Below are 144179 nucleotides of genomic sequence, written 5' to 3'. Positions count from 1 at the left end.
CACAATCTTCCAGTAATGTTGAAAGAATAACGGGGGCATACCATCTGGTCCGGGGGATTTTGTAGGGTACATCTGGAACAAAGCACTTTTAACTTTATCTTCAGAATATGGAGCACAAAGATAGGCATTCATTGCCGGTGTCACACACGGCATAATTGCATTAAGAGTCTGATTCATTGCATCCATGTCAACCGGAGTTGCAGGAAGCAAAGAAGTGAAGTGCTCTGTGACCACTTGTTCCACTCCAACATCATCCTCCCGCCAAACATTCTGATTATCAAATAACCCATGGATAACATTCTTACGCTTTCTGTTTGCAGCCTTTCGATGGAAGAAGCCCGTATTTCTATCACCTTCTTTCAACCACATCACCTTTGCTCTTTGTCTCCAAAATGACTCTTCTTGGGACAAAAGTAATTGAAGTTTATCCATCAGCATTTTCTTTTCCTCCTGAATAGCTAGCGTAGAAGTGGAATCCATTAATTCCGCCAGTCTTGTTCGAACTCCAAGCATCTGCTGTTGCTGATATCTAAAAGCCTCTCTTTGCCATTTGTCTAAGACAATTCGAGATAACTTAGAAGAAGATATATAAAGATAAACAGAAATAAAACTGGGAACGCTGGGAAATCTAATTTATTTTAGAAGAAAATTATACAAATAAGCTAAGTTAAAAACTTCCAAACTGATCGAGTTGCAAACTTGCAGCACAATTGAACATAATGAAGATTGAAGAATGATCCATGAAATTGGGAAGAGGTATATTAAGTGCGAGTCAATTGTCGTCACTCTTGAATATGTAATTTTCATTAGTTCAATTAAGGAGAGAAATAGAATAATGAAAGAGGGAACAGGGAGGAGGTCAATTGGAGATGATACAACGTTGCTAGTTAGGTTTCCATAAATTCTTCTATTCATTTATTATTTGGCATTTTTATTTTTTGTTTTCTAATTGTGAAAAGAGGGTAAAATTGGTTTATTATGATAAAAATATTGAATGTAGGGTGTGAAAATGAAATGGTAGGGTGGCAATAGTCGCACCCTAAATGAATTATAAGTATTTGAGAAGGAAGTTTTGGGTAACAACGAGACCAAAAGAGTTATCAGCTGCTATAATGCATTCATATTTTGTTATAGAATTACTACTCATTGGTTATGAAGTTGCAGTTAGTTATAGAATCACTTTGTTTAGGTGATTTAGGCCACATCCGAGGATGATTCCTCAAAGGATTGAGCTTAGTCATTGGGACTTGGACTTTGATTTTGAAAAAATGCCTGCTCGTTCCTTTTAGTTATTTATTTTGGGAAAACATCACAAACCATGCAGTACTAACTTTAGACATTTCTACACTTTAGTACACCAACTTTCATAACTATCACATTAGTATATCAAGTTTGCTCCAATCTTTCATTTTGGTGTACGCTATTAACTTTTCTGTTATCTTTTCAATTACAAAAAAAAAAAAAAAACTGACAAAGCGTAGTGGGCCCATATTTTTGAGTTTATTTGTTTGACATATTGTAGCTATAGATCTATCTTCTGCACTCGAAGGTAAACAGTTAATTTTCACTATTCATAATTTCGATCCTTTCCAGAATAGATTTAATTGCTATTTGCAAAAGAACTAGCGAAGAATTAGCAGAAGAAAGAGAAAAGTTGAGAAAACTAAAAGATTTTAGATCAAGGCTTAAAAGGGAAACTGCCAACTACTGGGATATTATCTTTGTAGTTCAGAAAAAAATTTACAAAGTTGAGAAAAATATTCAAGATATCAAACATACTCTACTTCAAACATGATTTTTCTAGAACCCTCTACTAGTCTGACTAGTATCAAATATGAAAAATCAAAACACTTGGTAGCAAGAGATGTCAAGATGATGAGCATCTTTGGAAAAAAGAAAGGAGTACAACTCCTAAATGCAGAAGAATTTGAATACAATGAAATAGAACAAGAGGTAAAAAATTCCAAAATTAGATTTCAAACAAATCTATAAAAGAGGAAAGTTTGACCTGATGGATAGCCATCATTTCAAATTATTAGAATTTACAACCCCTTCCACAACAGGAGAAACAAATCTCTTAATGATCAATCCTCAAGAAGTTGCCAGAGCAAAGGCAAAAAATTATCAATTTATGCACATTGGAGCAGTCCAAGTTGGCATAAAACTTCTTGCCCGAGAAGGCATAAACTGTTCAGTTCTATATGTCTTACAAGACAATAGACTAACAGATTTCCAAGCTCGTCTGTTGGGAACACTTGAAGCATCTTTATGCAATCAAGTAGCTTATTTCAACTGTTTCCAAGACTTCTCAACAAGCTTGAAAGATGCTGCTCATTGTCTAAGACTGAGAGTCAAGACAGATGACATAACTATGAAAGAAAATATGCAAGAACTTGCAATAGTATACAGAATATACTATAAACTGATGAGTACCACAGTAGAACCTAAGACAAGGATATCGAATATCTCAAGTCTTACTACTGGATTTCTCACCAGTCAGAAGAACAATTCACAACAAATTCACAAAGTTACATGAAATGAAGTAACTTTCCCTATTGAATGGAAATTATCTGGTCTAAAGAAACCATCAGAAAGTGCTAAAGCAGCAATTTATGAAAGTAGAAAGACTGGAGATATTAGTCTAAAATTTAATGATCATAGAAAAAGTGATGTATGTCCTGAAAATATCACGATAAATAGAAATCTCAAAAAATCCAATAGTACTAGAGAAGCAAGTACTAGTGGCACTAGATTTGTTGTAGAAGAACCAAGATCCAATTATTGAAGAAGAATTAGAAGTTGATCTAAATAGACCAGTAAATATACTTAGAGCAGAAAAGCTATATGAACTCTATGATGAAGCAGAATCTTGCAAAGATACAACCCGATTAGAACAACTAATCGAAGAAATGAAAGATTTCAAAACAAGAAAGGTAAGAAAAGTCCTTCCTTATCAAGATATAGAAATGGAAGACGGAGAAAGCTCCAATTCCAAAACTTTCATCATAAGAGAAAAGGGAAAACTGAAACTCCCTATACAAAAAGCTTCTACAGGCAAAAAAGAAGAAAGAAATTCTCAAAGGTTTGTCCCAGAAGACAATATGCTTAGGGTGCCAATCACAAATTATGGTATATGGCTAAATCTAGACAAAGCTCTAGATAAAAGAAAAGCTATTGACCAATGGGTAGATAGCCTCATGATGATTGTTGCCCTCACCCTTGGAAAATTGGAAGCACCAGATCTTCAAGTATATTTTAAAACTACCCTCACTGGAGTAACCAAGAAATATTACTTGTCTTTGAAAGAAACTGCCTGAGGAAGAGACTGGTTAGAAGAAATAAAAAACTTGAAGTCACCATACGATTTTGCAGTACCCCTATACGATCAATTATGTGGAGATCTCTCAAACCTAAGTGAAAAGGCCAAAGAAGCGACCAAATCAAATATCTGTGCTCTCAAAATTTGTGACATGAGATATTTTGAAGAATATCTAAATGAATTCCAAGAATACTACTGTACAATAGGTGAACTAGAAAACATTAATCTAGTAAACCTGTTACACAAGAAACTTCCTGAACCTTGGAGAACAGCTGTGAGAGAAAGCATAGCTGAAAAGCCAATTGAAAGATTTTCAGTTGGAGGAATTGCCGACAGAATCAGATAATTATTAAAAGAACAATGCAGAGCAAATCTTAGAGCCAAAATGGCCAAGAAACAACTCAAAGGAGTTGAAAACTTCTGCTATGGAATATTGGATATGCCTACCAACTGGGGATGTCATGAATCCATGTTCCGTAAGAAAAGAAAAGAAAAATATTACTAAAAAGGGTTCAGAAAGGATGAAAACAAAAAGGATTAGAAGTTTAAGAAAAGCTCCAACTTCAAAAAACAAGATGGAGATCCAAAAAAGAAATTCTTCAAGAAAAAAAAAGAATCATCAAAATAACCATCATAATAAATCACAAAAGAAAGCATGCAGATGCTGGTTATGTAAAGCTGAAGGGCATTATGCTAATGAATGTCCAGGAAAAAAAAAAAAGATCTACAAAAGCTTTATTTGAAGAATATGAGCCTATAGTAGAAACAACAAATATGAAAGGCTATGAAATAGCTTATTCTGATGAAGAGGAAGATGACAGGTTAGTATACTCTGCCCAGTTTGAAGAAGAAGAATCCTCATCTGATTCTGAATTAGATTCTGAGATAGAATATTTAGAATCTACACAGATGAATGTTCTAAAAGTAAAAAACTGGGAAGAAAGTAAGACAGAAGAAATAATATCTTCATATCATGTTAACCTTGGTACATTCATTTGTGACTATTGTCTATGTCATGAAAAGAATGGACTTCCTATGTTTTGTGAAGAGTCAAAAAAGACTTATCACAAAGAATGCTTCATAGCTGAAGCAAGAAGAAAGACAAAAGATGGCGCTATCAGCCAATTAGTAGAACAAGAATATGAAGAATATTTCTGTGAAAAGAAAGATTCTGAAGTTCTAGCTCTAGTATCAACTATTCTTTCATCTCCAAAAGAAGAAAAGATAGAAGAACAGGTAGATGAAAATATAGAACTTATTGAACTAGAAAACAATCCAGAAGAATGTAAACCATTCATACCACAAGAACATGCTCAAGAAGATGAGCTTCAACAATAAAAAAATCATCTCTACTAATAAATACAGCAACTATATAGAGATTGAATTGAAATTCCCTGATCACAGAAAGTATCATCTACATGCATTTGTAGATAATGGATCAGGATTTACAGTTGCAAAAAGATTTACAATACCAGACGAACTCTGGAAAGAAGATAATAAAAGAATAGCTACTGGTGTCCAGTTTGATGGAAGCCATTTAACCATGAAAAAGGTAGCTAGAGATGTTCACATCACCATTGGTGGAGGAACATTTATCATCAACACTCCTTGGCAATCAGAAGGCCAAGGGTCAGATTTCTTATTGGGAAATGATTTCCTTCTCCAACAGAGATTTGTTTAAGATGATGGGCTTCAGAAAAGGAGACAGAATGTTTTGGGCCGATAGACTTACCCAAGCAAAAAATGTAGTAGGTCCACTGATTACACGCATTTCTATGCATGTAATTATATCTAAAATACTAAAAATGAGTTAATCCTCAAGTCAATTATTATGTAATTAATCCATTTTTATTTATTTTGTAGTAAATAAACTGAGTTGTGGATTACGGAAGAAATCGTGAGAAAATGGCGCAAAATGGAGTCTTCGGCTATTTTATCCTTTTGTCGACACTGGTCAATCATTGTCACTACTAGCAAGAAAGCAGAACTCTACAATCTATGTATATGTGATTTCGTGTGTGGAGGTGCTCAAGATCGGAGAAAAAGAAAATGAAGAGGAAAAGAAATGTATAATGAAAAGGAGGAAAGAATTGTTAATTAAACATTTTTTTGTTTAATTAACCCTTGGCACGTGGGTTCTGTAGGAAACATAAAAGATGGAAGAAAGTCACATGCTTAAGGCTTAATTAACCATTTGATTGTTTAAGCATGGTTGCAAGTGTTTCTTTGGCCTACCCCTTAAGCCACTGCCACGTAGCAGCTCATTTGTTTTTCTCTCTCTCCGAGCCATACACCTAGAAGACAAATTGCAGCAGCATATATAAAGAGAGCAGATCCAACCCTATTCTCCATTCTTCCTACTAGCGCAGCACACATTTGGGGGCAGCCTTTGGGCTGCTCTCACTCTCCTCTCCTATCCTCCATTTTTCCTCTTTTCTTTCTATTTTGTTTTGAGATTTGAAGGACCACTCACACAAATCTTCAAGGATCCATCAAGGGGCTCAATCTCTACAAGATTCAATATTTGAGTATTTTGTGGGAGTTGTAATTCAAGGTTAGTCATGCTAGCTTTCTAGCTATTTGTGACTATCCTTGTTTTCTCCTACACTTCTCTACTCTTTGCTATTTGAATTTTGTAATTTTGACATATCTATATATAGGTAGTGAGTAGTTTCTTTGGGAAACTAGGGTTTGAGCCCTAGCATGGATTTTATGTAATAAATATGTTTTGATTTAATAGTTTTCAATTTCATGTATGGCATATGTTCTAATCTATAATATTTGGCTTAGATGCATGATTAGGAGCTTGATTTTTTTTTTGAAACATGATTAGGAGCTTGATTAACTCTTGAATGTGTAGATGACTATATCTAGAACAAATTAGGGAGCCTAATCACCTTTCTAATTTATGGCTAGGACACTAGTTTAGAACATAGTTAGTTATAATACCAATTTCGATTGCCGTATTGGCTAGCTTGGGAACCTTGATTCTTGGACTCTTCGCCTTTTGGTGCAACTAGAGGCCCTAACAAGGCTCTAAATTGTCCCAATTGAGTTTCTACGGCCCTTGATTCAGAGTAGGAATACCCTTTAAGGAATCTATTAACCCATGAGCCTTGAAAAGCCTTGGGTACGGTTCTTGATGCCATTATAAATTGTTTGACCATTGTCGGAATATATTTGTGCATTGAATTTTGGCTAGGAGGATACCCTAGTGACCTAATTTCCATTTCTTACTGTTCTTTCCTTTATCTAATTTAGTTGTTAGTTAAAACTTTCATTTAAATTCTTGCAATTTAGCTATTAGAAATTCAATTTCCAATTTTCGGTGACAATTTCTATCTCATTGTAATTATCTATCACTACGCTTGTAGCTTTGATTAGGCTTTGGTGAAAATCAAAGCCGAGCATTGCTATGGCTTGGTGCCTTAGAGTAGCATTTTTATTTTATTTACTTTATTTTTATTTTGTTTGCTTAGTGACTTTAGCCCCGACTACCCAAGGATTGTGGGTTAGCTACTAATCCCCGTGGTACAATAATCTTGGGCATAATACTTTCCTATCTTGACAATGATACGTACGCTTGTGTAAATTTGTATCAAGTCATCCACACTTTACTACTCAATATTAGAGATCGCAACGAAATAGTGGTGATCATAAGCCCTATAAGCCCAAATTTGAACATGTGCTTCAAATTAAGCAACAAAAAGAATTGCTTATCGAAGAAGAAGAATTGCTTATCGAAGAAGAAGAAGAAGAAGAAGAAGAAGAAGAAGAAGAAGAAGAAGAAGAAGAAGAAGAAGAAGAAGAAGAAGAAGAAACTAGCGAAGATGAAGAAGCTAGTTTCATCCATGAGCATAATCTCAAGCACTTTCAAAATAAGCTTGAATCTAAGAAAATCCCTACTCTTGATAAAATCAAGAAAATGCTCGAACAGAATATAGATGTCAACCCTAAGAAATTTTGAGAAAAAGACCCAGTGGTCTGTGAATTAAGACTGCATGATATGAATGCTATATGCCATGTCAAAGCTATTCCTCGATATAAAGAGGAAGATAAACAAGAATTCAGAAAAGACATAGAAGATCTCCTGAACAAGAGATTAATTAGATCATCTACTAGCCCTCATCATGCTCCAGCTTTCTACGTGAGAAACCATGCAGAAAATGTTAGAGGAAAATCTAGAATGGTGATTGACTACAGAGATGTCAATAAAAAGACCGTTAAAGATGGTAATCAAATAGCTCAAGCAAGAGTCTTGATCAACCAGCTCAAAGGAGCTAAAGTCTTTTCAAAATTCGATGCAAAGTCGGGGTTTTGGCAAGTCAAGATGCATCCAGATAGTGTTCCTCTCACTACGTTTGGAACACCACAAGGTCATTACGAATGGTTAGTAATGCCCTTTGGCCTAAAACAAGCACCTTCAATCTTCCAGAGAAAGATGGATGACATCTTTAAACACGTTGCTGAATTCTGTGTCGTTTATATCGATGACATTCTGGTCTTCTCCAAGAACATAGAAGAACACATGAAACACCTTTATGAGATTGTTAAGTTGATAATTCAGCATGGAATCATCTTAGGAGAAAAGAAAGTCTTTTTTATTCTAGATGAAGTTGATTTTCTTGGTATAAATATCAAGAATGGAGTAATAAAGCTTCAACCCCACATCCTTGAGAAGATCTGGAAATTCCCAGATAAAATTCCTGATGCTAAGAGTCTAGAAAGATTCTTAGGAGTCATCAACTATGGAAGGGATTTCATTCCCAAAATCTCAGGACTAATAGCAATGTTATCTCCTAAAACAAGTTTCAAAAGAAAATGGAACTTTACAGAAGATGATGAAAAAATTGTGAAGCAGATAAAATCCCTCTGCAAGAATCTTCCTCCTCTACAACAACCAGAAGAGAATGTGAAATCATACTCCAAACTAATGCTAGTGATAATTACTGGTATGATGTTGTTTTGGCAAAAACGCCTAGAACTAACATTAAAAAGATCCGTAAATTTTGTAGTAGCAAGTTCAGCCCTGCAGAACAAAATTATCCTACAGGAGAAAAAGAAATTTTGATTGTCAAGAAAATAATTTTAAATTCTCCAGCTTTTCTAGGAAAACCCTTTACTGTACGCACCAATTGTGCTAGAGTAAAAAAATTTTAACTTGAAAAAGCCGCTGATAGAGGAAGATTAGCAAATTGGCAATTATTTCTTAACCAATATAATTATAATGTTGAACTAATTGCAGGAAACAAGAACTATCTTCCAAACGCCTTAACAAGAGAAATGGCAATGTTCAGCCGAAGAGAAGGTGATGAAGGACGCAATCGCAGAAATAGAAGAACAGGAAAAGAACTAGAAAATGTTGAGGAATCCAAAGAAAAAATTCTCAAAAGATTTTTGCTAGGTCCAAATAGACTAACCACAACTATCAATCTCAGGGTAAAGGATTGCCTAACTCGTCTCAAACGACAGACGGTAAAGGCTCATCAAGACCGTTTAAGGCTGTTGCTTTGCCAAAAAGCAAAATAACTCCGTCTGGGGTTATAAATGTTTTTAATTATGAATTGAAAACCTTTGAAGAACCTGTGTTTAGAACTGGCAGGAGATTAGCATACTACCAGAAGGCTATTTTGGATAACCTTTTATATGCTTTTCAGGAAAGAAACAGTGGACTCATGTTCCCAGCTTTGTTTGCCCTAGCTGAAGAACTCCATGAAAATGCCAGACCACATTTTGAAGAATTTTTGAAAATACACAGCAAAGAGCTGTTCAGAATGAGAAAATCCAGTATCTTGAAGACCCTAAAAGTGCTAGAGTTCTTGTTTTAGCACTAAAAGAATCAGATTGGTTCGACTTTCATAATCATATTGGAGGTCATAATTCTGACTCATGTCTTCCTCCCACCCTCTTCATTGTCCCTGGACTTTATGTTGGAAAATATGTGGTAATGTTCAGAGTGAACATCCTCAAGAACACAAGCTCTAGCTTGTTGAAAATGGTTTTGTCCATAATCTCTGGAAAAAAACAAATGATGATCTCAAGGGTTTACCTCCCATCATAGTTAACATTGTCAAGAGTGTTAGAAAAATGACTGCATTCTTAGGTTGAAATTCAGATCTACTCCACCATAATGGATTCAGAAGAAAAATGGTGAAGTTGATTATATTTCTCCATATCATTATGTGAGAATTATTCAAGGAAGATATCTTCAGCCTGTATGTGTAGGATATAATGGCCAACCAAATTTAAGCATCCCCTGGATGAAGGCTATGTCCCTGGAATACACCAAAAAGATCTTCAAAGAAGATACTGAAAATACATTTCTGGCAACAGGAGAGAATATCATAATAACTGCATATGACCATCCTGAGGTTATTAGCAGTGACCTTTTTCTATCTCTCAAGAGAAAGGAAATCGATTCCACTCTGGCATGTTTTCAGTGGGTCGAAAAAATTGAAAAAGACAACCACTACAAGATGTATGAAGATACAGATGCAGATGAAAATGGAACCAAAGCCAGGATGGAAAACAACTCTTTTGTCCTTGGCCATAATTCTGAAACAGATGAGAACATGTGAAGCAACAGGTGTGGAAAGGACCAAAAGCAACTTTTGCTTTTATAAAAGCAACCTTTTGCTTTTATAAAGTAACTTTTGCTTTTCAAAAAGTTGAAGGTGAAAAACATTTCACCAAAAGGAATCTACTTTTCGGTCGACCTCAATCATCTGGAGCACTCACAAAAGCAGAAAATAATTAAGCTGCTCTGTACATTTTTATGTTTTGAATTCTAGTTTGAGTTCCGCTTTCTATATAAGGGCCTTAGAGTCAGTTTGTAAGGCATCAGAAAATTGAGCAGAATAATTTTCTCTCAAAGAGTAAGAAAGTCAAAGTCGTAGTAATAGCAGTGTGCTCTTCTCTTCCTGTAAGCTCCAGTGTGTAGTGTGCTTTTATTCCAAGTAAGTTCTTGTGAACTCAATTATGAGTAACTAAACAGCTTTTAACTGTTTACCAGAGAGTGAGGCTCTGGGTTTTTAGTCTGTACATATGTTTGAATAAATAAATTTTAGTGTGTGCCCATTATTGTTACGTCCCGAATCTCAAGTTACCGGTTTACTAGTCTTTCGGACGGTAAGCGATATTTATTTTTACTTTCGACTCTGTTTCGAACTTTTAGGGGGCCCTAAAAAATGACTTTTTGTTCGGATCAAAATTTGAGAAAATTTTCTTCATGAAAGTCGTAGAGAATGTTAAACCGAAAGCGTACATATATGGTACGTAAAAATCGAAGTTCGTATGAGGAAGTTATGGATAAAATTGTAAAGTTACTGTTCATGTTAAGTTTCTATATAAATAGAAAGTTACTGTTGGTAGGTTTCCACCCACTCGATAACTCTCTCTCTCTCTCTCTCCCCCCGTGCTTTCTCTCTCTTCTGCAACTCTCTCTCTCTCCGACATATCTCCGCCTCCAGGCCACTTGACGGGGTGCCAACGGCGTCGTTGGCTTCGCCTCCTCCTCCCCTTGAAGCCTACGGTAGTGATTTGTGGCTGTTTGGCCGGAAAACCGCCCTATAATCTCAAAAAACCGACTGTAGCTATTTCGGAGTCAATGCTGGTTTCTCTCATTTTCGGCCACCACAGACGACCAAACCAGGTCCATTAGAAGCGCCTTGAGCCACTCTTCATGCTCTCCAAACCTCTTGCAGCGTGGAGGAAGAAATCGTAATTGGAAAATTTCACTGTACTTCGGATTGCTTAATTGTTCGACCACTTAGAGGTATTTTCTGACTTTTCCACAGTTGATAAAGTTTTTGGAAATGTTGAGACGATGTTGTACATGGAATTTGGTAGCCATTGGTGGTGGTGGCCTGCGGCGCATGGAAGCGCGTAGGGCAAGGTTTTGGTCTCTTTTTTTAGCCTATTAAATCCTATAATTATTGTAGACTTTGAATATATGAATTTGGTGAAGATTGGAAAAGTTTTGAATCGATTATGAATTTTTGAAAATTTAAAATTTCGGTTATCGATTTACGAGAATCCGACAGTAGGATTTCTCTCGAATTTGCCTTAGAATTTGTAAATCGATGTATAGATGTTATTGGTGAAGTTTGGATGAAATCCAATGTGGATTAAAGGAGTTGAGTTCAAAGGAGAGGTTTAGAATTTCGATTTCTAATTATCATAAATTAAATCTCGGTTCTTGAGAAACAATTATTATTATTTTTTTTTGAAAATAAAGGGCTTGTACGGCTACCCTCAAGCCTTGATTGATGAATCTGCCGAATACAAGGGGGGGACATTTAGCCTAAACCTCTGATTACAATAATAACCGAGAGCACGTCCCAAAATAATATCAGGAGTCTCTATAGAATTCATGTATTCTAACAAGCACCAGTTAGCAAAGAGTGCTCTATTGACTACTCCAGTTGCTTTGACATAGCGGTGACATAACAAAAAGATAACTCGATTACAATCACGAAGCATAATTACCATAATCTCAGCTTTCCTATTATGTTACCATTCTGCCACTAGGAGGTTGCTCCCATCGAACAATGGCACGCCGCCTCACTAGGCTAGACAATTATTTATAATATCAAATTGTTTAGGACGACGTGTAGATTTAGCTTGATGAGGAAATTATTGGATGGACGTCGTAACGTAAATCTGTGAGTGGACATTTATTTTAAATTAATTGTGCATGCAATATATTATTATTTTCCGATTGAGATTTAATTTATGATTTGAATTATTGATCTTTATGATTTTATGAGTTTTGATTTCTTGAGATTTACTTATGCTCTATGAATTATGAGATTATTAGTGAATTTCCATTCCGAGAGCCTTCAGTAGATTTTCGAGCTATTTATTAATGGATTATTGAGTTGAGAAGTGATTTTCGGGAAGTGATTGATTAAGAAAATATTATGAGAATTATTGTTTTTGAATATCGGTTTATATGAGGATATACGAGTACGAATGATTTATCAAGTATTTGAGCATGTTTGTTTTATCGAGATTTCTTGAGTTATGAGCTCCGAATTTATCAGCTTTGAAGTTATATTGAGAGTTTTCTTTCCGAAAGCATTTATTGATTCATCGAGTATTTGACTTATGCTTTCGAGGATTTATTGAGATATTGAGTCTTATGACCTTTGAGTTATCGAGATATTCCTGAGTTAAGCTTTCGATGATTTATTGAATTAATATCGGGTTTCTTTCCGAAAGCAATTATTTTAAAGAGATTGGTTCCACTTTATTGAGGAGGTAAATAAGTTAGCGTATGCATGCTTTAGCTAGTCGGCAGTCCCCTCCAGGTAATAGTCTATCGGCAGTCCCCTACGATGAGTCATCTGGTCGGCAGTCCCCTCCAGGTGGCATGAGGTGGTTAGTCGGCAGTCCCCTCTAACTATCTATGGTTAGTCAGCAGTCCCCTCTAACCGTCACCTCCTCGTCCGGTCGGTAGTCCCCTCCGATGCGTCACTAGTCGGCAGTTCCCTCCAGGTGGCATGAGATGACTAGTCGGCAGTTCCCTCTAGTCATCGCCTATTTTAAGAGATGAGCATTTTAAAGAGTTTTCAAGACGCTTTACCATACATGTTTGAGATTTCAAGAGTTTTGAGATAAGACCTATAATATGATTTGAGTTATCAAGTTATTCCGGAGATTTTGAATGATTTTAAGGTATTTTTCATATGTGCATTTTAGTGAGTTTCTGAGAAGGTATTCTGACAGGACCCTCCCCGAAATTTCACCATGAAACCCGAGGTGACCCTGCGGGGCCCATTTTTCAAGAAAATTAGGCAGAACTTTCCCTAAAAATGGACAACCCCTACCTGAAAGAAGAAAAACCTACACTTCTAAGCAACCATCCTTATACTTCTGGAGCCACCCTGCTCCCCAAATACCATCAACTCCACTTTCACATTAAACAAAACTCATCTTAACAATAATGATCTCACAAGTTATCAGCGCAATTTTAATATAAAAAGGTATACGAAAATAAAGGTAGAGAGGGTAAAGGATGATAGATCCTACAGTGCGAAAACAATGACAACTATGCCTCGAATGCCATGTACGCCTGACCTCGACTAATCTCACCTGCACACTGGGCATTTAAAACCGACGGGCCCAGGGGAAAAGCATTTAGAAAACCGTTAGAGTGAGTGGGCAAAAATAAAGTAATTTTTGAAAATAACTAACTGAATGCTTTCCCATTTTCTCATTATTTAAATCCGGCATGCAGTGCAATTTATGAAATATATCAAAACCGCTTCCTTGGAAAAAAATCAACCTTTCCGTGTAAAACGTTTGATGACTAGTCATCTCATGCCATATGGAGGGGATTGCGGGCCTAGATGACGCATCGGAGGGGACTGCCAACCGGAATCCAGGAGGCGATGGTTAGAGGGGACTGCCGACTAACCACAGGTAGTCAGAGGGGACTGCTAACCAGAATATTTTGGAGGGGTCTGCTGACCAGAATATTATCTGGAGGGGACTGCCGACCAGACTATCACCTGGAGGGGGTTGCCGACCAGGTAGTGTGCACATGTGCCGATAAAAAGCCTCCTTGTCAATTCATCCCTTTTTAAAACCCTTTTCCTTATTAATAAGTCATATCTCAAAGTACTCGATAGAACTCCTGATAAATCTCAATAATTTGAATATCGGCAAAAACTCTTAATATCCTCCGTAACTCAAAATAAATTCCTTGCCGATAAATCAAATAGTCAAAATGCTACAATAACATACTATTTTCTTAATTAACCACTTTCTAAAACCATTCCTCAATAAATCATAATAAATAGCTCGAAATCTACTAAAAACCCTCGGGTAGGAATTTCCATACTAATTCGTAAATTCATAAATAAAGCTCATAAAATCATAAAACTCAATCATTCAAATCATAAATTAAATCCCAATTGGAAAATAATAATATACTGTATGCACAATTAATTTTAAAAAAATGTCCACTCACAGTACTATTTAGGCGACCACGCAAACTGTTTCCTTTGTTGAGTAGTAGCTCGGTACATTGCCCTGTACATAATTATATTTCGTAAACAACTTTTCATGATTTAAATACAATTCTAAAATAAAATCCGAAAACCCCTCGCACGAAGATAATTCCTCAACTAATCGAAATCACATCGGAATTAGTCCTAACTTCCAAGGTTACTTCAAAATAATTATTCTAACATCCCAGTAAAAGTTGAAAACAATTCAACGGTCCGATCTTCTCGAATCACGACTCGGAAATCCCAAAATTTCAGGAAATTCCGATTAATACCCAAACCTCCTCCGATTTCCACCAAACACATATCTATACATTCTTAGCAACAAGTGCTACCCCACAGACCAACACCAGCCTCCAGGAACGACAGGACGTGCCCTCACGCTCCGCCACAAGCGGCTGAGCGTGGGTACCACCCACCGCCGGTCAACCACCATATTTGGCTATCAAATTTTACCAGCATCGCCATCTCAACATTCTAAGCATCTTTCATAATTGTGGCCAAACTCAATTTCAAGTCTAGATACACGAATTTACCTCAAACCCGTGTGGAGGTTCTCGTTGTCGATTCGCCGTAATCCAGAAAAATTGCCGCTACCCACTAGCATGGGTCGAACCAGAATGAAAAGGGCTCCAGGAATTGGGTGGTGGTGCAGCTGGAAATGGCCGGAGACCCGAAACGCCCACCGTGTTCACCGCCTACGGCCCAAATCGCGCCACCAAAGTACCACCAGAGTGAAAAGGAAGAAGAGAGGGTTCCATAGCCACCGGCGGTGTCCAAATCAGTCGCCGGCCAAAGCCGACGGGGTCGGGGAGAGAGAAACGGAGAGGAGAGGGAGAGTTACGGGCTACCACAGTAACTTTCCATATATATAGAAAGTTACCATGAACAGTAACTTTACCTTTTCGCTTATAACTTTCGTATACGAACTCCGATTTTTACGTACCACATATGCACGCGCTCGGTCTAACGTCCTCTACGACTTTCATGAAGAAAAATTCCTCAAATGACGAACGATACAAAACTGAACTTTTAGGGCCCCTAAAAGATTGAAACTAAGTCAAAAGTAAAAGTAAATGTCATTTACCGTCCCAAAGACTAGTAAACCAGTAACTTGCGATCCGGGACGTTACATTTTTGACATGACTTGATTTAAAAGTATTTTATCGAATTATACTGCGTGCCGGATTTTATGAGTTCAAATTGCGAAAGCATTAAATCTTATATTTGTTTTCCTTCGAGATTAGTTATTTTCATCCACTCACTCTAACGTTTTTAAATGCTTTTCCCTTGGGCCCTTCGGTTTCCAATGCCCAGCTTGCAGGCAAGATTAGTTGAGGTCGGGCGTACATGGAGTTGTGGCATAGCCGTCGTTGCTTCCGCATTGTAGGACTTATCGATCCTTACCTTTCTATTTTATTTTTTTGTAGATCTTGCCTATTAGATTGCTCTCATCACCTAGTAGCTAAATGTCCTTAAGTTGAGACTTGTGTTGTGGTGGAGTTGTTGAGAATTGGGGTGCAAGGTGGCTCCAAGAGTTGAGAATGGTGTTTGACATTAGAAGTGTAAATGTCTTTCTACAGGTTTTTGGTAGTCCATTTTTAGGGAAAGTTCCGCCAAATTTTGGGTAGAATTTCTTCTAAGGTGGACGCTGCAGGGCCACTTCGGATTTCAGAGTGAAATCCGGGGCAGGTCCTGTCAATTATATTGTCACAAAAATATTTGTTCCTTCTTATTTAATCTTTATGTATGCTAGAAGGCCTACAAACATTTTTTAAATATCTTGTATTTACTAGAATTTCTCCTCACTAAGGCAGCAGTGATTCCTGCCTGTTAGTAACCGCTTAGACAAGATGTCGTTAGGTGAAGTTGTGGCATGTTGAAGGCTAGATCTTAGTTGGGAAGGTTTTGTTCATCTGCATGATATCTTTTAAATTTTTGCAAAATAATTTAGTAGAACTTAACAGTGGAACTCAACGGTGTTAGTTTAATATACCAAAGTGATGTTGACATGCAAAGTTGACACACTATTCTGATAGTTTCCAAAGTTCATACACCAAAGTGTAGAATCATCCATATTTCATATACCATTTGTGAAGATATCCCATTTATTTTTTATGAAATTTCTTTTGTGATTTCTCTTAAATTAAATATTGTTACCGGTAGCGATTTTGTTTTATTTTACCGTTTGAAAATAAAAAATACTAATTCATTGAAAAACAATGAAGAAAGGAAGAAGAGCTTTCTGAAACAAAGGAAGGAAGAAGAAAACCAACATGGTCAATGCCATCGTTGAAGGGTTAAGATGCGAAGAATTTTGGCTGAGAACAAGAGAAAAAAAAAACTAAAAAACTAAAAAAAAAAAAAAAACCAAAGAGACACATGCAAGAATAATAAACAGGAAGGAATCAAATCAACCAACCCCGATACATAACAAAATCACCAAAAACAAAACATAAAAAATCAAAAGAAGCGCATGTAGATGAGACAACAAACTAAACACCCAAATCCGAACCCATAACAAAATCACAAAAATCAAAACAAAAGGAGGGCGATCCAAACACAAAAAAAAAAGAGGGTAAAATCCTCAAATGGTACCCGAACTATCACGAAATGCACTTTTTGGTACCTATAAATTTTTAGAAAGTCTAGTGGTACCTGCACTATTCCTCCGTTAGCCCTTATAGTACTTCCGTCCATTATACCGTTAAAAAAGCCTACGTGGCGGCCATGTGAGACTCATGTGAGTAAAATAACAAGGGTAAAATAGTCTTTTCATTCATATCTAGAATTATGGTATATAGTATCACTATGCCAATAACCTCATCAGACGACAGACCATGACCGTCGTCTGATATGCAAAAAATCTGTCGTCTAGTAAGCTGATATCTGATTGACGTTCAGACGACGGGTAAAGCCCGACGTTAGAAATTCACTCAGACGACAGACACCTAAAAAAAATCTGTCATCTGAATGTGCTTAAATATGTACAAATTGTAAGTATATGCGGTTAGATATGAAATAGAACGACAGTCAAATGTTGTTGTTGTCAAACTCTAGCAACAGACTTTACAAATAATCTGTTGTCTGTTTTAATGCGAGACGACAATAAAATGTCATCTGAATGTGTAGAATTTCCATGTTTCTTTGCCAAATCTGTTGTGTGAACTTTATTGAAACAACATCCACTATTAGTTATCTATTGTCTTTGTTGTTGTAAAAGGACATTTAAATGTCCTTTGAATGTGTAGATGCTTGAAGTATCTTTGATCTTTCTGTTGTGTGTACTTGTTTCAAACCATAGTTGTTGGTAACTTTCTATTGTTTGATATTATTTAAAAAGACATATAACTTCCAATGTATTATCATATATCCCAATGATGAAAGTCATACTCAAACCATGAAATACGGTTTGTTAACAGCAACATAAACCAATCTACCCCATTGATAAAAGTTTCAGCACGTTGCTCCAACCTCCTCAAAAGGTCCTTCATGAAGAGTGTACTTGTCTCATGAGAAATCAGCAGTGTATCTATTGCGCAATGGTCAAAGACTTCACTATTTGTTTTTTGCTTGCCTTCTGCAGACTACGTATCGTCTCTGCTTCCTAACCATTTCTGCCCTGCTAGATCTCTGCTTCCTAAGTGAGGACTACTTTTTTGTGACAACATCAACCAACATTAGTTCAGTTACCATTGGGCTAAACACATGAAATACAAGTCAAACTTTTATAGTCAAATTGCTTGATTAACATTATCAAGCAGAAAACTCATTTGCAAACTTAATCGAGATGCAAATGTATAATTGACTATACTTCATGAATAGAGGTAACAAAAAAATGAACAGGGGAAGTAGTAGTGAGTATATACCTCAGTCCCTACTTTTCTCTTCTCTTCCTAGTCAGCCTTGTTTCCAGCCAAGAACATTATTAAAGTTGGATTTACTAATATCAAACGAGAAGTAAAATAAACTTGACTGAGTTAGTAGTCTTGAAGAATATTAGTTATTCAAGTTATATCAATCCAAAAAGTGGTCACTCCAAAACTTTTCAAATGTACCTTGCCTTTGCAATTCGAAAACCCACTTCTTTGCTCGCTAAAAACAAATGACACCTGCAGCCCAAAACAATATGCATCGAACTGATTACACTTAAAAGGTGCATAACTCATATTACAGATCACCAAAGAGTCTCGTATCATTTGACAGATGAAGCCTAAGCAACTCATATTGCAGATCATTAATGACATAGTCTTCTATAATTTGATAGATAAAATTTTAAGGCTTACAATGAGCATGTCACAAGTGGCTCATTCTGCTTTCGAAAGTTATATATCAAAGATGCTAAAGTCTTTGCTTCAAGAGTATCGAAAACAGAAAAACTTCAAGTCGATTACATATAATCTGCATATACTTATAATGGAACCATTGCAGGGACTGTATAATGTTGAAACTTGAAAGTCTAATGTTCCGTGAAATTACAAACATGAACTTGCAAAAACCAGCAACACATAAGGACATCTGAACCTAAATTGGAGAGTTGAATGAATACCATGCTTGTGATATCATAGACCAACAGCTGCAGCTGCACTGTGGTAATACATGGGAGCCCGGCTATGGTAATGTTCCTGACCTGCAGTGTCCCATATAATAGAGTGAATCAACCAACATATATTCCTCTTGCTATAAAACAAGTAGACTACTATGGACCACAGGAATTTATTACTACTACATCAATTTATCATTACAACATGTAACTGCTCCTACATGCTTCAAATGAAAATGTTCAAGACCTTTTTTTGTTAGTCATATTTGAATTAATGATCATGTCACTACAACAAATAAACCACGTAGCGAGCATGAATCTAGTAAGCACCAGTGCAGCAAAATCTGTACTAAACCAAAATAAACTAATAACATAAATAATTAACCACAACAGAGCATCCGAGGAAGAGTCATCATGGGGGCAATTGTCTGATGTGCTTATATTTTCCAATATTTTTGTGCCTCTTAATCTTGATATTTATGTCTAGTTCTCCTTGTTTATGGTTCATTTACTTATGTTGGTATTTTTATAGGTATGAAGAGCAAGGATGAGAAAAAGAAGCAAAATGAGAGGAAAAGGATTGAAGGGTGGTTTGCAATCCTAACAAACACTGAAGCAGCCTCTGCAGAACAGCTAACTTTGAAGATTAAGCTGTACTGATCCAGAGACAACCAGAAAACTAGCCTTACATGTACGGAAAGCCCCGAATGTCTAGTTTCTGGAGAATTTTACGGTTCATGATTTCGATATTCCCAGAGGGAGATATGGCAGTTTAAGTACAGACAGTCCAGTCGATATGCGAATCTGTGATGTGTTTCTAAGAACTCGAGTTTTCAAGGCCTGAATGACTTAGCAAAATTCTGGGAAAATTGATATAGCATTATGGACCGTTTGAGAGCCTAACATATGTTTCCTTAGAATTCTAGGAGTGCCACATCACCTTTCTTTTGTGCTAAGTGATTAAGGAGCTCTAGATGCCTAAAGCAAGAAGGAAAAGTTGCACCTTATAAAAGGAGAATGTGTCAAGATAGAGAAGGACGAGTTACCATTCAATATCAGATTTTTATCAAAGAAAGTTGCTGCCATCACCGTGTTCACCTTCCACCTCCATTTAATAAGTTCTTTTATGTTTTTAAGATTTTCTATTATGTTTTCTTCAAACATGAATAGCTAAACCTCTTTTCTAGGGCTAGGATGAGGCCCTAGCATGATTGTTTACATGTTTGATATTCAATTGATGGATTAATAGTTTCTTTTTGATAAATTCTTAATCTATGCTTGAATTGTTGCTTATGTTAAAGTTCTATTGATTCGCAACCTTTAGGACTTTGCATCTAGTTATCAGAAGATGAATTTGAGGCGTACCTGCAATATAATTCAAATTAGCTTCATGAGATAAAGAATTGTGAATTACATTATTGTCGTACCTGAAGTAATGGTTTGCATGATTCCCTCGTTTTCTAGAACGTAATGAGTCCTATGTGTTAAATTTATGCCGTACCTGAATAGACTGCATGCTAGGATATACGACATTTGCCGTACCTGGAGAGAATCATACACTTAAGGAAAACTATGGTCTAAGTGTCGTACCTGAACTTAGATACGGGAATTGTTATCTAAAGAAACAAAAGAATCCATTGGTTGGTTCAAAACGTAGATAAGATTGCTTGTGGTTGATTCCGACACCCTAGGCTCATCATCATCATCATATTCTTACTTTTAATCATTATAGACTCTTTTCAATTTCAATTTATTTAGATTCACTTTTTAAGTTTCTGTTTTCAAGTTATTTTCCCATTATCATAAACTCTTTCAAAAACCGTGAAAATCATAAGTCTGAGTTTGAGTCATTGTGTGTGTCTTAGTCGATTTGTGCTTATTGTTTTGTGTGTTTTTTTGTTTAATTAACTTAGGTTTTCATATTGTGAGTTAAACTAATATTCTCGTGGGAACAACAACCCCTCTTCTTCCATACACTATATTATATCCACCTTGTATACTTGCAGGAATTCCATCAAGTTTTTGAAAACCTACAATACCATATAATAGAGTGAATCAACCAACATATATTCCTCTTGCTATAAAACAAGTAGACTACTATGGACCACAGGAATTTATTACTACTACATCAATTTATCATTACAACATGTAACTGCTCCTACATGCTTCAAATGAAAATGTTCAAGACCTTTTTTTGTTAGTCATATTTGAATTAATGATCATGTCACTACAACAAATAAACCACGTAGCGAGCATGAATCTAGTAAGCACCAGTGCAGCAAAATCTGTTCTAAACCAAAATAAACTAATAACATAAATAATTAACCACAACAGAGCATCCGAGGAAGAGTCATCATGGGGGCAATTGTCCACTAAGTACACAGAATCATTTGATTGTACTGTTGAGAAGATAAAAATAAATTGTTTCATATCCAGATAAGCATACATATACACTATGCTCGAAAGTAATCTTGAGAACCAAGACTTACAATTACCAACCCCAGCCTTTGTTGATAATGCCTCTTTGTCCAGTAATTTTCAGAGCTTGAAGAATAATATTGGTCATCTTCTCTGGTTCTTGAAGAGGCTGATACAAGGCATAATAAAAGAAAAAAAAAAGGGTTAAATACTTGTTACTCCTCAAACTTTTGCCCGAAAAACAGTTTAGTCCCTCGCCTTTCAAATTAAACTGGATAGTCCTTATTCTTTCTAATTCTCACACAACAGGTCCAAAACAGGTCTAAAATGACTATTCTACCCCCAAGATCTTTTTTTTTATTTTTTTTCTCTCTTTTCTCCCTTTTTTTTATTTTTATTTTCTCTCTCTCTCTCTCTCTGACTATTCTACCCCAAGATCTTTTTTATATTTTTTTCTCTCTTTTCCCCCCTTTTTTTTATTTTTATTTTCTCTCTCTCTCTCTCTCTCTCTCTCTCTCTCTCTCTCTCTCTCTCTCTCTCTCTCTCTCTCTCTCTCCCTCGACCTCTCTTCTTCTTCTCTTCCTCTGCAACCACCGGAGAACACCAGTGCCGCCCTCTCCTCGGGCTCCCCCGCCTCCACCGCCGAGAAGCTCCAGAACCCCATCCGCCTCCTCAAGTCCCAGCTCCGCTCCGACCTCCTCTCCCGCCACTCCGACCTCCTCTCCCATCTCTCCTCCCTCCAGCACGCCGACCACGCCCTTTCCACCGTCCGATCCTCCGTCCACACCCGATTTGAGCTCTCCGACCCCCTCCGCTCCAGCACCGCCCTCACTCTCTAGCTCTCCAACCTCCACGCCACCTCCGAGCTCCTCCACCACACCCTCCGCCTCTCCAAGAAGCTCTGCGACCTAGCCGCCGACCCCGAGAAGATCGATCTCGCCAAGGCCGCCCAGCTGCATTGCGAGATCTTGGCATTCTACGACGAGTACGATCTCTCCGGCATCGAAGTCGTTGAGGAGGAGCTCGGCTGGGTCAGAGAGACCGGCGACAAGTTGCGCGGCGAGGCCATGAAGGCGTTGGAGCTAGGGATGGAGGGGTTGAATCAGGGGGAGGTGGCCATCAGGTTGCAGGTGTTCTCCGGTGGTTGCAGAGGGAAGAAGAGAGAGGGAGCGAGAGGTCAGGGAGAGAGAGAAGGAGGGAGAGAGAAAATATAAAAAAAAAAGGGGAGAAAAATTAAAAAAATAGAGAAAAAAATTAAAATAATAATAAAAATAGGAAATGAGGGGCATAATAGTCATTTCGGATCATTTTGGACTTGTTATATGAGAATTTGATAGAGTAAGGACTATTCAGTTTAATTTAAAAGGCGAGGGACCAAACTGTTTTTAAGGGAAAAGTACGAGGAGTAACAAGTATTTAACCCAAAAAAAAATTAGCATATAGTGAGCCAATTTACCACATCAATGAAATGTTCAGCTTAGTAACCTTTAGAATGCAAGTAGTGTATAATTAGTGCATAATTAAAAACTGAAACCATATTTGCAAAAACGTAAGTGATCGATGACATGAAGACAATCACTAACCTTTAGTAGAATGCACTAGTCCGATCAATCCCTCTATCATTATTTGTAGTCCATTATAACATATTGGCAATTTCCACTGTGACTACAACATGCATGTCCAAGCTTATGAGGGTACCACTATAGAAAAACAAGTGCACCATTTGTTTCTTTCTACTTAAGCTAACCAGCTTTGTAGAGCATATAATTTGAGCTCTTAGCATGATGGCTAGTGGATGAACATGAGAAAATGATGTTGTTACATAACAAAGTGAAAACCCACACTTTAATATAAATACCTTTGAAGGGAGATATGGTTACAGGTGTTACTGTACTGACCCTTGCATCAGGGGGGTCCTCTTTCTTGATTGACAGTCCATTAGATAATACAGGATTGCTATCAATGATGGCCACCTTCAAGTGCTTCGTCAACGGCATTCTTGCTAAAAGGACACAAGAATAGACCATAAATATACAAAAATATATATATATATATATATATATATATATATATATTAGTATGTCACTGTAGAAATCTGCATATAACAAACTGTGCAACAAAAGTAATTGTTACCAGTTCATCTGTCTATCCACTCTAAATGTCAGAATACACATTAGAATCTCAAAGACAAGCACATAGAGGCCAAAAATTCACGAGCATGAATTTGTCAGATGATATTAACCATAAGTACAACTAGATTATTAGAACAACTTGCCTACCAAATCTAACACAATAGACTACACAACACACAAAATAACTGAAGTGATGAAAACATACACAAAAGACCAACTACGCAAGGAACTAGCTAGGGCCATGCCAACCATGCCTCCTCCAACAATAGCAATGTCATACGGTTCACTTTTATTTGAAGATTTCTGTTGTGCCACATGATCTTGTGGTTTAAAAAGAATCATCAATCATCAAATCCCCAACCACGGAACAATATTACAATTCTTGCAAGTTACTAATATGTAGTACAGAATACTAGCTTCCAGTTCAACATAATCGATAGCTAAAAATCCATGAAACAAAATACCAAGTGCAATTTCCACAAGAAAAATAAAACAAGGGTGAAAAATTCAAGAGCTTTACATTGCTTGGTTGAGCACCATCGAAGCTGGAGACTTTAGCAGCTGCATTAGTACAGAAACCCTTATGTGAAAGTTTCAATCTGTATGCATTTTTGACAAGCTTTCTTCACATGACAACAGATACCCAACATTATAGAAATCAAAGCATAAACCAATAGAGCAATATAGAAATCAAGTAAAATTGTAAAGTAAAGAAGTCACTCACCTCAAATCCTAAACATGACCAGAACTAGAATGAAAACAAGGCTCTAGAAGTTCTGCCCAAGTTCTTTCAATTCTTCAACATCCAGAATTTCGATGGTGAAATTCCATGATCATGAGATCAAATTCTCACATCTTCCTAGTTGGAGTACCCAAAACTCCTAGACCAAAATCCTATTTTAGAACAGAAACTCTCCATAAGACTGACTCATCATCGAGCCCAAAATCTCTATCTCTTTCTCCCTTCCCATCTTCTTCTTTTCTTTTCTTCTCTCCCTTTCTCCTCCTTTGTTCGTTGTCCTTGTTCCTTTTTCTTCTTCTTTTTTCCTTTCTCGTCTAATCCCCTTCATCCCCAGTTGACAGCAACTCATCCTTATCCCTTGATTAGAAAACCAAAACCACTAACAACCAAAATCATATTGAAAAAAATCAAGGAATCAGATTAGATTAGGGTTTATGGAATTAGGGTTTACTTACCCGCATTGGACGATGAAGGACTCGTAGTCCCAAAAATCCTTGCGGCCAAGGACGTTGATGTCAACGGAGACGCGAGCTTTAGACATAGCTGCGAGATTAGGAGGCGAGATTTGAGTGGGCTTGGGTTAAAGGAGAGGAAACCAATTTGTTTTTTTGTTCTGTTGTAATAAGCAAGCTAAGAGGGAGTTCGATATGGGTGAGGAGGGAATCTGAAAATTGGATGAGGAGGGGATCTGAAAAATGGGTGAGGAGGGAATCTGAAAAATGTGCAGCGCGAAACCATTCTTTTTGGTTTGATAAATTTGTCGGGGAGAGAGAAATCATTAAAAGTTTTTAATTCCTTCATGTTGTGCCAAAAAAAAATAGTTCCAACAAAATCCAAAGCCAATTTACTCTTTGACGAGACGACAGATATATGTTGTCTGAATACAAACAAAAAAAAGAAGTTACGACCCAAAATGAAATCAATTTATCTCCTTTGACGAGACGACAGATAACTGTTGTTTGAAAATAAACTTAAGGGGAAATATCACCAATGGTCACTGAGTTATGACTTATTCGACACTTAACTCACTGTATTTTCAACAATATCACTTAACTCACTCAGTTTTACATCCGTCTTTCACTTAACTCACTGCCGTTAATTCTACCGTTAGAAACCGTTAAAATTGAGGGTATATTTGTCAAAACACTTAAAAATCATTTTTAACTTAAAAAAACTATATTTATTAGACTTTTTTTCACTTTCTGAAATTTCTAATAAAAAATGATTTTTTTAACTTAAATATAATTTGAAAAAAAAATTGTCTTTTTTTTAAAAAAAAAAGTTAGAAATGCCTTTTTTTAGTGTTTAGATAAATATACCCTCAATTTACATTTATTAGACTTTTTTCAATTTTTTAAATTTCTGAGATTTCTAATAAAAAATGATTTTTTAAACATAAATATAATTTGAAAAAAAAATTGTCTTTTTTTTTATTTTTTATTTTTTATAAAAAAGTTAGAAATGCATTGTTTTAGTGTTTAGACAAATATACCCTCAATTTTAATAGTTTTTAACGGCAGAATTAACGACAGTGAGTTAAGTGAAAGACGGATGTAAAACTGAGTGAGTTAAGTGATATTGTTGAAAATACAGTAAGTTAAGTGTCGAATAAGTCATAACTCAGTGACCATTGGTGATGTTTTCCCAAAACTATACTTAATTCTCAAAACTAACTTACCATGGTATCTTGCTATATTCAGACGACAGTTTTTACACTGTCTGTCGTTAAATTATATCAGACGACAGAAACTAACCTGTCTGTCGTCTGAGCTCTGTCATCTGACGAGGTTATTGGCATAGTGTATATTGAAATTATGGTATATAGTATATTGAAGGTCTATAATTAAAAAGTAATTTGACACATAAAAAAATAAAAATAATACCCAATCCGTTCTTCACTATTCTCGGGTTACTTGGGGTAATTAATTTAAGTATTTTGTTTGTGTTTAGTTATTTTTTATAAAAATTTAATATATATTCATTTGGTCAACTAATGAAATAATTTTTTTCTCAAACAATTAATAGGATTAACCAATGGAAGTAGTAAGTAAATGTAGATATTCACTAATTAAATTCAATTCTAGCTCTCTTTTTTTTAACCAAGTTTAATTTAGTTTTATAAAAGGTTTGTAAAAAAAATATAAAAAATAGGAATAATTGACGGAATGCAATATAAATTCTATTCTAGCTCTTTCATCCCTACTTTAACGGAATAATTGACGGAAGTACTAAAATGACTAACGGAGAGATACTACAGATACCACTAGACTCTCTGAAAATTTGTAGGTACCAAAAAGTGCATTTCGTGATAGTTCGGGTACCATTTCAGGATTTTACCAAAAAAAAAAAACCAAGAACAAACGATACTCGAAAGAAAGTCGACACGAGAAGCGAAAAAAAATCCTTAAAAAAAAAAAATCAAAACTGGGGCACTAAACAAAAGACACTCACAGTTTCTCCAACAAAAAAACGGCGGCCAATCAGAGACGGATCAACCAACATGTAGAGAAGCGGAGAGAAAAAGAGAGCGAGAGAAGCAGTGAGAGTGGAGTCGCAAAACCACGGATGGAAAGAAAAAAACTGGTGAGAAATGAGCCACACACCTTGAAATAGGGCTAAAATAATAACAAGAGCAAAATCGTCTCTCCATAGGCGGAGAAAAAATAGGAAGGCACAAGAGTAAGAGCAATACAGTCCCCAATTTTCACGCACTAAACGCTAAACGAAATGAACAGTGCAATCAACTACGCGCTTTATATTATAGCAAAACTCAAGCTCAAAATAATCCAAAACTGTAGAAGAGGCATACAACTAACTTACATATATAGTGAAAGATGATCACTTCGTGCGATTTCTCGTTCGAACAGAGAAACCAACAACACAAAAATTGAGGTTCAAAACCGAAATCAAAACCTTCACATCACTCTACAAGTTCAACAAGAAACTTAACGACACATTATAGTTGGATAGGCACTGAATGGAATGGAATGGACTGGACCTATCAAAAGGGGTTGGAGCGATTCGGCCGACATAGCATGTTCCGTGTACACGCAGCAACACATGTTTTGACTTTGAGAACAACACCACCAAGAAATTCTACGCGTTCGATCATATTCCAACTCTACATTCATATTCAATTATTCTTCATATTAATACCCAGAACGAAAAGGAAAGAACTCTCACAAAATCTGGGCCCGGCAAAAGCCGTAATCCATATGGTCCATAGATAATGCACAACAAAGAAAAGAAAGGACTCTACACGCGTCTCATAGCTATTTCTTGTTTGACTCGCTTGACATTATCTCTGTTTACTTTGTGTACGTTTACCTTAATTGGAATTGGTCAATCTGTCTTGGGATTCCAAAAATCTCTCTCATTCAGAATCTACACCCAAGATTCCAAATTTTCTGCAGTCCTTCTGCTTCCTCCTCCCATTTGGGTTTTTGCTGTATACTTCTCACATTCCTCGCAGCTATTAACTTTCTTTGCTTTTAGGCAGAAAGAGCCAAAGAAAAAGTCAGTTTTTGGACTTTTTTTCTTGGAAATTTTTTTTTTTCTTGGGATACTTCTTCTCCTCACACGACCCCACCCGATTATATAATTGGTGGAAACGTTCCTGGGTTCTGTTTGCTTCTTCGTTTTGAGCCATTCTTTCTATTATTCTATATCAAAGAATCTCTAACCTTGAATATAAATAAGGGTCTCTCTCCAGTTTGTCATCAACCTGCAGCTTTCTTGGACTCTCTCCTGCTCGTCCTGTAAGGTGTGAATTCTGTTTCAATTCGTTAAATTCAACTCCATGGCTTGTTTTCTGTTGTTTTGATCTTTCAAGCTCTTTTCTTTAATACAACAAGATTGATTTTCAAGTTAGCATTTCAGTTACATGTTACTATTAGAAACCAAGATTGTAGCTTTGAGCTTATTCTAGTTTCTTGATTCTTGGGTGAGTTTATTTTTCATTTTTTGCTCAACAGTTTTTCAATTCCATTACTTGCATGCTGGATTAATCGGCTGAATTTCGTTGTTTTGGTTATGTACATGGTTTCCGGTTGGGTTTTCTTTTATTAGTTGTAGTTGATCAGCTGGAATTTTTAACATGTAATAAGCATTTAAGATTTCAGAATTAGTGATCATCATCAGGTTGAAGACATTTTCTGTCTTTCTAGTTTTTTTTTTTTTCAATTCTAATATAAGATGTGTTGAGTGATTCAGCAAATGTGATCAGAATTGCATATGAGGGAAGTTAATAGCTTCGATTTTGTGCTACGCAGGTCGAACTTTGTTTGCAAAGAATTCGCTCTCTTTGTTTCACTGTTTTGAAATATACACAATGGCCATAAAGGACATTGGTTTCATTGAAGGTTGTCTTCCTGAGGAATTAAAGAAGGTACTTCTTTCTCTAGCTTCTGAATGGGGGGATGTAGTGGATGACATGAATGCCTTGCAGGTCATCCCGTTGAAGGGGGCCATGACTAATGAGGTGTATCAATTAAATTGGCCGACTAGGAATGGTGATCAACTCCGGAAAGTTCTGATCCGGGTTTATGGCGAAGGGGTTGACCTGTTTTTTAATAGGGATGATGAAATTAGGACCTTTGAGTGCATGTCCAAGCACGGTCAGGGGCCGCGTCTTCTTGGACGGTTCCCAGATGGTCGTCTTGAGGAGTTCATTCATGCTAGGGTACGTGAATCTCTTTCTGTGGTGTCATTTCATAATGTTATCTTCTTTTTAGTATGAGTTGATTTAAGTCTTTAATGATGATGTTCTTTGGAATACTTTCATTAGTTCTGATATAATTATCATAATTGTCATACTTTACTTTATTCTTTAAAGATAGTGGCACACTGATACTATATTAGTATTTTGTTGCTTGAATAAGAATAAGTTCAATATGCACTTTAGACTTTAGAACTATAATGAACTGTGCTGAGTGTAAAGGTCAAAGTATCCTTGACCTTTTTTTTTTTTTTGAAAATGAGTTACTGTACCTTAACTTTTTGTGTTTTTGAGTTATGACCATGGGTATCTGGTTCCCTTATATTTCTGTTAAAGGAGAGGTGTTAGTCATCTGAAGGATCTTTCTAAATTATTCAATTATTGTGAATAAGACTGCAAAATCCTAAACAATAAGTATTTAAAAGCTGACTGCTAGGCCCAAGTTTACAGGATTATATATACTGAAATATGTATTGTATACATAGAATATAACTTGTTTCCAAATGTATAGAAACCCAGATAACACAATTGGCAATAAATCATACAGCAATCATTATAGGTAATGAAGATGTAACAGATGGTGTTCTTTCCCACTTTCTCCTTCCACTTGTCTGAATGGTTTAGCTGCACCTTATGGATCATCTAATTTGAAAAGTTTAGCAGAACCAAACAATGAAACAAGATGCATTTCATATTTAAGTTTCATCAGCTGATCATGGTAGCTAAAATATCAGGTTTGTATAAACTCTAAAGAAGTACACAACTTCCAAGTTTGTTTATCCTTCGAACAATAGTTAGGGCCCAAAGTCCTGATTTGTCTTCAAAAGGAAGATAAAATGTACGTAGTCAAAAAAAGAATCGTTGAGGTCCAGCACAATCTTTTTCTCTATCCCATTGGAGATATACAATTTATGTAACAGCTTTTTATCTTCATCAAATTCTCAGACACTATCAGCTGCTGACCTCCGTGATCCTGAAATATCTGCTATCATAGCAGCTAAGATGAGAGAGTTCCACAATCTGGATATGCCTGGTTCAAGAAATGTAGTACTTTGGGACAGAATGAGGTCATTTATATATTTTAAAAGTTACTTTTCCCCTCCAGAATCATTATTATAATAATTATTGTTTAACGCAGTTTACTGTTTGTTTCACAGAAACTGGCTTAGTGAGGCTAAAACTTTGTGTTCAATAAAGGACAAAAAGGATTTTGGGTTGGATACTTTGGAGGAAGAAATTAATATGTTGGAGAAGAAACTGTCAGAGGACTATCAAGATATTGGGTTCTGTCACAACGACCTGCAGTATGGTAACATAATGATGGATGAAGAGACCAGATCAATCACTATAATCGTGAGTTTCTTATTCCATTCTTGTTAATTGTTACTGTGGTTTTAGAAGTTATCTTAGTTTCTTCTCTTCCAGATTTTTTTTTTCTTGTCATGTTCTTTGTTACATATCTACCTCATTATCAGGGAAACTGTTATTTTATGAGAAACTTCAGTATTGATTACATGTGATATTACCTATGACCGGTAATGCTTGGTGCAGTCAACCTGGATTTAATACTTTTAACTTGGACATCAACTAATTTAGCATATGCTTTTTCATAATCACTTATTGGTGTCAACTTCTTGAATAATAGGAAATATGTATAAAGGTCTTGTAGAGTAAATATTCTACCTTCAATACATTACAATGGTGCCTGAACAGAATGAACCCCAGAATCAAATTTTCAGAATGTTATCTTCTGTTTTTATTGTTTAAACAAAACAGAACACTGAAAGCCAAATGAGACTTCTTGCTCACCCATTTCTGGTTTTAATGAACCTGGACCGTCTGATTTAATTGATGAAATGCGTCTTATTATTGAAGAGAAGTTGTGCATAGTCCTTTTCCAGAAAGGAGTCACCAGTGACTTCTCTTCAATATGTTTTAGTTCCATGTTATAGACATCTGTTGCTGTGACTAAATCATAATTAACGTATGTTGTTTCTTAAATGTTTCCAGGATTATGAATATGCCAGTTACAATCCTGTTGCTTATGACCTTGCAAATCATTTCTGTGAAATGGTAGCAAACTACCACTCTGACGTACCTCACTTTTTGGACTATAAGAAATATCCAGGTAACTGTTGGTCGATCTTTTAACCGGTTGTTCTTCATTTCTTTTTCTCCTACTTGAAATCTAGAACTCAATATAGTTGCAAACAAGGAATAAGTATTTTGGTCTTATTGATTCCATTTCTTCAGATCTGGAGGAGCGCCAGAGATTTGTGCGTCTATATCTGAGCTCTGCAGGTTAGCCTATAAGTTCCCCAACCTCTCTGTCAGTTGTATGAGTGTCTTAACACCGGCCATTGATGTTGGACATTGTTCTTATATTTGACTGTTTAAGTTTCCCATTTGTGGTACTACAAGTCTACAACAAAATTACATTTTTAAAGCTTCAACAGATGTTGCTCATAGTATCTGAAGTAGCTTATGAATCAAGGATTTCTGTAGGTAATACATTTGAAAGATAGGGATTAGTATCTGCATCCTTAATTCATTCTTGTTCAGTACAGTTCCAAAGAGGAAAGGTCTCTCTTTATTTAACAAACTCACTGGTTTAACTGGGAGGAAATTTTGCAATTCTTAGTATAGTTTTCAGGCTACCAATTGCAAGTTAGAGTTTGACTTATGGTAAAGTTGTAGGTTCTTAGGAAAACCAGGGAGCAAAGTCTTATAAATTAACGGTCTTCTTTGAGAACTTTTAGTAATTCCGAAGCTTACTTTTATCCATCTTTCCATATATAGGGTACGATCCCAGTGATGCTGAGGTGGTGCAGTTAGTCAACAAAGTAGAGCAGTACACATTGGCAAACCATCTCTTTTGGGGATTATGGGGAATAATCTCGGTAACAATTTCTACGCTTTCTGATTACAGTTCTGTTGACAATAGCCTGTGTATGCATGTGAGTGCCTATGCATTTGCTAATGGTGTGATATAGATAAGTCTATTGCTGGTTTTCAGGGGTATGTTAACAAAATTGAATTTGACTACATGGAGTATGCGAGGCAGCGGTTTCAGCAATACTGGTTAAGAAAGCCAGCATTATTGGGTTCTTCAGGTGTTTCCGGGTGACAGAATCAATAGTCTTTGTAGCATTTGTCATGTAGAGGGCTTTCGGGTTCTTACCTGTGATGTTCATATAAAATGTAGCTGTGAATGCCTTTGACAGCACATAAAATCCGTACTGGATGAGACTTGTAAATAATGTTTTGTTTCTCCTTGGTTTGCTAATAACTTGTACAATTACTCATTAACTAAGCAGCATTGGGTGCTCTAGTGAGCTTTATTGTATAGCATGAAAGAGTTTTTATTGGATGATCACAACCAGTACCTGAATTTTTTGATTTCATTTTAAATGGTACCTAAGGCCACCTTCGGTCACTATTCCGGCCAAAAAAACTAAATCTAAATAAACAAAAAACAAAAAAAGCAAGTTCAAGCCAAGTCTATTAACTTGTACAATTACTCATTAACTAAGCAACATTGGGTGCTCTAGTGAGCTTTATTGTATAGCATGAAAGAGTTTTTATTGGATGATCACAACCAGTACCTGAACTTTTTGATTTCATTTTAAATGGTACCCAAGGCTACCTTCGATCACTATTCTGGCCAAAAAAACTAAATCTAAAAAACCAAAAAACAAAAAAAATAAGTTCAAGGCAAGTCTATTACCAAAAAATCATCACTATATATGATCGCAATCCTCGAAATCATCACTATGATCGCCTTCCATGTCCTTTTTAGTCGGAATAGTGATCGGAGGTGGCTCTAGGTACCATTTAAAATGAAATCGAAAAAGTTTGGGTACTGATTGTGATCAAAATTAAAGTTCAGGTACCATCGATAAAATTGAGGTACAGTTCAGGTACCATTTGTGATAATAACTTTAAGAATTAAGCAGAGCTTTGGGCTTCTACGTGATTGTGCCTAAGCATATATAATTAGGAGAATATTTTGCAACAGTGATCTTGGTCTCTTCACCAATGGCTTCAATTCTTGCTTCAATTTATTTCAACAAGAGAGTTTTTGTTCTAGTGAGTTTGACCGCATCATGATGCAAAATTGCAAATGTCCTTGACCCACTTGTGACTACAATTCCGCCATTTTGAACTGGGTAAATTTTTTAAATAGCCATTGAGGTTCACAGTCGGTGTTTGTTTTCCTAGGAATCTACAACAGATAAAACTGAAAAGGTTTTGCCCCTTCATAAAGAACTCTGATAATCCAAGAGAGAATATATTTTATTTTTCTTTTGAATAATACATAGCCCATATATGCTCATCTCGAGCTCAATGTCCAAGTGTATATCACCACCCTCTTAACTAATCTTTGCTACATATCTTTCTACAACAATAGCCTCAATCCAATTATAGCACTGCATAGAACATGGAAGGGGTAAATGTTAGTCTGATTTTAGTTTGGTTCGTCTCCTTTCCATCAAATTGGCCATCACTGACTATACTTAAAATATCTGCAAGGATCAAAAATTACTATACAGGTTTCCTAATCTTGTGCAGAGATACCAGATAAGCGTCGTAGACTGTCAATAACCGAGTCAATTACACCATGAGAGCCACTGGTAGCTGCAAACATCAGGTGTTTAGGTGCTTCTGCTCTATCAAAATAAAATGCACCTGATACCAATTTCTCTTTTGGCTGCAAAGCTAGCCAAATAATGGTGTCTGCACCTTCATCGTTTGTTCTAAGTTTTCCCGAAAGACTAAAACAGATATAAAAGGAAGAAATAAGAGTAGAACCAAAAAAAAAAAGAAAAAAAAAAGGCAGATATAATGCGATAGGTGAAATGTTCCATACGCTTCAGAGAAACTCGGCAAACTTTTGGCAACCCCAGGTGTCTCAGCCCAACCAGGGTGCATAGAATAGAATCCAATCCCCTTGTTTTTGTTTATTTCAGCCCATTTCTCAGTTAGTGCCACCTGGGAAAAAAAAATATTAGCTCCAGAAAATAGCTTGAAAGAATATAAGTAATATTCAAACAGTTCCACCTACAAGCATTTTAAGTTTCTTTAGTTGAGCAGTAACAAGTATCTAGAGACCTAGTATTGTACTTGTAAACTGGTGATCGAAACAAAAATGTATAACTTTTTTCTCCCCAACATTGATTTAAATATATCACATATATAATTATAGATCTGAATTAAGGACATCCGCTGTCCCTAACATTGATTTTAGAGATCTGACATTCATTAATTTCAGAACATCAACGAATGTTATTTGATGCTCAGAAATTACTAGATATAAAGTTTGAAGATAAAACTAGAAGAAATTAATATGTTGGACAATACCACGGATGTCTTTCGACTTTCTAAACCCAATACAGTATTACTAGACCCAAATCAAAATCATAGCTGTCAAAGCCAACAATAATATGATGGACAATATTTGAATTTAGAAAACCCAAAGCCTAAGAGGACCAAGAACACTGTAGTGTCAATCATTGTATGTGAAATTTATATGGGCAGTTTCATGTAAAAAGAATCTTCCTGGAGTTGCTATATTCAATGCATTAGTTCTACTCCACCTTAAGTTTAGAGCAGATATAGCTGCACCCCAATATCCAATTCATCCTTTGTGACATTTGGTGAAACATCATCATAAGAAGATAAGAATCACTAAAAGCATTTAAACTTATTATGCCTGTCAAAGATTATCAAACCTGAACTCGCTTGTTTCGAGCATACTGCTCCACCCCATTGAAGTTGCCATCAGTGAACTGCATTAGACAGATACATTATAATTTTTGAAGTATCAGAGAGACAGAATGCTGTTGCTAACTAGATTTTTGTAAAAGCAGTTACCTGTAAATCTTTGGTCAAGGGAACTGTGTACATTCCACCAGAGGAAACAGTAATAACTCGAGCATCAGGTGCTGCTTTCTCCAGCAATGGCAACATCAGTTCAGTCATGGCATAGGTGCCCAACACATTTGTGGCAAAGTTCAACTCCAACCTGGCATTTCAAATAAGCAAAAGGTTATCATTATATTAAACCAAAGAGAAAGAATATAGAATGTCTAAAAGTTGAATATGCAAGTAATCAAGGACTCACCCTTCTGATGTGGTAACTCTATCATGCTCAAGCATGCCTGCGTTGTTAACCTACAGGCGACACCATATTAGCTCTCTCAAATTCTTGGAAAAAAAAAAGAAGACAAACAAGCGCTGAATGGCCAACTAATGTAATGAGTTTCTTCCAAAAGAAAATACCACAGAACCACAAAATATATAAATAGAAAGAAGAACAATAATCTAAGGAGTTTAGAATAGCAACATGCAGGCACTGTATTTCACTACAACACCATGTTTCTACCAGAAAAGAATGGATAACTTACCAATACATGAACTGGCACATTTTTTAAGGAAAACGTGGATGCAAATGATTTGACATCACTAACAGATGAAAGATCGCAGACCTGGAAAATAATAGTATATTAAGCCATCTATTATCAAAACACAGTTTATCAGATTGCTGCTTAGAGCATAAAACTAACTATCGAGTTAGCGATAGTCAGTGAATAATTAAGACACAAAAGTGGATGACATATACCTCCAAATGAACATTTTGGTTACCAGTTTTAGATTGAATTTTAGATTGTGCTGCTTCACCTCTCTCCTTGTTTCGACAGACCATATACACAGTTGCCCCACTTTAAGATAATAGAACATTATGTAAAAAGAAAAATTAGTTCTTTAAGGTATACTTTCTAAAAACTGGAAGTTCAAAAACCACCAAAAACTAAGACAAGAAAAGCACCGTGATGCAAGTCCCTCAGCAGTCGCAAAACCAAGGCCTGAATTAGCTCCTGTTACAATGCAGTTTTTCCCGTCTCCCCGTATTTCCATGTCCTCCGACTTGAAATTCTTTGAATGTTCTCTACAATGCACATACTTCAACATAGATTACTTCAACCTAACAAAGATGTCGGACTGACCAGCACGAATGCTTCTAGGTTACATAAATCAGCATTGAACACTTGCATTGTTGACCAATCTCCTTAAGATGGAAAGGATACAAGAGAAACCACCCATTTATGTACTTAAATGCATTACATTGTGATTCCGATTCATGATCAATCTTCCTTAACTATTTGACAAACTCATGAAATTGAGCATCTACCACGTATATATGCTTTACTTGTATCAGTTAAAGAGTATATACTTTCTAGAGTAGACTGAACAAAGTAAATAAACAGATTATCTATAACATACAAGTCAGTTCAAAAGCTATTAACCATCCCAACGAATAAATAGACATAAAGGACTAAAATTGAACATTACATGAAACCAGACTTGGTGAAATTCAGGTACCCATATGTACCAAAAGCCGTTTGTCTCCATGCCTGCAACAGAAAACAGAAACTAGAAATTATGGAAGCAAACACAGAATCATAACTGGAACATCAAAACTTGAGATGTGAATATATGGGGACCTTGAGAAGAAACATTGTAAGCGCTCTAGGGGATATGCGAAGTTCAAGTCTGAGAGTCGAACAAGTATTGCTCGGGGCTTTAGCCTTTTTGAGTGGAAGATCTCTCATGGGTTAATACTTTGGTCAGCAGAAGTAACTGTGCCGCCAATATGCGGAATGAGTCCACCCACTGAACTTACCGTTAACGATATGCCACGTAGCAGAAAATACTGCCTACTAATTCTATATAATTTCATGTGGTGGCCGTATCCACCGATTATTGTTTGGTACGTGAAAAAATGTAAAATATTCTTTCTACTTCCCAGTCGATTTTCGGTTGGCCACGCTATTTGTTTAACCATTTTTTAGGTCTGTAACTTTAGATCCAGAAACCGGCAAAACCGCCCCAATTTGAATTGAAAATATCGGTTCGATCTGATTAGTTAAAAAATATCGTCCCCGTTCACATGGTCACCTACTGACCAAATATCATTTGGTCAGCCACCGTTCGATTGAGATCAGACGGTTGACAGCTCTCATCTCAGATTTCATCACTTAGCTGTCAACCGTCCGATGTCAATCGAACGGTGACTGACCAAATATTATTTGGTCAGTAGGTGACCAGGTGATCATGACTGTAAAAAATATATATATTTTGTAAAATCGAACTGTCGAAGTTTTTCCGGTTCGGTTTTAGTTCTTACTTTTCTTAACTATCAAGAACTGCCAAAACCGATACATATATGCAACTATATAAGGCTTACCCTCGGAAGGCATCGAATCTTTCTTCTTTCAATTCAAAAAAAAAAAAAACACCTTACCTAGTTGTCCACTTCTCTGAATTCTCAAGTCCCTTACCCAGATGAAATCGAGGATTCAGTTCCTGATTTCAATTCAGATCGACCATCTCTTTTCGATCAAAAAACTCAATTCTTGCTCTACAAAATCTCTAACTCAGTTCATCCCTCTTTGAATAATGAGAAAATTACTGGTCACTCCCTCTACTTTTAGGACGTCAACAATTCAGTCCATACTATCCTAATTTTAACAAAAAAAAAAAAAAAATTGCCCCTCTTTCTCACACAATGTGATTTAAAATGACTATTTTACCCCTCAGTTCCTTCTTTCTACTCTCTCTCTCTCTGATTTTGTACTCACTCACATCTCCATAAGACCTTGAGCTCCTCATTCCTCCTCCATTATCACAGTCATAAGATCTAGTACCACTACCACTCTTCCTCTCGAAAAACATCAAATCAAGCCTCTCGTTCTGGAATACGGGTCGCCGTCGTTCATGAGGAGGTGCACTAGCATCGACCCTTGAGTGCCATGATCCAGTCGCGCATCTTCCTCAGTCACTTCGACACCGCCGATAGGCACGCCTGCTGGTCTAGTCCTTGACGACTCCAATCGCCTTCCGGATCGGAGGCTCAGCCACCGCTTGCAGACCAACGAAACTCGGCTTCAATATGGACTCTTTGGGGAGCCTAATTGCATAGCTACAAATCTGACCAACTCACCGACCTTCTGTAATTTCAACAGTAGTATTGGGCGTATCAGGTCGGGTCTCTCCACCGCAAACACCGTTGTTTTGTGACATTCCTCCTCCTTCTCTTCTTCTTTTGCTAATACTGATCTTTTGAATCTCATTTTAACATTCTTGTTCTTCTTGGGTCATTTTCTTTCTGCATCACATGTTCTAGAAAGAGCGAAGTTTCACATCAATTAGGAGAGAAAGAGAGAGAGAAGTAGAAAACATAATAAAACAAATAAAAAAAAATTAAGGGGTCGTGACCACTTTCCCAATTTCAGCTTAAAAATTGCCCACTTACTCCACTAAGAGTTTTTTAACCCTACTTACCCAATCTAACATCTTTTGACAATTTTGCCCCTATTATTAAATTTTCACTCGCTCATCTCAGTCTCTCTCTCTCTCTCTCTCTCTCCCCCCCCCTCTTCAATCTATTCTCTCTCCTCCCCCGGCCTCACCAATCTCTCTCTCTCTCTCTCTCTCTCTCTCTCTCTCTCTCTCTCTCTCTCTCTCTCTCTCTCTCTCTCTCTCTCTCTCTCTCTCTCTCTCTCTCTCTCTCTCTCTCTCTCTCTCTCTCTCTCTCCATGTCTGCAGATAGGAAATTTTCCAGTCATCCAAAGAACGTGAAGGAGAACAACGGGTTCGGGCGACGACGGAGGAGATCAAGTCGGGTTGCCGACGGCGGAGGGCTAAGCATCCAAGCCCTTCGTCAAGAGTTGCCATGTCGTCGTCGGGGAAGGCGACGTCTGTATTCGACTATGGTTGAGGAAATTGGGGAAAGAAGCAAAGCTGATCGAGTATCCGAATATGGTTCACGCCTTCTATATTTTTCCGAAGTTGCCGGAATCCAACCAGCTCATTTTGCAAGTCAAGGATTTCGTTGCTTCAGTTGGTTGAGTTGTCTATGTGTTGTGCTCTTATAGGTCCTTGTGGTTGTATTCAAGATAGGTTGCGTAGTACTAGTCCTACTGCTACGTTCACTTTCAAAAGGGACTGACGTCCTTGTTATTGTTTTGCTATATATGAGATTCACCCAATTTTTAAATCATAATTAAATTAGTATATGATTTTAACATTTTGGTTGGAAGTGGTTATATACACAATGTCAAATTACGAGGTCATTTAACAATATGGGTTGTTGCTAGAAGTTATTGTTTTGTTTATTATGATTTGGTTGGGCAATAATAAGATCATTAGTGGGCAATAAAACGATTATTGAAAGATAATAATAAGATTATTTGGGGGGGGGTAATAAATATTTGTTGGGCAATAATAAGATTATTACAGGGCAATAATAAGATTATTGGGGGCCAATAATAAAATTATTACGGGGCAATAATATGATTATTGGGGGCCAATAATATGGTTAGTGGGTATTATTAGGGGGCAATAAATTCAGACGCCGGAATCTGGTCACCAGAGTCCGGCAATGTCTCCGATGACTTCTCTCTCTAAGTGACAAAGAAGGAGAGGGCAAAAATGTCCCAAAAATAAATAAAAAGGAATAAAAAAATAATTAATTGGGTATTAGAGGAATGATCTCTTAGAGTGTTTAGGTAAATGGGCAATCTCTAGAGATCCCTGCACTTTATTTTGAGGCCATCAACTAAATGCTAGATTTGTGCATAAGCTATGGCTTGAGAAAGTTTGTCTTAGGTCTGAATGTTATTGTTTTGTGAAGAAGGAAAAGCAGCAAGATGCTGAATGAAGCTGACTCCCAAAGTCTGACCTAGTTTTTGGAGAATTTCTTCAACATATTTCCTTGATCCACATGTAGGATCGATAACAAACCTTTCCTTAAATTTTCTTGTCTTTTTTCCTGGTCATTTATGTTGTTTATGTCTTTGTTAACATTTTTTCAGAGTTTCAACAGTCTTCAATTATGACAGTGAGGACAGGGAAGGAAGACATTAGAACCGTAACCAAGGATGCCCGCTCTGTGGTAGTGATCCAAAGCTCGAAACGCAACACAAATGAGTTGGAGTGGGATCTTAGAGCGAGAGAAGCAAGTACTATGGATTACCTCCTTTCAGCATATGAGTTCCAAGTTTGATTCATGGGTCTAGGTAGCAGCTAGGGATAGCTAGGAATGCTTTTGATTCTTGTGTAGGTAGCAGCTAGGAATACTTTCTTGTTTGGTAAATTATTTAGTAACTTGAATGTTTGAAAAATGCTACTTGAATGATATGGATTAGACTGTGGTTTTATTTGGTAATATGGAGCATTATTTTTGGAAAAAATATTCTAGGTATGAATTCCATAATGAAAAAGCAACAGCTCAAAACAATATTGTGAGAACCAAGCTCATACAACAAACCTGATATTGCTCACACAATGGTTGATAAAAGGAATTTGTTGTATGAACCAACAACCAACAACAAAAGAAAACAAGATTCTGTTGTCTGAGATTCATAACACACAACATAAATAAAATTATCTCTGTTGTCTGAATGAATCAACAGACAAGAGATAAATTATATTTCTGTTGTGTGTTATGTATCTCAGACAACAAAGGAATAATTATATCTAATGTGTGTTATGAACCTCAGACAACAAAGAATGAGTTATACCTGTTGTGTGTTATGAATCTCATATAACGGCAAAATTTCTTTTTCTGTTGTCTGAATGGCCTAGGCATCCCTGTGCATGCCATGGCAGGCACCTGCTGCGCAGAATTCACACAACGGAAAAATAGCTATTCTGTGAAGCCAACTACTATCAGACAACGGTGGAATTACCGTTGTATGATTTTTCAATCACACAACACTCACTTAGACCACGGTGAGCTTGGTCATCACACAACAGAAATCCACCGTCGTCTAATGACCTTTTTGTAGTAGTGAGTGTTTGGGTAAGTGGGCAATTTTTATCGTAAAATTGTGTAAATGGTCATTATCCCAAGAATTAATTTTTAAAAAAAGAGGTAGTGAAGGGTAAAATAGTCATTTTGGACCACATTGTGTGAAATTTGAATGTCTGAGGAGTAATTTGTTAAAATTAGGATAGTAGGGACTGAACTATTGATGTCCTAAAAATACAGTGAGTGACCAGTAATTTTTCCTTGAATAATTAAAATCCAAACAGTTGAATTCATGAGTTCGGATTCAAGTCAATCAAGTCGTGCTGCTGGAAATGAGATTGTCCAGAGCAGTCCTGCAGCTCCTGTTGAAGAAGAACAAGAAAAGGGGCAGAGAAGAAGACCAAGTCTACAGCAACTACAAGGCAACTATTTTGGGTGTGGGAGCATTTTACAAAGGAAGAGCACCCCCTTATCGACATTGTAGATGGAAAGGAAGAGGTTGTTGGGCACACCACTAGAGCACAGTGTAAGTATTCGTCCTACACTCCTACTTATCTTGCAGCTAATTCAACTAGTAATAGTACTAGCACATTGATGAAACACATAGTGCATATATGTAAGGGGTATCCAGGGAAGGGTGATTTAGCAAAAGGGTAGACTGCTTTGGTTAGCGATGGTCTGTTAACCGAACCGATCTCAGGCCTACAATTTTCTATTAACGCATTTTGCTAGTTTTTGCTATGTTGAGACTCGTGCTATTATTTTGTTAGATGAGCAAGACTCATGCTATTATTTAGGATGCACTCTACGATGATATTTGTAGACTTCTATTGTAGCCCGGAATTCAGGTTATATGTCTCATCCGCGGGATAAATGTTGAGATAGTATTCAGTGCACCGAAGTGCACCAACAAAAATGTACGGCTCGATAACATCAAATATATTTTTTAGTTTTCAAAAAAAATAGTTGCCTATAAATATCAATGATTGAGATATGTTGAATTTGGTGATTTACTAGCACCGTCAGTACATAGAAAATTTTTTCATGTTTTATTAGTTTATCAATAATATTGGGTGAAGGACTGAAGGGTGCTACATAGACCTCTATAAATGGATCAGATTGACCTAAATCCAAATCCGTTTACTAAATAAAAAATTCGATCCAAACCCGCTCCGTTAACCCGGCGGATAATTGATAGCTCGATCCAAATCCGTATCCACCGGATTAACGGATACCCGATCCGCTGATTCAACCCGTTTAAAATTTCAAATATTTTAAAATTTTAAATAATAATATTAAATTTATATCATGATACCTCATAAAATATTAAAACAACATGAGAAGTATCACTAAAAGTAGAATTACGTACATTATCAGAAATTCTTAATGCTTCTTAGAATCTTGGGTAATGGACTGTCCCTTAGATTTCTGCAAAAAAATTGTATTATAAATTCTTCATATTTTATATTTTATATTTTTCAAAAAAATAATATATTAATAAAAAAATTCATTTTATTATTATGAAAATGGGCCGGATCATTAACGAATCGGATCAACCTAAATCCGTATTTGATCCGTTAAATAAACGGGTTAACGGATTCGGATCATTCACTGATCAACGGATCAAAATTTTTGAATCAAACCGGTCCAATAGCCACGGATCTGGAGCGGGTCCGGATCAAAATCCGATTCATTTACAGGTCTAGTTCTACATCCCTCAACCCCATTCAGTCAAAAAAAAAAAAAAAAAGTCCATTTTCTATTGGTCAATCAGATAAAATTGTTTGTCCAACTGCTTAATCATCAAACTGTGAATCTCATTCACATGAGGAAGGGTGAAATCCATGTTGATAGATGAACCCTTGAGATAAATGATTCTCAGAATGGAGGTGATCGTTACTAGGGGTGCTTAAAGCTTAAGCATATTCTCACCTCTATTGGATGTCTTTTCATTTTGTTTTTCATCTTCTCAAATCTTTGCTTAGTGACCAAGAAAAAAGCTACAAGACATAAGAAACACAAAGAACGCCAAACATCATCTAAAAAGATCCATTAATAATTTGTGCTCATATATTATTTACAATTCCAGAAAGCTTCCTCGAGAAGGTTTGATTATACAATATAGCACATGTATAAAGCAAACTTACTCTTCGTTACTATGTGATGAGTACAACTAATATGCTCCACGACCGCAAACAACCCTTTACGATTTACAATCTATCAGAAAAGTACATCAACGTTTCTCTTCTTCTTTTTTTTGGCCAGACAAAATATATCATTATTATGTGCTGGACAAAGTGATCACAGCAAAGAATGATATAAGTTGTATATGTAATAAAAAAAAAATACATTTAAGTTGTATATGTACTTGCTGGAACTTCCACGCGTGGCGTATACGGTGGCCTCACTTAACCAGTTAACGATCCCAATCAGATATACCCTGCATGATCGAGGAAGCAAGTTTATGAATAGAAACACAAACATCTCAAGGATTCATAAATAAAAATAAAAACAAAAACCGTGTTCCAGGAACACTTGCTTAATGGCCAATTAACATGATGATTGTAATTATATCATATACATCAATTCAATGAAGTGAATGGGTTGAGAAGAAAATGAAGTACGATGAAGCACTAATAGAGTAATAGTTCACAGATGAGTGTGATTTCTACTACATTCACAACCCAATTTATGGCTATAAATGCGTCATATACCACAAGACATATTTGAGGCTGAAAGGAAGGGGCATTAACATGAAGCATTATTCAATATGTAACTCCAACATCTAATAGTTGTGCAAACTACGTGACATAAACAAAAATCATGGTCGTGGCTTAATGTAGTACCCATACAAAAGTGACAGCAGATAACACCGTGGAGGTCATGAATTCAAATCTCACTAGCATCAGAGATGAATGGAGTTTAGGATGGGAGGGGCAGAGGGAAAAATAAATAAAAACATAGAAAAAAAAAAAAGAACAAATGTGACAGCAGATATATAGTTCTTAAGAAACTGGAGGTACCACCAGTGTATGCACAACATGCCTAGTAAAGTACATACCTGTTCCAATTTTAAGTTGTTCATTCCAACTTCAATACCCATATCTGTTGCAATTTCCTCATTTTCAATCTCTGCATCAGTGAATGTGAGGGCCCGCTGAAGCCTCCTAGCAGAAAAAACCTCAACCTCTGCCATATAAGTAGCAGTCACTGGTCGATGATCAGAAAATTTGTGTTCAGTCCTTCTATACTGCAGTAACCTCATTCCTCGGCCATATGAAAGAATGCGGTCACACCTAAAAATGGGAGCACCAGTATTGTAAATATCGTATAAGGAATTGACAAACAAATATAAAGAGAATATAAAAAGACTAAAGATTACTATGAATTTATTGAAGAATACAAAACCCTCATTCTTATTTGGGGAAAATTTTGAAATTTCCCAACAATATATCAGAGTTCACCATATTAAAGGTCTGCTCACCTAAGGGACAGTTTTTAAGGGACTGTGAGAGACAAGTGAATCTGACATAAATGCACAGTTTTAAGTTGTTATAATTTCTGCTTTTATATTTAATACATGTGGTTGAGATGCATTTGTCTCTCACAGTCCCTTAAAACTGTCCCTTAGGTGAGCAAATCTGCACCCTATTATACTGTATAATGATTGTGTTAATGTTTCCCAAATTAGTCTCCAAAGGATTCTTGGAATACATATTTTTATCACTATAATTCAACACTAAACCACCAGTGATGCAACAGAAAAATCTCAAAGCAAAACAAAACTTTGAAGGATCTTCAACTATTATAATAGCATAAAAATAAGAAGAATAAAAATTCACCATGTAACAGGGGGAATCTCAGAAATAAGTTCTTACACTCTGATAATGGGAAAAAGTATGTATTTAAGTAATGTCAGTGAACAGAATCTGTACTCAATTCGAAATAAATTACTTCTATAGTTGGAATTTCCAGACAGTGCGTTTCGATATTATACCTGGTTGCAAAATCTATAAATGTTTGCAAGCTTCTGAGGTTTTTATATTCCTTACTAAAGTCTATTATAAGACACACATTCATATCATTATCTCCAGTTCCCTTTGGGATATAAATAATGGAAAGAGCTGTTCAGTTATATGGCTAGAGGCAAGAGAAATGCAAACTAGTTCAGTAAACATCCTAAAACCTACAGTATTTTAAAGTACAGAATGGATTAAAACAAAATGAATAACTAGATATATGGGATCAATGCAAACCTACCATGCTGGAGTCCGCCTTCCACCCTTTGGATCCTCTCCATAATACTTGTCTGAATTCATCTCATACTTATACGTTGGCGGGAAATTTAGAACACCCTCAGACCATCCATCAAATGCACGACCTTTTTTCAATTGTCGTGCAAGCTGTCAGTTTAAATGACAACGTGCTTAAGTTATGTTTTGCAATCTCAGTTAATTTGACTGGAAGACTGAAATTCAATCAATTAGGAAGAACTCAATGTTTAAAATCCCACCAATATGTCCCCTCCCAAAATTTACAGGCTGTCATGTTAAAATATACAAGCGTAAATGCCATACAGTAAAACATGCAACTCTCATAGAATGGAACAGCTGTTCAACCAGTCATACATTCTGGAGATGTAAGTTTAAAGACAAGCAAACTGTTGGCTTTCAGTATAGCATATCACTAAGGAAATAATTTGAGAGTTAAAAAAAAAAAAAAAAAAAAAAAACTGCGCACAATTAACTGAAAACACTTCATGCAATTCTCATGGAATGGAACAGCTATTTGACCGGTCATACATTCGGGGGATATAAGTTTGAAGACAACCAAACTGTTGGCTTTCAGTATAGCATATAACTAATGAAACAATTTGAAAGAGTTAAAAAAAAAAAATATTCACGCAATTAACTGATAAACTTAATAGAAGCTATATTGAAGCATCTTGTATCTTAAAAAAATTTATAAATATTATAGTCCAATGCAAAACTGAAAGACCGAAATTTGGTTGATCTGTGATTACTAGCCTTTAAAATTAAAATTTTAACCAATACAAATAGTTAAATGCACTGTAAGACATAATAAGCCATCTATCTTCAGGTAAGCATTAACATTACAGTGACAAATTTATACACTCATGTATTTGTCTCAAAGATTGACCTGGAATCTGTAAGCATAGATCAGCCAGCAGAAAAATTGGGTTGCATAACACCAATACAAATCCAAAGTAAATCTAATGGTCAATACTGCTACCAGACACATTATCAATCAGCAAAAATAATTTCAATCCAACAATCTATCTACAGTGAAAGAAAAATTGTACCTGGTCCTTCTCAGCCAACTGGGACCACTCCTTTTTGGAGATAAGATCTTGTGTTTTCTCATATGACAAGTTGATACGATAATTTAGATCACCCAACCAAATTATTCTTCTGCAGGAGTAGAAAATACTTTCAGTGTACTCTCTTAATGAGGAACACGTACGCTCCTTATAAACACTAGTAAAGTTACAGTCGTATAATGAGTTTGCATATCCGGCAGTTTTATTAGGAGATTAAAACTTTTAATATTTGGTAGCTATTCTACAATCTGAAGGGGGAAAGTACTTATACGCACACATATACAGTCTACATGTAATTATATAATGTTGGAGGCAAAAGGAAAAAGAAAAAAAAAAAAAAAAAAAAGCAAGGCAAAGTGAGCATGAGTTTGGCTTCTTCTAATTAAGTGCCATATACTTACTCATGGTCATGGATACTTTTCGGAAGCCCAATACCAGAAAACGAATGAAAGTGAGTTCTCCGATGAATTTCATGCACATCAGCATTTCTTTTTGATTCATCTACCTCCCTTTCACCTGCTGTCAGGTGAGTGCACACGAAACAAAACAGCGTCTGATATATGGACATACTCACAGATACAGATCCCTGGCAAAATTGAGAAACTGTCTTCACATCAGAAAAAAAAAAAAAATAATAATAATAACAGTCAAACCCACTATAATAAAATACTCTTGTGAGACATTGGCTAGTGCAGAACATCAGAGCATGGGACAAGGGAAAAGAAGACGCAGTTTTATTTCCAAAGTTTTTTTTTTGTCTCCTATTTAAACAAATCATCAGTGAAAAACTAAGTGCAAAGCCTCCTAACTAGGGATGATTAGTTAAGGAAAGCGTATATAATAAAGATGGACCTTCTGGACGAATGATATCATTAAGGACCTAACAGAAATAGATTCTAAGAACAAGTCTTGAAATGGGAATTCTCGACATTAGTGGATATATGCATTGCAAAGTTCAATGCCTATAAACGACAAAAGCAAGGGTCAGTGAAGCCCCTTAAAAGGTGCCGCAATGACGATATCATCTGGTATACAAGACAGAAAAGGGAGGGGAACAACTCTCCAGAATTTTTCTAATGTTTAACCAGAGTTTTATTCTTATCTGCTTTGTGATACAGGTACATCAGATAAAATTTGACATCAATGAAATGATTGCTCGGTGTGGAATCACTTCTCTAGAAGTGCTTTTCTAATATAGCAATTCCACTAGAAGCAGATTTATTACAAAGCACATAGATTATTTTATAAAACATTTTAAGTGTTTTTTGTAAAAGCACATAGGAAGCATATGCCAAGTGATTTCAAAAACTACACAAAGTGCTTCAGTAACTTAAAAAGTGATTCACTTATTTTGCCAAACACCACCAAAAGCGATTTTGGTGATTTTGGTACTGTCAAATCACTTTTCGCCAAGTTTAGAAGCAATCCCAAATGGAGCCAATGCATGATAAGAGCATTTAAAGAATTAACTGTGAGATGACCTTAGTTGCAAAGAAAAACAACCAGGAGATCATCAGATTAGTCTACCACTAACAATAACAGTTGTTATAATGAAAATTATTTCACTAAAAAAATATAGAAATTTGTAAAAAGAAACGAACCTTGTTACCAATGTATCCCATAACACCAACACCAACAGTTGACACCTTTAAGTTCTGAATGTGTTTTCGTAAGCTCCTACGAACCCATACGGTTAGGAAAACCCCAACCATCTGCTTACTTACTATCCTTACATATGATGATCTTCGTTCCCGTTTCATGAGAGATTCAAGATCAATCTCTCCAAGCAAAGCTAATTCTGGTGCCATGTCATTTGCAGCTAACTTGAAAGAATTGTGTGTCCTGAAAGATTTTGAGGACTTGAAAGACTTCGTTGGTCTAAAGGAATTTCGTCGCTCTAATAAGTGCTGAGATAGCAAGTTCAATGGACGCTCCGGCCAGTTCAAACCAATTCTTTCAGACCCACTAAGCATTTTGGTTAACTTGCCATTATGTTGGACAGCAGAAGTGTCTTCATCTAATGGAGAATTATCTGGCCGAAGGCAATATAACCTATCTAATCTCTTTGGAGAAGAATGTTGCCTCTGTAAATCCTCTCCAATTGGCATCCCCGGTTTAGTACTATCAGTAAAGTTAGAAACAGGACCATCAGCATTCACTGTTTCGCTTGTGACTGATGTACCATTGCTGACACCAAAATCTTTGGGTTCGTCATCCAATGGATGCACTTCATTGCCAATATCACTATCACTTTCATCTAATATCTCCTCTTCCGTATAAGGGACATCATCAGATGGCCTAAATTTTGAGGGTGATGGAGGATCACTAAAGGATTTAACCTTGTTTCCGGCAGGTCGAAATCTATCCAGCGTTTCACGAATGACATTTTCCCACTTACTAACTGGCCGGCTATCTTCAGCGCCAAATATATTCCCAGCATTGAGTGGCACGATCTCCTGAAGACTGAAAATAAAGCATTTTTCATTTTTCTAAGAAAAACAGTTCAGTCTGAACAACACATTACAATATAAATCAAAGTGGTACAAGAAACTAAAGAGGGGAGAAAAAGCACAAGGAATATTGACGATAATATGATAGGTATGATTCAGGTTATTCAATAGCATTTATTAAAGCAAGAAACTGTATGGGATATTAGATCATGAGATACAGAATAGGGTCAATAAATTCAAGATCAGTGAATTGGTAAGTAAAGGGGTCAAATATACATACCCAATTACATAGATGTCGGCTGGGTCATTGATATCTAGCCAACCATCAATATCCAGGTCATCCGGTGGAGTCTGTCCTCCAACATTCCATGTACCAACACATATTCTGGAAACAGCAGGGAACAAAAAAAAAAAAGCAAGGGAGATACCACCAATAGAAGTATTAATGAATACAGCCCGATAAACAATGCCTTGACAGTAATTATATTATCAAATGTATGGTTTTACTTGATATTACAAATATATGAGGGGTATACCTGAGTTCCTTTGTATTTATATACTGTGTTCTAAAGGTCTCTGATTTTCGTCTTCGTACTCTAGGAAGATCTGCTTAACCCACATAGAAAGGAACATGATGAGAAAAAATAACTGTCAAAAAGACACTGGAATTGGGACAGAAACAGAAGACATCAGTTTCTAACTGGAAAAGCATATAACATCTGAGACTGACATCTGAGACTGAGCAAGATATAAATGTGCATTAGCCACTGCTCGAAAAATTGAACCAGGTAAAAAAACCAGGGTGGTCTTCTTGAAGAGAAACCAGATTAAAATATATGATTCACGTTCATCTCAGGTTCATCACAGTCATCACTAAATATAATAAAGATAAAATGTAGAAGCAAGTGTCCTTGAAACATTACCATCAAGGTCATCATCATCCTCAGACTCATCCTCTTTGATATCTTTAAACCTTGATCCTCTTCCCCGTTGATCAAAACCTGCAATGACCAACTTCAAAGTCAGTCTAAAACCCCAAAAGGGTATTCCATAAACAAAAAGACAAAGGCCAAAAGTAAAGACCAAATTATTGAAATTTGAAAGAAACACATGTACAAGTGGTGGTTGAAGAAATAGGACCTTGCTGGCTTGTTGGGGAGTCAGGATCCCAGTCGTCTTCGTCTTCGGTATCGGCGCTGTAATCGGACTCTTTGGCGGAGATGTTGAGCCATTTGCGCATCACAACTCTGGGCCAGAACAGCTGTATGCACGACCAATCCAAACAACACAGTTCAGCCCATTTCCTCTGCAAATTGCTCTCAGTTTCCCAAAATTAAACCCAAAAAAAACAACAATGCATCCTGCATGACTGCATCATCATCATGGGAAACAGAGACATAAACAAAGAGAGAGTGTTACCTGTTGCTGATTCTTGGGGTTGGGCTTCATCTGTGGAGGCATGGTTAGAGGACATACCAGACAACAAAACAACAATCAACACAATGTTTGGAGGGAGGGAGAGAGAGAGAGAGAAGTGAAATTGCCAAATCGATTGTGAAGGAAAGAAGAAGAAGAAGAAGACTGCCGCCAAAGAAACTGAAATAAACGACATTTTGAAGGTTGGACTTGTAAATTTACACGGTTTTGACTTTTTAATTATGATTAACAGCTAATTATTATTATTATTATTATTATCCGTTCCAACCACCAGTTCCAACGACCAAGCAAATGTAACCCGTGATTTACCGAAACATTTCCGAACCTGCATTTACTTTCTTCTAATTCTATGACTCAAAACATCACATGAGGAGAGCTGGGTTGGCCTAGCTGTCAATTCATGGAGTCGGTCTACCTCCCTCTATTAGGCTAATAAAATGGGCAGAGCTGGATCGAACCAATTGTAAAATATGGTGGCTCAAGTACTACCTGACCCCGGGCTTTTTTAACCCTAAGTGTTCGATGGGCAAGATTGGCCTTTTCACAAATATGTAAAGCTCATGCCCTACCTATGAGCCGATAAAGTTCGGGTCTGCAAGGCCTGTCCTATATTTGATCAGTGACATGGAAATAATTCTATAATGTGATTGAGTTGTAATCAAACTAAATTTATTAAATTTTAATCTTTTCAAATCCACTAATTAAATGCAAAAAAAATAATATATTGTTTTGTTTTTTTATCAGGTAGTTAGCGGTTAGTAACTCACACACCCATGCAGTGGTATCTCAGCGCCAGGACACCTGCACCGACATTCGGCGAAAACTAGGCAAAGCCAGACTAATCCACTGCACCGCAGACGCACGAACCCAAAGGGTCCCGAAAATCTGCTGGTCAAAGGATGGAGCTAGGATTCGAACGCTAGACTTGGAAGTTCTAGACTAGGCCGTTCGACCAACACACCACACCACGTGGTTAAAATAATATATTGTTGAATAATCAAATCTAAAGTTACTATCTATAATTTAAATGAGATTTTGTGTATTTTTTTAGCAAGACATGACTAGCTAATAAATATTAGTATGTGCCGGATTTAGGCTGTCCAGGTCTTAAAAAGCGTAGCCCAAGCCGTATCTTTTGTAAAATAGGTCGAACTCAACCCGCCAATTAACTTGGGCCTGAAGGGCTTGGGCTTTGAAATGTACATTGGCACTGGCCTAATTTTAAAGGTCTACCCTATACCAAATATACGTGCATTCAAAACTCTCTTTATAAATGTTAAAGAAAAAAAAAAACTATTTGGACCAAGCAGTGGTATTTACTTGGTCAGTAACTGACTAAAATAATTATGCTCAATTATCCTTACATTTACATCTAATGATAAAAAATAATAAAAATCAACTTAAAAAAAAATCTTTCAACTGTTACATTTACATCCAAATGTAGCTAAACATAATTTTATTAAGGGGCCGTAACCACTTACCCAAATTTGGGCCAATATACTCCCAGTTACTCTACTAAGAGTTTTTAATCCATTTACCCAATTTAATATTTAATGACAGTTTTGCCCTTAACTCAATTAATTAATTACATGTGCATCTCTCTCTCTCTCTCAGATCTGTTTCACCTGAAAGCTTCCATCGCCTCCATCACCACCACCTCCTCTTCCATCAAACCTTCCATGAACTCTGTGAGCTCGACTTCCCGCATAGCCGCAAGGTCTCCCTTTGCCTTCGCCGCAGGCGACAATCCTCATTCTGTCGGCAGACCATTGGAGGTCGTCGATCCGACCCAAGAGGACCTAGAACTCGTTCTTGAGGACAAAATAATTGTGGGTCCCCCATATCCTTACGGTGCCGGAGACGTCGGCGGACGCGATCCACTAGCCATTGGGGTAGAATCTGGCGGCGTGGTCGCCAGTCATCGAAAACGAAGACGACGGCGAGATCGTACCTCCGATCCTTGACTCGATCTTTCACCGATTCCATCCAGTCATGTTTTTTTCGGCCTGATCTGGACTCAACAACGAGTTGTTCCAGGCAAATATTCTCCTATCAGTCTTCTTCCTCCGATTATTTCACAAGCAAGGTAGCCAAAGCAGCAATCTACTGAACCGATCGATTGAGAGAGAGTTAATGAACAATTCGATGCCAAAACCGTCGGCTTCTGTTTTTTGGGTCGTCTTCCTTGAACTATTTCTCACATAGGTGGTCATGATGAGGACTAGTGTGGTTTAAAAATATTCAACAATCGAGCAATGAACATATTGTTTGGACCCAAAATGACAAAATTGGAGCCAAACACATATAAATTGATCAATTGTGTCTGTAGTGTATTCATTTGGTTTTCGGAGTTTATGCAATTCACTTGAGGGCAAATAATATGACTATTGGAAGACAATAATATGATTATTATGGGGCAATAATATGATTATTGGGAGGTAATAAAAAGAGTATTGGGAGGCAATAATATCATTATTGGGAGTCAATAATATGATTATTGGGGGGCAATAATATGGTTATTGGGTATTATTAGGGGGCAATAAATTCAGACGCCAGAATCTGGCCACCAGTTTGGTAGCAGGATTCAGAATTCCAGTGACCAGTCGTCGGAGTCCGTCACCGGAGTCTGCGGTCAGCCACTGGTCACGGGAGTCCGTCAAGGTCTCCGATGACTTCTCTCACTAAGTGACAAAGAAGGAGATGACAAAATTGTCCCAAAAATAAATAAAAAGAATAAAAAAAAAAAACTTAATTGGGTATTAGGGAAATAATCTCTTAGGCCTCGTTTGGAAACAGAATTTTGATTTGGATTTGAATTTCAAATCTTATGTATTTAAAATCTGTAGAATTAAAATGTGTATTCTAAATTTTGCTGTTTGGATTAAAAAAGATTTAAAATTGAAGATTTAGATTTTGTAATATTAGAACAGCATCCATCTCAACCAAATCAACCATCAAAGGCTTCAAAGCAATCTGAAACTTGACTTGGAGGGGATGAAGTCGGCGGCGGAGAGCTTAGCTACCATTGTTGGCGTCTATGAGTCGTCAGCGACGCAAAAGAAGATACAGAGGCTGAGCCGAAACGCAGAGAAAGAGAGAGAGTAGATCGGGATGGAGTCGGCGGCGGAGAGATCCGTCACCGTTGCCGAAGTCGGTGGCGATACTGAATAAGCTACAGAGGCGTGGGGAGAGGGAGGGGGGAGAGAGAGTAGATCGAAGGATGTGAGAGAAACCTTGGAGAGAGAAAGAGGAGAAAGAGGAGAAAAGAAGAAAGAGAGTGCACGATCTGTTCTTTCAAGGAATCCAAGACCTGATGATTTGAAATAACTATGGTCTCCTAGTCATTTGAAATCATCAAAATTTGCTATCTGAAATCTCTGGGGTGATTTTGAAGAAATCCAAATACTCACTTAAGAAGACAGCCAAGGGTTTCAAATCCAAATCCACACTCCCAAATCCCTATATCCAAACGGGCCCTTAGAGTGTTTGAGTAAGTGGACAATTTTTAAGTTAAAATTGAATAAATGATCATTTTCCCTTTTATTAATTAATTAGTTATTAGGTGAACATTATAGTGATCCTAGGCTCCTAGCATCTTGGCATCTAGGTATTTCTCAAATTTAAACACTTGACCATTGTAAAGAGTTGCTTGATGTATTGATCGCTTGTACTATCAGGAAAAATGTCATAATTAATCAAAGAATCGTAAAAAATTTGGTGGAGCATTTAATGATTCTAGACAGTAGACTATAATAAATCATGCTAGTTATGATGTACCCTATCACACTCCACCCTTTGCAAAGAGTGGCGTGGAAATAGACTCATCATCCTTAAATCATTTTTAAATCAAAGCACCGGCCTCTCTTTACTGTTTTAAAATGGACCTTTTCACCGGCCTCTCTTTACTCTACCATTTTGCTTTCGTGCACTATATCATTGTTTTGCTCTAAATCTTAGCTTTCTGTGAGCCCATTCCACGGGGTTCCTAGCAAAAGAATATAGAAAAGAGAAGTCACACAAAGACTCGGAAATTATTGTTATATATGTGGCTTTCAATAGTTACCAACTCGAGGACCTCAACTTTTTTTTATAAAAGCAATATATGCAGCCAGCTACCCTTGTGGGGAAAAAAATTTGTGTATGTCCACCTGATCACGTTGTATCTGTCTACTTAATTTAATTTTTTTTTATTGAAAAAAAAAATAATTCTTTTTTTTATCCACGTGACTTAGCAATTAGCAAGTCACTTCAATTACGTTAGCGAGTCATTATTTAAGCTGAATTTTACGCAGATATCTCAGTAAAACTAGACTGATGCACAGCCGCAAGCACAAGAATCCGAAAACCCCTCAAACCTGCTGGCTGCAAAACTAGTGGGAGTTGAGACTCGAATGCTAGACATACGGATTTCATGCTAGATCGCTTGACCGACCTTATCACACCAAGTAGTTTTAAAATTCTTTTATTAAAAAATTATATTCAAACCATTTTTGATTGTCATTTGTGAAATACCAGTAACATCTTTAATATAGAAAAACTTATACGCATAGCAAGCTATTATTTGACCGACAATATGAATAGTCCAACTGCCTTATTAAAAAGTCTTTCTTTTATTGGCTGCCGACTACAATAACCTCATCCAAATTTTTATTTATTTATTTTGAGGTCTTACTAGACTAGGTTTGAATGTATGAACTAATGTAATGATATATGTTTTCATCACCCAGTAAATTTAAAGAAAGAGACAGGGTCGTTTTTCGTTGTTATCTCTGGTAGCTATTCCGGCGGCAGTACCATCTATGTACACATGACACATAGAACGAAACAAACAGGCCAACCAGCTCAAACTCTAACTCGTTCCCCCAATCCAATCTAAACACTATTGCTAAAAAGACAAAAATGAAAATATTCAATCTAAACTTTTTGTGGACAGGGAGATCCAATCCAAACTAAATAACCGACATCGATCATGATCAGTTCATGACATTACTCCCCCACAAAATAAGATTCAGATCTTTTGCACAAAAAACGAGAGAACTTTCTTTTCTTTTCTTTTTTATTTAGTTGTATAACATGATTCTAATTATACACAAGATTGTGAACTATTAGAGATTAGAACGAAAGTGAGATTCTCACCTAACAGATTTTTTATTGTCGAGCATCTCTATTGGTGCTTCTATATTTTCATCAAATTTATTGAAAAAAAAAAAACTTAAATTAGGAGCTACATTTACTTAAGGAGCCACAATAATCTTACTCCAATCATACTCAACATTATGAGGAGTTGCGTGTAGAGACGGTTCTTCAATCTCCACATGTAGGAGATTGTTCATTAATTTGAAGACCTTGGGAGCTATCTTCTTTTTTAGGGAACTAAAGGGGTGTATGGATAAGAAATTTGAAGGTACCAATGATAGAGACTAAAGTGAAAGGATTCAAATATGACGGGAGCTTGAAATGAAGAAATCTAAGTGGTAGGATTAATAAATAACCCATTAAGGTTAATTTTATAATGGAGTTATGTAGGCAAAATTTAAATAATGAAAACTCCTATCAAATGGAACGATTGTGGCTACATCCTACATCTTTGCCTTTGACGCAACTCGGGGATCGGGCTTTAAGCTGTCGGCATGATATCGCGGTGGCCAGAAATGGATGGATCAAGTCCGGGGTCTACAAATTTTTGTTCTTCAATAAACCCGAAGTAGCAATTGATCAACAACTTGAGTTAGACAGCTAACAGCTTGACGATTGGGGATTGGTTACTCTAGCTAATAAGAGAAAGATACGTGGAACCACATGAAAAATCTAATACCACTATGACCCCTGCAGTAGTCCTAAATAGAGTATTTACTCTCACTTTTTCATCGCGTCATGTTACTATTGCCAAAAATATCCTCAATCGAATGGTGAGACACTGAGACGGTATATAACCCACAATTATAGTAAACCTTAGATATTCTTAGCATTCTTTGTCGATAAGAATTTATTTTTTATTTTTTTTGAATAATCGATAAGAATCTTATTATTGTGAAGTTTAGTATTTTTGTTAAAGGACTTGACTGGACAGACAAAATAATAAAGTCTTGCCCAAATTAAGATTCATTGTATAGGTGCTAAACTGGAAGAGAGGCAGCATGGAGCAATACAAAATAATAAGTCTTGCCCTAATACATGTTTGAATATTTAAGAATACCGTGACAGCAAATCTAATAATTTGATTGAGAACCCTCCTGAACTTCTCTAAATTTATTAAGGTTTCTATTTTTATTCTTACAAATATGGCCCCTCTAAATAACAAAGGAAATATAATAGGACCCTCTAAAGTCTCCAACAATTTGACCCAAAAAAAAAAACAGTCTAAACACTACAGTTTAGGTTAAATAATCTCAATCATTTAGGTCAGGAATGTGGTTAGATCTGTCTGATATCTCAAGTTCAGAGGGTACTCCATTAATTTTAAAGAATTTTGTAGTTTAGCTCGGTTCGGTTTTCAGACTTTTAGGTCCCAGTCGAGGTAACATCATTCTGTCACCTGGGGATACATAGTAATTTTTGTTTTTGTTTTTAACTCATCCATACACATTTCACTGATTTCAGTCCAGTATTTACTGTATTCACTCTTCAATTAATCTCATGTTCATATCTAACCACTCTGTCAGAGGAAAAAGCGCGCACCACTACAGAACTGGTAGAAAAAAAATATATCGCATAAATGAAGAACAGAATAGAATAAAAGAGTGGAAATGATGTTGATAATGGGATTAGAAAATTAAAAATTAAAAAGAGAGAACAGAACTTTAAGTCACTGTTGCCAGTCTATTTCTGCTATTCCTTTTTGGTTCCAGATAGAAAGAGAAAAGGAGTGGTTTTAATTAGTTTCAGGAACACTAAAGGGTCAAAGTTGTAAAGGGAAGAAGAAGAAAAAAAACAGATATAATTAAGAGAGGAAGGAAGAGAAACCCTGGTTTTTCTTTCTCTTCCTAAGATCAATATTAAAAGAGACTCAAACCCCAAAATAGCATGTATATATGCACTTTTAAACATGAAAGAAAAAAAAAACAGAATCAAGGATAAGAGACTGTGAATTATATTATATGCAGAAACATACCGGAATCTGGCTTTGGTTTGATGATGGGGCTAGCTAGAAGAGTAGTCTTGTATGGATCTCCACAGAACAGTAGAAGCAAATCAAGGGAATACACAGAGACAACTGATGAACTCGATCGAGCAACCGAAGACAACTAGCTGGAACTAACCTAGTAGGAAACCGAGCCAAACATACCTCTCCTCCCTACGTCCCCTCTGAATTGTACGTGTAGAATTATATATGAAGGAGGAGCTGGGTTTTTGGCAGATGGATCAGCCGCTTAAATGCATGTGTCTGGGTGAGAGGGAGAGAGAGCTGAGAGAGAGAGAGAAACAGAGGGGTGCGCTTGTTTATTGGCTGCTGTTGCAAAGTTATAAGAACTTGAGAAGCAGCACATGTCTCCGTCCATTCCCCGTCTGATTTCAAGACACGTGTGGGTAGTGTTAGCCAATGTGGTATTTTCTTTTATCTTCTGGAATTAAATAACAGTGGACAGGACACCAAATTTGTTAGGGGACACACACATAAAGTGAACCGTACCTCAACAGGGTGAAATACTACATTTGGCATTATACGGAAGCCTACAAGTTTCTGTTTACAAATCATTTGTCACATATTATATTTTTTATTTTTTATTTTTTAAAAAAACAAACACTATATTAAAAATTACTTTATGACTCAGAGGTGCCCTATGACTTATATTTTTCAGAATACAACATAAAGAGTCATAATTCAAGTAATTTTATTTTTTTTATTAGCGCTCAAAATAAAAAGTACAAAAATTCTAAAACTACGTAACTAAATAACTTGAACTCATGGCTTCTATTCAATGGTTATCGACTTGTCGTTTTACTCACGGATAAAATCTTCAGATTTTTAGATCTATATGACTTTTTCTTTTACTTCTTTAGTTGGTCAACCTTCCTCATTTTATTTGAATAATTTCATATATACCTTTTATTTTGTGTGTATTATATATATATATATATATATATATTGTATTTATATGATCTTTGCGCACATATAACAATGTAAGACATGCTCACCTAAGGGACAGCTTTTAAGGAACTGTGAAAGACAAGTGAATCTGACGGCTAAAAATAAATGCACAGTTTTAAGTTGTTATAATTTCTGCTTTTATATTTAATACATGTGGTTGAGATGCATTTGTCCCTCACAGTCCCTTAAAACTGTCCCTTAGGTGAGCAAATCTGATAACAATGTCATGTCCATGATAACCCTATGGACGAACATAATTGATTGAAAGATAAGCGATGTGTAAACTAACACTTAAAAATTAATATAATGTAGCTAACCAGCTAAATGCTTGGACAGTCTGAAAGTTATGTTACAGCTTTAAAATATTAATATGAATTAAACTAGGCAACAATTTCACTAGGAAGAAGGTTTAAGTCAACCATCTGCCAAATAGAAAACTAATATAAGAACGCTAGCAAGTAAACAAAAGCATGAAGAAATTAAAAAGCTAGTACAGTGGTTAAGGAATGTGTTTTAGGGACTAACTCATTTGGCAGCATCTTTACATTGTGTTTAGTTATGTGATTGATTCCATTAAGTGCGTTTTCTTTTCTAATTTTATATAGAAACATTGTGATTATCGTGTGCCATATCCGGAAAAGGTTCTACACTATTTGAAGCTACTTTTAAATCTACCATTAAAAAAAATGTTGTGCAATATGTTAATACTTCTCCACCGGTGGGCTGTGTTTCACTGATTATATTGTATATTTAACATAGTGTTCGAGCCTGTTGTTTAGGTGCTTTGCTTGGGGTCTTAAGCCTATTTGAGTGTGATTAAGTTTCTATGAGTCTTCTATGACGTTTCTAGTTTATTACTTGTACCACAATTGCGTGACTGACAAGTAAGGGCTAGTTGAATGATTTCTTTCCGTAGGAGGCGAAACTTTCTTATGCTTGGGCAGGCTTGCTTAACTGTGAGCTTCCCAGTGATTTTAATTAGTTTGCTTTAGCTTGGATAGGTTTTACCTGATTGCTTATGGAGGCTTTATAAGCTATGGCTAATTGGCTGTTGATTTATTGAATAACAATCAACTTCTATTCAAAAAAAAAAACATAGTGTTCGAGCCCCATTAAGGGTGAAGAGGGATGAGGTTTAAGAAAGACAAAAAAAAAAAAAACTGTTTAGAGATCACAGATTCGAATGTCAATAGTGTCATGTAGTGGGATGAAATAGAGTTGATGAAAATGAGAATATCATAATATAGAAAAGATAAAAAAAAGGTAGTTCTCTTGAAATGAAAAAATTAAATCAAAATGAATTATTATTATTATTTGACTAGTAAATCGTATGTGTTTCTTAAGTAGTAATAGAATTCCAACGACTTTCTCTTTCTCTCCTAAAGTTAGGATTTTGGTGCTAGCATCTTCACATCTATACTAAATATGTCTTTCGTAGACTTGATGGCTACAAGTCTATCCAAGTTGGCTTTGGATAATTCAGATATTGTCGATCTGTCTCATTTATGAATAATCTATTCTTCCATTGATAGTTTCTATAGCAAACTACATATACCCCCTTAAAAAGATTCCAAAACACAAATAACTCCTCAACATTTGGTTTTAAACATTTAAGGACAAAAGTTTACACTTAAGGACATTTTGTCTTTAAGAAGTGTTTTAATTCCTCTTTAGTTTTTAATCTCTTCCTTCAGTAAAAATAAAATTGACGGAGCGTAGTGGGCCCATGCTTTTGAATTTGTTTGTTTAACATATTACAGGTATAAATCCATCCTCTATACTCGAAGGTAAACAGTTATTTTCACTATTCATAATCGCACATTTAGATCGTATTCTGTCTAGATTGGATTTAGTTGCAAACTGTCAGAGATTTAGTAAAGAGTTAGCAGAAGAGCAAGAAAAGTTGAGAAAAGCAAAAGACTACCGAGCTAGACACAGTAGAGAAACCCCAGACTACTGGTATAGAATTTTCTTAGTACAAAAACATATTTATAGAATGGAGAAATATATTGAAGAATTAACAAAAACCTCTTGATTATTTGAGCATCGGTTAGATCCGCAAATCACTGGTATCAGAGCTTGTAAAAAAAGCTCAAAAGGGGAATCCTCAATGGGGACAATGTCTGAATTAATATTAGAGAAGTTAAATTCTCTACTAAAATCTTCTGATGAGAAATATCAGAACCTGGTACAAGAAATATCTAGATGTCAAGATCATCTAGAAAAATTTTCAGATATAATCTACCAATTAGAAAAATTGGAAAACAAAATAGATTATATCAAAGAACTTCCTAAAAGGGAAGAAGAACAACTAACAAGTGTTGGCAGAAAAATCAATGAACAACGAGAAATGCTGGGTTCTATGAAAAATATACTGAAGGATAAGAAAAAGCCTCCAGTAAAATCAAAGAAAGCAAATGGATTCAAACCATTAGAAAAACCGGAGAAGAATCATATTCCAAGCATGATTTTTCTAGAACCTTCTACTAGTCTAACTAGTATCACGTATGAAAAACCAAAACACTTGGTAGCAAGAGATGTCAAGATGATGAGCATCTTTGGAAAAAAGAAAGAAGTACAACTCCTAAATGATGAAGAATTTGAATACACTGAAATTGAACAGGAGGTGAAAAACTCCGTAATTCCAAAATTAGATTTCAAACAAATCTACAAAAGGGGAAAGTTTGAACTGATGGATAGCCATCATTTCAAATTATTGGAATTTACAACCCACTTTACAACAGGAGAGACAGATCTCTTGATGATCACTCCTGAACAAGTTGCCAGAGCAAAGGCAAAAAATTATCAATTTATGCACATTGGAGCAGTCCAAGTAGGCATAAACCTTCTTGCCCGAGAAGGCATAAACTGTTTAGTTCTATGTGTCCTACAAGACAATAGACTAACAGATTTTCAAGCTAGTCTGTTGGGAACACTTGAAGCATCTTTATGCAATCAAGTAGCTTATTTCAACTGTTTCCCAAACTTTTCAACCAGTTTGAAAGATGCAGCCCATTGTCTACGACTGAGAGTCAAGACATATGGTATATCAATGAAAGAAAATATGTAAGAACTTGCAATAGTATACAGAATATACTATAAACTGATAAGTATCACAGTAGAACCTAAGACAAGGATATCAAATATCTCAGGTCTTACTACTAGATTCCTCACCAGTCAAAATAACCATTCACAACAGATTCATAAGGTTACTTGAAATGAAGTAACTTTTCCTATTGAATGGAAATTATCTGGTCCAAAAAGACCATCAGAAAGTGCCAAAGCGGCAATCTATGAAAGTAGAAAGACTGGAGATATCAATCTAAAATTTGACGATCACAAAAAAAGTGACATATATCCTGAAAATGTCAGGATTAACAAAAATCATCTCAGAAGATGCTACAGCACTAGAGAAGCTATTACTGAAAGAATTAGAAGATGATCTAAATAGACCAGTAAATATGCTTAGAGCAAAAAAGCTCTATGAACTCTATGATGAAGTTGAATCTTGCGAAAATACTGAACGTTTAGAACAACTAATCAAAGAAATGAAAATTTTCAAAACAGGAAAGGTAAGAAAAATCCTTCCTTATCAAGATATAGAAATAGAAGACGGAGAAAGCTCCAGTTCCAAAACTTTCATCATTAGAGTGTTAATATATGTGACCGAGGGGTCTAATTAACGATAAAGAGAGAGACACAAGAAGTATAGTGGTTCGTCTCCCGCCTTAGCGGGAGACTACGTCCACTTGAAAGCTTAACTATATGTGTTGGGCCTTGCGGCCCAAGAGGATTACATGAGATGTAATGGGATGATGAGTAAGTGGGAAGGAGTCTCCTTTTATAGGGGAGGGAGGTCCTTTACATGTTTTCCAATGTGGGATAAGAAACCACTATTCTAGTCTAGAAAGCCATATTGTGGAAGCATGTTGGCAAGGCCGGGAAGATGACTTCCCGGCGAGGTATTGGCCGCTTCCGACTACCGTGGCGTAGCTTAGATATCGGGCTACGGGATACATGTCTCGGTTGGGCCCCACCATGGCTTGTGGGCCCTAAGAAGGTGTTACTTATGCTTGGTGAGATAGCCAATTAGTCATGCTAGTGAGAGGTATCTACAAGTCCCTGAAGTCCCCAAGTAAGAGGAGCTTCTTGGTTGGGGAGTTGTAAACATGATGTCATCAAGCATAAGTAACACTCGGGAGGTGTCTAGCCCCTACAAGTCCCCGAACTCCGTAAGCAAGAAGGGACTCGTTAACATGCAAAGACAAAAAACGCGCATATATAGAATGCTTGTTGTATTGGGCAACGTATGTTAGTTGCACTGATATGTATTGGCATATGTGAATGTACGAGGTGCATGATACATATTGATGTATACATGGGAATGCCATCGAGTATGATCGTATATGACGTATAGGCTCGAGAATGCATACGGTTGTTTGAGCATACCAAGAATGAGTATACGGATTGCATATGATGCACGTGGTGCTCGCAAGAGAACGAACGTGGTCGAGTTGACGAGGTTACACTCGATGTGAGTTTCATGAGTGCCCTGAAGGCAAGCATTTGTAATTCGTGAGTGATGAATATGCGAACGCTTGTGTTTGTTTGGTTTTCGCTCGTATTAATGGAACACGAAAAGAATTCAATTTGTTACAAACGACAAATGGTAGAAGACTTCAATGTTCCATTAATGTGTAGTATGTTGAGGGGATGTGAGTGTAAAACTTGGGAATGCCGGAAGGCAAGAGCGTGAAAACTCGGGGGTGCCGGGAAGGCTTGAGCAGGAAGCTTGGGGGTGCCGTGAGGGAGTGAGCAGGAAGCTCGAGGGTGCCGTGAAGGCATGAGCAGGAAGCTCGGGGGTGCCGTGAAGGCGTGAGAGGAAGCTCGTGAGCGGGAAGATTGGGGTTGCTGGGAAGGCGTGAGCGGGAAGCTCGTGGGTTGCCGCGGAGGCGTGAGAGGAAGCTCGGGGTGGCCGCGAAGGCGTGAGCAGGAAGCTCGGGGTTGCCACGAAGGCGTGAGCTGAAGCCCGTGAGTAGGAAGCTCAGGGGTGCCGCGAAGGTATGAGCGGAAGCTCGTGAGAGGGAAGCTAGAGGTTTCCGCGAAGGCGTAAGTGGAAAGCTTCGGGGTGTCAAGAAGGCGTGAGCGGAACCTCATGAGCGGGAAGCTTGGGGGTGCCGTGAAGGCATGATCGGAAAGCTCGGGGGTGCTGCGAAGGCGTGAGCGGAAGCTTGGGGTTGCTTGGAAGGCATGAGCTGAAGCTCGGAGTTTCCGCGAAGGCGTGAGCGGAAGCTCGGGAGCGCCGAGCTCGGGGGTGCCGCGGAGGCATGAGTGTTAGAGCTCGTGAGCGCGGGGCTCTAGAGTGCGGAGCTCAGGGGTGCCGCGGAGGCATGAGCGTTAGATCTTGTGAGCGCGGAGCTCAGGGGTGCCGCGAAGGCCTGAGCGTTAGAGCTCGTGAGCACGGAGGTCGGGGGTGCAGCTGAGGCGTGAGTGTTAGAGCTCGGGAGAGCGGAGGTCGGGGGTGCTACGGAGGCGGTGGGCATTCCATAGCTAACCTAATCTTTGATACCTAAGCGTCGGGGGTTAACCGTCAGATTAATGGATGTCGCGTGCTGTGTTAACCGGTCCCTTTACTTTTTCCTGGAGGAGAAAAGCTTGACTGTAATGCCGCGTAGCGGTCATTGTCATTATGAGGCGTTGCCTTACCGCTTAGCGGTTGGTTGTAGACCATAGACTAGTGGAGTCTAGACCCGTTTAGGTCTATTTCCCGTGGGGAGGGTTTGACAACATACGGTGGCCAAGAGGCCAGATAAAGTATTTACAAAATGTACATGTAAATCTTGCTAATTGTATGAACAACAAATAAGCATGGCATAGTTTGTTTAAGCAAAGTGTCACATGTTTATTTAATTGAGTTGCAATTAAATAGAAGCATGGCATAGTTGTATAGCATGTACTTGTAGTAAAGTTGCTAATAACATTTTTGCATTATTGTGAACATGCTTAAGGATCATGAAGACATGTAAATGCATATCAAGTGTGATATATTGTAGGCATGCTTAGAAGTAGTAAAAGCATGGCATTGGCATGACACTAGCTCAAATTGAAAGAGTAAGCGTTGGAATTGATGTAAGTACCCAAATTATGTTGGAGTTGTCCTAGCCTCGCTAGCAAAGGAATATGTCACCGCGGGACTCCCTAGAGGAAGATGTCGCTGCTGGACACGCTAGCCTCACTAAAGGAATATGTCGCCGCCGGACACGCTAGCCTCACTGGAGGAATATGTCGCCGCGGACTCTCTAGAGGAAGATGTCGCCACCGGACTTGCTAGAGGAAGATGTCACCGCCGGACATGCTAGCCTCACCAGAGGAATATGTCGCAGCAGACTCACTAGCAGAAGATGTCGCCGTCGGAATCGCTAGAGGAAAATGTCACCGCCGGACCCGCTAGAGGAAGATGCCACCGCTGGATTCGCTAGCGGAAGATGTCGTTACTGGACACGCTAGCGGAAGATGCTATCGCAGGATTCGCTAGTGGAAGATGTCGCCACCGGACACGCTAGCCTCATTGGAGGAATATATCGCCGCAAACTAGCTAGCGGAAAATGTCGCCGCCGGACACGCTAGCCTCATTGGAGGAATATGTCGCCGCGGACTCGCTAGCGGAAGATGTCGCTGCCGGACTTGCTAGTGGAAGATGTCGTCGTGGGATACGCTAAAGGAAGATGCCATCGCAGGATTCGCTAGCAGAAGATGTCACCGCCGGACACGCTAGCCTTACTGGAGGAATATGTCGCTGCGGACTCGCTAGCGGAAAATGTCGCCACCAGACTAGCTAGCCTCACTGGAATATGTCGTCGCCAGACACGCTAGTGGAAGATGTCACCACCAGACACACTAGCCTCATTGGACGAATATGTCGCCACGGACTTGCTAGCGGAAGATGTCGTCCGAACTCGCTAGCGTAAAATGTGGCGGCTGGACACGCTAGTGGAAGATGTCGTCGCGGGACACGCTAGCCTCACTGGAGGAATATGTCGCCGCGGACTCACTAGCGGAAGATGTCGTCGCGGGACTTGCTAGCGAAAATGTCGCCGCCGGACACGCTAGCGGAAGATATCGCAGCCGGACTTGCTAGTTGAAGATGTCGGACAAGCTAGCGGAAGATGTCACCGCCGGACACGCTAGCCTCACTGGAGGAATATGTCGCCGCGAACTCGCTAGCGGAAGATGTTGTCGCCGGACTCGCTAGCGGAAGATGTCGTCGCCGGACACGCTAACGGAAGATGTCGTCGCGGGACACGCTAGCCTCACTAGAGGAATATGTCGCTGCGGACTCGCTAGCGGAAGATGTCGTCGCCGGACTCGCTAGCGGAAAATGTACCCGCCGGACACACTAGCGGAAGATGTCGTCGCGGGACACGCTAGCCTCGTTGGAGGAATATGTCGCCGTAGACACGCTAGAGGACCAAAAGTTCACGGCTCGTGAAGAAGACTTTGTGTTGGCTTCCCAGAGACGACGCCAATGTTAATGTATGTGACCGAGGGGTCTAATTAATGATAAAGAGAGATACACAAGAAGTATAGTGGTTCATCTCCCGCCTTAGAGGGAGACTACGTCCACTTGAAAGCTTAACTATATGTGTTGGGCCTTGCGGCCCAAGAGGATTACATGAGATGTAATGGGATGATGAGTAAGTGGGAAGGAGTCTCCTTTTTTTTTATAGGGGAGGGAGGCTCCTTCCTTTACATGTTTTCCAATGTGGGATAAGAAACCACTATTCCAGTCTAGAAAGCCATATTGTAAAGGCATGTTGGCAATGCCAGGTATTGGCCGCTTCCGACTACCATGGCGTAGCTTAGACATCGGGCTACGGGATACATGTCTCGGTTGGGCCTCACTATGGCTTGTGGGCCCCCTAAGAAGGTGTTACTTATGCTTGGTGAGATAGCCAATTAGTCATGCTAGTGAAAGGTATCTACATAGAGAAAAGGGAAAACTGAAACTCTCTGTACAGAAAGCTCCTACAGGCAGAAAAGAAGAAAAAATTCTCAAAGATTTATCCCATAAGACAATATGCCTAGGGTGGTAATCACGAACTATGGTATATGGCTAATTCTAGACAAAGCTCTAGATAAAAGAAAAGCTATTGACCAATGGGTAGATAGCCTCATGATGGCTTCTGCTCTTACCCTTGGAAAATTTAAAGCTCCAAATCTTCAGGTGTACTATGAAACTACTCTCACTGGAGTAGCCAAAAAGTACTATCTATCTTTTAAAGAGACTGCTAGAGGAAGAGACTGGCTAGAAGAAATAAAAAATTTAAAATCTCAGTATGATTTTGCAATACCCCTGTATGATCAATTCTGTGGAGATCTCTCAAATCTGAGTGAAAAGGCTAAATAAACGGCCAAATCAAATATCTATGCTCTCAAAATTTGTGACATGAGATATTTTGAAGAATACTTGAATGAGTTTCAAGAATACTACTGTACGATAGGTGAACTAGAAAATACTGATCTAGTTAACTTGTTACACTGAAAACTTCCTGAACCATGGAGAACAGCTGTGAGAGAAAGCATACCTGAAAAACCAATTGAAAGATTTTTAGTTGGAGGAATTGCCGACAGAATCAGGCAATTACTGAAAGAACAATGCAAAGCAAATCTTAGAGCCAAAATGGCCAAGAAACAACTCAAAGGAGTTGAAAACTTCTGTTATGGAATACTGGATATGCTTACCAACTAGGGATGTCATAAATCCAAATTCCGTAAGAAAAAATAAAAATATTACTCAAAACGGTTCAAAAAGAGTAATAAGAAAAAAGATTGGAAATTTAAGAAAAGTTCCAACTTCAAGAAACAACAGGATGAAGATCCAAAAAAGAAATTCTTCCAGAAAAAGAAGAAACAAAACCACCATCAGAATAAACAACCAGGCAAGAAAGCTTGCAGATGCTGGTTATGTAAAGCTGAAGGGCACTATGCCAACAAATGTCCAGAAAAGGGTAAAAGATCTACTAAACTTCTATTTGAAGAATATGAGCCATAGTAGAAACAACAAATATGAAAGGCTACGAAATAGTCTATTCTGATGAAGAAGAAGATGATATGTCAATCTACTATGCTGGTCAGAAAAAGAAGAATCATTTGATTCTGAAATAGATTCTGAAGTAGAATATTTAGAATCTAGACAGATGAATGTTCTAAAAGTCAAAAATTGGGATGAAAGTCAGAATGAAGCAATAATGTCTTCTTATCAGGTGAACCCTGGTACATTCGTTTGTGACTACTGCCTATGTCATGAAAAGAATGGACTTCCTATGTTCTGTGAAGAGTCGAAAAAGACTTATCATAAAGAATGCTTCTGTTAATGCTTGGATCCGTGGGGATCTAGTTAGCTATAAATAAAGAGAGAGAGAGAGAGAGAGAGATTGACACAAGATGTATAGTGGTTCGCCTCCGCATGAGCGGGAGACTACGTCCACTTGAAAGCTATACTAGTGTGTCGAGCCTTGCGGCCTAACAAGATTACAAGAGATGTAATGAATGTGTTGAGTTGTGGGAGGAGGCATTCCTTTTATAGATGAAGGAATGCTTCTCATTTACTTGTTCTTCGATGTGGGACAAGCAAGGTTACTATTCTAGTCTATTAAGCCTAGAAGCATGTAGAAAGCTATGTTGTGGTGGCATCTTGGCAAGGGCGGAAAGGTGGCTTCCCGACGTCGGATTTGCGACTTCCGGATACCGTGGCGTAGCTTGAACATAGGGCTACACGATGCATGTCTCGGTTGGGCCTCACCATGGCTTGTGTATGTCCCAAAGAGGGTGTTACTTATGCTTGGTGATGGAGAGAACTAGCTTGCTAGTGTAGGTATGAACAAGTCCCCGAAGTCCCCGAGTAAGAGTAGCTTCTTGGTTGGGGAGTTCAAATCATTAAGTCATCAAGCATAAGTAACATCCGAGAGGCGCACGGCCTCTACAAGTCCCCGAGCTCCGCAAGCAAGAAGGGACTCGCTATCCTGTATCACAAAAGACAAAAATTCGTAAGTGCATGAGAGAATGGGGCGTCGCCCTGCCGCATGGCGGTAGGTCGTAGACCATAGACTCGTGGAGCCCGGAGGCTAGACCATATGTAAGGAAACGTGAAAAAATGTAGTGCCCGGAGGCTAGACCACATGTAAGAAGCATTGTGAACCAAGAGCGTAATTAAAGCATGTTGGATAAGTGTAGTGAGTTAGGTGTTCGAGCAAGTTAGGTGTAGGCGTTATATGAGCGTGCGGGGCGTAGCCCAAGCGAGTCGCGGCCATGCTTTGATACCTAAACGAGTCGTAACCGTTTCGCAAGCGTTTATCCAAGCATGTTTAATTGAGCTATAAGTGTCACAAGGTTCTAGATGAATGTCACATGAAAGTGAATTTAAGCATGTATGTGTGTAGCATGTACTTGTAGGAAAGTTGCTAATAACATGTTGTAGGCATGCTTAAGGGTTATAGAGACATGTATAGTCATGGTATTGGCGGTAGCTCAAATTTGCAAGAGCGTAAAGATAAGATGGTGTGACTTATCTTGTGCCGATTTGGAGCGAGTTGAAGTTGGAGTTGTCCAAGCATGACGCTCGAAAAATGATGATTTTGTCTCCTCGAAAAATAAGAAATAGGTGATTAGTACACGGGTATGTAAAATCAACACTAATAGCCTTTATATGTACCTTGATGAGATTTTGGAAGCAAATTATGTAAGTGATATAGTAGTTGAGGACATGCATGTACACCTGGGCAGTGGGAGCTCATATATGTATCATGGACAGCTATATAACTTGCGTGTGAATGAGTCAATTACATCATGGACCAAGTAGTTGCCGACATTCAATTAGATGGACCAAGAATATAATATAACTTCATGGTTCAATAAAGCAGCATATACTATTACCATGAATATCAATATACCATGCATCACCGTAGACTCACTGGCCCATCATATGAATATATATAGAAAGAGCCTGTTGTAGTGTAGTGAATGGGCATGGCAGACAAGGATATACATGACACCCATATGTGCAAGTATGAGGCACGTGTGTACCCAAATAAAGAGAGACAGAGAGCTTATCTTGGCTTTGCTGCAAAAGTGCAAGTGAATATGCAGTGCAGGGACCAAATGTTCGAATCGAAGAGGAGAACAAGAGAAGAACACAGGGATGAGCAGTAAGGGTATGGCGGTGGCCTGAAAGCTCAGTGATGAACGCTGCTGTCGACGGAATAGGAGTTTAGCGGAGCTCCGAGCTCAGCGGAAGCGTGCTGGTCAGCGGAACCTTTTGTTCAGCGGGGCGGAGCTCGGCGCTGATGGGCGGTGGATTGCCGCTTGGTTGTGCAGGCGGTGGCCTCGGCGTTCACCTGGAGCTTGGCGGAGATCACCGAGCTCAGCAGAGGTAGGGCCGCTACAGTGAGCGGAGGAAGCCAGCGGAGGTTGCAGGTGTGGCGGATCGATCCTCCGCCGGATCGGAGCTGCTGGATGCAGGAGAGCTGCAGCTTGGGTCGCTGGGTCAGAGATGGTGCCAGCAGGGGATGTGGCCGGCGGGGGGAGAGTCGCTTGCTGTGGTCCGGCGGAGCGTGCAGCGAAGCGGTACCTCGAGCGCAGCGGAGCGTTCTGGCGATCTCGGCGGAGCGGAGCTCCAAGCTCAGCGGGGCGGAGCTAGCTAGCGGAGCGGTGCTGGGAGTCGTTGAGTCCGGAGCGAGCTGGTTGAAAGCTGCAGCGGTGCAGCAAATTGCAGCGGAGGCGTTGAGTCCGGAGCGCTGGGCGGAGCGGTTGGGGGACCGGGCGGTGCAGCACTGGGCGGAGGGATGCACCGCTGATGGATATGGGCGGAAAAATGGAGATTGGCGAGGGAGCTCCGGAGCTGCAGTGAGCGGAGGAGTTGGGCGGAGAAGAAGCGTTGTAGATCGTGGTCGTGGGTGTTGGGCGGTGGTGTGCCGCCGGTGACTCCTAGCGGGGGAGTTCGGCGGAGCCTGGTGTGCACTTGGAGGTGCAACTTGCAGCAGGGATTGCTCAACGGAGTCCGGCGGAGCGGAGGCGGTGTTGAGAAGAAGAGTCAGGCGGAGCTGGTTCGGCGGAACAGAGAGGACCAGAGCTGCAGAACTGGGGTCCGGCGGAACATGGAGTTCGGCGGAAGCTGGAGCTTGGTGGCGAACATTTCCGGCGGACTGGGTCAGCGGTTGCTGCGGTGAGCAGAGGAGTTGGGCGGTGGAATTGCCGCTGATGGATCCTTGGCTGCTGGTGGTGCAACATCAGCAGAGGTGCTGGCCTTGCTGCTGGTTGGATCTGGCGGAGGAAGGTTAGGCCAGCGGTGAAGCTATCCGGCAAACGTTGCTAACGCAGTGTACCGGCCTGCCGGCGGAGGTTTTGCCGCTAGCGTCTCCTGGCGGACCGGGTTGTCGCTGACGGAGCTGTGATGGTGCCAGCGGAGTGCGCTGGGCTTTGCTCGCCGGCGGTTTGGCGGAGATGCCGGTTGGCTGATGAAGATGGTAGTTCTTGGCGGAGCTTTTGCCGTTGAAGAAGTGTGGCGGAGCTTGTGTTGGCCGCTAATGCTGGCGGCTTGATGCAGCGAAAGAGGGTGGCCACAGTAATTCTCTGGGTGTCCAGAGAAGTTTGGAGGCAATTTTTCAAAATTTTTTTTTTTTTTTTTTTTTTTTTTTTTGCAGTCAGCGTTGACTTTTGTGAGTTGGGCGCTGACCGACCCCCGCCGAGCGTTGACCAGCCCCGCTGGGCGTTGACCGACCCCGCCGGGCGTTGACCGACTCCAATTTGATGTTGAATGAGCGTCAACTCGACATTTTCGAGTCAAAGTTCGTGGTAGGTGACGAAGCCTTTGTGTTGGCTTCCCACAGACGGCGCCAATGTTAATGCTTGGATCCGTGGGGATCTAGTTAGCTATAAATAAAGAGAGAGAGAGAGAGAGAGAGATTGACACAAGATGTATAGTGGTTCGCCTCCGCATGAGCGGGAGACTACGTCCACTTGAAAGCTATACTAGTGTGTCGAGCCTTGCGGCCTAACAAGATTACAAGAGATGTAATGAATGTGTTGAGTTGTGGGAGGAGGCATTCCTTTTATAGATGAAGGAATGCTTCTCATTTACTTGTTCTTCGATGTGGGACAAGCAAGGTTACTATTCTAGTCTATTAAGCCTAGAAGCATGTAGAAAGCTATGTTGTGGTGGCATCTTGGCAAGGGCGGAAAGGTGGCTTCCCGACGTCGGATTTGCGACTTCCGGATACCGTGGCGTAGCTTGAACATAGGGCTACACGATGCATGTCTCGGTTGGGCCTCACCATGGCTTGTGTATGTCCCAAAGAGGGTGTTACTTATGCTTGGTGATGGAGAGAACTAGCTTGCTAGTGTAGGTATGAACAGCTTCATAGCTTAAGCAAGAAGAAGAACCAAGAATGGCCTTATCAGCCAACTGGTAGAACAAGAATATGAAAAATATTTCTCTGAACAAAAAGAGAAAAAAGTAGAAACTTTGTTCCAAGAAATTATGGAACCATCTTCCTCAGAAATAAAGGAAGAAAAAAGAGATGAAGAAAAAATTGATGAAAACATAGAACTGGTTGAACCACCAGAAAACGTCCCAGAAGAATGTATACCATTCATACCACAGGAACAAGCTCAAGAAAATGAGCTTCAACAATCGAAAATCATCTCTACTAGTAGATACAGCAACTACATAGAAATTGGATTAAAATTCTCTAATCACAGAAAATATCATCTACATGCATTTGTGGATAATGGATCTGGATTCACAGTTGCAAAAAGATTTCCAATTCCAGAAGAACTCCTAAAAGAAGATAATAAAAGAATAGCCACCGGTGTCCAGTTTGATGGAAGCCATCTTACAATGAATAAAGTAGCTAAAGATGTTCATATCACCATTGGTGGAGGAACATTTATCATCCACACTCTTTGGCAATCAGAAGGCCAAGGATCCGATTTCTTGGTGGGAAATGATTTCATTCTCCAACAGAGATTTCTTCAAGATGAAGAAGTGATAGGCTTCAGAAAAGGAGATAAGGTGTTTTGGGCAGACAGACTTACTCACGCAAAAAGTGTAGTCGGTCCAAACTTTACTACTCAATATTAGAGATCGCAACAAAATAGTGGTGATCATAAGCCCTACCAACCCAAATTTGAACCTGTGCTACAAATAAAACAACAAGAGGAATTATTTGTTGAAGAATCTTCTGAAGAAGAACAAACTAGTGAAGATGAAGAAGTTGGTTTCATTTATGAGCATAACCTCAAGCACTTCCAGAATAAGCTTGAGTCTCAGAAAATTCATACTCTTGATAAAATCAAGAAAATGCTCGAACAGAATATAGATGTCAACCTCAGAAATTTTGGGAAAAAGTCCCGGTGGTCTGTGAATTAAGATTACATGATATGAATGCTATCTATCATGTCAAAGATATTCCTCAGTACAAAGAGGAAGATAAAAAAGAATTCAGAAAAGACATTGAAGATCTCTTGAACAAAATATTAATTCAACCATCCACTAGCCCTCGTCATGCTCCAGCATTCTACATGAGAAATCATGCAGAAAATATTAGAGGAAAAGCTAGAATGGTAATTGACTACAAAGATGTCAATAAGAAGAGCGTTAAAGACGGTTATCAAATTGCTCAAGTATGAGTACTGATCAATCAGCTCAGAAGAGCTAAAGTCTTTTCAAAATTCGATGCAAAGTCGGGTTTTTGGCAAGTTAAGATGCATCCAGATAGTATTCCTCTCACTGCATTTGGAACACCACAAGGTCATTACGAATGGTTGGTAATGCCCTTTGGCTTAAAACAAGCCCCTTCAATCTTCCAAAGAAAGATGGATGACATCTTCAAATATGTTGCTGAATTCTGCGTCGTCTACATTGATGACATCATGGTCGTCTCCAAAAATAGAGAAGAATACATGAAACACCTCTATGTGGTTGTAAAGCTGATAGTTCAGCATGGAATCATTTTAGGAGAAAAGAAAATCTTCTTTATCCTAGATGAAGTAGATTTCCTTGGAATAAACATCAAGAATGGAGTGATAAAACTCCAACCCCACATCCTTGAGAAAATCTGGAAATCCTCGGATAAAATTCCTGATGCTAAGAGTCTAGAAAGATTCTTAGGAGTCATCAACTATGGAAGGGATTTCATTCCCAAAATCTCAGGACTAACAGCAATGTTATCTCCTAAAACAAGTTCCAAAAGAAAATGGAACTTTACAGAAGTTGATGAAAAATTATGAAGCAGATAAAAGCTCTCTGCAAGAAAATTCTAGATAAAATTCCTGATGCTAAGAGTCTAGAAAGATTCTTAGGAGTCATCAACTATGGAAGGGATTTCATTCCCAAAATCTCAAGACTAATAGCAATGTTATCTCCTAAAACAAGTTCCAAAAGAAAATGAAACTTTATAGAAGATGATAAAAAAATTGCGAAGCAGATAAAAGCTATCTGCAAGAATCTCCCTCATCTCCAACAACTAGAGGAAAATGATGAAATAGTTCTCCAAACAGATGCTAGTGATAATTACTGGTCCGTTGTGGTTCTGGCAAAAACGCCTGAAACTAACATTGAAAAGATCTACAAATTTTGTAGTGGCAAGTTCAGCCATTCAGAACAAAATTATTCTACAGGAGAAAAACAAATGTTAGCTGTTACTTGGAAAACCATTTACTATACACACCAATTGTGCTAGAGTAAAGAATTTAAAAAATTTTAACTTGATAAAGCTGCTGATAGAGGAAGATTAGCAAATTGGCAATTATTTCTTAACCAATATGATTATAGTGTTGAATTAATTGCAGGAAATAAGAACTATCTTCCAGACACCTTATCCAGAGAAATGGCAATGTTCAGCCGAAGAGATGACGACGAAGGTGGCAATCCCAAAAACAAAAGAACTGGGAAAGAACCTGAAAAGGCTGAAGAATCAAAAGAAAAAATCCTCAAAAGATTCTTGCTAAGTCCAAAAGGACTAGCCATAACTGATCAATCCCAGGGTAAAGGATTGGCTAGCCCGTCTCAAACGGCAGATGATAAAGGCTCATCAAGACCGTTGAAGGCTGTTGCTTTGCCAAAAAGCAAATCAACTCCAATTGGAGTTATAAATGTTTTTAATTATGAATTAAAAACCTTTGCTGACCTTGTGTTCAGAACTGGCAGGAGACTAGCATACCATCAGAAGGCAATTTTAGATAACCTCTTATATGCCTTTTAGGAAAGAAACAATGGAATCATGTTTCCATCTCTCTTGCATTAGCTGAAGAACTCCATGAAAATGCTAGACACAGTTTGAAGAAGTTAATGAAAATAAACAGCAGAGTGCTGTCCAGAATGAAAGAATCCAGTATCTTGAAGACCTTGAAAGTGCTAGAGTTCCTGTTTTAGCACTAAAAGAATCAGACTGGTTCGACTTTCATAATCTTATTGGAAGTCATAATTCTGACTCATTTCCTCCAACTCTCTTCATAGTCCCCGTGACAGGACCCGCCCCGGATTTCACCCTGAAAGGGTGAAATCCGAAGTGGCCCTACAGGGCCCACCTTAGAAGAAATTCTACCAAAAATTTGGCGGAACTTCCCCTAAAATGGGCTACCAAAAACCTGTAGAAAGCATTTACACTTCTAAATCAAATCATCCTTATACTTCTAGAGCCACCCTGCTCCCCAACTCAACATCAATCTCCAATTCACAAAACACAAACCTCAACTTGAAAAACATAAATCTCATAGGTAATCAGAGCAATTCTAATAGAAGGGTAAATAAGGACAACCTAACTCAAAGGCAAACGCGGAAGCCATGCTGTTGACTATGCCTCAACTCCGTGTACGACCGACCTCACTAATTCGCCTGCAAACTGGGCATTTGAAACCGAATGGCCCAGAGGAAAGTATTGAAAACACGTTAGTGTGAGTGGACAAAAATAAGCAATTTTAAACAAAAGAGATTTTATACTTTCCCACATTTAATTTATTAAAAAATATCCCGATGCATGCACTGATTTAGGAAAACGAAACAAAAGGAGTTCCGCTCAAGAAAACCGACTAGCCCCGCTAGTCCCAAACAACTGAAAGGAAGGATGGAAACTCCGATACTCAACAGAATAAGACCAGCCCCGCTGGTTAAACGGAAATCAGACTAGGCCCCGCTAGTCAAGTAATGATAGGATATGAGGAAGAAATATCACCATACGGGTAATGGAGCCTCCCAGGCTCTACCTACCCTCGACTGCCACTCACACATAGATTATGCGAGGAGGAGAACTAATAACCTCAACTTCCACTCACACATAGATTGTGTGAGGAGGAGAATATGACCTCGACTACCACCCACGTGAGGAGGAGAATAAATCGCCTCGACTGCCACTCACATACACAAAGTAAGTGAGGAGGAGAATAAGCTACCTCAACTGCCACTCACAAACACAAAGTCTGTGAGGAGGAGACCAAATCACATGACCCGCGTATGGTGAGGAAAAATCATCGAAAACCAGTAAATCCATGTAGCTTCCCCACATTTCTCATGAGATAGAAACCATGTATTCAACGACGTGACCCCGCACGCCAAGATTACTCTCAATCTCAAAATAAATAAGTGAGAAATAGAAATAAATCGACGGCGTGTCCCACACGCCCAAAATATTCTCAAATCCGTAAAGGAGACCGGAAATTAGTATAAGCAAATCTCATTTCCGAAAATCTCTCAAAATCTCCAAGAAACCAACCAAATCCAAAATCCTTAATTAGGCATTCCCGATGCCAAAACCGAAAGTCAATTAATAAATGAGAAAATCCAACTCCATCGAAACTCATCTCGAGAATCTTCCAGGAACTTAAATCGGCAATTAGAAATATACTTAATTCCGGAAAATTACCTCGGAAATAAGCAATTTGTCAAATAATATTATAAATCATAATCAACCTTTGAAACTCATTATCGAGAGCTAATCCACGAGATAAACCGAGATCGAATTTCCGAAAATCAAATCATTTGCTCAATAAGTAATATGATTAAAACTAGAGCATTATTTAAGAAAATAAATGCATGCATCAATATTTAACAATAAAAGTCCACTCACAGTACTATTCCGACCATCACGCATTCGTGTTCCGTCATCGAGCAATAGCTCGGTACGTCGTCTTGTACACAATTATATTCTGTGAATAATTCTTCAATAATTTAATACGATTCCTAAAATCAATTCCTCATAATTACATCTCCCATTCTCCTCGGATTTAGCCCAAATTATACCACTAATACCAATTCGTTAATTTAAAGGTTTCAAGGTAGAACCGAGAGATATTCGACGGTCGGATTCTCGTAATTCGATAATCGAAACCCTAAACTTCAAAATTCATACTTAATTCCAAGTTTCTCCAAAAATTACCAAACTTCACAAACACTGCCCACTCGTCGATTTCAGACTATATAACAATTATGGAGGAAATCCGACAATCGGATTCCCGATTAACATTAACCGAAATCCAAATCTTTAGAAATTTATAATTGATTAAAAACTTCTCCAATTCCAACCAAATTCACATAATCAACCTCTACAAAAATTAAAGGATTTAACTAGCTAAAAAAAAGAATTTAAATTCTGTTTAAACCTCACCACTATTCACGCACCGCACTGTTCACGCGCGGTACTGTTCACTCGGCGGTCAACTTCTCCGATTGTCACCAAATTTTGGCAGCAGCTTCATCTCAATCCCCCTAGCATTTTTCTCAACTACACCAAGTTCAGAAAATAACTAGAACTACCTCAACAATTAAGAAAACAGTAAACCCCCAATTTGTGAATAGTGCCGGATTTTCAATCTCTAAAATCCTCCAATATATATGCAAAATTATACTCAAAAGAAAGATCATGAGGTAAAGAACAACTTTATACCTTGAGGTTTCTCCAAAATGTCGACGGTTTGAACGGATCTCCTTTTCTTTCTTTCCTTCTTTCTTTCTCTTTCTCTCTCTCTTCCTCTCTTTTTTTCTTTCTCGTTTCTGTCGTAAAAGATGAGGGAGAATGGCTGGAAATGGGATCAGCCCCTTATAATTAAGGTGTGCTGAAATGACCAAAATACCCCTCACACGAAAATACTCATAACTTTGACATACGAACTCCGATTTTTACGTACCATATATGCACGCGCTCGGTTTAACGTCTCCTACAACTTTCATGAAGAAAATTTTCTCAAATTTTGATCCGAACAAAAAGTCATCTTTTAGGGACCCCTAAAAGTACCAAAACGACAATAAAAGTGAAGGTAAAGGTCGTTTACCGTCCAAATGACTAGTAAACTGGTAAATTGAGGTACGGGACGTTACACCCCGGACCTTATGTTAGAAGGTAAGTAGTCAATGTTCAGAGTGAACATCCTCAAGAACACAAGCTGTGGCTTGTTGAAAATGGTTTTGTCCATAATCTCTGGTCAAAAACTAATGAAGATCTAAAAGGTTTGCCACCTATCATAGTTAACACTGTCAAGAATGTCAGGAAAAATGACTGCATTCTTAGGTTGAAATTCATATCTACTCCACTAGAATGGATTTAGAAGAAAAATGGTGAAGTTGAGTATATTTCTCCATATCATTATGTGAGAATTATTCAAGGAAGATATCTTCAGCCTGCATGTGTGGGATATAATGGCCAACCAAATTCCAGTATCCCTTGGATGAAGGCTATGTCCCTAAAATATATCAAGAAGATCATTGAAGAAGATACAGAAAACACATTCCTGGCAGTAGAAGAAAAAATTATTGTACAGCTTATGACCATCCTAAAGTTATTAGCAGCAACCTTTTCCTATCTCTCAAAAGAAAAGAGATAGACTCCATGTTAGCATGTCTACAATGGATCGAGAAGCTTGAAAATGACAACCACTATAAGATGTATGGAGTTACAGACGTAGAGGAAAATGGAACTAAAGCAATGATAGAAAGCAACTCTTTTGTCCTTAGCCACAACTCTGAAATAGATGAAAACATATGAAGCAGCAGGTGTAAAAAGCACCGAAAGCAACTTTGGCTTTTCCTAAAAGATGATTTTGCTTTTCAAATAAGATGAAGGTGAAAAATATTTCACCTAAAGGAATCTGCTTTTCTTCGTCTGACCTCAATCATCCGGAGCACTCACGAGAGCAGAAAATAATGGAGTTGTCCTGTACATTTTTGTGTTTTGAATTCCAGTTTGAGTTCTGTTCCCTATATAAGGAGCTTTAGGATCAGTTTGTAAGGCATCAGAAAATTGAGCAGAATCATATTCTCTCAAGTAGTAGTGTTTCTGCAAGTAGTTTGATGCAGTGTGCATTTTATTCCAAGTAAGTACTCGTAATTATTTATGACTAGTAGTAACTAAACAGCTTTTAGCTGTTTACCCAAGAGTGAGGCTCTGGGTTCTATATCTGTATTTATGTTTGAATAAATAAATTCAGCTTGTGCCCAGTACACTGTCATAAAAATATTTTTGTTTATGCAGTTGTTCACTTATTAGCAGTAACAGTTATGTACGTAGTAGCAGTAGCAATTGTTGTGTTTTTTGCTTTAGAAACTGAACCCATATAATATTAAGGCAGCAGTGATTTAGCCCTATTAGTAGCCGCTTAGACAGGAGGTCGTTAGGCAAAGTTGTGGCATGTTGAAGGCTAGTCCTTAGGCTGATACTGTGTTAAGGCTTTTAAGAAAAAAATATTGGTTGTTACTGTGTAAAATTATAAAAGGGTTAAAGGGAATAAAGTGTGTCCACTATTGTATAAAGGAAAAGGTTGTGGACTTTTGTGCTAAAAGAAAGGTTGTCTGGTAGTCCTTTGTAGTTGTCTATAGTTTATATATGGTTTGTTGAGTTCATTCTTGTGTGGATTTTACGAACTCGGTTTTTATCCTAGATGGTCCTTTACAACAATAATGTTTACTTGGCATGTAATTAACTAAGAAAATTATGCTCAACCACCATTTAATGTAAATCCAAGAGCAGAAAAAATTATTTTTAAGTTCAGTTGTTTTGTTTCCTAATGTTGGATTTACATATAATGGTGATTGAGCTTAATTAAACTACAAAAAAGAATTCATTTGGCTTCACCAGTTAGCGTCGGCGTCAGAATGTCGTCGCCATTGATCAAAAATTCGCTACGGCAAATGCGGCGTCGCAAAGAAAAAAATTATTTGCCATGGCATGGTGTCGCCGTCGCATAAATATGCCTTCAATTGCTACGGCATATTCTTTCCGTCGCTAAATTTCTCTACTTTTAACTACTGTAGAACATGCCGTCGTGTATTTTCATTTTATACATTTATATTTTTTGACTTTTGGGTGGATATAGGTGCCAAAATTAAACATGTCGGAAGCTTTTTAGGTTTTTGTGTTCAGAAACATTGTTCTTGACTACTTGTTCGCGCTCCCTCCATCTGCTATTTCCTGCTCACTCCGTCCAGTTCTGACAGCGAAGTCAACCATAGCAATCCGCGAAGTCGACTTTTGCTAGTTCAGCTCCACCTCCTTCCTATTTTTCTTCCTCTTTCTGCATATTCAATTCGTCCCTCAGACCCTAATACCCAGAAATCAATTAGATCTGTCCGTCTCTCGCTTTGTGGCCTGCATCTTGTCGATCTCCACTGTCAAAATAGGTCAGAAGCTCAAAGCTCAATTCTTTTCATGTTTTGGGAGCTAATCAAAACCAAGATTCGATTTGGCTTGGGTTTACTCCAAGAAATTAGTCTTTTATTTCAACAAATCAAATGGGATATTTGTTTTTTTGGGCTTTGGGCACTAACACACAGGGGCGGATCCAGCCACAGGCTGGGTAGGGCTCAAGCCCCACCGGGCTTTGGGGGGCAAAAAAAGAAAAAGTATATAGCCTTGTTTTTTTTTTTGTTTGGGAACTACTCCTCTCCTTCCAAGTCCCACCGCCGAACTCGGTTGGAGACTTGGAGCACTCCCTAGTCCATTTCACAGAACGCAGCAACCCATGTCCTGTCTCCGAGCTCCGCCTCCAGGTATCTCACTATCTCTCTCTCCCTCTCTGTCTTCTTCTCCTCCTCGGCTCCTCTAGTCCTCCTCTTCTTCTCTTCTGAGTTTCTGATGGGTTCAATTTCAAATGGTTTTGATTTCCTTTTGATCTTGATCTTGATTTTAATTAAGGTAATGATACTGATTGAGTTTCAAATGGGTTCAATTTCCTTTTGAATTTTTGATCTTGATCACTTGATGTTGATTTAAATTAAATTAAGGTAATGATACTGATTGGGTAGTTAGCTTTGGGTTTGATAACTTGATTTCCATTTAATGTTGATTTCTTCTTCAATTGCAGTTTGTAGCTTTGTATGATTCATGACTGCATCTTTTGACAAATTATGGTTTTGTGCATGAGATAGGGTGTGTTGGAAGTAGTTGGATGTGTTTGACGCGAAGAGTTAGCTGGTTGGGAGATGGTACCTGAAGGGGTGGGTTTACTTGGTTAAGCCATTAAATTTCTTAATGTAGTAAGCTAATGATTTCAGGGGTGCCAAAACTGTGCTGACTAACCTTGGACTATTTGGTTACATATACAGGTGCGGCTAGAAGCACAAACCGATATGTGTTGGCTTTGCGAGCAGCCACAGGTGTGTAACTTAAAGGATAAACTATATGGCTACTGTTTGATTTGCAGGATAAACTCTGTGTGTGTGCTAGTTTTGGTTAATGCAGAAACTGTTAATGCTGATCGAGATGCGTGGCTACCAAGGTGTCTATAACTTGGAAAAGAAGGTGCGTATTGTGTGCAAAAATTTGCTCCCTCTCTGTTTCTGGGTGCTTATTTTGTACTGGACCTAACTTATTTACATGTTTCAGATATATGAAGCTGCTATTAGAGGTCTCACCCTGGTTGAAGTTTCTATTTCCACTTCCAAATCCACAAGATCCATTTTCCTTGAAGCCGGGGTCTATATCTGCAAACGTTGATCAATCTAGAACATCTGAAGCTGGAAGATCTTTGAGTCTCAATGCAGCCATAGCTGGTGCACGAGCAGCTGCTAAACAGTTCTCCAAAAAAGCTCAAACTTTTCCAACTACCTCCGTAAATGATGCAGCTAAATCTGTGACAGTTCCAATCATTTTTCTGGAAGGTGCGTTCCCTATTATACATGTGTTGAATTTTGTAAATGCCATTGCTAGACCTTCCGCAGTCTGAACTCTTCTTCTTTTTAATCAACCTCATTCATAATGAACAACATAGTTCATCTTATGGGGTAAAAATGTTTCAACAGTGCCTTATGGACTGGTTAATTTTGTGTAAATTGAAAAAGATCCCCAAGGGGACAAGCTGAAGTACACAAAAAATATTCGTAGGGGAGATAGCAATGGTGTTAGGATTGTGATTAAATGGAGTTGCATAGCTGAATTGTGGATTACGGTTCCATTTTAGTTAACAATTTCCTAGTTAAATGGTGTTAGGTGTGTGCCTGCTGTTAATTTTGGGATTCTACTCGGTTATTAAGTCGAAAAGAATGTTGTAGATAAAAAGATTGCATTGCATACTGGTATAAGTGAGAAGGATCAATCATGGAAGGTTTAAATGTGCATTTGTTGTGTGTTTGTATGATGAACATTTGTAAATGATGTATCCGGTTCTTTAATATTTTGTCAATTTTGAGGAAAGTGGGTTCTTAATAATCTCATTTCTGTGTTATGATGCAGAGCCATAATGTTGTAGATTATAATGAAAAAGTGGTGGATGGATTTTAAGACGTGTATGGAATTACCCTGAATTCCTTTAGACAATGGAAGATGCCGTTGTTGGTGGAATTTCAAGCTGTATCAGTTTCAGATAATGTCGACTATGATGTCATATTAGTTAACAGGTTTGTTGATACTGAACTCCAACAACTCGAGAAAAGAGCATATGCTGCATCTCTAGAGTGGATTTCTCAACATGGTCTACTTTTAAGTGGCTTGATTAAGAAGATTGTTGATATTGTTGTTGATAGAATGGGTCGTCCAGTTGGAGATGCGGATGAGATTTTAAGAAGGTGGAAAATAAGGAGGCATGAGTTGCGAAATTCAATGAACACTATCATTCTTCCCCTTGGAAAAATTGATGTTGGACATTCACGCCACCGGGCCCTTCTCTTTAAGGTTGTGGCAATTTGTAAAACTCACCTTAATTGTCAATCTGAATCATTGGAAAATTATGTGCACCATTCAACTTATCTAGCATGTTGTTACTTTTTTTTCTTTCAAAAATCCGACTATAGTCCCATTGTTTTTTCCTTTTGAAAAATTGATCATTACCTTATGCTTAAATCTAATGAAGGTTTTCTAGGCCTTTGAAGGAATTTTTGACATAGTTAATTCTTTTTTGCCTCTAGTTTTAGGTACTAGCTGATAAGATAAATCTTCCATGTATGCTGGTCAAAGGTAGCTACTACACGGGTACTAATGATGGAGCTGTAAAATTGATAGTGGAATTGGAAGGTAATGTCCTCTAACTCTTGATCTCTCTTTATGCATAATTTTCTGGTGAAACTAATTCATTAAGTTTTATGTTTTACATGTATTCTCTGCATTAATGTTCATTTGATGCCCGTCTAGTTTGAAGTTGTTAGGATTTGAATTTACGATCATGTTTAAATGAGGATAATAGAATCAAAGGTACATGCAATTTGTTTTTGCCTTGCTACTACAATTCCATTCACATTTCCATCAGATTAAGGTGGTTGATGCATGCTTTAAAATTTTCTGAAACTGTTATTGATCTAAGTGAATGTGTTTGCCATACCATGCAGTGAATATATTATTGATCTGATGGGTGCTTCTGGAACACTAATTCCTGCTAAGGTACCTACTAGTCACCTCCCAAATTCTTTTTTTGCCATAAGGAGCTTTCAAGATCCCACAGAAATGTCTACGGAGATGCCCAAAGATTTGTGTTTACTACAAGCTGAACGAAAACAAAAAGTCTAGAATTATGAGATTGATGAGCAGTTCATTTCATATCTAATTGCCCTTAGTAACAAACTCGTACTGCATCATATCTAATTATCTTCCTTGTTAGTTCAATTTTGTTAGTTTGGAATGAAGAAAGTGATGGAATTGGACTGGTTTGAAAGACTTGCTTGCTATATTCATCTGACTAGCTATGTGATTGTGTCATGCAGATGTGGTTCATGATGTGTCTTAGCATATGGAAGAGGTGAGCCATAATATTTTTATAGGAACTGAGTTACCAGAAACAATTTGCATGGGCCTCTTTGCCATTAACTTTTTTGGGACATATTGTGCTCGGAGCATTAGAACCAAATGGTAGATAATTGAATGTAATTTGAATTATGCTGATTTCATTATGCAGGATGGTCTGGTAATTTATTTGGGTTGTTTTTCTCAAATTCCTTTTAGATTAATAGGCATGGCTTAATTATTGTCGTACCTATAGCTTTGTAGTTGCTTCTACATTTGCAAGGAAAAAATTATTTTTGGAAAGAAGTTTCTGAAGAAGAATGATAATGTAGGTCATCATAATTTTTTTATTATTATTCTTACTGACAATAAACCTTGCCTTAAGAATAACGATGACTGAGATAAGAAGAAGAAAGTTTTGCCTTTTTTCTTGGATTTCTTTTTCATGCAATTGATGTGTTTTTGTTACTGGTCTCCAGCTTTTTGGTCTCTAATGCCTCATGATCAAGGTGGAATATATGCCCCAGTTGAGCTTTCGTCTTCTTTGTCATTCTTGTCAGTTCATGTCACTATATTTGAACAACATTTATCTTGCTTATAGTACAATTGGTGTATGTACGATGCCTTTTATATTTCTCTATTGTACTTATGTAATCTCTCATGTCAGATACCTTACTTGTCAGATTGTCAAACTAGCTAGTTAATTAAGTGATTAATCTAAAGATTGTCTGATTATGTATATTCCAAGTTTGAGAACATATCTTTTCTCTTGTCTAGACATTATTCCGCAATGTTAAAAGAAAAACCTTAGTTATGACTCTTCAGTATATCTTGATGTTTTTGATTTTGATGAAGAGACTTAGCCAATTTGGTTTTTCCATACATGTGACTTTGCGTGAATTATTTTTTATTGTTTTTGGTTACAGGTTCTTTGCATTATAATCTCATTGTTCGATCTGTGTCATTTGTCTTCCTCTTATCATAAGCTCTATCTACTGGTTTTGATTCTAGGTAAGGCTCTTCTTTTCATTATATCGTTGTCAATGATACTATTTGGTTGTAAATGTAGTGGAAAGTGCCCTTGATCTTTGTCTATTGCATTTTGTTTTAATTGGTAGTTGGGGTTCTGATATAAAATCTATGACAGGAATTCTATAATTCTTATTATTATTTTTATTCCTCAATGTCTTCTCCAAAGTAATGAAGCTCCCTTATCCTACATGTGTTTTATGAATTTGCATATATATATATATGTGTGTGTGTGTGTGTGCGCATTGGATTAATTAGATGTTAATCTAATATACATATTGTATGATGTGTGTTCATTAATTAAATTTTTAGTTTTGTTTATTTCTGCTTGATGTTATGTTGTTCATTTAATGTAGATATTTATTGTTAGTATAGTTGGTTTATATTTTCATACTTAGCTATTTTTTTTACTGTTTTTCCAGTTGACATAGATATTGATAAGGGAAAAAATGGACATGATTATATCGTTATTATTTTTATCTTCGACAAATTTGTTTATATACATGTTTGTGTATATATATGCATGATTATGTAAATATTGAATGTGTATAAAATGATCTGTGTAGATATTGAGATTGCTAGCTAAGATAGGTTGAAGACTTAGGCTGCAGTTTTGGTTGTTGATTTGAGTTTATGAACAAACTGTGTTAGCTTTAGCTTTTTTATATGGCTGAGAGGATAAAAGTATGAGTCTAATATCATTTCAATTTCACTTATTGTATGACAGTAGATGAAACTCTTGCTGGAAGTTAATTTTTTTTCCCAGTTTTGAAGAAAGAAAGGGAAGCTGTGTTTGCGTGCTTCAATGATTTTGTATTATTTGTTATGTGTTTCGTTTCAGAATTACAAATGCATGTTATGTGTGTATGGAGTAAGCCAAAATCATCATGTTCTATAACAAATATAATGAGGATAACATTCATGTAGCAGTTCTTAAACATTCCCAGATTCTGAATTCAAACTACGTGTAGTGACAATATCTGATTTGTGCATGTTTCATTTTTCATGTGAATCCGGTTTGATATTTGTATACTTGTGCATTATGTGATAGGTTCAAGATGCAACCAGTGGCCATGAATTTAGAAGGGAGTCCATAGGAGAAGGAGTTCATCCACAGTCAACTAGTGATCAAGAAATTGAGCATGCTCTAGTACTCACCAAGCCCCTCTAGTTAATGATAAATAGTATTGTGGTCAAGGATGCTTTTGAACAATATTAAGTTTGGCAACTTTTCCTTTCAGTTATCTAGTATGGTAGGACATTATAATTATGAAAGACTGTAGTTTGGTTAATTTCAGTTTGTACTTGGTAGTGGAATATAACTTGGCACTTATCTTTTGATTATATAATTTCAGTTGTGAGATAGCTATGATTGAAAGAATTATTTTGGTGCTTTATATTGTTTTACGATATCTTTTGATTAAGTGTGTAAAATGGCAGAAAAAAATTTGGTTTGAAAAAATTGAGTGGTCGATTGGTTGCGACGGTTATTAGCTGTTGCTAAAGCTTCATATGAAAACTACTTGGGGTGGCGACGGCAATGACGCCGTCGCAATTTTAGAGGGAAAATCAATTTCCCACTTATTTCTAATCAAATTTGGAGGGAAAATTTCTGGAAAAATAAAAAAATATGAAAAAAAAGTTTATTGCAAACAACAGCATCTGCCATAGCAAATAGGTTACTTGCGATGGCGTTTTCAGTCGCTACATGCGGTCGCCTAATAAGTGACCAAATCATTGCTACTCTTGTTGCCGTCGCTAAATCTGGTTGCGACGGCGTTTTGCCGTAGCCACGAGCAATGGCGACGCCACCAACGACAACGGTGTAATTGCCGTCGCCATTGGTCTTTTGCGACGGCAAACAGACTTTCCACGACTGCACAAAGCCGTGGCAAAATGAATTCTTTTTTGTAGTGTTATTTTGATAGTTTTCCACAGTCCTTTACTATTGATGGTAATTGTTAATAAAAAAAAAATCCTTCAATTTTTATTTTTAGATTTAGACTACGCATTTTTTTTCATGAGAAAATGAAATGTTCTTCTCATGTTTTTGTTTTGGCCAAATATTATGAATTTTTACATTTTGTTTTTTGACAAGAAAACGAGATTATGAATTATACATGTAATCACTTTCAGTTGTAATATTTTAAAGCAAAAATAGGAAAGCTATGGCAACATAGTTGATTTTTTTTTTTGGCTCATAATGATGACGTCAATTTTATATATGATTGACAAAATTACACAACTAATCAATTCTTTTCGAACACGATAAAAATGAGAACTACTTAATTACTCACACTTTTTCTTTTCGATGAAAAGAGGTCAGCCCATTAAATATATTCAGCAAGCAGTATAAAAACGAAACACCCCTATGGGGTCGACAGAAAGAATCGTTTCTTAGGGAACCTTAAAAACCTATTCTAACATAAGAATAAGACCCAGGAAACCCCTAGTACACCCACCTTTTAAGGAGATTAAGCACCATTATTCTAAACAAAGATCATAAACCTCCGAAGCAAATAGTAAAATGAACCCTCAGAGGAATTGATCCTTGCGACCTAAAAATAAATTTAAATAATATGAGAAATAAGAGGAGGAGACTCCCCTTCCATAACTCCTTCCTTCAACACACCATCCACCTTAGAAATCCATGTGTCAATGGCATTCACTAAAGCTCCAGTATCACCAATTTTGTCCCCCTGAGACTTCCATTTCCGAGGTTTCTTCACTTGCTCTTCCAACCCAAGAATTCGAGCAGATTTGGGTTTATTCTTACTCCCCCGAGGTCATCCAAGTTTCTTTTTCTTGGGAGAAACTATAATTTTGCCATTCTTATGCTGCAGCAACAAAGTTGTGTTTTCATCAACTTGCAACTCAGAAGAGGGCAGAGCAAGATATCTTTTCCCAACCTCGGCAAGTTCAAATGCAGCCTTACGCTTCGAACCCACAGGCACCAAATCCGAACCCAACAGATCCAATGCCTTTTTCTTCTCTATCTTCTTTGCAGCCAAACCATTTTACAACTCTATCATTTTAGGCAGTGAAGTGGATGGCACCATGGAAGCCCAATTCTTAAAACAATTAACCCCACCCAGTTCTGCAAGAAAATTGTCAACACAAATAAGAACCCCCGAGATCGGGGCCGAAGTTAACCCTACATCACACAAAAATGCATGGGCTCCCACGACCTCATGCAAACCATGCTGCACTTCGGTGGCCATGTGCCTCCCTACCAGCTATATATGTGCATCACGTCCCTCCGTCTGTACCAGAACCTCCCCCAAAACCACTCCAGATCCTGAGTTGGTATTATGTTCCTCCAACGATAAGCTGGCCATCGCCGCAACCGGCGGCCTTCGAAGCAACTCCTCCTTCTCATTCACTAGGAAGCCATCATGCTCAAAGAGACCGCAATCCCTGCAGAAACCCTTCACTTTCTCATAAATCAAAGTGATCTTAGGTTCAACCATGGAGGAGAATTCAAACAACATCCAAGTACGAATCCGACGATGAGTATCCAACGTTAGGTGAATTCTTTGCTCCTCCTCCTTCAGGCGAAGAGCCGTTTGATCGAACCTGATCACTTGACCAATGGTGGAACCAATTAGGGTTAGGGCAGCCTTATTGCGTAGACCTACCAGCAAACCTTTTACCGCCACCCATGTCTCCAATCTCCACAGAGGGACAGCCTCCACCGAGCCCACCCCATCATAAACACCTAGCATGAGCATCGTGTTCCTATAGAACCACAGACCACCATGGGCACAGTTACGATCTGCTTAGCGATCAAACTGGAACAAGAACCGATCCCCTACATCTAGGATCGTAAGCCCTGACTTGATTCGCCAAATTGAAGATATGGTACCCTTGAAGCCAAGAAACAGAGCTTTTGGGCCGAGCAGACGACCCACCATGTACCAGTGGTCATCCTACAGAGCTGCCGACCCTGCCAGATCAAGAGAAACCCGAGCAGAACCATTGGATCCGACCGTAAGACAGATAGAGGAGTTCGCCATGACCTCCTAGGTTAAGGTCTGGGGAATTTTGTCGAAGAAGAAAACTTCCGCGAGAAAACCTAGCAGAGAGAGACGGCTAAGTCAGTTTTCTGATTACTCACACATTTCCATATCACTCAAACACAAAAAGCAAATAATCAAAGGACTAAATGCAGTTTATTACCATAATTTTACACTGAAAATCATGTCAATTTTTTATGTTTTAATTTCATCAGCAACACCCTTTTACTTACCAATTTGATCAATCTAGTCAAATCCATCAATTTTGACTATTAAATGCTTATGTGGCTCAAATATTGCCCACATTTATTGATGACTTGACAATGACTTGGGAATGAATAATGACAAATGGGTCCCAAAATAAAGCCAAACCCCCAAATTTCCCAACTGGATCCAAATTAGACATTCCAAGTGAGCCACATAAGCATTTAACGGTCAAAATAGATGAATTGGACTAGACTGCACTACAAGAAAATGACTCTTTTACCGCGCACATTTTACGGCGTGCATCAATGAGTGCTTTAATAGACATACATTTATGGCGCACTTTCACGGCATTCCGTTAATACCCTTTCTAATATAGTCTTTTACGGCGTGCATTAGATGCATGCCATTAATTAATGTCAATTTTCATTTGGTCTTTTATGATGCATAGATGCACGCCGTCAATGTCAATTTTCATTTGGTCTTTTATGGCATGCATTAGATACACACCGTAATAGTGTTATCTTTTACAGCCTGCAAGAATGTGTGCCGTTAATGTGGTTTTTAATATAGTCTTTTATAGCATGCATTAATGTGTGCCGTTAAAGTATAAGGCGCGAAATTTTCACCAAAGTTTTTATTTCCTCCCCATCTCTTCCCTATACACTTTCTAATTCTATTTTTTTTTCATTTCATAAAACAAAACTTTTCTCTCTCCCCGACAGACCTTAATTTTCCATCTCTTCCCTCCATGTCTCTTCCCACTGCCGAGTCGCCGTTCAGTGGATTTGCTCTCCGCTGAGTCTCCGGCCACCTCCCACCACCACCACGTTTTCTGCTCTTGTCATCGAGATGTCGTGGATCGATTGAGATCCAAACTAAAGAACATTAAAGTGATCGATCACCGCTTTAGGAGATTCAGGCCACCGGAATCTGGGTCTTGAAGTTTCTGAAACCCATTTGGAGAAAGTTGAGAACTTTGGCCTTGTCTTGCTCATTTTCTATCTGGGTTTTTTTCTCTCGCCAAATCAAGGTACAATTTTTTTCACTTATTGTTTCAGCTTTCATCTTTTGAATTGTGGGAAGGCTTCTTGTTTGCTTACTTTGCCTAGTTTGTTGGTTTGAATATCTGTATCTACATTTGAGAGTTTAATTTTGATCAATGTTGACTGTTCTAAGCTTTAGTGGGGCTTTATAGTTTCATTTCGGGGAATCAAATCCCATTTTGGGTCTATTGAGTTGTGTTCAATATTACAGGGATCAAGCAGAGGTAGCGATTTGGGGAAAAGAGGAGAGACTGCAAGTTTGGATACCCAAGGTGAATTTGTGCTCTAATATCCTTAGTATGGTTTCATTATGTTTTGCTTCAGACACGATTGATTAATTCAAGTTTTGGGTTTATGGGATTCCTATCATATTAAGGGTTTCAAATGAATCCCGTTTTGGGCAGTTTAATTGGTATTGAAATCTGGGAGTTAACACTAAGTACTAATGAAATTCATATATTTGTCTTAGGCTGAAAGATTGGTGGGGATTTGGGTGGAGTTTGCTTAGTCTACGTTACCTGTAAGTGATCTTTATCTTAGCTGGTGTTTGCTTTTTAATTACTGATCTTGGTTTACTGAATAGCTCTATGTCTTTCTATATCTATAATTAAGCGTACATATATATATATATATAATTGTATATACCCGTTTATATATGAACAAATGCACAACAATGATTTGGCCTCGTGGTGAGAGGTTTGATTCAAGTAAATGGTTGATTACTGGAAGTATTAGATACTTGAAACTTTGTTGTAAAGCTTAACAGAGATCAAGCATGCCGTTTCTTTTCCGGGTGCAAATTTTGCTGTTTCTTTTGCTGAACAGAGTGAAGGTGACTCTGACTAACCTAGTTCAACAAAGCATCAGCATAAGTTCTTAGGTAAGATCTATTTTGGTTTGTGGTTTTAGATGAGGTTGTTGTACATGTCACATAGATGTTTATAGTAGCTAAATGAATACATGTGCTTGTGTGTCAACATATAAACTGTGATAAGGAATAGTTTGACATTTTTAAGTCTCGGCATAATTACATTAGTAAAAAATTAGTGTTGTTGGAGGTGTTTAGTATTAAGAAATTAAGAAATTTGACAAAGGAATAGAAGCCAGTTCAATTGTTTAAGTCTTTTGGTAGCGAGAATCGAACAATGTTAAGGTTTTGAACTTTAATTCTTGCCATACTGTTTTGCTGCACATGTGATGGAGATGCATCTTTTCCTGCTTTGAATTATATTTCCTAAGTAGCTCAAATTTTGCTTTTTGTCTAACTTATTTGTTTGACATCTAGACTATGCCTTCTGGAGAGATCTCAAAGAAAGGTGCAAAGAGATCCAAAATACAAGATAAAGCTGCACATGCAGCTGATGTTTCAGCTAGGCAACACAAGCATAATCCCATGAGAAATTCTGAAGGAAATTTGAGTTCTCCGTCTCATATGCCAGCTGATGCAGAACTATATTACCCCAAAACCTTAGCATAAAATCTTCTTATGTAAATAAGCTGGTTTAGTGCTTGAAACTTTAGTTGTACCAAACTGTTCTTTTGTTTTTACAAGATGGTCCAAAACTGCACGTGCTTCCCACCTTTGATAGAATGAGAGGGAATTTATAACTCCATTGTTCAGTCCCTTGTGTGTATTTTGCTGTCTAGAAAAAGAAAAATAGAACCACACTTCTCAAATAATGTCACTGAACCTCAACCCGTTCTATTCTACAAAAGCTCAATTCAGAGAAAGATCTTCTCTTTCTTCTTCATTCCATTAACCTTATGCTTCCTAGAGCTGGTATATCCTTAGATTTCTTTCATACGTGGCTTTGAGGAACTAAAGGTTTCCATTCTCCATTGTACCATATTGACAAGGTAATGTTTCTATCGGTTGTACCTTGTCCTTGTCAATCCGAATTCAATTGCTTGAGTTGTTGAACCTTGATTATAGTTGTTTGTTTAAGTAATTTCATTTACACTTTGGTTGGGCTGCTAGAAAAACAGAGAAATAACCTTGCATGCTGGTTCCTAGTGCATGCCCACCAAATGTTTGTTAAAAGTCCCCAACTAGCTTAAGCTCAACACTAGGGAGTTGCTTAGTTTTTGGGTTTGAGACTTAATGAGCTATCTTTGTTTTAGATAAGCAAAAGGAGGAGAACAAATTGGAGCAAGCTGCCGAGCCCCTTGATACTACAAAAACCACCTGATAAACTTGAGGTAGGGAAGAAAGTTGGTTTTCAATCTACTGGAGTTTGTAGTTTTGAAAAGAAAGTTGATAAAATGATTTTTGTTAAGTCCAACACTCTTCTTTCTTATGATTTCACTGACCACCTGGAACTGCATGTTTTATCTGTTTTGTTACCAAGTAATCAGAGGCTGCTTTGTTTAAGATCCTTGATGACAATGCTTGTCTTGCTTCTTTGTTCGATGGAATTTCTGCATGCTATGTTTTTTAGATTTCAAACTTACATGCAATAACTTCATTGCTTCTTTGAGCTTAAAAATCGAAAGCTAGTGAAATTTGGTTTAAGAAAATGGAAGTGGTGAGTATGTAGCTTGGTTGATGATTGTGAAAACTCGGGCACAATGACCTGTGAGCTTTGAGTTGTTATGGGCACAATGACCCAAATTCCCCGGGGAAGCCCCTTGTGAGGGCGTAAATGTGATGAGTTATGATTGTATGATAAGGTACGATGAGGTATGCTACACTCCCTTCCGATTGTTGATTTTACGAAATGACTTGTTTTCTATTTGGTAAGTCTAAAAGTTATTTCTCAATGAATGTTTGTTTCAGCCTTGTGATGTGACATTTGTGGTTTGAGAAATTGTTGATATTTTCATGTTCAAAGTAAGCTTCTTTTTAAGTCGTTTCAAGAAGGCATAGAATGATTTTTTTTTTTTGAGACAAATGCGATTTCAAAAACGATTTTTAAAACCCCTACTGGGCATCGTTTATGCTCATCCCGTTTCCCCTCAAATTTCAGGTGGTGGTTAGTCGATTTGATTGAAGTTGGGATTGCTCTACTTACTACTAGACTTTGTTGGAAGAGCAAGATATTTTGGTGAGCTGTAGGCTAATTCAAATCGTATGGTTAGATGTATTTTGTTGTAGATAACATAGCATGTTAGTCAGTTTGGAGCATACATCTAACCAGATTGCAGCTGGTTTAGTTTAATTACTACCTGGGATATGAAAAACCAAATGGTGTAATGCTTCTTGTATTTTCTTTGTATTCCCTTGTCTACTCTTCAATGTAGTAGCTATTCCTTTGGTTTGTAAGCTGGTTCTTTTTGTTGTGCCTCTCTTGTTTACTCTTAAACAAATCAACTTTAAAAATCAAAACTTCATATTGAGGTTAAAACAGTTTTGCTGAATTTTCTGAGAAAGCTGCCAATCTGTTAACTTTGAGCCTTCTGTTGCCTACTTACTGATCTCCAAATGTCGTGAAATTCTGATATGTTTCTGTTCTGCTAGTTAGCAAAGGATCTAAAAAGTTTCATTTAATTTTGATGTACAATGAATCTTCGGTGATCTTTCTCTTAAGTCTAGTCTGCTATTGGAAACTCCAGAATTTTCTGTGTACCCCTGATTTTCTGCTGAAATTTGAACTTCCACTTGAATTATTTAACCTCTGGTTTTAGTATATATTGAACCATACACCCCAATGCTCATTTCAGAACTGAATTCTTGCCTTTTGAACTTACAATGAATTTTTGGCGAATTTTCTAAGTTGACTTTTCTGCTGCAATATTTTTCTAAAGCCTGATAGTTCAGTCTATCTGCATCCAGCTTTTCCCTTACTTCTCGAACTCTGATTTGCTTGAAATTTAGCATGTTTTTCTTTGACATCGTTACTTTTAGTCTGGAAAGTTTCAAGTTCATTGCTGCAGAATTGAAGTTATAGTAAATCTTCAAAGTGAAGTCGTTCATGCCTTAACTCTCTAGTCCACTTACGTCTCCCTTTCGTTATAACTCTATTGAATCAGTTTTCAGTTCATCACCTACATTTTTCAAGTTTGGATAATGTAATTTTGTTGCTTGTGTAACATATAGTTTCATTTGGTTTAAGGTTACTAACATTTCTTTCTTCAATGAGAACCCCTTAAGTCATACCCCGGGTTTGGGGTGTGACAAGAACCTATTTCACTTGAAGGTAAAGCTACAGAAAAGCCAAAAATACCACCTAGAGGTAAAGCAAAATTGTTGAACATTGGCAAGAAAAAGAGAAAATGTCCTATCCTGGTTGAATTAAATGAAAGGGTTCTTGATGTTTTGGAGGATATAGCTTTGTATCGACCAACCAGAGAGTTTGGAACACTAAGTGGCTCTCAAGGAAATACAATTGCATGGCCCATCAAGTACATCAAGCTTGTATAGCTAGTATTGAAACTTTGAGGTAATTTATTCTATCATCTCTTTCTTCCATATTTGTGTGCAGATATAAGGTTACTTTTGTTCTCTTTGATTTTCTGGTTCTTACTTCTTAGTTTCATTTTAAATTATCTGAGTTTTCATTTAGCATCAGTTTCATTGCATTGTTGGAAAGTCTGAAAGAGCTGCACTTTTTTTGCTAGATTTTGGGTTTATATACAGGTTCTGTTTTACAGAGTTCATATATCCTTGCTTGAGTTGAGAGCTGGGGTTTTACTTTTGGTGTGATTGGAGGAATGGAAAAGCACTATGGATACTCTCTCTTTTAGTGTTTGTTGTTTATTTTGTGTTTTTATGTCATTGATTGTTTTCAGAAAAGTTGCAGTGAAGTATTGGATAATTGAACTTGTTACTATTACTAAAAAATTGATATCTTCATATGTATGTTTAACTCAGATAGGGGTCATCATGGGCCGGGCTAGGGCTAGCCCTACCCTAAATTATAGGGCTTAGGGTCGGGCCGGGCCTAGTCAAAGTCAACAAAATTTAGGGCCGGGTCGGGCCGACCTTCCGAATAGGGCTAAATAGGGCCGAAAAGGGCCTTATTTTGTTTAATAAAAAAAAAACTTACATAATTTTTTTTCCTCAAAATGTGGCTCAATGGTTATATAGGTAATATAAGACATTGTTTTTAGTTGATCATATTTAATATGTGTGTGTGTGTGTATAGGAATTAACTTATAACATTTATTAATATTTAAGGTGGTTATATTCAATTAACCATCTCTCTAAATCTCCTAATATTAATTATTATGTAACAAAGAAAATAAAAACTAAAGAAACCAAAGCTTAAGAAATCAATTACAAAAAAAGAGATAAATTGCATATTATAGAAAAAAGAGAAACATAATTAAAAAATAGAAAAATAGAAAATTATTAGGGCTTATTCGGGTGGGCCGGGCTTGGCCCTAAAGGGCTCAAACGGGCCAAGCCGGGTTTCATGCTCATGGCTCATACCCTACCCTATTTTAAAAAAGGGTCGGGCCGGCCCGTCCTAATGCAAGGGCCGGGTTGGGCTTTGGCCCTATGGGCGGGGAAGGTTTAGGGCCTAAGGGCCAAATGATGACCCACTAACTCAGATGGTCATATGCTATTAGATAGTTTGGTGAGTACTCGCTTTCATTTATTATTAACTCTGTTTTTCATTCATAACAGGGACTTCCAGTTTTTGAGGGACTCCACTTTTTGAGGTTTATATTAACATGCCCTACTGATGATAAAGTGCTCAAAGTGATGGTCAATCGAGAGAATCTGCATTTGGATAGTTAAGTGTTCAAAAGATGATGTGGTATATTTTGTAATATGTTATATTCTTAACATAAGTTTAATCTCAAGTTTGCTAGAAATTGTACTTAATTAGTCTGTAGCAGATTGGATATAACAAGTTTATTAAAACCCTTTCTATTGTCTATGATATATATGCTGATTTACCTGTAATTTGAGGTTAATATTATTTTTGCTTAAGTCATTTTGTTAGTTGACAATTTTTGGATTATGAGCAGCCAAGAAACCTCTTTGCCACAAAGACTTTTATGGCAGGTTATGTGCATCGTGAATGACATAAAAATTGATAGAAAAACTGTTTACAACGTGCAAATTGGGCCTTAAAAAATTGGGCAACTACTTCTTTTACGGCATGCAAAAGTGTGCCATAAAAATAGTCTTTTACTGCATTCGTGGTAGGCCGTGAATAGAGTGCTTAGGGCAACTCCAACCTTGGGGTGCCAAACCATATTTTGGGCCATTTTGAGACTTTGGATCTCCAACCTTGTGTTTTTGGGGGGTCTGGTTCTATAAATATAAGACTTGGACTCATTTGTAGTCTCATATTTGAGACTTTTCCAAGACCAGAACTGATCACTGTACATGGGGGCCAGCCCACTTGCTGTCTCAGCCCACATGCCGAACCAACGCGCCAAAGGGAGAAATTGAAGGAAACGCGCGCTAAATTTGCTGGGAAGAGAGAGCACGCGCGGAACAATAGCTGGAGAGAGAAGATCGCCTGCTTTTCCGTCTGCAGCCATGGGCCCCACGCCAGTTGTTGTCCCCTAGTGACCGTTGGAACCCCCAACGGTCATGAAATGTACGGTCCAGATGTTGCCCTGATCAATTTGGACGGTCCGATGTTACCCTTTTTTTTTTTTGACTGAAACGGATATATTCAAGATCCAATGGCTTAGATTTTTTGGAAAAAAGTGATGAACGACTCTTATTAATTGAAGGGTTATTATTTCCTTTTTGTTCCAAAAAAAATAAAAAAAATTACCAGAAAATTGGGGAAAAAAAATATACCCTTGGAACAGTGAATTGTAGGAAATTCTATAAATACCTATCCATTCTTTTCTATTTCCTCACACCAAATATCCTCCATCTCCTTCACAATTTTCCATTCATTGTTACATCTTCTTGTTCTTAAATATATCTTCCTTTTTTTTTTTTTGTCTTGGAAAAAATGGCTCCAAGAGGGGATTCTTGGAGGCACAATGAAGAAGTTATTCTTTGCCAAGCTTGGATCACCGTTGGGGGTGATGGTTGCGTTGGAAAAGATCAAAAGTCGGACTTATTGTGGAGTCGTGTGGCGGAGGAGTACAATGCTCACAAACCGGCCGGTTGCATGGATAGAACACATTCTAGTTGCCATGCTTGTTGGAAGAAAATAAGTCCGGCATGTATGAAGTGGCGCCAAGCTCTTAACAAGGTCGAACACTTTCAACAAAGAAGCGGAGAAAATATGGAGGACGAGGTAATTATATTGAAATATGTTCAATAATGATTATTGATTTATTTATCATGTAGTTGTTAAAAGTAAAATGTTGTTATATAGTTTATTCATCGATTTATACTAAGCCAATATTTTTTTAATATTTTATTTACTTAATATTATATGTAGCTCATGAATGTTAAATCAACGTACTACAACTTGGAAGGTTGCGATTTTGTGTTTGAGCATTGTTAGCAATACTTGAAAAATACGGAAAAGTTTGGGAAAACACCATCAATGGAAAACACCCACGTTAGTATTCCTAATCATGTCAACTTGGATGATGATGGAACAACCACTACTGAGGATGAGCTTCCGTCATCAAGAAAGGCACGTCCTTAAGGACAGAAAGCACAGAAGCTAGCTAAGAAAAAAGGTAATAAGCAGGATGCAGATGGCCTACGAGTTCAAATGCAGAAATGTTGTGAACAAACCGAACGCGAGAGTACCAACAAAGGCAAAGACAGTTTGAGGAAGGTCAACTAATTGAGCAACGTGCTGAGGATGCTCGCACGATACAGGTGGATCCATCAATTTTCACCCCAAGAAAGAGGAGTTATTGGGAGAGAAAGCAACAACAAATAATTGATAGGGAGGCAGAAACTTCAAGCATCCCGGAACAATCTCAAGATCCTACACCCCCTGAAGGAGACAACACAGCCTTGACCACTTATGATCCACTTGGCGAGATATCTTGGATGTAATTAATATTGTTAGTTGCTTTGAATGGTTTGTGTTTTAATTTTGATAATAAAAATTATTTTGTTGAGTAGATCATCTTCGTAAAAAAGCATTGAACTTTTATTTTCATAATAAAGCACACAACACAAATTAAAAGCACACAACACAAAGTAAAAGCATAGCACACAACAATACAACCAAAGTAGGCCATGACCACTTATCATGACAACATGGCCACTTATTGAAAGCACAAAAAAAAAAAAATGCTCACTGGTGGTTCTGATCAGCTTGTAACTTCATGGTCCATAGGTGATCGACTAGATCGTCTTGGAGGTTTTTATTCATCACTGGACATCTAACCTCCCTATAACGACGCAAGAATTGATTTAGTTGTTGCGGATTACGATCAACATCGGTGTCCATTACTGGTCTCTTATATATCTCTGCTTTCCTTGGTCTGGTTGGGATATCATCCGGATCAAATGGCTGCGCTGCATCTTCATCATGCTCATCTTCAACAATCATATTGCGCAAGATAATGCACGTCATCATGATGTATTGAAGGTTCTCCTTACTCCACCCACGAGCTGATCCTCTTATGATTGCCCAACGAGCTTGGAGAATACCAAATGCTCTCTCCACGTCTTTTCTATATACTTCCTGCATCCTTGTGAAATGTTGTGTCTGCGGCGACCTCGGGTTTCAGATTGCTTGTACAAATGACCCCCACTTAGGGTATATGTCATCAACTAGGTAATAACATTGACGATAATGCATATTATGTACCTGGTAGTTCACTTCAGGGGTTTCACCGGTGCATACGTCATTGAACAACGGTGAACATCCAAGGAAGTTAATATCATTCAGGGAACCTGGAAGTCCGAAGAAGGCATGCCAAATCCAAGTATCGTAGGAGGCCACCGCCTTTAAGATGATTGTGGGTTTCCCCTTGTAGCCAGTATACTGCCCTGCCCATCCGGTGGGACAATTTTTCTATTGTCAATGCATACAATCAAGGCTACCGATCATACCCGGGAATCCCCGTTCTGCAACTTTGTCAAGCAGCCGTCGCAAATCTGCCGGTGTTGGTCGGTGGAGGTAAGTCTCATGGTACACATTCTAGATTGCTTTTGTGAAGTGCTCAAAAATCTCAATGGCAGTGGTTTTCGCAATATCTAGGTAATCATCACAGAAATCAGCTGTGATGCCATACGCGAGCATTCTCATGGCGCATGTCAGCTTTTGTTTAGTGGATAAGCTGAGTTTCCCACAAGCATCTCTTGTTTGAACAAAATATGGGTCGTAGTTGGCCACGTCGCGCATCATCTTATCAAAGACCCAAGGTTGCATTCTATATCGCTTGCGAAATATGTTTGGTTCATACCTGCACGGATCCGTGAAGTATTGAGCTTTGAGTCGAAGATCCATCAGCTCTCGATCCCTGGCCTTATAGGTACGACCTTCTGAAGAACCACCCCATTGTGAATCCTCATCTTCTAGAGTTTGGATTTGCAAGGCAGCGGCAGACATCATCAAGGCTCATCAACGGCTTCTCGTGACGGCCTCTTCTTGATCTTTCTGCAACCATTTCGTCAAACGATTCATTGCAGAAATGGTTTGACGAAATCAAAACGGAAAAGAAAGAAAGATTTGTGTGATTTGGATATGAGAAGCGTTTGTGAATTTGTGAGAGATGAGGATAATAATGACCCCATATTTATGGACGGTTTGAGTTTATTTCATTAGATAATATATGACACGTGGCGGACAAAGACTCGACCGTAATTTGGACAGCCAATTAGAGATTGACACGTGGCGCTGATATCACATCGAAATTCGTATGTTTGGCATATATGCCAACAAAAAACATCAAAATATCTTCTAAATAGTTAGATTCTTTGTCGTATGTGCTGACACTTTTGTCGTATATGCCGACAAAAAAAAAATTCAAAACCTTTTTTAAATTCATTAAATAATAAGAATAATTTTTAAATATTATGATCTAAATAGTTAGATTCTTACTCGTATGTGCCGACACTTTTGTCGTATATGCCGACAAAAAAAAAAAATTTAAATCTTTTTTTAAATTCATTAAATAATAAGAATAATTTTTAAATATTATGATAAAATGTTAAATTATTTTTTTATCTTATTTCATTAAATTAACATATTTTTAATATAATATTCATCAAAATTATATTTATATTATATTTTAGTCAAGAATAGTGAAAATAACACCCCCATATAGGTCTAATGGTTGGAGATGAGAATTGAGTCATATATGAATAGTGCAACAAGGGGGTGCTAAAATGAGAATAGCACCCCCAAATGGTGCCTATGGTTGGAGTTGCCCTTAGATAGTCTTTTACGACATGCCCAGTGCACCGTAAATAAGTGGTCAGAAAGGTCATTTACGGCGTGCTTTCTTGACATTCACAGCGTGCAAACATCCCATAAATCAAATTGGATTATAGTTGAGAATATATTTACGGCCTGCTTGGATGCACAATTACGGCCTTCTTATGAACGCCGTTAAAGAGGAATGTCTTTTACGGCTCCGGCATTTACAGCCTGCTTTTGTGCGCCGTAAAAGGGTATTTACGGGGCACATTGTGGGCCGGAAAAGGCTGTTTTTGGTGTAGTGCTGATCGAATTTGTAAGCATATGATTATGAGTGTTGCTAATGAACTTAAATCATCAGGGACTAGCATGATGTTTGGTGTAATGTTTAAGATAGTAAATTGAATTTAATTCTAAAACAAATATAGACTCTAAAGAATTTAAAAGAAAAAAAAAAAAACAAAGCCCAATTCATTTTTGCAACATCCATAGTTAATCGTTAGTTGGTGGTTGGGATGATTCTGTGGTTTCGGGATGGAGTGGAAGTCTTTCAGAAGAATAATTACTAGAAATATTTTATTTTCTAGGGGTCAAGGAGTTGACCTCGTCGATACGAGTAAGTGGACATGTGGAACGAGGAAATTGGAGTTCGTATGAGAAAGTTATGGTCAGCGGCAGTTCCTCCTTTTTTGAGAAATTTACTATAAATAGATTTTTCTGAAATTAGAAAATCAGTTGTGATATTTTCAAAAAGTTTCTTTTTTTAGAAAATCCTTTCTGTCCGTTCTCTCTCTTCAAAGCCCTAGGATTCAGAAGTTTCCCGTTCGACCCGACCTAACTGCATCTTCCCTTTTCGGCAACAATCGACGGCACCACCGGCCCAGAACCATTCAGAGTTACCTTGCCGTCCTCCATACGGTGGTGGCTTGCACCGATTCTCATCCAAGGCCGTGCATCCAAGTGAAGAAGTCAAGCGACCGTGGACCCAATTGGTTCTCCGTGCTCCAGCGACGACAAGGCTTCAAACCGATCACGTTAGGTTGTTGAGAGCATGCTCATTCGATTCTTAGAGGTTTGGTTGATCGATTTCCACCGAAGGAGCTCCAACTCACGATGAACAATGATTTTTGGCTTCTAGCGGCGATCTAGGCCGAGTTGGGCTTTGCTCTAGGTATTAAAGTTGATTCTCATAGTGTAAACTCCATTTTGGATGGTTAGATCAAGCTGGTTTGGAGTTTGGCACGGCGACGCGTTCGACCATGGTTGGGGTTGGTTCTTTCACCAAATATCATCTACTCGTCAATACAAGCGTTTTGATATATGGTTTGTAGCATTTGGAGATTGTATGAGCATGTTGTGATTTTTGGTGATTTCAGAATTGTTTGGTTATCGATCCGTGAAGATCCGATCGTTGGATCGACTTGTCATTGTGACGTATTAATCATAGAAGTGTTCCAGAGACTTTGGGTGGTCTTGAATGAAGTTCCGCCTTGATTGGTGTTAATTTCGGATTTTAGTTCAAACGAGGGGTTTCGAACTTTAATCACTTTGTGTTTTGTATACTGAGATGAGACCATATGTGATTAGGTACTTGACAGAGTTGTGTTGAGCAGATTGGGGAAATTTGTGTTTATCTTGGTTAGCGTGTGAAGATGCAGCGGGATTCAGAGGTGAGTAATCTCACAATGTTCATTACAAACAGAGTTACCTTTATCGCTTTGGGAGTTATTTATTTAACTGCAAACTATAGTTGGTATTATTGGCATTTCTATGCGGATGACTACGTGTGTGTGTGTCTATATATATATATATATATATATATATATATTTACGTGAAATATATATGTATTGGTAGTTTTGTTGTGATGCAAACAATATTTTGAAATGAGTTCATTATTGTTTGAGAATAGTGAAATTGTGTATGGAGTTGTGATTATAGAATTTCATTTGTTGAAATACCGTGGGTCTAGTATGACTATCTTAAATGGTGATTTAATATATGGTGGCTTGTGTAGGAATATCTATGTAATGATCGGTGAAATTAGTGTGATGATTGTCGTGTAAAGCATGTGTAGGAATATCTGCGCAATGGTAGGTGAAATTAGTGTGATGATCTTTGTGATGATTGTTGTATAAAGCATGTGGGAATATATGCGTGATGACTGGTGAAATCTATGTGATTGATCAGTGTGATGATTTCTCTGTAACCGAGTTGAATTGTTATTAAGTTAACAACGATCGAGAGGGTTGTTGTGATGATTTATTTGTGAAGGAGGTATGTTTGTTATTAAGTTAACGACTAAAAAGATGGTAACTATGAAGGTTGGAGCTACCTACAGATGTCAGAGCATGGAGTTGTATTGATTACTATGACTTGAATTATTTGTTTTAATGTAACCTCATGAACTAAAACTATGCGTAGAGGCTACTATGAATTGTTTTACCTTGTTTTGAATTGTGATTGCTTTGTTTTCTTCTTGGTTGTACTGTTGAGAGTTTGAATGATTTGAAGGGTCATAGTATTGACAATTGTTCTCTATAGAGAGGATCGGTAATGATTCATTGATTTTCATCTTGATGTCACATTGATGACAAGATTTCCGTTTGAGAGGAAAAGAGTGTGATTTTGTAATTCATCGTTGTGCGTTAACATGATTTTCAAACACTACTTGATGTGGTTTTGTTTGACTAAAATTTGTGTAATTGGATGCTAGGTTGAGAATCTGAGCATGTGGTTTTAGTCACGAATTGACTTAGGTAAGCATGATCTGGAAGGATATGAAACTGATGGTTGTAGTTATGGGGTTTTTTTTTTGTTTTTTGTTTTTTTTTTTTATACTACAAAAAGATGATCAAAGGATTTCACTCCTACCTCCATGGTGACTCGAACCCATGACCTCGATCTTAGGTGGTGGGCGCTCTAACAAAAAGAGGATCAAAGGATTTCTCATGTAGTTGTAGGTTATGCTTATCGTTTGTTTAGGTTGAGGTGAGTTAAGAATGTGTTCCTGCTTTGTGGTTTTGAGTTTACTCTTACAAGCTTCATACACTTACTGGGTTTGTTGTGTGGCAGCCCGATACCCCATTCGATGGTGTAGGGGTTAATCTTACAGGTCAGGGTCATCATGACTTAAAGTGAAGTCTTATAGTCGCAGTGATAGGAGTCGGAAGCTAATTTTGTGTACTATGATTTTATTAGACTTCCGTTTTGTGGTAAATTCTGAGGAGCGTTTACTTATTATTTTGTTAACGCAACTTAGTTTGTAAACTTTGTGTGATGTATTATGTGACTATAAAGAACGAGTCTGTATTTACATTGAGAGTTCATGACATCATTGGTTGTCTTACTTAAAGGAAAAAGATTAGTGGTATTTTGTATTGATGTTCAAACCATCACGCCCGGAGTTCTTGTGTTGATTAAAAGTGTATTATTATTCGTGATTGAAATTCGGGGCGTGACAACCTAGGAAATCAACATTAAAGACATCGACATGATGTCTTTCCCACTCAAATATTGGAAGTTCTGCTGTTGGTCTCAATGAGCCGAATGAAACCCTAAAGCTATATAAAAATATAGTATTCATAAGATATATATCATGGTCAAAACCATTTAATCAACTAGGATGAGTTTTTGTTGTTGTTGTTAAACAGCGATAAATGTGGCCCCTAACCCACCATTGTACAGATATTATCTCAACTTAACCATACATTAGATGTTGGGTTTTAATAACAAAATGTCTCGGTATAATTGAGTATGATCCACCCACTTATAAGTTATATTATCTTTTATCACTTTTCTAATGTGTGATCTTTTCTCTCAAACACGTCGCTTCACGTGCAATCTAGCTCTAGGTCTGCATGTGCAATCAATTAACAAATCCAATTTCACATTGAAAATTGGGGCACAAGTCTCATATCGACAACTTGGTAACAATCCAAAGCCCACATCGGACACATGATAACAATCAAATCGGTATTTTTTTATGGCAATATAAGGAACCCAAATTCGGACCTATGACTATTGGAGAGAGACACGCTCTGATACCACGTTAAACAGCGACAAGTGGAGCTCGTGGCCTACCATTATACAGATACTATCACAACTTAACCACACGTTATATGTTGGGTTTAATAACAAAAGGCATCGATACAATTGAGTGTGATTCACCAACTTATAAGTTATATTATCTTGTCATTTTTTTTCTAGTGTGAGATTTTTCCTCTTCAATAGTTATAAGAGCTTTTTTATGCTTTCTTCCTCTATTAAAAAATAAAAAACTTTGGATAGTATGTTTTGTTTATTTAGGGTTCTCACCAATTTTGTATGGTTGCATGTGCGGGATTTGGATGAACATTTATATAGTTCACTGTGCCATTTCTTAAAACTTTATGTAGGTCAGTTGAAGGAACGACAACCAAATTATTTAATTATCTTTAATTCGGATGTTAAGTTGAACAAACCACAAAACTATTCAGAAATTAATTGGAGTAGTTTTTGAAAATTTTCCACAACATTACCAGTGTAATAGTGCCAGATAAGAATATATATTTATAGATCATCAAGTCAGCAAGGGATGATATGTTTAGTAGATGGAGCTTACTCCACAATATAATGTTATAATCTAGATATTCACTTTTCAATTATAGAAGAGTATAACAAATCAATCAAACTGAAAAATCGATTGACCTTTTTTAATCACATGCATGCATGATTATTTTAGAGAATTAGTGTGCTTGTTATTTATTTCTGAATAATTGGACATGTTCATAAATGTATTTCAGGGTGCAGCTGTTACACACCTATTGACTCAATATTGTCACTTTATTCCTTGAGTTAAATAAAATAAAATAAAATAAAAATGAGACAAAAACTCAGAGACAATAAAAAGAAAGGTGGAGATGGTGGAGCTCCCCCAGATCCGATATGGGTTGGATGGACTATGGGTTTGGTGGGGGCGGGCTGTTGAGCTGACGGTGGACAGATCGGGTTGGTAAGGTGATAATAACTGCACTCTTTATTAATTTATTTATGTTTTTTTTTTTGATACGAAAAGACTAACAAAACAAGCTAAAGGGAGGCTCCTCTAGAGCAGCCTGCGCCAAACAGATCAAAGCTAATAGCTGAATTAACACTAGAGGGAAAGTGACTGGTCCAAGAAATGAGCTCGTCTGATCCATGGCCTATGGAGGCAAGGGCATTTGCCACAAAATTAGCTTCCCGTAAAGTGTGGGTGAAAACGACTGAATTGAAGTTGGAAGCTAGCTGTTTGATGTCCTGGATGATAGACTGTAGATGCCAAGGAGTGTTGGTCTTCCCAATAACACAGTGAATGACCAGTTGGGAATCCCCTTCAATCAACAGGTTGGTGTAGTTAAGCTCTTGAGCTTTTAGGAGGCTTTCCCGGAGAGCAACAGCTTCTGTCAGAGGGACATTAGCTTTCCCAATTCGTTTAGCACAAGCAATAACAGGACATCCAAAGTTGTCTCCGATGACAAAGCCAATAGTTGCATTGTTGCTTTGTTGGATGACTGAACCATCAAAGTTGATTTTAACATGGTCTGGAGGAGGAGGATTCCATTTGATGTGCTCCCGCTCATCTGGAGGACGCCTTACAGGAGGATTATGAATGAGGAAATCTTGAGAAGTGGAAGCCGCAATGGCCACTATAGCAGGGGAGGAGAAAGCTTCATTCCTGAAAACATTGTTATTTCTTGCTTTCCAAATGTGATAGCAAAGTTATTAATTTATTTATGTGTGTGCGTATATATATCCATCTTTTGTAAAAAAAGTTATTGAAATGAAAACTTGAATGCCATGGGACATGGAGAAGGATGGTTGGGAGACGTAGGAGTCCTCTAGGATGAAATCCACATTCGGCGGTGCTCGGGTTTTGAGAGCCCTCACTAGTCAATCCTACATTAGGTTTTCATCTGGTTTATTTAATTTTTTTTTTTTTGGAGAAATTTTTTATAATAACTATTTTTTTTGCTTAACATTAATCTTTCATCTCAATTGATGTTGGAAGCGCGTGTCTCAGACCAGCTATGGCACCTATCTTCAGACATTCTTCCCCATAACTACCACCACCGTTAACCCATGCACATGACCTTACTGATTTTGCCGCTAAGCATCGTACATAAGTACTTGGCACAATGACTACCCACTTTAATTAGTTTATGTAGCTGTAATTTTTCTTTAATTTTTTTTTTCATTTTAGAAAATGTCTAACTCATTTGATTTTTCAGTTAAATTACACATAACGATTCACTTCCGCAAGGCTAACAAAAGAGTTATGACCTAAGTAATTCAAAATTTTTAAAAATCATGAAGTTAAGCTAAAACTACCCTACAAATATCCACGGAATTTAAAGATTACAAATGCTATGAGCACTCTTGGCCAATATAAAAACTTAAATAATCTCAAATTTTAATGAAAAAGTAAATAGTTAAAAATGACATTATAAAAAGGATTAAATTCAATTTACCCCCTGAACTTTGGGCCTAAAATCAAACTGGTCCTTAAACCTTTTTTTTAATTAAACTGGTCCTTGTACTCTCAAACAACATCACCCGAGTCCAAATTCTCCAAATGTGACATTATATGCTGAGTTGGACCCGACAAGGGGACCCACACTTTAGCTTTTTAATCCCTGAAAGAGGGCATAATGTACATTTCCATTTTAATATAATTTTTTTTCTCTCTCTCTCCCCCTTCTTCTTCTAATCTATATCGGCGACCACGCCGAAACTCCTTCTCAATCTCTTTTTTCTCAATCTTTCCCTCATCTTCTTCCTCCACCTCCACCACCACTTGATCTCCCTGATCCACCTCCACGGCGAAAACCTACGACGCCATTTTTTCGTTGTGCCCAAAGCGATTTAGAGACGACTACCAAACCACCACAACCACCGTAGGAGGAGGAGGAGGAGCGATCGGCTATGTCGCAAGGAAGCGGAAGCGTCGTCGGCGGAGGAGGGGGGCGGGATTTTCAATTGCCGAACGAGATCATGGTGGTGATTCCGAGCGACCCGTACGAGCAGCTGGATCTGGCGAGGAAGATCACATCGATGGCGATAGCCGCTAGGGTTTCGAATCAGGAGGCTGAGGCAGAAGCTGAGTGAGAAAGATAGGGTTATTTTTGACCTCGAGGAAAGAGCCTCGCGGCTCCAGCATGTTAACCACGATGCTGGCGTAACCCGAATTGCTGTAGACGCGGGTGGGCAGCTGCAGGGGAGGAGGATGCGCAGGGAAAAAGACCAGTATGTATTGGCAGCAAAGCAGCAAGGGCTGGGCGGTGGTGGGATGTGCGTGCAGAGGCTAGGCGAGAATGAGGATCTGGGCTCCTCTGTCGCCGGCGTAACGCGAATTGCTCCAATCCGATATCTGTGCAGGTTCCGGTTCGAGTTTTTGGAGCTACTTGGATTGGGTGTGGAAGATATAGCGAGTGTGAGGATATGAGGTTTGTGATTATTTGAAGGATTTTGGTGTGATGATCTGACGGTTGGTGAGAAATTTCAGTTTGGTGTTACTGCGATGGTCATTGATATAGAGGAGAAGAAGAAGAGGGGGGGGGGGGGGAGAGAAAGAGTAGAGAAAAAATAAAAATAAAAATTAGAAATTATATTAAAACTGAAATGTCCATTTTGCCCTCCTTCAGGGTTTAAAAAGCTGAAGTGTGGGCCCCCTTGTCGGGTCTAACTCAGCCTATGACGTCACATTTGGAGAATTTAGACTCGGGTGATATTGTTTGAGAGTACAAGGACCAGTTTGATTAAAAAAAAAGTTTAAGGATTAGTCTGATTTTAGGCCCAAAATTGAGGAGGATAAACTGAATTTAATCCTTATAAAAATATTGTCAGCGAGACCGGCTCAAGACACCAACAATTTAAGTTGGGGAAGAATATGCATGGTCGAAGGGTAGTCCAAATTACGTATCAATCGGATAGGAAGTGAAGAAAACTGGACCAGTTAAATATCATACAACACCTTTCATGTACCAAATTACACTACACTCTTTGTCGACTCAATTATAGAACTGCATGTGCCTAGATGCTAGCAAGCTCCTTTTCCTAGGTATGATGTGACTATGTGGTTCATTTGATCCACATAATAAAACACCATTTAGGGGTATTTGTCGAATTATGTTAGGTAGATGTTCCAACAACATTATTTTTTTTCCTCTGAGTTTGGTATTTAATAAAATTTATATATATTTTTATTTTAAAAATATTATTTAATAAAATGCTTAATGAGACTATAATATAATATTATAATAAATAAAATGACTAATGACATATAAAGTCACTTTTACTAATTTTATTATTCTCAGGTCACTTAATTTTTTTTCTCTCCCTCGTAAAGCCACTAAATATAAGAAATATCAATATTTATAAAAATAGTAACTCATTTTTATTTTTCATCATTTTACTAAAATGTCATTATATTAATACAGTGTTAAAGTAAAACCATAATTTGTGTTTGGCTCAAACTTTAGGTTGCTTAACCTAGTGGTAATATGGTTTAATTAGAAGAATCTAGAGATTATCTTTCCTTGTATGATTCAGATTCTATGCATTGTAATCCTCTATATAAAGAGGCCCCTATTATCAATGAGAACACACAACAATTTTCTCTCAATTTCTGATTCCCTAAAACATGTTATCAGCACGAAGCCTTAGCCTGAAACCTAAATTCTTAGCCTTCAAATCCCAGAAACCACCACCACCCACCTTGAAGATCTCAACTCCAGGAGTCCAGAACCAGCGGCCCCACCACCAGAACCGGTGGAAAAACACCGAACCGGCCACCGTAAGTGACGCAAATCTCTCTGCCCGATTCAAAGGTTTCCTCAACGCCTCCTGCAGCCATCCTCCACTAGCAGTAGAGTCTTGTCCCCAGATTCTGGGAACCGAAAAATTTACCACCGGAACCGGCCTAGAAACATTCGAACCGGCAGCCTGAAGATACTGCACCACCGAACCGCCGCCTGCTTCAGTCAACCCAGCCCAGAAACAAACGCAGCCCTAGGCCCAGAAGTTGAGGTGCAGCTCACATCCTAGAAACTTGACCAGCCTCGGCCCAGAAGGAAGCAAATCGGAAGCCCAAAAGCAGAAGAGATCCAGCCCAGAGCCACGTTAGCATCCACGCAAGCACACAGTCAGCGTCCAGTCAGCCTGCCACGTCATCATCAGACTGCCACGTCAGCAGATCAGTAAACTCTGGTCAACATCGCCGGTCAATCTTTGTCCAGCGACTTTTTCCTGCCAATTTTTCGGATCAAGATTTCCGGCAATTTTTCAAGGTAAACTTTTCTAAAAGTTCCCCTTTTTGAAGTTTTTTTATTTATTTTTTTCTTCTTTTCTCGGGGACTTCCAACCTCCCTTCTTCTACCCCCCTTTCTTCTTCATAGGGGAGACCAAATTAAGCCGAACTGTGGGGGTTCGTGCTCACTCCAAGCTTGGAGCTTGTAGAGTCCTCCAAACTTAGAGTTTGTTGAGATAAAACGATCGACCACAAACTTCATTGTTTCGATCTAATCCAACCCCTCTTGGAATCGAATTTCTTAGAAGCGACTACACTTGCAAATTCTTAATTTCTTGGAAGCGACTACGCTCATAAATTTTTATTATTTTCGTGGTAGCCTTTTTCGCTCCGAAACTAACCCTAATCTTTTGTTGTTTTTCAGGATGAGTAATCTGAACAAGTTGAGTTTCGCTCCAAACAAGTGGGTTCGTGATGTGCGCCAGCATCTTAAGGCTGATGGGATCCTGAGTACGATCCAAGAGCCAAGTCAGAAAGTGCTTACTCCTCAACAAGCTACTGCTTTTGAAGCGAATAGAGCTACGAGAGAGGCCAATGAAGCTAAAGCCATAATTCTCATGACAAGGCAAATGAATGACGCGCTCCAAAATGAGTACCTTAATGAGGAAGACCCCAGAAAACTATGGGTAGAACTCGAGCATCGTTTTGGCAACGTTCGTGACTCCCTGCTTCCGGATTTAGAAGTGAGATGGCATAGCCTCCGCTTTTGTGATTTCAAGTCTGTACTTGACTACAATTTAGAAGCACTTCGTATCAAGTCTTTGATGGAATTCTGTGGGCAGAAAATCATTGATACAATGTTGATCGAGAAGACTCTCTTTACCTTCCTCGTCTCTGCATTGATGATAGCCGAGAACTATCAGATTGATGTCAATACTGGACGCATCACAAGATTTCATGAGCTTATTGGTGCCATGAACGTAGCTAAAAAGCACGACAACATACTTGTGAAGAACTATAACTCTAGACCCGTGGGAGAAAATTCACTTCCGGAGTCTAATTATAGTCGCGACCCTAAGGGAAGGCACCAGGAGTTAAACCCTAAGGAAAGGGATTATTCTGGACTTTCTAGTCCATCTTCTCGCCCCAAAGAGGAAGGAAACCGCCAAGATAGTCGTACACGGAACCGTAAAGGTCAACGTGTGAAGAGTGAAAGAGGCAGAGCCTCCGGCTATGTTGGTGGCGCCACCAAGGATCATAGTCGTCCCCAACGCGCTCTAAACCCGGGAGCCTGACCATGATGATGCTTGTCTTCGATGTGGAGCATCCGGACATTGGGCTAAAGCATGTAATGCACCCAGAATGTTGCTAATGCGTACAAGACGTATCGTAAAGCAAGGGAAGCAAATTACATGGAGAAAGAAGATCAAGACGACGATCTCGCTCTAAGGGTTGAAGACTTCAAAGGCCTAGATCCAGTGACTGGCGATTTTGATTAAGTCTTTTTATTTTTCAAGAGATGTAATAGGCAATTGCCATATATGTTTGTAGTAGATGCTAATGGTTTAGTATTTCCTCAAAGTAGGCTCACCCAAAGTAAGTGTGATGTCTAGGAAGGTTCTGAGATCAGTGGTACTTAAGCGAGCCTTGCTCCACTGACATCTCTCTACTCACCTGGTCACATTTATTTTGGAATTACCGAAAGAAGTTAGACGACTACCATTATTAGCTAGCATTTTGGATTAGATCGATTTTCTTTCATCAAAGAGACAATGATGTAACTCCGTTGGCTTATGAATAAAATTTCGAGTTCTTTTCATTATGACTCCATTTTAATTATGAACATATTACTTTGTGACTACGATGGCTGGGCCATTAGTATTAATTCAAGGACATGGAATAGCCCAAGTTCCCCTTTCCAAATGACACCTTGATTACTGTCACAGAAACTCTCTACGCTCCTAGGGCAAATCTCACATATGGATAGCCAACGGATTCCATACGAAAACGCATGTAGAGAACATAAATGAGTTCCTTTGCAATACCTCTAATGATTGCGAACAAAGACGCATCTTAGAAAAGTTTATGTGTCTCTCTAGTGGACTCTATGTCACTATTCAAGCTATTAAATCCAATAAAGTTATGAGAGAAGATCTCTTGGATTTAGACACATAGTGGCTTTGTCACGACAGGATAGGTCATCCTGGTCATGATATGATGATCCGTCTACTAAAGACTTCACATGGACATCTTTTCTCTCGAGTGAAATGAAGCATGAATCAAAAGTTGATTCCTGGACTAAGTGTGACCGACGCTGCTGCCTAGGGTACCGCCTCCGTCCACCACCAGCCTAGGGCTGGCGTATTCCCTAGCCATGACGCCATGGATGGCGTCAATCATGGTGATGGCATCCCAGGTGATGCTGCAATCACCAACTTTGCTTCAAATAGCGTTTCAGACGCTCAGGCCCAACCAAAATCCTCATTGGTTACTTCTAAAGCCTCTTGCTCATTTTACAAAGCCCGTTTATTAGGGAAATTAGGACTGAGACCATCCTATGCAAAGGATATGAAAATACTCATTTTGTTCTTACATAGAATCCGTGGGGATTCTCTGGACCGATTCAACCAACTTGCAGACGTTTAAATATCTCATGATGTTGGTTGACACGCAAACACGCTGGTCACGTGTTGTGCCATTGTCCACTTGTAATGCTGCTTATGATACACTCCTAGCACATATCATATGACAACGGGCTCACTCCCCGAATCATCATATTCAGTCAATTGGATTTGACTATGCTAGTGAGTTTACATCAAAGACTTTCGATGGTTATTGCATTGGGACTGATGTTGGACATCATATTCCAATAAGCACACCCAATTGGTCTCGCGGAAACGACTACGATGGTAGTCCAAACATTGGTAATGCGCACCAACCTCCTTATATCCGCTTGGAGTGATGCAATATCGCATGCAGCTATGCTAATTCGTTTACGACCCACTGCCACTGAATCTACCTCTGCGTTACAGTTAGTGACTGGGTACAAATATCGTACTTACGCATATTGGAGTGTGCCATTTATGTACCAATTACTCGGCCATAGCGCTTTATAATGGGTCCTTACAGACGAATGAGCAACTCAGTTGGATTTGAGACTCCAACAATCGTCCGCCACTTAATGCCCTTGCATGGCGATCTCCTTACCCCTAAATTTGCTGATGTCACTTTGATGAGATAGTTTTCTCATCATTAGGGGGAGATAAGAACACAGATGTTCAGCAGGAATGACAGAAATTGTCGTGGTCTGTCCCCACTATGTCTCATCTCGATCCCTACTAAAGTGACGAGATGACACAAATATGCTGCAAACATGCCTGTAAGGAAGGACGTCCCTACGAGAGGACTTAGCGCCACCCTACACGGAGGTAGGCGTGGCGCCAACGCCAAAGAGAGTGGCTCTCTGGCGTTACAGGCCATGACCCCAGCTAGGATCCATGGGAAGCCCGTGGGTTCGAAGGATACTTTGGCACACTCTAATCCTTTGATCATCGACACTCAAAATCCGTCTCATGAGTATCTTCTGGTTTATGGTTATCGTTGGGGGACGCCTCAACGTCAGAACCTATTTTTGATAATATAGAGCTGTATGAAACTTACACTAGTGTACATGAGACGTGGGACAGAAACTCCATCATAATTGATGATGTAGTTGCGCATTTCGTTGCGCATGAGTTTGTAGAGTCCGATGATATCGAACCACGCTCCGTTGATGAATGAATGCCAACGTAGAGAAATTTGGCCTAAATGGAAAGATGCGATCCAGGTTAAGTTGGATTCTCTAACGAAGATGAGGGTTTTTGAGCCAATGATGCCAACACCTCCTAATATAAAACCTGTTAACTAATGGGTCTTCGTTAGAAAGCGTGTTGAGAAAAAGAGATGGTAATCTCACCTTATGGCGCAAGGCTTCTCACAAAATGCCCTGGAATCGACTACGATGAGACATATTCTCTCGTAATGGATGTCATTGTACTCCACTACCCTGTCAGTTTGGTAGTTTCCAAATAACTGATCTTACAGCTTATGAATGTGGTCACTACATATCTTTATGGGGATCTAGATGCGGAATATACATGAAGGTTCATGGTGAACTTCATTTACCCAAGTCAAGTGGCTCTAGACCACGGAGCGCGTTCACAACAAGGTTGAGACGCTCACTCAAAGTGACTACTTGATTGTGAAGGGATATGCCCACGCATTCCCATAACAAGTTTCGGATTCTATCGCGGTTCATGTTGGACATGATCTTCATTGGAAGCCCTTAAAGAGTTAAAGGAAACCGTTGAACACTAGAAATCCGAGTTTAAGATGAAAGATTTTGGGAGAACACGATTATGTCTCGGTTTGGAACTTGAGCATCGTGTTGATAGATGCTTAGGCATTTTGACAAGGTCAAACCTTCAAGCACCCTCATGATCGTCCATAGTCTTGATCCTGAAAATGATCCTCTTCGATGGCGAAGATGTGCTAAAGGCAGAAGTTCCCTACATAAGTACAATAGGGGCATTATTGTACTTAGCTAAATGCACAAGACTGGACATCTCGTTTGCAATGAACTTGTTAGCTAGATATAGCTTTGCGCCAACGCGACGCCATTAGATTGGTGTAAAAGATATCTTTCCGTACTTGAGATGTACAATTGATGTGGACTTGTTCTATCCCTACAGAAAGATGATGGATTCGGACCCATCACACACTAGGAACGCCGCCAACACTGGCTGCGTCCTCTATCCCCATCCCAAAACGACGTGTGTTTTGGAAGGTTTTGTTGATATTAGGTATCTCTCTGACCCATACAAAGGTCGTTCCCAAAATGGTTAAGTGTTCATCATGGGAAAAGACCGTGATATCTTGGAGGTCTACAGAACATACCTTAGTCGCTATATCTTTGAACCATGCAGAGATTATTGCTCTTCACGAAGTGGTTCGTGAATATATATGGATTGGATTCATAGTTACGCATGTTCGAATAATTGTGGTTTGAAATCTACCTCAGATGAGCCTACACAAATGAAGCAAGGTTACATCAAAAGCGACCACACCAAGTATAATCAGCAACAACAGACTCTCCTCAAGATCAAAGTGAACTAGGTTCAATCTGAGGACAGTGTGGCAGGCTTGCTCACTAAGTCATTGCCTAAATTTCACTTTTGAGAAACATGTTGGTAGCATCGTTTGTGGAAGTTATCCGAACTCCCATGACCGTTGTCATCAGGGGGATATGCAAACATCAGAGGGAGATGTTTACATGTATGGTCTCGAAACGTGAAGGGTGTGTTGTGCTCTTTTCCCCTTCAACCGAGGTTATTTTTGTCCCACTGGATTTTTGTTACTCGGCAAGGTTTTTAGCGAGGCAACGAGAGAAGCACCGCGTTTGGGTAACACAAGGGGGAGTGTTAAAGTAAAACTCTAATTTGTGTTTCGCCCAAACTCTAGGTTACTTGACCTAGTGGTAATAGGATTTAATTAGAAGAATCTAGAGATTATCTTTCCTTGTATGATTCAGACTCTATGCATTGTAATCCTCTATATAAAGAGGCTCATATTATCAATGAGAACACACAGCGATTTTCTCTCAATTTCTGATTCCCTGAAACATACAGTTATTTTTTATTATTTACAAAAATTTCATCTTATCAATACAGCTAACAAACAAAAAAGCTACTGTCGAATAATAAAAAAGCTGAGGGTCTACCTTCTCTCTAGAAATTGTCTCTAACCCAGCCACTATTTTGAGAGTCTATCGACCCCCATCTCTATCTCTATCTCCATCTCCAACCCCACCCCTTCAATCCCGTCCATCCACTCCACCCTTTCAATCACCTTCTTGTTCCTCTCTCTTCTCCACCTACTTCACCCATCTACCATTTCTCTACCTCTCCACACCATACTGCTCTTATAGGCCTTATATTGATGAGAACAGCTCTCATCTTCAACGCTTTCACCCCATCTCCACCTTTTACATTCCCCATCCCTACAACCCAATTATGCTCTTTTGTCACCGATTTTCTACTCCTCTAGTCCAGATCTACCTTCGAAATTGTCCATGTCCTCTTTGGATGGAATTGGTTGCTAGTGCTTCCGGATATGCTTCGTTCTCCACCACCGCTAAATGAACTTACGCCCGTTGGTGAATTTTCATTCCTCAACAGCAAGTGGCTCGATTTTCACAATCACACTCTACTAGGTTACTTGGTGTTTCTTGGGCATCTTTGAGCCCTGTGTGTAGCGTCCCAACCGGTGTAGAAGGAAGCAAGATGGTGCTTTGGTGGCTGATACTCTTCAAGCAACTACATGGAGGTGGTGGCAGTAGTATTCTTGGGATGGAGCTGTTATTCTCTTGGTGGCTACTAGCATTAGTTCTAGGGTTTTTCATTTTCAATTATGGGCTTTCAAATTGTATTTGGGTCAAGCCTGTTAGGGGCTTTAATTCTATTTTGCTGGGGCTACGTGCCTCTATTTACTGGGGTCTTTTGTACCTCATGTATTGTGGTGTATCATTTGAAACATTTAATACAAATTTTATTTTCTTCAACCAAAAAAAATAAAATAATGAAAAAGCTATTATCAACAAATCGAAAAGTTAATGTCATTTTCAGAAAAGTTATTGTCATTTGTGGAGTGTTTGAACATAAATTTGGCAATGCCCACATGGCACACATGTGGGTCCCACAAGAAATTTGGCTTAGGACCACAGTTGAATGATTGGATGGCAACGCTTATAATAGAGCGTGTTTCTTAGAAATAATCTTTTAGTCCCTTAACTACTCGACGTCTATGTCGAAACTCAAGGGACTAGGGGGGCTTTGTTTGCTCCTAAATTTGGCAGGGCCCACATGGCAGACAAGTGGGCCCGACCCACAAGGCGTAATGAATGATTGTGGCTAATTAGCCGCTACATAATGGATGACCGCTAATGAATGCCCGCGGCGTAATGAATGGCGGCGATTGAATGGTGTTAGTCAAGTTTATAAAGGCCATTAGATGCGGGTGTTAAAATGATTTAGGATATTAAAAAGCCGCAGAGATTTTTTTTTTTTTTGAATCGGCCAAAGGGGCAATAATATCATTCATAACAAGCCAGAATAGACCGTTACATAATCTTCCGCTGCCATTTAAGGATATTGGCAGACAAGAAGATAGTGATAAAAGCCGCAGAGATTAAATGCACGGTTATGAGTTTTAATTCTCAAGTTAGTAGTTACTGCATTCAAATGCATGTAACCGCGCGTTGATTCTCAACTTTGAATTCATGCAATCAATACAGTCTTGACAGTTATAGCCAAGATTGTATCTTTTTCTTTATTCAGTCATGTATCATTCACTATAAACAGTACCATAGGCATTTTTATTAGAGGTGCTAGACCAAACGCTCGACACAATTACACAAATTTTCATCAGTACATTTCAACAACAGTTATCAATCTTTACGTGTTTATCTTATCGCTTTCTTTACCGGTATTTATCTTTCCTGTACTTTAAATTGTTGTTCTTTACATTCATGCAATTTATCTTTTCGATTATTACTTTGCTGCACTTTATTTCCCGCGGTTTACATTATTGTTGCACATTACGAAATGTGTAATCTCATTTGCCACTAATATATTATCAGTAATGAGCCTACCCGGGACAAAAGCACTTTGGAAAGGGGAAATCACCTCCGGTAAAATAAGCTTCAACCTATTAGCAATAACCTTCGAACAAATCTTGTAAATCACATTACACAACACAATGGGTCACAGATCTGACATGTGTTCTGGATTACTCACTTTCGGAATAAAGACAAATATGAGTAACATTAACTTGCTTCAACAAGTGACATGTCTGAAGAAAGCTATGAATTGCTGCAAAAATATCATCTCTAATGTGATCCCAATAGTGTTGGAAAAAAAGAGGGGGCGTTCCATCTGGACATGGGGATTTAGTAGGATACATCTGAAATAGAGCAAACCGTACCTCTTCCTTAGTATACGTCGCACAAAGCTGAGTATTCATCTCATGAGTAACCCGAGGGACAATGTGCCTCCAGAGTTAAATTCAAAGCATCAACATCAATTTCTGATGCTTGAAACATTTTAGAAAAATAAGTGGTGATCACATTCTCAATACCCTCATCCTCATCCTGCCACTGTCCCATCGCATCAAATAAGCCTTGCAATGAGTTCTTGCATTTCCTATTCTCAGTTTTCCGGTGAAAAAATCTGGTGTTTCGATCCCCTTCCTTGAGCCAAGTAATTTTCGACCGCTGCTTCCAAAACAATTCCTCTTGGACCAACAAGCTCTGGAGCTTATCAGTCAGCTCTTTCTTCTCAGTTTGTACACTCTCTGATGGGAAGACACTCAGTAACTCTTCCAACCTAGTACGAAGGCCCAACATCTATAATTGCCGGCCCTTGAAAACCTCTTTTTGCCATTTGGTCAAATGAATCCTAGTATGCATAACTTTCTTCGTTACACAAAACATAGGAGTACCCAAAACATCTGTTCTCCATGCTTCCTTCACCACACTCTGGGTGTTGCAACCAAAACTCTTCAAATTTGAAGCGGTTAACCCTACGTCTAGCAATCAGTGGTGTAGTACTTGCTCGTAGTAAAACTGGAACATGATCAGAGTTAGACGGAGCCAAATGCAGTACCCTAGCATGGTGAAAAATATCAACCCATGAAGGAGTACAAACAGCCCGATCCAACCGCAACAAAGTATCTGAGTTCCACCAACTAGTCATTGAACCATGAAACCCGAGATCTAGCAGTTCATAATACCCTAACGCCTCCCTGAATCCACGCATTTGCCTCTCCGACCACAAAGGTCCAGCGATATTCTCCCCGCTATTCAGGATCTTATTAAAATACCCTAACACCACCCAAGGCAGAGAATCCATGTCGGAAAGATCACGCAGCAATTGTCATGACTTATCTCTCTCTCCAGTACGGGCATACCCATAAAATCCCATCAGACGCCATGACAGAGCCCTAGTATCCCCCACAACCACTGCATCAATGTGATGCACTGATTTGGTACCAATTTGAATCTTTACATCATCGCTCCAGGAAAGCCCCAAACCATCGGCTTGGCCAGCGCTCAAAACTCCTCTGCATGGGCAAAACCTAACGCACGACGTAGGCTTTCGAAGTCAACCAACTTGCTGATCTTCGTTTCACATAAAAACACAATCTGTGGGCGATTCTGAGCACACAAGTCCTTCAACGCCCTCATCGTAGCATCATTGCAGATTCCTCTGCAATTCCAACTAAGAATATCAAGATCCATAGAGGCTTGAATTGGCTTTCTTGCTTCAAGAAAGTAACCCTAGCACAAGCGGCTAGGTTAGAGGTTTTTTTTTTTTTTGTATTCTCTTTAGATACATAAACAGATGAATCCTATAAAAAATTCAATCAAATATAAAACATTTAACCATTTGATTAGGATCATGTTTGTTCTAATTTCATCTGACGGACTACAGTTGTTTACATAATTTTAATGACCAAATTATTATGAATTTGGTTAATTTTCTGTAGACATCACTCTTGCATAGAAATCTAAAGAATGACCAGTTGAAATCGTTGAATTAAGTTGTATGCTAGTGAAAAATAATAAAAATTATGAAATTTCAAATTTGAGTAGGCGCTCTCTAGAACATACATGTCTATATATATGCATGCAATGTAATGATGTATCGAGTAGTCAAACTCCAACTATATTCATTGTCAGTTTACTACAGAAATAGCCATATAGCCACGTACATTTTTCGATCGTCACCTAAATTGCCTTAAAAAAAGAAGAAGATCAAAACTTAGTATTTTTCATCTTCTACAATAGGCCACTAGATTCTCGATCAATCTTAAACCCAAATTAAGTCGACTGCAACATCATGAGAAGAGTGATAATATTTTCTAATAGGTGAAGAAGGCCAGATGGTTCTCAGAAAGATGGAGCTTGTCGTTTGTTTTGAGTAGGACTTGCATAACAAATTATTTTGAATTTGTTTTTGTTATCGTTTGCTTGCTGTGCATTGTTTAGTTATATGCCAATTACGAATATCCCTTATTGTTTATGTTTAGAACAAATGAAAATTATTCTATGCACAAATGGTTAGTGAGGAATTGTAAGAATGGGATTTTATAATTAAGGTTTGTCTTGTGATGATCAAGTACTCGATTCTGGATGGCCAGAAACATGACAAGTAGCTTAAAGAAAGGGACTTGTGAATTATGATCTCGGTTTGTCAAAGCACGAGCATGTGATGAGAGTCAACTTGCGCTTAACAGCTTTGGAATATTTCTTCTTTCGGTTTTTTTTTTTTTAGATTCGATCATTCTTGTTGTTTCCTCTTGATTAATAATAATAATGCAATGTGTTGTCCAAACTCAAAAAAATTAAGGTGCCCTATACGTGGTTCTAGCTAGCGTTTGCTTCCTATCTCTGTCCGTAGCAAGGTCATACTTTGCCGATCGAGTTTAGTAGGCTGTTAGAATTATTGTATATTTAGATTAGAGCATTTAAAAACCCACATAAAAAAAATGAAGAGTCATCATTCTTTTTAAAGAATGAAATTACACACGAATGCCGAGATTTTTTGCTTTATAACTTCATACTCATTCCACCTTAGAGCAAGTCCACCTGTTGAGCTTGATCGATCAAAACTATTCACTGCTTTTTTTACTTGTATTTTCACTATTGAGGTTGGCTGGTAAGATACTGTTCACAAAATGTCAAGAATGGTTATTTTCGTAGTCAAGATTGACTACGAAAGTATCTTGACTACGAAAGTGACCATTCTTGACCGGTCAAGCTCAACTGGTGGACTTGCTCTTAGATAGTTAGGGTGGGATGAATATTGGAATACCGATATATTGTATATGTGAGACTGTTTACCGTTTGCGCACAATAAGTGATATCATAGTCTAGACAACATCTAAAATTTGTGTTTCGTATGGTCAAAGTTTAGGTGGTTTCTTTTGGCAGTCCCGCTACCTACCCTTTTAAACCCCCTACAACACTACTCCAGCCAATGTGGACCTTCTTGGCCTGTTGGGAGAGGAAACATGTCTGTAATTTCAGTCGCATCCGAATCATGATTCTTAAGTAGAGTTGGTAAATATCTCAAATCCAAATCATGACTCTTAAGCCTTAAGCAGCCTATAGATAATAACAAGAACGCGTTTCTCACCTTTTAAAATGTCATTATTTGCAAGACAACCTTTATGTCCAAAAAGCTATTGACTAGTGATTACACTCAACAAGTCCCCTGAACAAGCTACTAACTTCAACCCAAAAGCTAATGACTGCACCAAAAGCAATTAACCCAATCCAAATGCCAACTCTAAAAATCACTGACCCTAAACAAAAGAACTGTTCTGCACCCACAAACTATTGAGCCCAGAAAAAGCTAGTGACCCATTCAATGATACATTTTACGGCAAAACCCAAACCTGTACGATGCTAGTCATTCATGCTTTCAATGGCCTGGGTATTTATCTTAGCACGCAAGGTCCTATATTTGATGAAATTAGATAGTTGAAGAGGAATTTTGAAAAAGTGTCATGGAAGAAAGCACTGTAACCGAGCAGCTCATGCTATAGCTCAAGAAGCTCTGAGAGAGTGGAATACCAAATTTGGGAAGGAAGTTGGTCTTCCATGGCTCGAAGAAGTTGTAATTGATGATAACTTTTCTTGATGTTGAGCATTTTAATAGTAATAGTTATCTTCATAGTTAAAAGTATCTGAAACTGAAATCTAATTAGTTACTTTTTGAGTTTTGCTCAAGGGTTAATGCTCATACACATCTGATCCATGAAAATACTTCTCATACACCCCAATGTCTTATTTTTGTTCATCTTTACACAACCTTTTCCCCCTTTCCTTCCTACCTACCCATCTTATCAGAATCTCTACCATCAATACCCTTCCCTGATGTTTATTGCTTTTTCTTTGCTGTCTATTTCAGTATCTACATTTTAAAGTTTTGTTGAAAACGTGGTGGGCCCATCAGAGTTTTATTTGTTTAAATATATATGCAGATGTTAACAGTCATCCTCTATTTTTCAAAGGTAAACAGTACAAATTACTATTCATAATTTCGATCGTTAACAGACTTGAGTTGAATGCTATATGTAAAAATATTAGCAAAGAATTGCAAAAGGAGAGAGAAAAATTGAGAAAATTGAAAGATTATAGAGAAAGTCTTAATAGAGAAACCCCTAACTACTGGGATATCATCTATAGACTTCAAACCAGAATCTATAAATTAGAACAAGATATTGATAATCTCTTATATATTCTGGAAGAGGAACAAAAACCTCTTGATTATTTGAGCATTGGTTAGATCCGTAAATCACTGGTATCAGAGCTTGTAAAGTGCTCAGCAGGGGAATCCCCAATGGGGACAATATCTGATTTAATAATAGAGAAACTGAATTCTCTATTAAAATATTCTGATGAAAAATATCAGAACCTGCAGCAAGAATTGACTACCTTACTCCTTAGCAGTTAAGGAAAGGCAAAATTTGAAATTTCTTTCAAACTTCTATTTTTATTTCTTTTATTTTTATTTTTTGATCGAAAGTATTATTTTATTATTATTTTTATTTCTTTTATTTTTATTTTTTGATCAAAAGTATTATTATTATTATTATTATTATTTTTTGTTGAAAAGATAAGGAAAGGCCCTAAATCCTTTCATTCTGTTTCAGTCTCTCTGGACGGTGACGGCGAACAATGCATGCTGGCGTAAGTTGCTGACGGCGAAGCTGACGAGGTATGGGTTATTGAAGTTTAATATGATGATGAGGTTTCCTAGGGTTCCTAGTGCAATTTGAGCTTAGAGAATTGTTTGAATTTTGGGGTCTTATGGGGATCAATTGACTCAGAGTTGTATATGGCTTCATTTTGAGATTTTTATATACATACCCAGATGCCCACATTTTATGTATAGCTTAAAGTTTTGAAATTTAGTTGAAACAAGCTTGAGATTGGGGGTTAAGGCTTCTTAAGAAGCAATCGAGCACTGGAAAATTGGACCAGTTGATTGTATAATATATTCTCATTTTGAAATTTGATCCTTGCACATTATGATTGATGGCAGTTGTGATTTCTTGTAAGGCAAAGCATGTTATTTTTTATATGATTCACATAATTACAAGGAAATTGCGATTATTGGGTAAATTGGTTTAGGACTATAGGCAATTCTGGATTTAGGGATTTAAGGAGGACTCCGGAAAAGATGTTAAGAACAATAGCTGCTGCATCACACCTTCGGTTCTGCTGAGACTGTGAGGAGCTCATTTGTTCTCTAGGACCAAAAATACTTTTAAACTCAAATAATATTTGCTCATTCTCTTTCTAGAAAAGTTGGTATTAGCTGATTCCACTGTTTGGGACATTATATTGAACTTGCACCTTTCTATTGTCGCTTCATATACTTTTTTTAGCGACCCATATTTCACCTAGGACTGAGGACTGTGAGTTGAAGATTAGAATTGTTGAACCCAACTTGCCCAAGCAACAAAAAAAAAATAGCTTGTTTGTATATGAAATGGATTGGGAGCATAAAACTGGTTTCAAATGTAGCAGTGATGACTGTAGTTAAAGTAGTATCATATTGCGGGTGGGAACTGGAAAAGCATAGTGTTGGGGAACTGCTGTTGAACTGTGAAATTTCATAAAAATTAGATAATGCTCTTACCCTCTTAGTGAATAACGGTGAAAGAATCTGAAATACTATCAATCTAGTGATTTCCTTCTGTATCATTAAGACTCAATTTTGTCGACAAGACACCCTGTGTGTATAAAAAGAGGTCAACTCTCTCTGGTAAGACTCTCAGACTAGAGAATGATCAGATGGTGGCACCATATTGAAAGATCCTTTTTCGGTCATTCATTTTCATTTTATCAGTTTAGTTTATAGGATTCGTCTTTACTTGGAGCGACAGAAACACTAGTGTGAAGGTTGTTGAAGTGAGCTACAGAGAATGCGAAAACACCACGTGTGATGAATGTTCTTAAGCATCACAGAAGTCTTCTGTTGTAGAGCTTTACTGATAGGATATCCATGAATGATGCTACATTTGCTTTTCTGTAACTTCTAAATGCAATTTCAGCAGTGAGAAAGTAGTATTAATATTAAGTTTCATGGTAGTCTCAACGGTATTAATTAGTAGAGTTTATTGTTGCTTCCAAATATGATCTAATTAACTCATGGTTTATCCCCTGTACCAGCTGAGATTTACTTCATGGCATTGCAGGTAATTATATGAAGATGAAGTTGAAACTACTAAGGGAACAACAATTAAAAGGAAAAGAAGAAGCATAGTCATGTTTGAGGTATATATGCACCTGGATTAATGTAGGTAAGGTAACAAACGCTTAACACCTACTTATTATCAGTTTTTACAATTTCTTCCATTCCTACTTTCTCAAATGGTCTTGGAAAGACTGAAAGAGTGTTGAGTGGATTGGTGGATATAGCCAATGATAGTGATGTAAGAGTCCTCAATACTTTTAAAAAACTCAATTCCAAATATTTTGCTTCTTTTCATTTTTGTGCATATTCATTTGGCTACCTCATAATTATGGTATATATTGGAAGTGTTAGATTTATTAATGTATTGCACATTGGAAAAGCTGTGAACCATGCTTGTACATGTAGCATGGCTTAAATTAAATCATTGCAGCATTCCTTTCTTTTGATTATGAATTTATGATTTACAAAATTGGCAAAGTGATCCTTCAAAAATATGTGACTTGTTTTCAGAAAGGTATCTGAATCCATATGTAAATGAACCCCTATGCATTCGATTAAGGTACTTCAACCAATCAATGGATTACTTTAGTTGCAAGAAATGATCTTGAATTGGGTAGAACTAGATAGAGGTGATATGATTGTTCATGTTTTTGCATCTGCTCCATACAGTTTTAAGAAGTCTGCAATACATGTACACACTCCACGACGCTGAATCAAAGCCTTACAGCAGCTTCTTACTCTTGTTTCAGGTCCAGAAAGAAATCTCTAGCTTTGTTACTTACTTCTATGAACTGCTTAGCTCAGCAAGCCAGCATGTGATTTGATCGCGTATAGGATTTAGGGCATTTTTACAGATTTGGAGGTTCCATTTTCGGATCAACCCTTCTGAACTCTTGTCTATATGAACTTTGTAATACAATGACATTAAAGTTTTAAACTCCTTGTGATGTATTCAAGATTGAGAGTGGAATGTACTTTAGTCTCAATACCAAAGCATAGAAATCTTCGAGCGATATGAAACGGAAAGAAAATTGTAGTTACCTACTTACCTTACTCATATTTCAATATGGTAAATCAAGCTTGACGAAACCAATTTTTGATCACGAGCTAATCAAAACCAATCTTTACATTTACCTCGAGCACAACTACTTCCATAGCAATACTTCACCTTACTAAATAGACTAACTAAATACACTAGCAAAAAAGTTCTTAGAATCCTAAAGAAAATGAATTATTGTAAATAGACTAACTAAATTTACTATATACTAAAGCGTCTGCACTATTCATTTCACTGTTCATCTTGGGGGTGGGAAATGACGCTTTTTCCCTCTATTTTCCCTCAACTTACGGCGCTGCCATCGCTATACAAATAGTCAAATATCAAATATCAATTTTCAGTTGTTCGGGAAGCCTCTATGTGTAACCTTCGACTGTATCTCTTTCTTCGGGAATCATCTATTTACAGCGACTTCTACTGTTACACCTAAGTACCCAAATCGTTGATCCCAATCGTGCCACCGTCTTCTACAGCTGTATAAGCGAGATTGAGAGAGAGTTCGGTTCGTTGCTTTTGATCTGTGGATTTGGAATTGCTTTCTTTATTTCTGCTCATTATCTCCTCTAATCTCATCAGGTACCCAATACAATTTGTTTAGGAATTCACTCTTTGTGGTCCTATATTGTCAGTTTTGAACAAGCGAATTCATGTCTGGGTTTGTTTTGGATTGTTCATCGGCTTATTCAGTGGATTGTTTTTTCCATCAGTAGGTTTGATTTGTTCATGCGATTGGTTTTGTTTTGAATTGATTCATAGATAACTGATTCAATTGATAAAAGGTAACTTCTTTATGTAAATTTTTTGGTCAATTTTGTTCGGTATGGGCTTTTGGGATTTTATTCAATTAAGGGTTTTGTGTGCGATTTAATGAGCATGGGTTCTTAGCTCATCATTTGAGTACGAGGTCAATTGGGTTCTCAGCCACCATCAACACTTTTTCTTTGATCTTTCTATGTCGCCACCGCTTCACAGCTTTTAACTTTTTTTTTTTTTGTTGGCCAAGCACATGTTAATAATTAAGTTTCTTTCAATCTGCGACACTAGCACCACATTCACTTTTTCTTTGTGCTTTGTCAACTCCTAAAGGATTTTAATTTTGATGAACCCTTTTGTGCAGGTATAAGGCAAAGACAGCAGCTGCAGTCAAAGTTCCAGGGTTTCAATTTGAGAGTGAGCCTCCGTCTATTTATACTCAAATATGTAATACTGCCCTATGTACTATTACTGATACTCAAATACATCCAAAACTCTTTCCTTCTGAAATTTGAACCTTAAGTATAGAAAATATGTATCGAAATGTAGATACTGATATTTTGGTTTTTGAGATTGATTGGAATGAATTAAGTACTGTTATCTTCAAAATGATTGATTACCAAAATTTTCCAATTTATCAAAACAAAAAGCTTTTTTCTTTCTTTGTTTTGTTAATTAAAGTATCTGTTGTAGCTTTTGAATATCTACAGAAACCAAAGCTTTTTCGCACTGTGAAATCAAGAGAACAAATGAAGACCACAGTATTTGTTATATAGCATATAGTTAACAAAGCATTGTTTGTATTAAATAGTGGAAATACAGTGCCACAGGTTATAACTTTAATTCATTTTTAAGTTGAACTTTTCTTTGTCTTTCTCTTTATAATAGGTTCTTCATCAGACTGTCAACTGAGGACTATGACTTTGACAATGCTTTTGGGGTTCTCTGCAGTATACGCAGGTTTTAAGTTCTGATTTTTAGTGAAGATGCTACTAAGGTAAAGACATACTAATTTCTCTATTTTCATCATTTTTCCTTTTTTTTTTTGTCCCTAATTCCTTTCGAATTTTGATTTTTTGTTGGCTGATTTCGATATTTTTTGTTATATGTTTAATTTATTTCTCAACTATTTTTTTGTTATTACATTTTCTACAGCTTCCTCTGCCATATCCTAAAGTCGGATATCTTACTGTACCACCAGTACGGAAACCAATTGCACGTCATAGTGATTGGCTATGACCACAATTTATTTTGAACAATGAAGGACTTCAACAGGTAATTCTTTATATTGATTCATAATTCTTCACTTACTTAGACTGTGTCTTAAGAAAAGAAAAATTACGTGCACACCTGAACCCTATCTAAATGCCTTCAGCAGGTCACCAAAGGTGACGAAAAGCAAGCAGAAGATCAGGAGATACAGCTATGAAAGTTAATATTCCAGATATATATTCTGTTACAGTTTGCCAGCAGATATGAAATCAATAAAATTTCTATAAGGTTTCTCTCCTTGATTGATAAAATGATTAATCATTGCAGCTTTTGGTATCTGTTATTATACTTTTGATAACATTGCAAACTTACACCAGAAATTGCCCCCCTCTCTTTCTCTCTCTCTCTCTGTTCAATATTTTCTCTTTCTTTCTGGGCTTTGTGCTCTGAATTTGAGTTTGTTTTCTAATTGGGTCTTTGATTTTTATAGGGGGTACCAAATTTATTGCCGCAGTTTATCGAAGTAGGGACAAAGAAGAATGAAAATCCTGAAAAAGCTTGCATTGAGGTTATTTGGAAGCCTAAAATTAACAAGCCAGAGTGGTCAGTTTCTGCAACTATATTTGTGCTTTGTGGTAATTTGCATACAATAGCCAAGTTTGCTCACTAAGTTTGGTGAATTTTGTTATTGCTATCTAAGTTTTGCTAGATTTTTTGTGCATGATATAGGAAAAACATAAAGGGAATATGAGATGATATTGAAAAGGACCTTGCAAAGCATCTGTATATGGACATTGGACTGTGTTGCTTAGAAGGTATGAGTTGCCAAGTCGTGGAACTCTGTTTTAGTTTTAAGCCTTGGCATGGAAATGCTTCTCCCAATTCAAAGTTATGTATTAAAGACAAATAAGCAAGATACTACTGTAGTTTCTCCAACACATAAGATTATTGATTCTGCATCAGAATATTATGCGTTTTGAAAAAAGAAATGACGAAGGAAAGCCCACATTACACTGATGGGGTTCACTCTTCTCTCTGCGCTTACTGATTCAGCGAAGCACAATAGAATAGCTTCAAGTCTGAGATCATTTGAGGATCTCTACTTACAGAGGTTGCTCTCTAGGTTAGTCAAGTAACTAAATCTATGTTTTAGTTGAATTTGTGATCTTCTTTCTCACATCAAATGAATTTCCTTTCTAACATTCAATCATTTTCAAAGACAAGTTTTTCTTTTCTCTGTTTCTCCTTACTATTTTTTTTCTTTATCTAACTTTAGCCATTGAAAATCTGATCCAACTGTAAATATTAGCACTGAATTGATTCAGTAGCATGTGTTTTTGATTAATGTTGACACTATTTTGCAAGTTTGTTGACTACTCAGCATTTGATGACCATGGTTTCTACTGTCTTTAGCAGAGTCAACAAATGCCTTGGTTATATCTAAGCAGACCATTCTACTTCGTGTAGAGGTAGTGAGTAGTTGCTCATGTCTTTCTATAACAATAAGGCAAACCGCTAATTTTCAAGCCAACATCCATCAAACGGTTCTCATTATTGTCTTTTATCTATTGCTTTATTAGACGATACATACCAAGTTTGATTTGAAGTTATTGATTCCACCCAGAAATTCGTGTAACATGTTTTAATCATCCTTTAATGAAGGTGTACAACAGAAACATTCTGCTATGTAATGTTATCCCAGTAACATATAATAGTAATTCCCGCAGCAAAGCGCGGGCAAATGTTACTAGTTTATTTATCTATTTTTAATATATAAAAAAAGAAACGTAATCATTCATTAACGCAGCAGATGTTGCAATCATTCGTAGTCAATCGTAATCAATATTAGCTACCTAAATTCCAAGGTGTTACAGCAATTGTTAAGAATCAATAAGTCCTTTCTCCATTTTAGCATCTCTCAGACAAGACAAATTATGACCAGATTTCCATCTTCTTCGGCAACTAAACAAATACTAAAAGATCGTCGCGACTTCTTATTCATTCATGTCATCCAGTATGGACTGCACAACTTATCGAGCTTTCTCAGCTTATCCTCATATTCTTCACATTCAGCAAGATGATTCTCATTCTCATCAAGCCACTCAATGACTTTTTCAACCGCATCCGCGATTCTTTTCTTGTACATACTAACGGCCTAGGGCAAAAACAACCCAACTCAAATAACTAAGCCCAAAGAGAAGTGGACCAAACCCAAGGCAGCAAAGCAGTCTTGACCCAGCCTAGATATCGTCGCCGCTACCCAGAAGCCGCACAACTTCTCTAATGCAACTCCGTTCGACCCTGTCGCCTCGACACTGTCTGGACCACTCCACCCGTTTCAGCACCCCACGAACCCATGCCATTGTCGATTCAGCACCTCCCTACGCCTTCGACGAGGCCCTCCGAACCTGTACAACAAGGTACTGAGCCTAATAGACTTCCACTAGAATCTGCTCCCCCGGACAATATAATCAATCACCTATCCAACATTAACCTGCTAAACGTCCGCGAGGCCGAAGGCCATCCCGGACGTCTGGGTGTCACCGGACAAGAAAGGATTTCGCAGTTGAATGAAGGCCGGCTTTAGGGTTTCTCCAGAGGCAAAGCCTTCAGACCCTTGGGTGAAAAATAGTTATCAATTGACCTCCTAGACTTCCAAATTTTGAAATAATTTTATATGAAATAAACTGTCTAGGTTTGTAAAGCCACAATGTGAGTAGTTATTTGATCGTATGTAAGGTTTTCTAATGTCTGTTTCCATATTAGTTGATTTGCGAATAATTCGCAAATTAATGAATTCTTAAAAAAAAAATCACTTGTTTTCTGAATTATTCCTAAAATTTAGAAAAATTAGCCTTTTTTTTTATTTTAAGTTAGCTAAATTATTTACGAATACATATTATTCCAAAAATTTTCAATTGAAAAAAGCCAACTTTAAAAAAAATAAAACAAAATATTTTTTTTAATTAAAAAAGTCAAGTTTAAGATTAATTTTTGAATTTTAAACTTTTATAATTAAAAATCATATAATTACTAGTACTATTTACACTATTTATTTATTAAATAACTTAGATGTGTTGAAGTTTTGTATATCCAAATGGTAATATTTGAGAAAAGCTAAGATTCACCTTGATTTTTCTTCAAAGTTTATGTTTTAAAAGTCATATAACTATATAAAAGTAATAGAAATAACAAATATCCATCCGTATTATTTATTACATTTCGGTTTAAATACGTACGTATCTAATTTTATAATTTTCCGTTTCCGTATTTTATGGCCTAATTTTTCAAATTATTTTTCACTAAAACTTACCAAATTATTCATGAACATTTTTTTAACTTTTAACTCCCATGCCGAATTTTACTAACTAGCCTAGTAGGCAACGATGGAATGAATAGAGGATTTGTCGTACTGATGAAAACTAGTAAGTGAGCAAGCTAAAGATAATGTAGAGACTCAAAACAAGATGATACCTCAGAGAAGAGAAATTACAACAAAAAACACGACGTGTCAAAGTAATCATTGATGGATTATCGGAATAGTTCTATGAATCAATAATTTGATCATAAATTAGTAACTACAACGAATACAACATTTATTTTCTTTCAAAAATTCCAGTAGTACTCAAATATTAAAAATTTATGATTAGAAGTCATTTGAGATAACTACAGCGAAGAACGCGTATTAAGTTATTACCTTATAAAGATATATGTAATATTTATGACTATACTCAATACTGGATAGTTAAATAAGTAAGGGTGCGGCTATTGCCACCCTACAATTTTCTTTGTTCACCCTACTTACTCATTACACCCTATATTTTAATTTCAATTATTAAATTTACTTATCTAACCCTTTTTTTTTTTCAGAAATATCCTTATAAGATATATTCAATTAAAAAAGATTTTTTTTTAAACTTAAATTTCTCATTTAATTTATACCAATAAAAAAACTAAAATATATTAAGTTTCCTAATAAAATCATAATCAGATTTACTTCCATTTTTTTTTCCTTTCAATTTCAATGTTCGTCTGTTTCAATTCATATCAAAATATTAGTAAGTTAATAACTATGAGAAATGAAGAATAAATTGTTTTTTTTTTTTGTATTTTAAATTTTTCACTTTTGGTGTTCACAATTTTGATGAAGTTCACACTAAAGGTTTTATGAATTGAATAATGAATTAACGATGAGAAGGCAACAGAAAGACGAAAAATAGTAATAAATTCACATTTGAGTGGAGAAAATGAAGATTAATGTTATCCAATGAGAAATTAAGTAGTATGTGTATTTAATTAATTAGTTATGTATTTATTTTTCCTTACATATTTGAATTTTAGAAAATAAGTGTACTTATTAGTCATTTTGCACTTGGGTAATATAGTCTTTTAATAATTTAAATGATTGTAGGGTGAACTAAGAAAATGGTAGAGTGTCAATAGCCGCACCCAATAGGTAAACATATCGTAAAAACATAATGTGTTACGTCAATGCGATTTAATATTTGAATCTAGACACCGGTAACATTTAGGTGCCGCTCGTCGTAAAATCTATCCCAAATGCAATGATATCTAGAAATGAGAGGAAGTGCATAAATGCAGATAATATTTCTCATAATAAAATGAAATAAAAGAACAAAAACCAGCCAATCATATAAGAGAAAATTAGATACAAAATCATGAAAATAAAGTTTTATTTTGGTGAACTCGGCCGTACACATTCGTGCAGACAAAGATAGCGCCCATAATAAGACAATAAATAGAGAGAAGAAGGAAGGCACACTCTCCTAAGTCCTAACACACTCATAACCTTTCCAGTTTCTCTGACAAAACCCCCAAAACCAAAGCACCCTTCATTTCATTCTCTTCTCTCCCATTTCTCCCCAAAACCCATTTCTCTCTTTTCTTTCTTTCTTCACCAAAATTCCCATTTCCAAGAAGTGAAAAGCCATTTGCTCTGTTCAAGCACCTGACATGGATCCTCCTCAAAATCCCAATGTGGGTTCTTCTTCTTCTCGAAGACCTGATATGGGTTTCTCTTCTTCTCCAAGACCTGAAGTGGGTTCTTCTTCTTCTTCAACAAGACCTGAAGTGGGTTCTTCTTCTTCATCTTCTTTGAGCTTACCGAGATTCAGTCTCAACGTGAGGATGGGCACCACACAATCAATTACACCAGTCTTCGGCTGCAGAATCGACCCTACAGCTCGTGTGCCCAAGAAGGACGATGAGGTTCCCCCCGAGCACGAGTTCAGTTTCAAATGGTCAGTCTTTCATTCTTTTTTATGTTAAAGAATGTGAATTTATCATCTTTATGGTGTTTCTTTATCTGGGTATTGATCAATGTATTGCTGGGAAAAACAGAGAAAAATTGTTTGTAAGAAGTGAAATCGTTTCCATTTGATGTTAAAGAATGTAAATTTATGATCTTTTTAGTGTTTCTTTATCTGAGTATTGATCAATGCATGGTTGTATGTGTGTTTTTTCTTACATGAAGGTCTTGTTTGGTTTATATAATCAAAGTAACAGGGGAAAATAGTTCTTCCTGCGGAGTCAAATTCAGTCCCAAATGTTAGTCTCATTTTAATTTTTCCTCCTTTTTTTTTTTTCAATGTAGGAGAATGTGAATTTGTAATCTTTTTGTGTTTCTTCAGCTCCTAACGTGTGGCTTTCTGTATGCTTTCTTTAATTGAAGGTCTGTTTGGTTTACTAGAAAAAACAGAGGAAGAAGTACTTTTGTGTTTAGTAAATTTCCCTATGAATGAAATTTTTTCTTGATTGTCCCATTCTCTTCTGGTTAGTCTCCTTTTTAACAGTCTTTTCTTTTTGTTCCCTGTCCTACATGAAAGAATGTATAGCCGAGAGATGTGGCTTCATCTGTCCCAGTGGGAGTGGATATTGACTCTTAAACAATACCAGCTCTGTTTCATTTATTTATTATAGGTGCCTAAATAATTTCTGGTTTGATATAATATTATAGTCCAATGTTTAATTTGATTAGTTTTCCAAGTATTTTAGTTTCTTCTGAAGTGAATTCGAAAAATGTTGGCTTATCGAGCATGAGGTAAAAAACGCTTCAATTCCAAAGCTAGATTTCAAACAAATCTACAAATGGGGAACGTTTGATCTGATGGATAGCCATCATCTACAAACGGGGAACGTTTGATCTGATGGATAGCCATCACTTCAAATTACTTGAATTCACAACCCCTTCCACAACAGGAGAAACAGATCTTCTGCTAGTCACTCCTGAAGAAGTTGCCAGAGCAAGAGCAAAAAAATATCCATTTATGCACATTGGAGCGGTCCAAGTTGGCATAAAACTTCTTGTCTGAGAAGGCATAAACTGTTCAGTTCTATGTGTCCTACAAGACAATAGACTAACAAATTTTCAAGCTAGTCTGTTGGGAACACTTGAAGCGTCTTTATGCAATCAAGTAGCTTATTTCAACTGCTTCCCAAATTTCTTAACCAGCTTGAAGGATGCAGCACACTGTCTCCGACTGAGAGTCAAGACATATGGCATATCAATGAAAAATGATATGCAAGAATTGGCGATAGTATACAGAATATACTATAAACTGATGAGCACCACAGTAGAGCCAAAAACACTGATATCAAACATTCCCGGTCTCACTACGGATTCCTCACCAGTGAGAAGAATCATTCACAACAGATTCACAAGGTTACTTGGAATGAAGTAACTTTTCCTATTGAATGGAAATTATCTGGTCCGAAGCTACTAGCAGAGAGTGCAAAAGCTAAAATTTATGAAAGTAGAAAGACTGGAGAAATCAGTCTAAATTTTGACAATTACAGGAAAAGTGATGTTTGTCCTGAAAATATCAGGATAAACAAAAATCTTCTCAGAAGAAGTTACAGCACTAGAGAAGAAGCTAGTGTTAGTGGTACAAAAAACACTGTAGAACCATCAGAGTCTATCACGGAAGAAGAATTAGAAGCTGATCTAAACAGACCAGTAAACATGCTTAGAGCACAAAAGCTCTATGATCTTTATGAAGAAGCTGAGAATTGTGAAAATCCTGAACGATTAGAAAAACTAATAGAAGAAATGAAAAAATTCAATCCAGGAAATGAACGAAAACTCCTTCCCTACCAGGATATTGAAATGGAAGAAGGAGAAAGCTCCAAAACTTCCATCATTAGAGAAAAAGGAAAGCTTAAACTCCCTGTACAGAAGGCCCCTACGGGCAGAAATGGAGAAAGAAATTCTCAAAGATTTGTCCCAGAGGACAAGATACCCAGAGTACCAATTTCCAACTATGGAATTTGGCTAGATCTGGATAAAGCTCTAGACAAGAGAAAAACTCTTGACCAATGGGTAGATAGCCTGATGATGGCCTCTGCTCTTACCCTTGGAAAATTTGAAGCTCCTGATCTTCAGATGTACTTTAAAACTACCCTCACTGGAGTAGCAAAAAAGTATTACTTCTCTTTCAAAGAAACAGCCAGAGGAAAAGAATGGCAAGAAGAAATCAAAACTTCGAAATCTCCGTATGATTTTGCAGTACCCCTGTATGATCAGTTCTGTGGAGATCTCTCAAATGTAAGTGAAAAGGCTAAAGAAACGGCCAAATCAAATATCTATGCTCTCAAAATCTGTGACATGAGATATTTTGAAGAATACTTGAATGAATTTCAAGACTATTACTGTACGATTGGTGAATTAAAGAACACTGATCTAGTCAACCTGTTGCATAGGAAACTCCGTGAACCATGGAGAACAGCTGTGAGAGAAAGCATAGCTGAAAAACCAATTGAAAGATTTTCAGTTAGAGTAATTGCTGACAGAATCAGGCAATTATTAAAGGAACAATGCAAAGCCAATCTTAGAGCTAAGATGCCCAAGAAACAACTCAAAGGAGTTGAAAATTTTTGTTATGGAATACTGGATATGCCCACCAATTGGGGATGCCATGAATCCAAATTCCACAGAAAGAAGAAAGAAAAATATTACTCTAAAAAATTCAAAAAGAGTAATCAGAGAAAAAATTGGAAATTCAAGAAAAGTTCCAATTACAATAAACAACAGGATGAAGATCCTAAAAAGAAATTCTTCAAAAAAAAGAATACTCATCAGCATAAACAACCAAGCAAGAAAGCTTGCAGATGTTGGTTATGTAAAGCTGAAGGGCACTATGCTAATGAATGCCCGGAAAAGGGTAAAAGATCTACTAAGGCTCTCTTCGAAGAATATGAGCATATAGTAGAATAAGCAAACATGAAAGGCTATGAAATAGTCTATTCTGATGATGAAGAAGATGACAGGTCAGTATATTCTGCCTGGTCATAAGAAGAAGAAGAATCATCTGACTCTGATTCTGATGAAGAGTACTTTGAATCCAAACAGATGAATGTTCTGAAGGTCAAAAATTGGGAAGAAAGCAAGACAGATGCAATTGTGTCTGCTTATCAGGTGAACCCTGGTACATTCGTTTGTGACTACTGTCTATGTCACGAAAAGGATGGTCTCCCTATGTTTTGTGAAGAGTCAAAAAAGACCTATCACAAAGAATGCTTCATAGCTGAAGCAAGAAGAAAAACCAAGAATGGCCTTGTCAGCCAATTGGTAGAACAAGAATATGAAGAATATTTCTCTGAACAAAAAGAGAAAAAGGTAGAACCTTTGTTCCAAGAAATATTAAAATCATCTTCCTCAAAAATAAAGGAAGAAATCATCGATGAAGAAAAAGCTGATGAAAATATTGAACTGGTTGAACCACCAGAAATTGTTCTAGAAGAATGTAAACCATTCATCCCAAAGGAACAAGCTCAAGAAAATAAGCTTCAACAATCGAAAGTCATCTCTACTAGTAGATACAGCAACTACATAGAGATTGGACTCAAATTCCCTGATCATAAAAAATATCATCTACATGCCTTTGTAGATAACAGATCAAAGAGATTTGCAATTCCAGAAGAACTCTGGAAAGAAGATAAGAAAAGAACTTCTACTGGTGTCACATTTGATGGAAGTCACCTTACCATGAATAAAGTAGCAAAAAATGTTCATATCACCATTGGTGGAGGAACATTTATCATCCATAATGTTTGGCAATCTGAAGGCCAAGGATCAGATTTCCTGTTGGGAAATGATTTTATTCTCCAACAGAGATTCATTCAGGATGAAGAAGCGATAAGCTTCAGAAAAGGAGAACGGGTGTTCTGCGCAGACCGACTTACACAAGCAAAAAGTGTAGTAGGTCCTGGTTTTACTACTCAGTATCAGAGATCGCAACAGAATAGTGGTGATCTTACTCCATACAAACCCAAATTCGAGCCTATACTCCAAATCAAGCAACAAGAAGAATTACTTGTTGAAGAATCTTCTGAAGAAGAAGAAGAAGAATCTTCTGAAGAAGAAGAAGAAGAAACTAGTGAAGATGAAGAAACTAGTTTCATCCATGAGCATAACCTCAAGCACTTTCAGAATAATCTTGAATCTCAGAAAATTCCCACTCTTGATAAAATCAAGAAACTACTCGAACCGAATATCGATGTAGTCATGTAGACCCTCAGAAGTTTTGGGAAAAAGACCCAGTGGTCTGTGAATTGAGATTACATGACATGAATACTATCTATCATGTCAAAGCCATTCCTCAGTACAAAGAGGAAGATAAAAAAGAATTCAGAAAAGATATTGAAGATCTCCTGAACAAGAGACTAATTCAACATTCCACTAGCCCTCATCATGCTCCAGCATTCTACGTGAGAAATCATGCAGAAAACCTCAGAGGAAAAGTTAGAATGGTAATTGACTACAGAGATGTCACTAAGAAGACTGTCAAAGACGGTTATCAAATTGCTCAAGTAAGAGTACTGATCAACCAGCTCAGAGGAGCCAAAGTCTTTTCAAAATTCGATGCAAAGTCAGGTTTCTGGCAAGTCAAGATGCATCCTGAGAGTGTGCCTCTCACGGAATTTGGAACACCACAAGGTCATTACGAATGGTTGGTAATGCCTTTTGGTCTAAAGCAAGCTCCCTCAATCTTCCAAAGAAAAATGGACAACATCTTCAAGCAGGTTGCGGAGTTCTGCGTTGTCTACATTGATGACATTCTTGTCTTCTCCAAAACCAGAGAAGAACACATGAAACACCTCTATGAGGTTGTAAAGCTGATAGTTCAGCATGGAATTATCCTAGGAGAAAAGAAAATCTTCTTTATCCTCGATGAAGTTGATTTCCTATGAATAAACATCAAGAATGGAGTAATAAAACTCCAACCTCATATCCTTGCGAATGTCTGTAAATTCCCAGATAGAATCTCTGATGCCAAGAGTCTAGAGAGGTTCCTAGGTGTCATAAATTATGGGAGAGATTTCATCCCCAAGATCTCGGGATTAACAGCAATGTTATCTCCTAAAACGAGTTCCAAGAGAAAATGAAACTTCACAGAAGATGATGAAAAAATTGTAAAGCAGATAAAAACTCTCTGCAAAAACCTACCTCCTCTTCAATAACCAGAAGAGAATGATGAAATTATCCTCCAAACATATGCGAGCGATAATTATTGGTCCGGTGTGGTTATGGCAAAAACTCCTGGAACTAACATTGAAAAGATCTGCAAATTTTGTAGTGGAAAGTTCAGCCCTGCAGAACTGAATTATCCCACAGAGGAAAAAGAAATTTTGGCTGTTAAGAAAACAATATTAAATTCTCCAGCTTTTCTTGGAAAACCCTTTACTATCCGCACCGATTGTGCTAGAGTAAAGAATTTCAAAAATTTTAAACTTGATAAAGCTGCTGATAGATGAAGATTAGCAAATTGGCAATTATTTCTTAACTAATATGATTATGTTGTTGAATTAATTGTAGGAAACAAGAACTATCTTCCAGACGCCTTGACCAGAGAATTGGCAATGTTCAGCCGAAAAGATGACGACGAAGGTCGTAATCCCAAAAGCAGAAGAACTGGGAAAGAACATGAACCTAAAGAGGATCCCATGGAAACCAAAGAAAAAATCCTCAAAAGGTTTCTGCTAAGTCTTAAAGGACTAGCCACAACTGATCAATCCCAGGGTAAAGGATTGGCTAGCCCGTCTCAAATGGCAGACGGTAAAGGCTCATCAAGACCTTTGGAGGCTGTTGCTTTGCCAAAAAGCAAACCTACTCCAACTGGAGTAATAAATGTTTTTAATTATGAACTTCAAACATTCGATACTCCTGTGTTCAGAACTGGCAGGAGACTAGCCTACCACCAGAAAGCAATTCTGGGTAATCTCCTGTTTGCTTTTCAGGAAAGGAGCAGTGGTTTGATGTTTCCAGCACTCTTTGCACTTGCTGAGGAACTCTATGAAAATGGTAGACCACAGTTTGAAGAACTTCATACACAACAGAGTGCTGTAAGAAAAGAAAAAATTTACTTCCTTGAAAGCCCAGAAAGTGCTAGGGTCCCTATCATGGCACTTAATGAATCAGACTGGCATGAATTTCATAGTCTGATAGGAAGTCATAATTCTGAAGACCGAGTTCCTCCAACTCTCTTTATCATTGCAGGACCATATGTTGGAAGATACTTAGTCAATGTTCAGAGTGAACATCCTCAAGAACACAAGCTTTGGCTTGTTGAAAATGGTTTTGTCCATAATCTGTGGACTAAAACAAATGATGATCTAAAAGGTTTGCCTCCCATCATTGTCAATACAGTCAAGAACATTAGAAAAAATGACTGCATGCTTCGTCTGAAGTTCAGATCCACTCCTCCAGAATGGATTCAAAAGGCAAGCGGAGAGGTTGAGTATATTTCTCCATATCATTATGTGAGAATTATTCAAAGAAAATATCTTCAACCAGCCTGTGTTGGATACAATGGCCAGCCAAACTCAAGCATCCCATGGATGAAAGCCATGGCCTTGGAATATATCAAAAAGATCATCTCTGAAGATGTCAACAATACCTTCCTGGTAGCAGGAGAAAAAACTATAATCACTGCTTACGATCACCCTGACGTAGTCAGCAATGACCTGTTCCTATCTCTCACCAGAAAAGAGATAGACTCGACACTGGCGTTCTTACAATGGATAGAAAAGCTTGAAAGAGACAACCATTACAAGATGTACATAGACACAGATGTCGAAGATAATGCAACAACTGTTAGAATGGCCTAGGCAGACAACAACTCCTTTGTCTTTGGCCACAACTCAGAAACATATGAGAATATGTAAAGTCACAGGTGAAGCCACAAGTGAAAGAAGAAGATGCAACTGTAGCACTTTTGACTTAAAAGGCTACTTTTTCTTTTCAAAAGGCAAGTAAAAAATACTTCACCTCTCACCTAATAAAGCGTTTTGCTTTTCCCCGTACGACCTCCATCATCAGGAGCACTCAGGAAAGTAGAAGGTCACGGAGTTGTTCTGTACATTTTTATGTTTTGAATTCTAGTTTAAGTTCCGCTCCCTATATAAGAAGCTGGGAGTTCAGTTGTAAGGCATTCGAAAATTTCGATATCAGTTCTAGATTCGAAAAACGGAATTAGAAAATTGAGCAGAAGAGTCTTCTCTCAAATAGGATAGCAGTGTGCTTCCCTTCCTGTCTAAGTGTGAAGTAGTGTGCTTTCATTACAAGTAAGTATCAGTTCTCATTCTTATGGATAGCTAAACAGCCTTGTGCTGTTTACCTGAGAATGAGGCTCTGAATGTTTAGCATGTATGTGTATTTGAATAAATGAATTCAGGTGGTTGCTCACCCACTTCTTCAACAAATATAGTTGTCATTACATTTCCTTAATTATAGTTGTCATTATGTTTCACTATCTAGATGCATGCATCCTATAGAAATCCAAAGTTGTAATCGTATTATTCACCTGGAAAAAATCAGTTTTAAAACCAAAAATTAGGACAAGTAGCAGTGATTCCGCCTGTTAAAGTAACTGTTAGGCAGGAAGCCGTTAGGTGAAAAACTTAGGCATGTTGAAGGCTAATCTTGTTTTTGTTTTTGTTGTTTAAAAGCAAAGTTTTTTTTTTTTGTCAAATAATATCGCTAAAGCCACGGGTCAACATAGGATACAAAAGGCATTATTTTGAAGAGACCTATCCCTATTAGTCTTTTCCAAAAGTAATAGTGTAATACAAAAGTGTTAGGCAATTGGGCACAATACAGAAGCTTTTTGGGTATACGGGAAAAGACCCTTTGCTCAAACAGAATACATAAATCTGAAGTTAAATTTAAATTTTAGTTAAACTAGATTTTAAAGCCAAAGTATTCTAAAACTCGGCCGCCCAGGCCGCCTAGGCGCTAGGTGGTGCCTCTCTGCCTCGACTAATGAAGAATCGGTGATTCTGAGCGTCTGGATTTTAGGCGGGCGCCCAGACGGCCTAGGCGGATTAGGCGAGCGCCTAGGCGGTAGGGGCTACGCTTGGGCGTTTTTTATTATTATTATTATTATTTTTGTATATTTCTATTCTTATTACTTAACATTCTCTCCCTATTTTGATTCTTGAGGACTCTTTTGAAATTTGAATATTCTAGATGCAATTTTATTACTTTTTAAGCCTTATATATTTTTAATTATATAAACAAAAGCTATAAAAATAAAATAAAAATAAAAAAAATAGAAAACCGCCTAGGCGCTTGGGGGCTAGTCCCTTGGCCACCACCCGACTAGCGCTTAGTGATTTTTCGAACCTTGGTTTTTGTTTAGCTAGTCTGTTGGAGATTAAACTTCGCTTAAAATTAGATAAATTTCAATTTTTTATTTTTATATTTTGAAATAAGGGCCTGTGCGGCTGCCTTCAAGCCTTGATTAATGAAACAGCAGAATACATGGGGGGGACATGGTGCCTATACCCCAGATTACAAAGCACATCAAGAGAACTTCCTGAGATAATAACAGGAGTCTCCACTACAAACATGTATTCTAACAAGCACCAACTAGCGAAGAGTGCACGACCGGCTACTCTATTCGCTTTACAATTGTGGTGACATATCGGAAAGATAACTCTATTACGAAGAAGCATCATTACAAATAGCACAGCTTTCCCACTATGTTGCCACCGGAATATAAATCCAGTGACACTAAGTTTCACCCTGCCACTAGGAGGCAATGACCATTTGACCAAGCAAGGAACTCACCGCCTACCTAGAGCAGACACGTTACTACCACTAGACAATAGCGACCATTTGCTTAAGCAAGGAACTCGCCACCAACGTAGAGCAGATAAGGCACACAAGGTGCATAAGCTGTCACAAAGCCCATCTCGTCCTACCAACCTATGGCAAAGACTTATTATAAACAAAACACAAACTGTAAAAAAACAACTATTTAACCCAACATAGACAACAGCCCACCAGCAAGGGCCCAACACTCTAAGCTTGGCCCAACCACCAATCTTCCAAGCGAAGAACGCCAGAGTTGCAGATTGCTTAGTCCGCCGCCAACCCCGCAACGAACGATCCGGCGCCATCTAACCACGCCACCAACATCCATAGATCTCCGCCCAAATAAGTAGTCGAACCCCAAAGAGCAGCAGATCCCTTTCGGAATCTCCACTGATAGGAGAACGAGCCCTTGCTCGTCGAAGCGTCGGTGAACCCCAATCTTGTCGTCGGTCAACCCCACTCTAGCATCGCTCTGCACCTCCGATCGCCCACGACCATAGAAGGTCATATTGAAATCGATCTACCCACCCTGACATCCAGCTCCCTTCCACCTCTCCTAGACCACGCTTGAGATTGAAACCGGCCAATGTGCACAGAAATTCAAGAATTCCGAGGAGGACAGTGCCCCTCCAGTTGCACCCGCCAAAAGCCGACGAGGCCAGAGGCTCACGCCAACGCTGGTGCGCCGTCGGACGAGGAGGGTTTTTGTCGAGGGAAACCCTAGCTATGAGAGAGAACGAGGATTCTAACTTAAATTTCAATTTTTTTAAAATAAGTATTTTATTGGAAATGCCTTAAGGAGTGTGATACTATTTTGTACTCGCTTTTTTAGCGAAGCTGCAATTACTCCTAAATTTGATTGTAGCATTGCTTATTAATAAAAATCTCGTTTTGGTATATATCTATATATATATATATATATATATAATAGAAAAAAGTATGGAGTGCCAAGTAGGTGAGGATGACAAAAGAGATCGGCGGGGAATCTCTTCCCCCAACATCGTAGGTCGAGATAGCAAGGTTCTAAAAAACGCTAGGCGCTAGTCAGGCGGAAGCTCGGGGACTAGGCGGTTTTTTTTTTTGATAAAATTTTTGTAACATATAATTATATAAATAAAAATTATAATATTTGAAAATAGGAAAAATACTTAAAATATGGATAAAATCTTCAACAACAATGATATATCGGATGCAGTATCCATACAATCATAGACCAACAAAGTAACAATTGAATGAATAAATGATTAATATATTTAAAAACTAAGAACAACAAACAGAGTACATTAGCACAGCATATGGACAACAGAGCACGCAATATCCATGGAATCATGGACCAACAAAGTAACAATTGAATGAATAATTAATATATTTAAAAACTAAGAACAACAAACAGAGCACATTTGCACAACATATGGACAACAAAGCACAATATATTAAATGAACATATACATATTTTCATACCATCCAAAACTGGGAGAGCTGCCAAAGCAGTGAGCAGTGAGAGCACAATACATATTTTCATTCTATTCAAAACTAGTAGAGTTGCAGAGCACGACAGAGGTTACAGAGCATTAATATTTTCATATATTCCAAAACTGGCAATGGCAAAAGTCGAAAACAAATACAAATCAATGAATACAACTGGAAAAACAACTTAATTCCAATCTAAAACTGGAAAAACAAATTCAAGAGTACAAATACAACCACAGATGCAACTTAATTTCAAAATTTCAAGTCTGTAACCAAACTATCAAACTCCAAAATGGCTCAATCAAACTTCATCCAGCTTGAACTTCGACACCCAGAAAGGCAAAACAGATTACATATACAAATTTCATCTCATATGTATAGCAAAACAGATGCAATTCGAACCAAGCTTGAAGAAAGCTGAATCCAGAAATTGAAGCAAGGGCGCAAGGCAACAACTTGCCAAGCCTGAAGAACCAGTAAATCACCAATCTTGAACCCAGTCACCTAACTTGAAACCTTGAACCCAGAATTCCAGAAATTGATCTTGAAGAATCACCGAGCATGAACCCAGAAATCAAACCCAAAATTTCTGCTTTGCAGCTTCACAGATTGAGGAAGAGTCGAAGACAGCAAACAAGAGTGAAGAGTTCGAGCCTTCCACTGAACTTGTGAGATTGTGAGTCAGAAATTCGATTTACCAGCAAGGCAGCAACTCAACAATGTTAACGGCTGTTGGAGAGAGGTTGAGAATAGAGGGCGTGCCGGAGAGAGAGAGAGAGAGAGAGAGAGAGAGAGAGAGGAGAGGGGGGGGGGGGGGGGGGGCGATTTTGAACCTAGAACCCTATCTTCTAATCTTCGTTGATTTCGTTTCATGTCTTAAGAGATATGAAAAAAAAAAAAAAAAGGTGCTAAACACCTAGGCGCCGACCGCCTAGCTCCTGCCCAACACCGCCCAGGTCGCCTAGGTGGTCGATTTTCTGCCCAGTGCCTAGCTTGCTTGACTAGGCCAAAATGGGAACGGGGTGGAGCCGCCCAGCGCCTAGGCCGATTTTTAGAACCTTGCGAGATAGACAACAAAAGCTAGGTGACTGTAATTTAAACATGTCTATTTTTGAGAATTTCAATAACATGAAAATTGAATCTAATTAAGGTAGTGAAAAATTCTGACACGAATCATTTACGGACCTAAGATCTAAAATCAAGATGCTTACAATGTCAATTTATGAAAATAACCGCAACTAAAGCAAGAAGGGAGGAAAACCAACCCTTATGTATTGTGTTGCACATTTGTAGCGAATATTATAAATTCTATATTAGTGATATTGGAGTTTTTCCCCTTTTGTGTCTTTCAAATTTTACTCTTGCTCTTAGTGATGGATTTGTATCAATGAATTGAGAATATGCTTCTACAATGTATATAAGTAATTACAGCAATAATTTATACAATAGTATATGGATCACAATACACAACATGTATATGAAATAAAGGAATTGTAATTGCAAGAGAACTGGCTTGTGATTTAATAGAGGCTTGCAGATTGGCAATATCCTTTAGACAGAATTTCACCCATACTCAGTGCTTGTAGTTAGTTAGGCTTCTGACCTCCACAATACAGCTATCGATAATCCAAGGGATTCTAGCAAACGTACTAAGTGGTTTTCTCTCTTAAAGAAAGGAAGGAAAATCAAATATATTTTTAGAGAGGAAAACCTGTTGGGTTTATATAATGTTTGAGATACCACTTCAGTTTAAATTGAAGAAGTAAATTGTTTAGACTTATCATTTCAATAACCTCTTTACTTCAAATTCAAAAGGTAAGTTGATCAGACTTGTCATTTTGATTTCAAATTTCAAAAACTGGATTCTATTCAAACTTTAACAGACCTGCTGTGTTAGATACCCAGCAGCGTTTGAAAATATCCTTGAGCTAAATCTGAGTGAGAAGAAATCTCTTTGAGGAAGATTCAAGTGAGGTGAAATCTCCTCGAGACAGATCTTGGAGAGGTAATATCCCCTTGAGACGGATTCGGGTGAGGAAAAAAATCTTGGACGGATCCCTTTGAGACAGATCTTCTATTCAAACTCTAACAATTAGAATGAGAGTAGTAGTGGTGATGTAGCTAGGAAAGCGTCTACTTCTTTGGGTTGATGGTAACATGAACAATGGAGCTAGATATATATAGGAGTGAGGTTCGGTGTACCATATATAGCAACCCAAATTCCGAAAGGGATTCTTTGAAATTAAACATGATTGCTAGGAGAGGTGCTAAGGTTGGCTAAGGGGGAGTACCTCAGTTGTAATACT

At 37.8% G+C, this 144179-nt stretch overlaps 6 protein-coding genes, 5 long non-coding RNA genes and 1 pseudogene across 21 annotated transcripts; 6 read left to right on the top strand and 6 right to left on the bottom strand.

The window, feature by feature from the left end:
- Positions 1–27512: 27512 nt before the first annotated feature.
- Positions 27513–32259, top strand: LOC112170248 (probable choline kinase 1). 5 transcript variants are annotated; one of them, XM_024307461.2, is made up of 9 exons: positions 27513–27929; positions 28438–28553; positions 28614–28847; positions 29829–29950; positions 30041–30236; positions 30894–31011; positions 31137–31184; positions 31683–31783; positions 31900–32259. In XM_024307461.2, the coding sequence occupies exons 2-9, from the start codon at positions 28497–28499 to the stop codon at positions 32008–32010; spliced, it is 987 nt and encodes a 328-aa protein (XP_024163229.1). In that variant the 5' UTR covers positions 27513–27929; positions 28438–28496; the 3' UTR covers positions 32011–32259. The 5 variants fall into 5 exon arrangements, with proteins under 5 accessions (XP_024163229.1, XP_024163225.1, XP_024163230.1 ...); XM_024307462.2 differs by lacking the exon at positions 27513–27929 and adding an exon at positions 27971–28109; XM_024307457.2 differs by having other exon boundaries at positions 27517–27929; positions 28438–28847.
- A 916-nt stretch (positions 32260–33175) lies between these two features.
- Positions 33176–36561, bottom strand: LOC112170246 (dehydrogenase/reductase SDR family member 12). The gene is made up of 10 exons (XM_024307455.2): positions 36389–36561; positions 36237–36298; positions 35713–35832; positions 35506–35605; positions 35291–35371; positions 35008–35057; positions 34758–34908; positions 34616–34672; positions 33754–33875; positions 33176–33658 (listed from the first exon to the last, which is right to left on the bottom strand). The coding sequence occupies exons 1-10, from the start codon at positions 36494–36496 to the stop codon at positions 33442–33444; spliced, it is 1068 nt and encodes a 355-aa protein (XP_024163223.1). The 5' UTR covers positions 36497–36561; the 3' UTR covers positions 33176–33441.
- Positions 36562–39468: 2907 nt separating this feature from the next.
- On the top strand, positions 39469–40113 carry LOC121050178. Its single transcript, XR_005802275.1, has 2 exons — positions 39469–39671; positions 39772–40113. It is a non-coding gene; the product is annotated as an uncharacterized LOC121050178 (long non-coding RNA).
- A 2609-nt stretch (positions 40114–42722) lies between these two features.
- LOC112170180 (type IV inositol polyphosphate 5-phosphatase 3) lies at positions 42723–57385 on the bottom strand. Of its 6 annotated transcripts, none has more exons than XR_005802273.1 (12): positions 49909–50243; positions 49630–49795; positions 49413–49490; positions 49026–49095; positions 48770–48874; positions 47641–48502; positions 46441–46625; positions 46022–46130; positions 44959–45101; positions 43760–43994; positions 43063–43138; positions 42723–43029 (listed from the first exon to the last, which is right to left on the bottom strand). XR_005802273.1 is itself a non-coding variant. In XM_040509518.1 (12 exons), exons 2-12 carry the CDS (start codon positions 49936–49938, stop codon positions 43115–43117), a joined length of 2007 nt encoding a protein of 668 aa, XP_040365452.1. In that variant the 5' UTR covers positions 57038–57385; the 3' UTR covers positions 42950–43114. The 6 variants fall into 6 exon arrangements, 5 of the variants coding, with proteins under 5 accessions (XP_040365452.1, XP_040365454.1, XP_040365455.1 ...); XM_040509518.1 differs by adding an exon at positions 57038–57385 and having other exon boundaries at positions 42950–43138; positions 49909–49938; XM_040509520.1 differs by adding an exon at positions 57038–57384 and having other exon boundaries at positions 42950–43138; positions 49630–49750; positions 49909–49938.
- Positions 57386–76539: 19154 nt separating this feature from the next.
- On the bottom strand, positions 76540–77074 carry LOC121050177. Its single transcript, XR_005802274.1, has 2 exons — positions 76951–77074; positions 76540–76788 (listed from the first exon to the last, which is right to left on the bottom strand). It is a non-coding gene; the product is annotated as an uncharacterized LOC121050177 (long non-coding RNA).
- Positions 77075–80130: 3056 nt separating this feature from the next.
- Positions 80131–81220, top strand: LOC112171238 (annotated as a pseudogene).
- A 1260-nt stretch (positions 81221–82480) lies between these two features.
- LOC121049852 lies at positions 82481–83201 on the top strand. Its single transcript, XR_005801455.1, has 3 exons — positions 82481–82503; positions 82815–82866; positions 83084–83201. It is a non-coding gene; the product is annotated as an uncharacterized LOC121049852 (long non-coding RNA).
- Positions 83202–97623: 14422 nt separating this feature from the next.
- Positions 97624–98022, bottom strand: LOC112171237. The gene has a single exon (XM_024308449.1). The coding sequence runs from the start codon at positions 98020–98022 to the stop codon at positions 97624–97626; it is 399 nt and encodes a 132-aa protein (XP_024164217.1).
- A 453-nt stretch (positions 98023–98475) lies between these two features.
- Positions 98476–98886, bottom strand: LOC112171236. The gene has a single exon (XM_024308448.1). It carries the CDS (start codon positions 98884–98886, stop codon positions 98476–98478), a length of 411 nt encoding a protein of 136 aa, XP_024164216.1.
- Positions 98887–104764: 5878 nt separating this feature from the next.
- LOC112171235 lies at positions 104765–114994 on the bottom strand. The gene is made up of 2 exons (XM_024308447.1): positions 114888–114994; positions 104765–105389 (listed from the first exon to the last, which is right to left on the bottom strand). The coding sequence occupies exons 1-2, from the start codon at positions 114992–114994 to the stop codon at positions 104765–104767; spliced, it is 732 nt and encodes a 243-aa protein (XP_024164215.1).
- A 6666-nt stretch (positions 114995–121660) lies between these two features.
- Positions 121661–131513, top strand: LOC121050146. Its single transcript, XR_005802111.1, has 3 exons — positions 121661–121780; positions 123267–123371; positions 131477–131513. It is a non-coding gene; the product is annotated as an uncharacterized LOC121050146 (long non-coding RNA).
- LOC112174592 lies at positions 125328–126553 on the top strand. 2 transcript variants are annotated; one of them, XR_002926078.2, is made up of 4 exons: positions 125328–125492; positions 125964–126072; positions 126231–126350; positions 126451–126553. It is a non-coding gene; the product is annotated as an uncharacterized LOC112174592 (long non-coding RNA). The 2 variants fall into 2 exon arrangements; XR_005802110.1 differs by lacking the exon at positions 125328–125492 and adding an exon at positions 125504–125522.
- Positions 131514–144179: the final 12666 nt, after the last annotated feature.

This window comes from Rosa chinensis, chromosome 6 (assembly GCF_002994745.2).
Source record: "Rosa chinensis cultivar Old Blush chromosome 6, RchiOBHm-V2, whole genome shotgun sequence".
In the NCBI taxonomy this organism is placed as follows: domain Eukaryota; kingdom Viridiplantae; phylum Streptophyta; class Magnoliopsida; order Rosales; family Rosaceae; genus Rosa; species Rosa chinensis.
Note: the sequence above shows the minus strand (reverse complement) of the source record. Positions and strands in the feature narration are given on the sequence as shown.

Coding starts and splice junctions, on each gene's coding strand:
- LOC112170248 (XM_024307457.2), top strand. CDS start 28,497: ATGGCCATAAAGGACATTGGTTTCATTGAAGGTTGTCTTCCTGAGGAA. Junction 30,237..30,893: donor CCAGATCAATCACTATAATC/GTGAGTTTCTTA, acceptor AAATGTTTCCAG/GATTATGAATATGCCAGTTA. Junction 31,784..31,899: donor GATTATGGGGAATAATCTCG/GTAACAATTTCT, acceptor GCTGGTTTTCAG/GGGTATGTTAACAAAATTGA.
- LOC112170246 (XM_024307455.2), bottom strand. CDS start 36,496: ATGAGAGATCTTCCACTCAAAAAGGCTAAAGCCCCGAGCAATACTTGT. Junction 36,299..36,388: donor TTACAATGTTTCTTCTCAAG/GTCCCCATATAT, acceptor TTTCTGTTGCAG/GCATGGAGACAAACGGCTTT. Junction 35,606..35,712: donor GCTGAGGGACTTGCATCACG/GTGCTTTTCTTG, acceptor ATTATCTTAAAG/TGGGGCAACTGTGTATATGG.
- LOC112170180 (XM_024307368.2), bottom strand. CDS start 49,950: ATGCCTCCACAGATGAAGCCCAACCCCAAGAATCAGCAACAG. Junction 49,491..49,629: donor CTCCCCAACAAGCCAGCAAG/GTCCTATTTCTT, acceptor TGGTCATTGCAG/GTTTTGATCAACGGGGAAGA. Junction 46,131..46,440: donor AAAAGTATCCATGACCATGA/GTAAGTATATGG, acceptor CTACTCCTGCAG/AAGAATAATTTGGTTGGGTG.
- LOC112171237 (XM_024308449.1), bottom strand. CDS start 98,022: ATGCAGGAAGTATATAGAAAAGACGTGGAGAGAGCATTTGGTATTCTC.
- LOC112171236 (XM_024308448.1), bottom strand. CDS start 98,886: ATGTCTGCCGCTGCCTTGCAAATCCAAACTCTAGAAGATGAGGATTCA.
- LOC112171235 (XM_024308447.1), bottom strand. CDS start 114,994: ATGGGGAATGTAAAAGGTGGAGATGGGGTGAAAGCGTTGAAGATGAGA. Junction 105,390..114,887: donor TGTGGAGAGGTAGAGAAATG/GTAGATGGGTGA, acceptor CAATGTTTTCAG/GAATGAAGCTTTCTCCTCCC.